Source organism: Rhamphochromis sp. 'chilingali' (assembly GCF_963969265.1).
Source record: "Rhamphochromis sp. 'chilingali' genome assembly, chromosome: 21".
Taxonomy (NCBI): Eukaryota; Metazoa; Chordata; class Actinopteri; order Cichliformes; family Cichlidae; genus Rhamphochromis; species Rhamphochromis sp. 'chilingali'.
In genome coordinates, this window is record NC_137949.1 from 249,966 (window position 1) to 394,144 (window position 144,179).

Genomic DNA, 144,179 nt, shown 5'->3' on the forward strand with positions numbered 1-144,179 from the left:
ATAAAGTTAGGGTCCCTTTACAATGTCAGAAGGAGGGAGGCACTAAGGCACCGCCTTCCGCCCCTCGACGCCCTCGCGGTGCCACCTCCTTCTGACAGGAACTTCCTACAGACCAGGTATGAATGATGCCTGACTGGACATACAAAACTCACAAGTTCCTGGCTCTCACGGCTCCTCTGAAGAGGGTTAGTCCAAGAAGGAGGGGCATCGCGAGGGGCGTCGAGGGACGGGGGACTGTGCCTCACTGCCCTCGCCTTCTTCTAGAAAGCCGTCTTCAACCGAGTCGAGAGAGCCGGGAACTTGTGAGGTGTGCATGTCCTGGTGGGACAAAAAACAAACAAACAAACAAACAAACAAACAAACAAACAAACAAACAAACAAACAAACAAACAAACAAACATACATACATACATACATACATACATCCTACTATTAAAAAAGTAATAAAGTTAGGGTCCCTTTACAATGTCAGAAGGAGGGAGGCACTAAGGCACCGCCTTCCGCCCCTCGACGCCCTCGCGGTGCCACCTCCTTCTGACAGGAACTTCCTACAGACCAGGTATGAATGATGCCTGACTGGACATACAAAACTCACAAGTTCCTGGCTCTCACGGCTCCTCTGAAGAGGGTTAGTCCAAGAAGGAGGGGCATCGCGAGGGGCGTCGAGGGACGGGGGACTGTGCCTCACTGCCCTCGCCTTCTTCTAGAAAGCCGTCTTCAACCGAGTCGAGAGAGCCGGGAACTTGTGAGGTGTGCATGTCCTGGTGGGACAAAAAACAAACAAACAAACAAACAAACAAACAAACATACATACATACATCCTACTATTAAAAAAGTAATAAAGTTAGGGTCCCTTTACAATGTCAGAAGGAGGGAGGCACTAAGGCACCGCCTTCCGCCCCTCGACGCCCTCGCGGTGCCACCTCCTTCTGACAGGAACTTCCTACAGACCAGGTATGAATGATGCCTGACTGGACATACAAAACTCACAAGTTCCTGGCTCTCACGGCTCCTCTGAAGAGGGTTAGTCCAAGAAGGAGGGGCATCGCGAGGGGCGTCGAGGGACGGGGGACTGTGCCTCACTGCCCTCGCCTTCTTCTAGAAAGCCGTCTTCAACCGAGTCGAGAGAGCCGGGAACTTGTGAGGTGTGCATGTCCTGGTGGGACAAAAAACAAACAAACAAACAAACAAACAAACAAACAAACAAACAAACAAACAAACAAACAAACAAACATACATACATACATACATACATCCTACTATTAAAAAAGTAATAAAGTTAGGGTCTCTTTACAATGTCAGAAGGAGGGAGGCACTAAGGCACCGCCTTCCGCCCCTCGACGCCCTCGCGGTGCCACCTCCTTCTGACAGGAACTTCCTACAGACCAGGTATGAATGATGCCTGACTGGACATACAAAACTCACAAGTTCCTGGCTCTCACGGCTCCTCTGAAGAGGGTTAGTCCAAGAAGGAGGGGCATCGCGAGGGGCGTCGAGGGACGGGGGACTGTGCCTCACTGCCCTCGCCTTCTTCTAGAAAGCCGTCTTCAACCGAGTCGAGAGAGCCGGGAACTTGTGAGGTGTGCATGTCCTGGTGGGACAAAAAACAAACAAACAAACAAACAAACAAACAAACAAACAAACATACATACATACATACATACATACATACATCCTACTATTAAAAAAGTAATAAAGTTAGGGTCCCTTTACAATGTCAGAAGGGGGAGGCACTAAGGCACCGCCTTCCGCCCCTCGACACCCTCGCGGTGCCACCTCCTTCTGACAGGAACTTCCTACAGACCAGGTATGAATGATGCCTGACTGGACATACAAAACTCACAAGTTCCTGGCTCTCACGGCTCCTCTGAAGAGGGTTAGTCCAAGAAGGAGGGGCATCGCGAGGGGCGTCGAGGGACGGGGGACTGTGCCTCACTGCCCTCGCCTTCTTCTAGAAAGCCGTCTTCAACCGAGTCGAGAGAGCCGGGAACTTGTGAGGTGTGCATGTCCTGGTGGGACAAAAAACAAACAAACAAACAAACAAACAAACAAACATACATACATACATACATCCTACTATTAAAAAAGTAATAAAGTTAGGGTCCCTTTACAATGTCAGAAGGAGGGAGGCACTAAGGCACCGCCTTCCGCCCCTCGACGCCCTCGCGGTGCCACCTCCTTCTGACAGGAACTTCCTACAGACCAGGTATGAATGATGCCTGACTGGACATACAAAACTCACAAGTTCCTGGCTCTCACGGCTCCTCTGAAGAGGGTTAGTCCAAGAAGGAGGGGCATCGCGAGGGGCGTCGAGGGACGGGGGACTGTGCCTCACTGCCCTCGCCTTCTTCTAGAAAGCCGTCTTCAACCGAGTCGAGAGAGCCGGGAACTTGTGAGGTGTGCATGTCCTGGTGGGACAACAAACAAACAAACAAACAAACATATATACATACATACATACATCCTACTATTAAAAAAGTAATAAAGTTAGGGTCCCTTTACAATGTCAGAAGGAGGGAGGCACTAAGGCACCGCCTTCCGCCCCTCGACGCCCTCGCGGTGCCACCTCCTTCTGACAGGAACTTCCTACAGACCAGGTATGAATGATGCCTGACTGGACATACAAAACTCACAAGTTCCTGGCTCTCACGGCTCCTCTGAAGAGGGTTAGTCCAAGAAGGAGGGGCATCGCGAGGGGCGTCGAGGGACGGGGGACTGTGCCTCACTGCCCTCGCCTTCTTCTAGAAAGCCGTCTTCAACCGAGTCGAGAGAGCCGGGAACTTGTGAGGTGTGCATGTCCTGGTGGGACAAAAAACAAACAAACAAACAAACAAACATACATACATACATACATACATACATCCTACTATTAAAAAAGTAATAAAGTTAGGGTCCCTTTACAATGTCAGAAGGAGGGAGGCACTAAGGCACCGCCTTCCGCCCCTCGACGCCCTCGCGGTGCCACCTCCTTCTGACAGGAACTTCCTACAGACCAGGTATGAATGATGCCTGACTGGACATACAAAACTCACAAGTTCCTGGCTCTCACGGCTCCTCTGAAGAGGGTTAGTCCAAGAAGGAGGGGCATCGCGAGGGGCGTCGAGGGACGGGGGACTGTGCCTCACTGCCCTCGCCTTCTTCTAGAAAGCCGTCTTCAACCGAGTCGAGAGAGCCGGGAACTTGTGAGGTGTGCATGTCCTGGTGGGACAAAAAACAAACAAACAAACAAACAAACAAACAAACAAACAAACATACATACATACATCCTACTATTAAAAAAGTAATAAAGTTAGGGTCCCTTTACAATGTCAGAAGGAGGGAAGCACTAAGGCACCGCCTTCCGCCCCTCAACGCCCTCGCGGTGCCACCTCCTTCTGACAGGAACTTCCTACAGACCAGGTATGAATGATGCCTGACTGGACATACAAAACTCACAAGTTCCTGGCTCTCACGGCTCCTCTGAAGAGGGTTAGTCCAAGAAGGAGGGGCATCGCGAGGGGCGTCGAGGGACGGGGGACTGTGCCTCACTGCCCTCGCCTTCTTCTAGAAAGCCGTCTTCAACCGAGTCGAGAGAGCCGGGAACTTGTGAGGTGTGCATGTCCTGGTGGGACAAAAAACAAACAAACAAACAAACAAACAAACAAACAAACAAACAAACAAACAAACATACATACATACATACATACATCCTACTATTAAAAAAGTAATAAAGTTAGGGTCTCTTTACAATGTCAGAAGGAGGGAGGCACTAAGGCACCGCCTTCCGCCCCTCGACGCCCTCGCGGTGCCACCTCCTTCTGACAGGAACTTCCTACAGACCAGGTATGAATGATGCCTGACTGGACATACAAAACTCACAAGTTCCTGGCTCTCACGGCTCCTCTGAAGAGGGTTAGTCCAAGAAGGAGGGGCATCGCGAGGGGCGTCGAGGGACGGGGGACTGTGCCTCACTGCCCTCGCCTTCTTCTAGAAAGCCGTCTTCAACCGAGTCGAGAGAGCCGGGAACTTGTGAGGTGTGCATGTCCTGGTGGGACAAAAAACAAACAAACAAACAAACAAACAAACAAACAAACAAACAAACAAACATACATACATACATACATACATACATCCTACTATTAAAAAAGTAATAAAGTTAGGGTCCCTTTACAATGTCAGAAGGAGGGAGGCACTAAGGCACCGCCTTCCGCCCCTCGACGCCCTCGCGGTGCCACCTCCTTCTGACAGGAACTTCCTACAGACCAGGTATGAATGATGCCTGACTGGACATACAAAACTCACAAGTTCCTGGCTCTCACGGCTCCTCTGAAGAGGGTTAGTCCAAGAAGGAGGGGCATCGCGAGGGGCGTCGAGGGACGGGGGACTGTGCCTCACTGCCCTCGCCTTCTTCTAGAAAGCCGTCTTCAACCGAGTCGAGAGAGCCGGGAACTTGTGAGGTGTGCATGTCCTGGTGGGACAAAAAACAAACAAACAAACAAACAAACAAACAAACATACATACATACATCCTTCTATTAAAAAAGTAATAAAGTTAGGGTCTCTTTACAATGTCAGAAGGAGGGAGGCACTAAGGCACCGCCTTCCGCCCCTCGACGCCCTCGCGGTGCCACCTCCTTCTGACAGGAACTTCCTACAGACCAGGTATGAATGATGCCTGACTGGACATACAAAACTCACAAGTTCCTGGCTCTCACGGCTCCTCTGAAGAGGGTTAGTCCAAGAAGGAGGGGCATCGCGAGGGGCGTCGAGGGACGGGGGACTGTGCCTCACTGCCCTCGCCTTCTTCTAGAAAGCCGTCTTCAACCGAGTCGAGAGAGCCGGGAACTTGTGAGGTGTGCATGTCCTGGTGGGACAAAAAACAAACAAACAAACAAACAAACAAACAAACAAACAAACAAACATACATACATACATCCTACTATTAAAAAAGTAATAAAGTTAGGGTCCCTTTACAATGTCAGAAGGAGGGAAGCACTAAGGCACCGCCTTCCGCCCCTCAACGCCCTCGCGGTGCCACCTCCTTCTGACAGGAACTTCCTACAGACCAGGTATGAATGATGCCTGACTGGACATACAAAACTCACAAGTTCCTGGCTCTCACGGCTCCTCTGAAGAGGGTTAGTCCAAGAAGGAGGGGCATCGCGAGGGGCGTCGAGGGACGGGGGACTGTGCCTCACTGCCCTCGCCTTCTTCTAGAAAGCCGTCTTCAACCGAGTCGAGAGAGCCGGGAACTTGTGAGGTGTGCATGTCCTGGTGGGACAAAAAACAAACAAACAAACAAACAAACAAACAAACAAACAAACATACATACATACATACATACATCCTACTATTAAAAAAGTAATAAAGTTAGGGTCTCTTTACAATGTCAGAAGGAGGGAGGCACTAAGGCACCGCCTTCCGCCCCTCGACGCCCTCGCGGTGCCACCTCCTTCTGACAGGAACTTCCTACAGACCAGGTATGAATGATGCCTGACTGGACATACAAAACTCACAAGTTCCTGGCTCTCACGGCTCCTCTGAAGAGGGTTAGTCCAAGAAGGAGGGGCATCGCGAGGGGCGTCGAGGGACGGGGGACTGTGCCTCACTGCCCTCGCCTTCTTCTAGAAAGCCGTCTTCAACCGAGTCGAGAGAGCCGGGAACTTGTGAGGTGTGCATGTCCTGGTGGGACAACAAACAAACAAACAAACAAACAAACAAACAAACATATATACATACATACATACATCCTACTATTAAAAAAGTAATAAAGTTAGGGTCCCTTTACAATGTCAGAAGGAGGGAGGCACTAAGGCACCGCCTTCCGCCCCTCGACGCCCTCGCGGTGCCACCTCCTTCTGACAGGAACTTCCTACAGACCAGGTATGAATGATGCCTGACTGGACATACAAAACTCACAAGTTCCTGGCTCTCACGGCTCCTCTGAAGAGGGTTAGTCCAAGAAGGAGGGGCATCGCGAGGGGCGTCGAGGGACGGGGGACTGTGCCTCACTGCCCTCGCCTTCTTCTAGAAAGCCGTCTTCAACCGAGTCGAGAGAGCCGGGAACTTGTGAGGTGTGCATGTCCTGGTGGGACAAAAAACAAACAAACAAACAAACAAACATACATACATACATACATACATACATCCTACTATTAAAAAAGTAATAAAGTTAGGGTCCCTTTACAATGTCAGAAGGAGGGAGGCACTAAGGCACCGCCTTCCGCCCCTCGACGCCCTCGCGGTGCCACCTCCTTCTGACAGGAACTTCCTACAGACCAGGTATGAATGATGCCTGACTGGACATACAAAACTCACAAGTTCCTGGCTCTCACGGCTCCTCTGAAGAGGGTTAGTCCAAGAAGGAGGGGCATCGCGAGGGGCGTCGAGGGACGGGGGACTGTGCCTCACTGCCCTCGCCTTCTTCTAGAAAGCCGTCTTCAACCGAGTCGAGAGAGCCGGGAACTTGTGAGGTGTGCATGTCCTGGTGGGACAAAAAACAAACAAACAAACAAACAAACAAACAAACAAACAAACATACATACATACATCCTACTATTAAAAAAGTAATAAAGTTAGGGTCCCTTTACAATGTCAGAAGGAGGGAAGCACTAAGGCACCGCCTTCCGCCCCTCAACGCCCTCGCGGTGCCACCTCCTTCTGACAGGAACTTCCTACAGACCAGGTATGAATGATGCCTGACTGGACATACAAAACTCACAAGTTCCTGGCTCTCACGGCTCCTCTGAAGAGGGTTAGTCCAAGAAGGAGGGGCATCGCGAGGGGCGTCGAGGGACGGGGGACTGTGCCTCACTGCCCTCGCCTTCTTCTAGAAAGCCGTCTTCAACCGAGTCGAGAGAGCCGGGAACTTGTGAGGTGTGCATGTCCTGGTGGGACAAAAAACAAACAAACAAACAAACAAACAAACAAACAAACAAACAAACAAACATACATACATACATACATACATACATCCTACTATTAAAAAAGTAATAAAGTTAGGGTCTCTTTACAATGTCAGAAGGAGGGAGGCACTAAGGCACCGCCTTCCACCCCTCGACGCCCTCGCGGTGCCACCTCCTTCTGACAGGAACTTCCTACAGACCAGGTATGAATGATGCCTGACTGGACATACAAAACTCACAAGTTCCTGGCTCTCACGGCTCCTCTGAAGAGGGTTAGTCCAAGAAGGAGGGGCATCGCGAGGGGCGTCGAGGGACGGGGGACTGTGCCTCACTGCCCTCGCCTTCTTCTAGAAAGCCGTCTTCAACCGAGTCGAGAGAGCCGGGAACTTGTGAGGTGTGCATGTCCTGGTGGGACAAAAAACAAACAAACAAACAAACAAACAAACAAACATACATACATACATACATACATACATCCTACTATTAAAAAAGTAATAAAGTTAGGGTCCCTTTACAATGTCAGAAGGAGGGAGGCACTAAGGCACCGCCTTCCGCCCCTCGACGCCCTCGCGGTGCCACCTCCTTCTGACAGGAACTTCCTACAGACCAGGTATGAATGATGCCTGACTGGACATACAAAACTCACAAGTTCCTGGCTCTCACGGCTCCTCTGAAGAGGGTTAGTCCAAGAAGGAGGGGCATCGCGAGGGGCGTCGAGGGACGGGGGACTGTGCCTCACTGCCCTCGCCTTCTTCTAGAAAGCCGTCTTCAACCGAGTCGAGAGAGCCGGGAACTTGTGAGGTGTGCATGTCCTGGTGGGACAAAAAACAAACAAACAAACAAACAAACAAACAAACAAACATACATACATACATACATACATACATACATACATACATACATACATACATCCTACTATTAAAAAAGTAATAAAGTTAGGGTCTCTTTACAATGTCAGAAGGAGGGAGGCACTAAGGCACCACCTTCCGCCCCTCGACGCCCTCGCGGTGCCACCTCCTTCTGACAGGAACTTCCTACAGACCAGGTATGAATGATGCCTGACTGGACATACAAAACTCACAAGTTCCTGGCTCTCACGGCTCCTCTGAAGAGGGTTAGTCCAAGAAGGAGGGGCATCGCGAGGGGCGTCGAGGGACGGGGGACTGTGCCTCACTGCCCTCGCCTTCTTCTAGAAAGCCGTCTTCAACCGAGTCGAGAGAGCCGGGAACTTGTGAGGTGTGCATGTCCTGGTGGGACAAAAAACAAACAAACAAACAAACAAACAAACAAAAAAACAAACAAACATACATACATACATACATACATCCTACTATTAAAAAAGTAATAAAGTTAGGGTCTCTTTACAATGTCAGAAGGAGGGAGGCACTAAGGCACCGCCTTCCGCCCCTCGACGCCCTCGCGGTGCCACCTCCTTCTGACAGGAACTTCCTACAGACCAGGTATGAATGATGCCTGACTGGACATACAAAACTCACAAGTTCCTGGCTCTCACGGCTCCTCTGAAGAGGGTTAGTCCAAGAAGGAGGGGCATCGCGAGGGGCGTCGAGGGACGGGGGACTGTGCCTCACTGCCCTCGCCTTCTTCTAGAAAGCCGTCTTCAACCGAGTCGAGAGAGCCGAGAACTTGTGAGGTGTGCATGTCCTGGTGGGACAAAAAACAAACAAACAAACAAACAAACAAACAAACATACATACATACATACATACATCCTACTATTAAAAAAGTAATAAAGTTAGGGTCCCTTTACAATGTCAGAAGGAGGGAGGCACTAAGGCACCGCCTTCCGCCCCTCGACGCCCTCGCGGTGCCACCTCCTTCTGACAGGAACTTCCTACAGACCAGGTATGAATAATGCCTGACTGGACATACAAAACTCACAAGTTCCTGGCTCTCACGGCTCCTCTGAAGAGGGTTAGTCCAAGAAGGAGGGGCATCGCGAGGGGCGTCGAGGGACGGGGGACTGTGCCTCACTGCCCTCGCCTTCTTCTAGAAAGCCGTCTTCAACCGAGTCGAGAGAGCCGGGAACTTGTGAGGTGTGCATGTCCTGGTGGGACAAAAAACAAACAAACAAACAAACAAACAAACAAACAAACAAACAAACAAACAAACATACATACATACATACATACATACATCCTACTATTAAAAAAGTAATAAAGTTAGGGTCTCTTTACAATGTCAGAAGGAGGGAGGCACTAAGGCACCGCCTTCCGCCCCTCGACGCCCTCGCGGTGCCACCTCCTTCTGACAGGAACTTCCTACAGACCAGGTATGAATGATGCCTGACTGGACATACAAAACTCACAAGTTCCTGGCTCTCACGGCTCCTCTGAAGAGGGTTAGTCCAAGAAGGAGGGGCATCGCGAGGGGCGTCGAGGGACGGGGGACTGTGCCTCACTGCCCTCGCCTTCTTCTAGAAAGCCGTCTTCAACCGAGTCGAGAGAGCCGGGAACTTGTGAGGTGTGCATGTCCTGGTGGGACAAAAAACAAACAAACAAACAAACAAACAAACAAACATACATACATACATACATACATACATCCTACTATTAAAAAAGTAATAAAGTTAGGGTCCCTTTACAATGTCAGAAGGAGGGAGGCACTAAGGCACCGCCTTCCGCCCCTCGACGCCCTCGCGGTGCCACCTCCTTCTGACAGGAACTTCCTACAGACCAGGTATGAATGATGCCTGACTGGACATACAAAACTCACAAGTTCCTGGCTCTCACGGCTCCTCTGAAGAGGGTTAGTCCAAGAAGGAGGGGCATCGCGAGGGGCGTCGAGGGACGGGGGACTGTGCCTCACTGCCCTCGCCTTCTTCTAGAAAGCCGTCTTCAACCGAGTCGAGAGAGCCGGGAACTTGTGAGGTGTGCATGTCCTGGTGGGACAAAAAACAAACAAACAAACAAACAAACAAACAAACAAACAAACATACATACATACATACATACATCCTACTATTAAAAAAGTAATAAAGTTAGGGTCCCTTTACAATGTCAGAAGGAGGGAGGCACTAAGGCACCGCCTTCCGCCCCTCGACGCCCTCGCGGTGCCACCTCCTTCTGACAGGAACTTCCTACAGACCAGGTATGAATGATGCCTGACTGGACATACAAAACTCACAAGTTCCTGGCTCTCACGGCTCCTCTGAAGAGGGTTAGTCCAAGAAGGAGGGGCATCGCGAGGGGCGTCGAGGGACGGGGGACTGTGCCTCACTGCCCTCGCCTTCTTCTAGAAAGCCGTCTTCAACCGAGTCGAGAGAGCCGAGAACTTGTGAGGTGTGCATGTCCTGGTGGGACAAAAAACAAACAAACAAACAAACAAACAAACAAACAAACATACATACATACATACATACATCCTACTATTAAAAAAGTAATAAAGTTAGGGTCCCTTTACAATGTCAGAAGGAGGGAGGCACTAAGGCACCGCCTTCCGCCCCTCGACGCCCTCGCGGTGCCACCTCCTTCTGACAGGAACTTCCTACAGACCAGGTATGAATGATGCCTGACTGGACATACAAAACTCACAAGTTCCTGGCTCTCACGGCTCCTCTGAAGAGGGTTAGTCCAAGAAGGAGGGGCATCGCGAGGGGCGTCGAGGGACGGGGGACTGTGCCTCACTGCCCTCGCCTTCTTCTAGAAAGCCGTCTTCAACCGAGTCGAGAGAGCCGGGAACTTGTGAGGTGTGCATGTCCTGGTGGGACAAAAAACAAACAAACAAACAAACAAACAAACAAACAAACATACATACATACATACATACATACATCCTACTATTAAAAAAGTAATAAAGTTAGGGTCCCTTTACAATGTCAGAAGGAGGGAGGCACTAAGGCACCGCCTTCCGCCCCTCGACGCCCTCGCGGTGCCACCTCCTTCTGACAGGAACTTCCTACAGACCAGGTATGAATGATGCCTGACTGGACATACAAAACTCACAAGTTCCTGGCTCTCACGGCTCCTCTGAAGAGGGTTAGTCCAAGAAGGAGGGGCATCGCGAGGGGCGTCGAGGGACGGGGGACTGTGCCTCACTGCCCTCGCCTTCTTCTAGAAAGCCGTCTTCAACCGAGTCGAGAGAGCCGGGAACTTGTGAGGTGTGCATGTCCTGGTGGGACAAAAAACAAACAAACAAACAAACAAACAAACAAACAAACAAACATACATACATACATCCTTCTATTAAAAAAGTAATAAAGTTAGGGTCTCTTTACAATGTCAGAAGGAGGGAGGCACTAAGGCACCGCCTTCCGCCCCTCGACGCCCTCGCGGTGCCACCTCCTTCTGACAGGAACTTCCTACAGACCAGGTATGAATGATGCCTGACTGGACATACAAAACTCACAAGTTCCTGGCTCTCACGGCTCCTCTGAAGAGGGTTAGTCCAAGAAGGAGGGGCATCGCGAGGGGCGTCGAGGGACGGGGGACTGTGCCTCACTGCCCTCGCCTTCTTCTAGAAAGCCGTCTTCAACCGAGTCGAGAGAGCCGGGAACTTGTGAGGTGTGCATGTCCTGGTGGGACAAAAAACAAACAAACAAACAAACAAACAAACAAACAAACATACATACATACATACATACATCCTACTATTAAAAAAGTAATAAAGTTAGGGTCCCTTTACAATGTCAGAAGGAGGGAGGCACTAAGGCACCGCCTTCCGCCCCTCGACGCCCTCGCGGTGCCACCTCCTTCTGACAGGAACTTCCTACAGACCAGGTATGAATGATGCCTGACTGGACATACAAAACTCACAAGTTCCTGGCTCTCACGGCTCCTCTGAAGAGGGTTAGTCCAAGAAGGAGGGGCATCGCGAGGGGCGTCGAGGGACGGGGGACTGTGCCTCACTGCCCTCGCCTTCTTCTAGAAAGCCGTCTTCAACCGAGTCGAGAGAGCCGGGAACTTGTGAGGTGTGCATGTCCTGGTGGGACAAAAAACAAACAAACAAACAAACAAACAAACAAACAAACAAACAAACAAACAAACAAACATACATACATACATACATACATACATACATACATACATCCTACTATTAAAAAAGTAATAAAGTTAGGGTCCCTTTACAATGTCAGAAGGAGGGAGGCACTAAGGCACCGCCTTCCGCCCCTCGACGCCCTCGCGGTGCCACCTCCTTCTGACAGGAACTTCCTACAGACCAGGTATGAATGATGCCTGACTGGACATACAAAACTCACAAGTTCCTGGCTCTCACGGCTCCTCTGAAGAGGGTTAGTCCAAGAAGGAGGGGCATCGCGAGGGGCGTCGAGGGACGGGGGACTGTGCCTCACTGCCCTCGCCTTCTTCTAGAAAGCCGTCTTCAACCGAGTCGAGAGAGCCGGGAACTTGTGAGGTGTGCATGTCCTGGTGGGACAACAAACAAACAAACAAACAAACAAACAAACAAACATATATACATACATACATACATCCTACTATTAAAAAAGTAATAAAGTTAGGGTCCCTTTACAATGTCAGAAGGAGGGAGGCACTAAGGCACCGCCTTCCGCCCCTCGACGCCCTCGCGGTGCCACCTCCTTCTGACAGGAACTTCCTACAGACCAGGTATGAATGATGCCTGACTGGACATACAAAACTCACAAGTTCCTGGCTCTCACGGCTCCTCTGAAGAGGGTTAGTCCAAGAAGGAGGGGCATCGCGAGGGGCGTCGAGGGACGGGGGACTGTGCCTCACTGCCCTCGCCTTCTTCTAGAAAGCCGTCTTCAACCGAGTCGAGAGAGCCGGGAACTTGTGAGGTGTGCATGTCCTGGTGGGACAAAAAACAAACAAACAAACAAACAAACAAACAAACAAACAAACATACATACATACATCCTACTATTAAAAAAGTAATAAAGTTAGGGTCCCTTTACAATGTCAGAAGGAGGGAAGCACTAAGGCACCGCCTTCCGCCCCTCAACGCCCTCGCGGTGCCACCTCCTTCTGACAGGAACTTCCTACAGACCAGGTATGAATGATGCCTGACTGGACATACAAAACTCACAAGTTCCTGGCTCTCACGGCTCCTCTGAAGAGGGTTAGTCCAAGAAGGAGGGGCATCGCGAGGGGCGTCGAGGGACGGGGGACTGTGCCTCACTGCCCTCGCCTTCTTCTAGAAAGCCGTCTTCAACCGAGTCGAGAGAGCCGGGAACTTGTGAGGTGTGCATGTCCTGGTGGGACAAAAAACAAACAAACAAACAAACAAACAAACAAACAAACAAACAAACAAACATACATACATACATACATACATCCTACTATTAAAAAAGTAATAAAGTTAGGGTCTCTTTACAATGTCAGAAGGAGGGAGGCACTAAGGCACCGCCTTCCGCCCCTCGACGCCCTCGCGGTGCCACCTCCTTCTGACAGGAACTTCCTACAGACCAGGTATGAATGATGCCTGACTGGACATACAAAACTCACAAGTTCCTGGCTCTCACGGCTCCTCTGAAGAGGGTTAGTCCAAGAAGGAGGGGCATCGCGAGGGGCGTCGAGGGACGGGGGACTGTGCCTCACTGCCCTCGCCTTCTTCTAGAAAGCCGTCTTCAACCGAGTCGAGAGAGCCGGGAACTTGTGAGGTGTGCATGTCCTGGTGGGACAAAAAACAAACAAACAAACAAACAAACAAACAAACAAACATACATACATACATACATACATACATCCTACTATTAAAAAAGTAATAAAGTTAGGGTCCCTTTACAATGTCAGAAGGAGGGAGGCACTAAGGCACCGCCTTCCGCCCCTCGACGCCCTCGCGGTGCCACCTCCTTCTGACAGGAACTTCCTACAGACCAGGTATGAATGATGCCTGACTGGACATACAAAACTCACAAGTTCCTGGCTCTCACGGCTCCTCTGAAGAGGGTTAGTCCAAGAAGGAGGGGCATCGCGAGGGGCGTCGAGGGACGGGGGACTGTGCCTCACTGCCCTCGCCTTCTTCTAGAAAGCCGTCTTCAACCGAGTCGAGAGAGCCGGGAACTTGTGAGGTGTGCATGTCCTGGTGGGACAAAAAACAAACAAACAAACAAACAAACAAACAAACATACATACATACATACATACATACATACATACATACATACATACATACATCCTACTATTAAAAAAGTAATAAAGTTAGGGTCTCTTTACAATGTCAGAAGGAGGGAGGCACTAAGGCACCACCTTCCGCCCCTCGACGCCCTCGCGGTGCCACCTCCTTCTGACAGGAACTTCCTACAGACCAGGTATGAATGATGCCTGACTGGACATACAAAACTCACAAGTTCCTGGCTCTCACGGCTCCTCTGAAGAGGGTTAGTCCAAGAAGGAGGGGCATCGCGAGGGGCGTCGAGGGACGGGGGACTGTGCCTCACTGCCCTCGCCTTCTTCTAGAAAGCCGTCTTCAACCGAGTCGAGAGAGCCGGGAACTTGTGAGGTGTGCATGTCCTGGTGGGACAAAAAACAAACAAACAAACAAACAAACAAACAAAAAAACAAACAAACATACATACATACATACATACATCCTACTATTAAAAAAGTAATAAAGTTAGGGTCTCTTTACAATGTCAGAAGGAGGGAGGCACTAAGGCACCGCCTTCCGCCCCTCGACGCCCTCGCGGTGCCACCTCCTTCTGACAGGAACTTCCTACAGACCAGGTATGAATGATGCCTGACTGGACATACAAAACTCACAAGTTCCTGGCTCTCACGGCTCCTCTGAAGAGGGTTAGTCCAAGAAGGAGGGGCATCGCGAGGGGCGTCGAGGGACGGGGGACTGTGCCTCACTGCCCTCGCCTTCTTCTAGAAAGCCGTCTTCAACCGAGTCGAGAGAGCCGAGAACTTGTGAGGTGTGCATGTCCTGGTGGGACAAAAAACAAACAAACAAACAAACAAACAAACAAACATACATACATACATACATACATCCTACTATTAAAAAAGTAATAAAGTTAGGGTCCCTTTACAATGTCAGAAGGAGGGAGGCACTAAGGCACCGCCTTCCGCCCCTCGACGCCCTCGCGGTGCCACCTCCTTCTGACAGGAACTTCCTACAGACCAGGTATGAATAATGCCTGACTGGACATACAAAACTCACAAGTTCCTGGCTCTCACGGCTCCTCTGAAGAGGGTTAGTCCAAGAAGGAGGGGCATCGCGAGGGGCGTCGAGGGACGGGGGACTGTGCCTCACTGCCCTCGCCTTCTTCTAGAAAGCCGTCTTCAACCGAGTCGAGAGAGCCGGGAACTTGTGAGGTGTGCATGTCCTGGTGGGACAAAAAACAAACAAACAAACAAACAAACAAACAAACAAACAAACAAACAAACAAACAAACATACATACATACATACATACATCCTACTATTAAAAAAGTAATAAAGTTAGGGTCTCTTTACAATGTCAGAAGGAGGGAGGCACTAAGGCACCGCCTTCCGCCCCTCGACGCCCTCGCGGTGCCACCTCCTTCTGACAGGAACTTCCTACAGACCAGGTATGAATGATGCCTGACTGGACATACAAAACTCACAAGTTCCTGGCTCTCACGGCTCCTCTGAAGAGGGTTAGTCCAAGAAGGAGGGGCATCGCGAGGGGCGTCGAGGGACGGGGGACTGTGCCTCACTGCCCTCGCCTTCTTCTAGAAAGCCGTCTTCAACCGAGTCGAGAGAGCCGGGAACTTGTGAGGTGTGCATGTCCTGGTGGGACAAAAAACAAACAAACAAACAAACAAACAAACAAACATACATACATACATACATACATACATCCTACTATTAAAAAAGTAATAAAGTTAGGGTCCCTTTACAATGTCAGAAGGAGGGAGGCACTAAGGCACCGCCTTCCGCCCCTCGACGCCCTCGCGGTGCCACCTCCTTCTGACAGGAACTTCCTACAGACCAGGTATGAATGATGCCTGACTGGACATACAAAACTCACAAGTTCCTGGCTCTCACGGCTCCTCTGAAGAGGGTTAGTCCAAGAAGGAGGGGCATCGCGAGGGGCGTCGAGGGACGGGGGACTGTGCCTCACTGCCCTCGCCTTCTTCTAGAAAGCCGTCTTCAACCGAGTCGAGAGAGCCGGGAACTTGTGAGGTGTGCATGTCCTGGTGGGACAAAAAACAAACAAACAAACAAACAAACAAACAAACAAACAAACATACATACATACATACATACATACATCCTACTATTAAAAAAGTAATAAAGTTAGGGTCCCTTTACAATGTCAGAAGGAGGGAGGCACTAAGGCACCGCCTTCCGCCCCTCGACGCCCTCGCGGTGCCACCTCCTTCTGACAGGAACTTCCTACAGACCAGGTATGAATGATGCCTGACTGGACATACAAAACTCACAAGTTCCTGGCTCTCACGGCTCCTCTGAAGAGGGTTAGTCCAAGAAGGAGGGGCATCGCGAGGGGCGTCGAGGGACGGGGGACTGTGCCTCACTGCCCTCGCCTTCTTCTAGAAAGCCGTCTTCAACCGAGTCGAGAGAGCCGAGAACTTGTGAGGTGTGCATGTCCTGGTGGGACAAAAAACAAACAAACAAACAAACAAACAAACAAACAAACATACATACATACATACATACATCCTACTATTAAAAAAGTAATAAAGTTAGGGTCCCTTTACAATGTCAGAAGGAGGGAGGCACTAAGGCACCGCCTTCCGCCCCTCGACGCCCTCGCGGTGCCACCTCCTTCTGACAGGAACTTCCTACAGACCAGGTATGAATGATGCCTGACTGGACATACAAAACTCACAAGTTCCTGGCTCTCACGGCTCCTCTGAAGAGGGTTAGTCCAAGAAGGAGGGGCATCGCGAGGGGCGTCGAGGGACGGGGGACTGTGCCTCACTGCCCTCGCCTTCTTCTAGAAAGCCGTCTTCAACCGAGTCGAGAGAGCCGGGAACTTGTGAGGTGTGCATGTCCTGGTGGGACAAAAAACAAACAAACAAACAAACAAACAAACAAACAAACAAACAAACATACATACATACATACATACATACATCCTACTATTAAAAAAGTAATAAAGTTAGGGTCCCTTTACAATGTCAGAAGGAGGGAGGCACTAAGGCACCGCCTTCCGCCCCTCGACGCCCTCGCGGTGCCACCTCCTTCTGACAGGAACTTCCTACAGACCAGGTATGAATGATGCCTGACTGGACATACAAAACTCACAAGTTCCTGGCTCTCACGGCTCCTCTGAAGAGGGTTAGTCCAAGAAGGAGGGGCATCGCGAGGGGCGTCGAGGGACGGGGGACTGTGCCTCACTGCCCTCGCCTTCTTCTAGAAAGCCGTCTTCAACCGAGTCGAGAGAGCCGGGAACTTGTGAGGTGTGCATGTCCTGGTGGGACAAAAAACAAACAAACAAACAAACAAACAAACAAACAAACATACATACATACATCCTTCTATTAAAAAAGTAATAAAGTTAGGGTCTCTTTACAATGTCAGAAGGAGGGAGGCACTAAGGCACCGCCTTCCGCCCCTCGACGCCCTCGCGGTGCCACCTCCTTCTGACAGGAACTTCCTACAGACCAGGTATGAATGATGCCTGACTGGACATACAAAACTCACAAGTTCCTGGCTCTCACGGCTCCTCTGAAGAGGGTTAGTCCAAGAAGGAGGGGCATCGCGAGGGGCGTCGAGGGACGGGGGACTGTGCCTCACTGCCCTCGCCTTCTTCTAGAAAGCCGTCTTCAACCGAGTCGAGAGAGCCGGGAACTTGTGAGGTGTGCATGTCCTGGTGGGACAAAAAACAAACAAACAAACAAACAAACAAACAAACAAACATACATACATACATACATACATCCTACTATTAAAAAAGTAATAAAGTTAGGGTCCCTTTACAATGTCAGAAGGAGGGAGGCACTAAGGCACCGCCTTCCGCCCCTCGACGCCCTCGCGGTGCCACCTCCTTCTGACAGGAACTTCCTACAGACCAGGTATGAATGATGCCTGACTGGACATACAAAACTCACAAGTTCCTGGCTCTCACGGCTCCTCTGAAGAGGGTTAGTCCAAGAAGGAGGGGCATCGCGAGGGGCGTCGAGGGACGGGGGACTGTGCCTCACTGCCCTCGCCTTCTTCTAGAAAGCCGTCTTCAACCGAGTCGAGAGAGCCGGGAACTTGTGAGGTGTGCATGTCCTGGTGGGACAAAAAACAAACAAACAAACAAACAAACAAACAAACAAACAAACAAACAAACAAACATACATACATACATACATACATACATACATACATACATCCTACTATTAAAAAAGTAATAAAGTTAGGGTCCCTTTACAATGTCAGAAGGAGGGAGGCACTAAGGCACCGCCTTCCGCCCCTCGACGCCCTCGCGGTGCCACCTCCTTCTGACAGGAACTTCCTACAGACCAGGTATGAATGATGCCTGACTGGACATACAAAACTCACAAGTTCCTGGCTCTCACGGCTCCTCTGAAGAGGGTTAGTCCAAGAAGGAGGGGCATCGCGAGGGGCGTCGAGGGACGGGGGACTGTGCCTCACTGCCCTCGCCTTCTTCTAGAAAGCCGTCTTCAACCGAGTCGAGAGAGCCGGGAACTTGTGAGGTGTGCATGTCCTGGTGGGACAAAAAACAAACAAACAAACAAACAAACAAACAAACAAACAAACAAACAAACAAACAAACAAACATACATACATACATCCTACTATTAAAAAAGTAATAAAGTTAGGGTCCCTTTACAATGTCAGAAGGAGGGAGGCACTAAGGCACCGCCTTCCGCCCCTCGACGCCCTCGCGGTGCCACCTCCTTCTGACAGGAACTTCCTACAGACCAGGTATGAATGATGCCTGACTGGACATACAAAACTCACAAGTTCCTGGCTCTCACGGCTCCTCTGAAGAGGGTTAGTCCAAGAAGGAGGGGCATCGCGAGGGGCGTCGAGGGACGGGGGACTGTGCCTCACTGCCCTCGCCTTCTTCTAGAAAGCCGTCTTCAACCGAGTCGAGAGAGCCGGGAACTTGTGAGGTGTGCATGTCCTGGTGGGACAAAAAACAAACAAACAAACAAACAAACAAACAAACAAACAAACATACATACATACATACATACATACATACATACATCCTACTATTAAAAAAGTAATAAAGTTAGGGTCCCTTTACAATGTCAGAAGGGGGAGGCACTAAGGCACCGCCTTCCGCCCCTCGACACCCTCGCGGTGCCACCTCCTTCTGACAGGAACTTCCTACAGACCAGGTATGAATGATGCCTGACTGGACATACAAAACTCACAAGTTCCTGGCTCTCACGGCTCCTCTGAAGAGGGTTAGTCCAAGAAGGAGGGGCATCGCGAGGGGCGTCGAGGGACGGGGGACTGTGCCTCACTGCCCTCGCCTTCTTCTAGAAAGCCGTCTTCAACCGAGTCGAGAGAGCCGGGAACTTGTGAGGTGTGCATGTCCTGGTGGGACAAAAAACAAACAAACAAACAAACAAACAAACAAACAAACATACATACATACATACATACATCCTACTATTAAAAAAGTAATAAAGTTAGGGTCTCTTTACAATGTCAGAAGGAGGGAGGCACTAAGGCACCGCCTTCCGCCCCTCGACGCCCTCGCGGTGCCACCTCCTTCTGACAGGAACTTCCTACAGACCAGGTATGAATGATGCCTGACTGGACATACAAAACTCACAAGTTCCTGGCTCTCACGGCTCCTCTGAAGAGGGTTAGTCCAAGAAGGAGGGGCATCGCGAGGGGCGTCGAGGGACGGGGGACTGTGCCTCACTGCCCTCGCCTTCTTCTAGAAAGCCGTCTTCAACCGAGTCGAGAGAGCCGGGAACTTGTGAGGTGTGCATGTCCTGGTGGGACAAAAAACAAACAAACAAACAAACAAACAAACAAACATACATACATACATACATACATACATCCTACTATTAAAAAAGTAATAAAGTTAGGGTCCCTTTACAATGTCAGAAGGAGGGAGGCACTAAGGCACCGCCTTCCGCCCCTCGACGCCCTCGCGGTGCCACCTCCTTCTGACAGGAACTTCCTACAGACCAGGTATGAATGATGCCTGACTGGACATACAAAACTCACAAGTTCCTGGCTCTCACGGCTCCTCTGAAGAGGGTTAGTCCAAGAAGGAGGGGCATCGCGAGGGGCGTCGAGGGACGGGGGACTGTGCCTCACTGCCCTCGCCTTCTTCTAGAAAGCCGTCTTCAACCGAGTCGAGAGAGCCGGGAACTTGTGAGGTGTGCATGTCCTGGTGGGACAAAAAACAAACAAACAAACAAACAAACAAACAAACATACATACATACATACATACATACATACATACATACATACATCCTACTATTAAAAAAGTAATAAAGTTAGGGTCTCTTTACAATGTCAGAAGGAGGGAGGCACTAAGGCACCGCCTTCCGCCCCTCGACGCCCTCGCGGTGCCACCTCCTTCTGACAGGAACTTCCTACAGACCAGGTATGAATGATGCCTGACTGGACATACAAAACTCACAAGTTCCTGGCTCTCACGGCTCCTCTGAAGAGGGTTAGTCCAAGAAGGAGGGGCATCGCGAGGGGCGTCGAGGGACGGGGGACTGTGCCTCACTGCCCTCGCCTTCTTCTAGAAAGCCGTCTTCAACCGAGTCGAGAGAGCCGGGAACTTGTGAGGTGTGCATGTCCTGGTGGGACAAAAAACAAACAAACAAACAAACAAACAAACAAACAAACATACATACATACATACATACATCCTACTATTAAAAAAGTAATAAAGTTAGGGTCTCTTTACAATGTCAGAAGGAGGGAGGCACTAAGGCACCGCCTTCCGCCCCTCGACGCCCTCGCGGTGCCACCTCCTTCTGACAGGAACTTCCTACAGACCAGGTATGAATAATGCCTGACTGGACATACAAAACTCACAAGTTCCTGGCTCTCACGGCTCCTCTGAAGAGGGTTAGTCCAAGAAGGAGGGGCATCGCGAGGGGCGTCGAGGGACGGGGGACTGTGCCTCACTGCCCTCGCCTTCTTCTAGAAAGCCGTCTTCAACTGAGTCGAGAGAGCCGGGAACTTGTGAGGTGTGCATGTCCTGGTGGGACAAAAAACAAACAAACAAACAAACAAACAAACAAACAAACAAACATACATACATACATACATCCTACTATTAAAAAAGTAATAAAGTTAGGGTCCCTTTACAATGTCAGAAGGAGGGAGGCACTAAGGCACCGCCTTCCGCCCCTCGACGCCCTCGCGGTGCCACCTCCTTCTGACAGGAACTTCCTACAGACCAGGTATGAATGATGCCTGACTGGACATACAAAACTCACAAGTTCCTGGCTCTCACGGCTCCTCTGAAGAGGGTTAGTCCAAGAAGGAGGGGCATCGCGAGGGGCGTCGAGGGACGGGGGACTGTGCCTCACTGCCCTCGCCTTCTTCTAGAAAGCCGTCTTCAACCGAGTCGAGAGAGCCGGGAACTTGTGAGGTGTGCATGTCCTGGTGGGACAAAAAACAAACAAACAAACAAACAAACAAACAAACAAACAAACATACAAACATACATATATACATACATCCTACTATTAAAAAAGTAATAAAGTTAGGGTCCCTTTACAATGTCAGAAGGAGGGAGGCACTAAGGCACCGCCTTCCGCCCCTCGACGCCCTCGCGGTGCCACCTCCTTCTGACAGGAACTTCCTACAGACCAGGTATGAATGATGCCTGACTGGACATACAAAACTCACAAGTTCCTGGCTCTCACGGCTCCTCTGAAGAGGGTTAGTCCAAGAAGGAGGGGCATCGCGAGGGGCGTCGAGGGACGGGGGACTGTGCCTCACTGCCCTCGCCTTCTTCTAGAAAGCCGTCTTCAACCGAGTCGAGAGAGCCGGGAACTTGTGAGGTGTGCATGTCCTGGTGGGACAAAAAACAAACAAACAAACAAACAAACAAACAAACAAACAAACATACATACATACATACATACATCCTACTATTAAAAAAGTAATAAAGTTAGGGTCTCTTTACAATGTCAGAAGGAGGGAGGCACTAAGGCACCGCCTTCCGCCCCTCGACGCCCTCGCGGTGCCACCTCCTTCTGACAGGAACTTCCTACAGACCAGGTATGAATAATGCCTGACTGGACATACAAAACTCACAAGTTCCTGGCTCTCACGGCTCCTCTGAAGAGGGTTAGTCCAAGAAGGAGGGGCATCGCGAGGGGCGTCGAGGGACGGGGGACTGTGCCTCACTGCCCTCGCCTTCTTCTAGAAAGCCGTCTTCAACTGAGTCGAGAGAGCCGGGAACTTGTGAGGTGTGCATGTCCTGGTGGGACAAAAAACAAACAAACAAACAAACAAACAAACAAACATACATACATACATACATACATCCTACTATTAAAAAAGTAATAAAGTTAGGGTCCCTTTACAATGTCAGAAGGAGGGAGGCACTAAGGCACCGCCTTCCGCCCCTCGACGCCCTCGCGGTGCCACCTCCTTCTGACAGGAACTTCCTACAGACCAGGTATGAATGATGCCTGACTGGACATACAAAACTCACAAGTTCCTGGCTCTCACGGCTCCTCTGAAGAGGGTTAGTCCAAGAAGGAGGGGCATCGCGAGGGGCGTCGAGGGACGGGGGACTGTGCCTCACTGCCCTCGCCTTCTTCTAGAAAGCCGTCTTCAACCGAGTCGAGAGAGCCGGGAACTTGTGAGGTGTGCATGTCCTGGTGGGACAAAAAACAAACAAACAAACAAACAAACAAACAAACAAACAAACAAACATACATACATACATACATACATACATCCTACTATTAAAAAAGTAATAAAGTTAGGGTCCCTTTACAATGTCAGAAGGAGGGAGGCACTAAGGCACCGCCTTCCGCCCCTCGACGCCCTCGCGGTGCCACCTCCTTCTGACAGGAACTTCCTACAGACCAGGTATGAATGATGCCTGACTGGACATACAAAACTCACAAGTTCCTGGCTCTCACGGCTCCTCTGAAGAGGGTTAGTCCAAGAAGGAGGGGCATCGCGAGGGGCGTCGAGGGACGGGGGACTGTGCCTCACTGCCCTCGCCTTCTTCTAGAAAGCCGTCTTCAACCGAGTCGAGAGAGCCGGGAACTTGTGAGGTGTGCATGTCCTGGTGGGACAAAAAACAAACAAACAAACAAACAAACAAACAAACATACATACATACATACATACATACATACATACATACATACATCCTACTATTAAAAAAGTAATAAAGTTAGGGTCTCTTTACAATGTCAGAAGGAGGGAGGCACTAAGGCACCGCCTTCCGCCCCTCGACGCCCTCGCGGTGCCACCTCCTTCTGACAGGAACTTCCTACAGACCAGGTATGAATGATGCCTGACTGGACATACAAAACTCACAAGTTCCTGGCTCTCACGGCTCCTCTGAAGAGGGTTAGTCCAAGAAGGAGGGGCATCGCGAGGGGCGTCGAGGGACGGGGGACTGTGCCTCACTGCCCTCGCCTTCTTCTAGAAAGCCGTCTTCAACCGAGTCGAGAGAGCCGGGAACTTGTGAGGTGTGCATGTCCTGGTGGGACAAAAAACAAACAAACAAACAAACAAACAAACAAACAAACATACATACATACATACATACATCCTACTATTAAAAAAGTAATAAAGTTAGGGTCTCTTAACAATGTCAGAAGGAGGGAGGCACTAAGGCACCGCCTTCCGCCCCTCGACGCCCTCGCGGTGCCACCTCCTTCTGACAGGAACTTCCTACAGACCAGGTATGAATGATGCCTGACTGGACATACAAAACTCACAAGTTCCTGGCTCTCACGGCTCCTCTGAAGAGGGTTAGTCCAAGAAGGAGGGGCATCGCGAGGGGCGTCGAGGGACGGGGGACTGTGCCTCACTGCCCTCGCCTTCTTCTAGAAAGCCGTCTTCAACCGAGTCGAGAGAGCCGAGAACTTGTGAGGTGTGCATGTCCTGGTGGGACAAAAAACAAACAAACAAACAAACAAACAAACAAACAAACATACATACATACATACATACATCCTACTATTAAAAAAGTAATAAAGTTAGGGTCCCTTTACAATGTCAGAAGGAGGGAGGCACTAAGGCACCGCCTTCCGCCCCTCGACGCCCTCGCGGTGCCACCTCCTTCTGACAGGAACTTCCTACAGACCAGGTATGAATAATGCCTGACTGGACATACAAAACTCACAAGTTCCTGGCTCTCACGGCTCCTCTGAAGAGGGTTAGTCCAAGAAGGAGGGGCATCGCGAGGGGCGTCGAGGGACGGGGGACTGTGCCTCACTGCCCTCGCCTTCTTCTAGAAAGCCGTCTTCAACTGAGTCGAGAGAGCCGGGAACTTGTGAGGTGTGCATGTCCTGGTGGGACAAAAAACAAACAAACAAACAAACAAACAAACAAACAAACATACATACATACATACATCCTACTATTAAAAAAGTAATAAAGTTAGGGTCCCTTTACAATGTCAGAAGGAGGGAGGCACTAAGGCACCGCCTTCCGCCCCTCGACGCCCTCGCGGTGCCACCTCCTTCTGACAGGAACTTCCTACAGACCAGGTATGAATGATGCCTGACTGGACATACAAAACTCACAAGTTCCTGGCTCTCACGGCTCCTCTGAAGAGGGTTAGTCCAAGAAGGAGGGGCATCGCGAGGGGCGTCGAGGGACGGGGGACTGTGCCTCACTGCCCTCGCCTTCTTCTAGAAAGCCGTCTTCAACCGAGTCGAGAGAGCCGGGAACTTGTGAGGTGTGCATGTCCTGGTGGGACAAAAAACAAACAAACAAACAAACAAACAAACAAACAAACAAACAAACAAACATACAAACATACATATATACATACATCCTACTATTAAAAAAGTAATAAAGTTAGGGTCCCTTTACAATGTCAGAAGGAGGGAGGCACTAAGGCACCGCCTTCCGCCCCTCGACGCCCTCGCGGTGCCACCTCCTTCTGACAGGAACTTCCTACAGACCAGGTATGAATGATGCCTGACTGGACATACAAAACTCACAAGTTCCTGGCTCTCACGGCTCCTCTGAAGAGGGTTAGTCCAAGAAGGAGGGGCATCGCGAGGGGCGTCGAGGGACGGGGGACTGTGCCTCACTGCCCTCGCCTTCTTCTAGAAAGCCGTCTTCAACCGAGTCGAGAGAGCCGGGAACTTGTGAGGTGTGCATGTCCTGGTGGGACAAAAAACAAACAAACAAACAAACAAACAAACAAACAAACAAACATACATACATACATACATACATCCTACTATTAAAAAAGTAATAAAGTTAGGGTCTCTTTACAATGTCAGAAGGAGGGAGGCACTAAGGCACCGCCTTCCGCCCCTCGACGCCCTCGCGGTGCCACCTCCTTCTGACAGGAACTTCCTACAGACCAGGTATGAATAATGCCTGACTGGACATACAAAACTCACAAGTTCCTGGCTCTCACGGCTCCTCTGAAGAGGGTTAGTCCAAGAAGGAGGGGCATCGCGAGGGGCGTCGAGGGACGGGGGACTGTGCCTCACTGCCCTCGCCTTCTTCTAGAAAGCCGTCTTCAACTGAGTCGAGAGAGCCGGGAACTTGTGAGGTGTGCATGTCCTGGTGGGACAAAAAACAAACAAACAAACAAACAAACAAACAAACATACATACATACATACATACATCCTACTATTAAAAAAGTAATAAAGTTAGGGTCCCTTTACAATGTCAGAAGGAGGGAGGCACTAAGGCACCGCCTTCCGCCCCTCGACGCCCTCGCGGTGCCACCTCCTTCTGACAGGAACTTCCTACAGACCAGGTATGAATGATGCCTGACTGGACATACAAAACTCACAAGTTCCTGGCTCTCACGGCTCCTCTGAAGAGGGTTAGTCCAAGAAGGAGGGGCATCGCGAGGGGCGTCGAGGGACGGGGGACTGTGCCTCACTGCCCTCGCCTTCTTCTAGAAAGCCGTCTTCAACCGAGTCGAGAGAGCCGGGAACTTGTGAGGTGTGCATGTCCTGGTGGGACAAAAAACAAACAAACAAACAAACAAACAAACATACATACATACATACATACATCCTACTATTAAAAAAGTAATAAAGTTAGGGTCTCTTTACAATGTCAGAAGGAGGGAGGCACTAAGGCACCGCCTTCCGCCCCTCGACGCCCTCGCGGTGCCACCTCCTTCTGACAGGAACTTCCTACAGACCAGGTATGAATGATGCCTGACTGGACATACAAAACTCACAAGTTCCTGGCTCTCACGGCTCCTCTGAAGAGGGTTAGTCCAAGAAGGAGGGGCATCGCGAGGGGCGTCGAGGGATGGGGGACTGTGCCTCACTGCCCTCGCCTTCTTCTAGAAAGCCGTCTTCAACCGAGTCGAGAGAGCCGGGAACTTGTGAGGTGTGCATGTCCTGGTGGGACAAAAAACAAACAAACAAACAAACAAACAAACAAACAAACAAACAAACAAACATACAAACATACATACATACATCCTACTATTAAAAAAGTAATAAAGTTAGGGTCCCTTTACAATGTCAGAAGGAGGGAGGCACTAAGGCACCGCCTTCCGCCCCTCGACGCCCTCGCGGTGCCACCTCCTTCTGACAGGAACTTCCTACAGACCAGGTATGAATGATGCCTGACTGGACATACAAAACTCACAAGTTCCTGGCTCTCACGGCTCCTCTGAAGAGGGTTAGTCCAAGAAGGAGGGGCATCGCGAGGGGCGTCGAGGGACGGGGGACTGTGCCTCACTGCCCTCGCCTTCTTCTAGAAAGCCGTCTTCAACCGAGTCGAGAGAGCCGGGAACTTGTGAGGTGTGCATGTCCTGGTGGGACAAAACACACACACACACACACACACACACACACACACACACACACACACACACACACACACACACACACACATCCATCCATCCATCCATCCTACTATTAAAAAAGTAATAAAACACATCTCTGGAGAAAAACCACAAGAACAACATCCAAAAGAAAGAAAACATACCTTAGAAACATGCCGGGTTAGAGGAGACGGCAGCACTGCAGAGGTGAGGACAGGCATCTGTTTGAAATAGACAAAACAGTAAACATAGTCATACAGACTCAGAGACGCTTTCCATCCAATCTGTCTGAGTTTGAGCTGTTTTACAGTGAAGAATGGGCAAATAATTCAGTCTCTAGATGTGCAAAGCTGGTAGAGACATACTCCAAAAGACCTGCAGGTGTAACTGGAGCAAAATGTGGCTCTATGAAGAGCAGGGGGTGAATAGAAAAGAATGACACACTTTTCCAAATTTCATTTGCTTAGAATTTTGACAACCATGTATTATTTTCATACCACTTCACAATTATGTGCTACTTTGTGTTAATCTACCATTGAAACTGTCAATAAAAACATCTTTTGTTTGTGGTTGTAAGGTGACAAAATGTGCACAAGTTCAAGGACTATGAATGCTTTTTCAAGGGACTGTAATGTTAAATCACCCCCCATGCACACATCAGTGCACAGGCATGTACACACATGCAGAGTTACATTATCAAAGAAGCTAAAAAAACAAGCTCTGCTTTAACTTTTAACTAAAAAAAAAGACTGCAAACTTTAGGAACAATATGGAATGAGTGATAATGTCATCATTCCATGAATTGAAAAAATTTGTTTCACCTTAAATCTTTTTTTCTTTTCTTAATTGCAAAAACTGTAAATTTGGCTCAAGGGGACCTGAAAGCCAGGAGACAATTTATTGACTTTGCCCACAATCTTATGAAGAAAAAGATTTCCAATAAATATTAACTCATTCACTGCCAGCCATTTTCAAACGTATGCTTTCAATTGACGTCTATACACGTCAATGGCAGTGAATGAGTTAATAGAGCAAAATCTCTCTCTCTTAAGTATTTGTTGCCTAACCACGTCCTAACCTAGCAGTCATATACAGCTATTAATTAATCCTGCATTTTTTTGTCAAAGACATTTCTCACCATGAAATTACCCGATTACAGTTAGCCTTTGCAGTAATTTCCATATCTTAGTACTGCAAAATCAACAGTAAAAAACTCTAAAGGATGTTAGCAGTTTAGTACTGTAATTTGCATGTAATTGTGGGAAAATTCCATGAGATTACACTATTTTTACGGTAACTCACCGTACTCATGGAAACAGCTGTAAAATACAGCAAATGTAACAATTGGTGATGTTACTGAGATTATACTATTACACCATCCGGATTTCTGTTGTTTTCTACTGTAGATCTAAGAGTAATTACTTAAATCCTCATTCAGAGTGTATTACTATAAAATGTGATTCACTGTGAAAGCAGTATAACATATAAACTACAATATACAGCATAATTTTTAACTTAAGGAGTAAGTTGCAGCCACACTAAAATTTAATTCCTTGAACTGAATGGAACCTCATATATTAATAAATGCATTTGTTTAGTCAAACAATGTGAAACATTAGTAATACTATTAATTAATAGTATACTTGTAAGGTTAGTATTGTGATAGAGTCGAGTATATTTTAATTATACCCTTGTAGACATTATGACATTATGCTAGTACAATTATGGTGAACAAAAAGTACATCTAAAAGTTAATTTCAAGAATACTGTTATGTACTAAAACGGGGGCCAATATAGTCCCAAGAAGCATTATTAGTATACGTACTAGGTAAGGTATACTTGGGAAATATAATTGAAGTATACTTATTTTTGTATGGCCAGCAACAAAAACTAATGGCTACATTTAGAGTAATGTTTAAAAATGACTTCATTTAGCAGGATGTTGCTTTTTTCTCTTCTTATTCTTTCTTATACTGGACCTTCATTTGTTTTGTATAAGGTGGTACTTTTTAAGACACCTCTGCCTAACTACAGTGAACTGATTTAATAATATGCTCTGGTCGTCATTTTACACAAGGTGTCACATCCATGAAACCTACACCACTAACCAGCATCAGTCCTACAACTTCACTCTCAAAATTAATAAATTCTGGGACAAGCAGAAACTGTATTTTTAGCGGTGCATTTTGTTGCAGGCCAGACTGCTATGAGATGCACTCTCCTAAAGAAATAATTCCTTTGTAGCACCACTTCGTCTTGGTTCAGAAGAGATGTCCTGATATACGTGATAATGTAACACATTATCACAGTTTAGCGCGTTGGGTTGTGTTTTTAAAGCGATTGTTACGTTTTTAAAGCTTTGTAATGCGACAGGTGCGATAGCCGACACCACACCTTCACCTGACGTACAACGTGACGTATGACGCACACGTCGGGTATTCACTTTCAAAACAACAATGGGGATAGAAAATAGTGCTCGAGGTGGTTAATGCTCCTTTCGCTGGTTGCCAACCACCATTAAATAACAACAAGAAGAAAATATTGATCTGCTTCTCTTAGTTTTGCACGTTTAAGCCGCAATTCAGACTCAAAAAAAGCTGCAAAGCAGGAGAACAACATGGCCATCAACTATTCTGTGCCACAGATACAGTTCGCTGCAGCACAGAGTGATGATGAGACCGTTAACATGTGCAACTTAGAAGTAGTCAGAGATAACTGGATGTTCAATCGGGTTAAATGCAAGGTTGATTGGATTATATCTGAAGATCGTATGCTATTCGTGGTAACTCTGCTAGACTCCAAATTGCTGCTCGTCCATGCGGGAGTATCTCAAAATTAAATGAAACCACTTAACACTATTTCCCTAAAACGGACTGACATGGGACACATTAAAGTTGGATCGGAACCAGCTAATCAGTCTGAAGGTAAGTGTTTTTTTCACTTATTCGAGAGAAGTCCGAAATGCGTTCTTAGTACTGTTTGTTTTGACTTTTAAGCTACCAGGATATTTTCATTTAAAGACAAAATGTCAATATCTCTGAATGTGGAGACTCAAAAGACTAGTTAGGTAATTTGCCGATGGATTTATGAGACTTGATAGAAACTTGGACGTTTGCAACAGGTGAATCGGTGAACTACCGAGGTTGCGCCCAAATGCTTAAAGCTGTTAGCTGGTCAGTGTTTTCAGGTGTGCTTGTACTACCTGTACGGTGCGGAGTGCTGACTAAGTCATGTTAAACCCATTAAAGCGTCGAGCTCAAATATCTTTTCATGTTTGTGCACTGCTCTCTTGTCGGCACACATTTTCTGTTTATTGAAGCCTTTTGTGAATAATTTTGATCATGTAAAAACTGGGAATTGGTCCCTATTGACAATACTCTTATTTTTTGCATTGAATATGTCATTCAGGAAAGGTAATTGGTCACTGAAGTTTTTGCAACTGTGTATTTCTAAATTTTGTGGCTTCAGTGCACGCAAATTTATATTGTTCAGTTTGCATGTTAAAAGCCTGCCAAGCACCCCAAGGCTGATTATGCTTGGTAAGAAGTCATTTATGACATAGAGCTGATTAGACCATATTAAAATTTCTGTTTGGCACAGGAGCTTTTTGTGGACACAGGTATCCAGTCTCTGTTTTGTTAGCTCAAATTTCTGTAATTTCCTTTATAAACCAAGGTTGTTGGACATGTGTCTCAGTGAATCCAGCAAAGTAACAATATCAAATTTCACATTACATATTACTGATCAACATAGTAGTCTAGCTACACCAACAGCAGAAATACTGAAGTCAATACTGTAAAGTTTAACAGCAGCACAAACTATAAACTCCAAAATAACCATACAGTTGATTCACCTCCGGTAATTTAACTGGGCTGACTCTTTGTTAGGTGTGTTTAATGGGCAGAATAATTCCCAATTATGTACAATTATAATATGTTAAAATGGACTTATGTACATAAGGCCATTAATAATTAACTGTACGTAGGTATTTGCTTTATGACTATCTAGACAGTGTGAAGAAGTGAAGTATTGAAATTATTTTATGTTGCATAATGACAACATGTTGCCCCTATACATTTAAGGACAAAGTTCAATGACCGCCACCTGCTGGATGGTGAGTGCAGAGGGGCGTGTAATTGTTGAGCTGGACAAAGAGAACACCTGTGCTGATGCAATGTCAGTCTTCTTTGGTTCATTCTATGTATTGAACCTGGAATACCAGGAGTCAGCGGGTGCAAGGTTTTTTTGTAAGGATAAACCCTGAAGAGGGAACAAAATGTACCTCCAAGGTTGGGACAAGCAGGAAGACTGGGACCACTGTGAAGCGAAAGGTTGTTCACATTAACCCTCATGTCACAACTTTCCTCCAGTGGCTTACTGAATTTGAGTGGAGAACTTCAAATTAGGGAAATTAGTAAATTTCTTGTATAATTTAAGTGACCAATGTGTTGTTACCCATGTCTCCACAGATGATCCATGGCCCATGCTTTCTGGACATTTACACAAGACGAGCAACAATGAAGACAAGCTCTCTTGCCATCTTGCAAGACGCTGTCTCTGTCCAATAGGTTTTTTTGAGTGCAACAGTTTTGATTTTTTTTCCTTCTTTTACCCATCCATCCATCCATTCGCTTCCGCTTATCCTTTTTCAGGGTCGCGGGGGGCGCTGGAGCCTATCCCAGCTGTCATAGGGCGAAAGGCGGGGTACACCCTGGACAGGTCGCCAGTCTGTCGCAGGGCCAACACACAGGGACAGACAACCATTCACACTCACATTCACTCGCACATTCACACCTAGTGGCAATTTGGATTATCCAATTAACCTATCCCCACAAGCTGCATGTCTTTGGACGGTGGGAGGAAGCCGGAGTACCCGGAGGGAACCCACGCAAACACGGGGAGAACATGTAAACTCCACACAGAAAGACCCCGGCCTGATGGTGGAATTGAACTCAGGACCTTCTTGCTGTGCAGCACCAGTGCTAACCTTCTTTTACCCGTTTGTTAAAAATTATTTCAGCTACTTACACTTTAATTGTCACATGTATTGGCTCACCCTACAAATCAATGAACTCAGTCCACAAAGCAAGATCAGGGTTCAGTGCAGGTCAGTCAAGTTCCTTCACACCACACACGCTCATCCATGTCCTTGTGGACCCTGTTTTGTGCAATGATTTGGTCGTGTGAGCCAGTATTTTGGACAAAGTGTATATAAAGGCAGACGTGTGGGGCTTGATATTATATCCATTACAATTCAGTTTGTTTGTATGGTGCCAACAAAATGAATGCCAAGGCACTTCACATTGTAGGTTTGAGACCCTACAAAATATAAGTAAGGAAACCCAACACTTGAGCATGTGTTGTCTGCCATGATATGGATATGACATAATATCGTTATTGTTTGTACAACCATCTGAGAAAATAATGGATTACATGGTTTAGTAAAAACAAGTGCTTCCTCAATGAAAATATGTTTTCAGTTCTTTTCAGTTTTTGATTTTGGAAATGTGTATTTCAGCAGGGAAGAATCAGAATTGAAATAAAGTGGTGCAAAGCACATGAATTATATTTTGTGTGTGTGTGTGTGTGTGTGTGTGTGTGTGTGTCTATCCATCCATCCAATTTTTTTGGAACCCTCCAGTCTCTTACAGTATGTTACTGTTAACTGAAATTACGGTAAATTACGACCTGTTAAAAGAGTAAATGACCGCCTGTTGGGACACGGTATCCTCTAGCAGAGATGAATATTTTTGGTACTGATGATGCGTGATAACGGTAAGTTACTGGTTAATATATTGCAGTTTATTACCTTGCAGCGGGCTTACAGTGACATACCGTGAATAAGCGGTAGTATACCAATTTCTTAATCACAGTATGATGTTACTTTGTTGACGTAATTTACGACATAACGACATAACGGTATCTCACTGACATAACTGTCGCCAGTGAGATACCGTAAAAAAGGCTACGGTGCGTTACCATAATTTGTCCAAGAGTATTATACCACACCAGCAAAAAACGGTATCATCCTGCAGAAAGGTAAGCTAGCGTAACACGGCGTCACGGTATGACGCTGGCAGCAGTGACGCCAGTATGTTACCGTAAAGTGGCGATGAAAAGTCTAACAGTGCAGATTCACGGAGTAATCAGAAAAGTTTAGCATGAATCTGGACATTAGATTTAAGATTTAAGTTTTAAGCTTATCAGATATCACTTGTTAGAAGCTCCTTACCGTTTGAATAAATCTCTTCTCAATCTGCTGTCCTCTTCTGCTTGCATCTTTTTTTTTCATCTAACACTGACGTTATTCCATGTTAATTATTTTCTCCGTGAAAAACACAGCAACTCATCTTATCCCGGGGTGCCAGGAAGTCGAGCTGCGGATCTCAGCAGAAAACTTTTCAAACTGATTCCAGGTTGATCCAGGTATACATTTGAAACAGGTTCTCCTCTGTGACGTGACAGTCGGAACGCATCTGCGTAACCATGGTTACAGGGGGACGCTTTGGAGCTCTGCTGCTCAGCAGCAAAATATTTCAGATCACTATGTAAATACTCCAACTCTAAAACCAAGTAAAATAAATATGCTGCATATGTGTATAGTGCGTTCATGTGTGTGTGTGCGCTGCGTGGTAACGTAGGCGCGTGCATGTGTGCCCCGGTCACAGCTCCTTTCAGCATGGCCGGAGGTAAGTCACTGCCACGTTGCTCTCAGCTAATTAAAGTTTGTTCAGATCCCAAGCTGCAATGTGAATACAGCCAAACCGCCGCGTTTTTGTTTGTCATTAAGAGACTCATTCGGGATAAGTTTTGTGGAGGGCGGAGTTCACTAATATACACTTATAATGAGTTTTAGCCGAGAACGCAGCTAAAATGCTAGCATGCTAAGTTAGCCTGATTGCTAGCGGCTACTCGCGGCAGTCTTTTTTTAACAGCATGCACTCTTTTTTCCTTCGTCAGGAGAGGTGTACTGGCAGTCGCGTGACACACACAGATCAGACACATATTTCTGTGTTGCAGGTATGGAGATGTTCTTATGTTTTGGAGATGCTGTCTTTCAGTCATTGTTTTTATAAGTACAGTGTTGTATTGCCTGTTAGATGGCGGTTATTAATATAATTGTACTGAAGTATAATGTTTGAACTATAAGTACCAGAATATTGGGTCCTGGTTATTGAATTGTATTTATCTGACTGTTTATTTGTTTTTGAATTATTTTGTTTATTGTTCTTATAAGTTGTTTTTGATGTTTTTTCAGTGACATATTATTTATTTTGTGCTTTTTGTTTTTGAGAGCTTAAGTTAATGTTTTAAAACAATTTGTTGTATTTGATTCATTATATTATTGTAGTGTTAATGAAGCTGCAGACACAGCTCCTTTCAGCATGGCCGGAGGAGAGGTGTACTGGCAGTCGCGTGACACACACAGATCAGACACATATTTCTGTGTTGCAGATGTGCAGTAAAGAGCCAAAGACCCAGTACTGTCTCCTGCCTCTTACTTTCACGCCAGAACACAACGCAAGAACAACAGGCGTAACACATGAACGGGTTACACATACTGAGGTGAGTTGTTGAGGATATGTCGAGCTGTTGATAAGCACGGCTGTTTTTGTGCTCTTATATACTGTTAGCCTGTTTTGCTGGCGTTAGTGAAGCTGTTTTCAACTGGATGTAACATTGTTGAACTCTGATGATTAATGAATAAACTCTCGATGTGACGACGTGAGCATGTAATTGTAACCCTGTGTTCATTTAGTCGTTTGATACCGTTTAATATCCAGCACATCTATTGGGTGCTTTATAACATGCCCTGGAATCATTTTAAGTTTTACAATGCCGGTGATTTACGACTCTTTTGCGACAGTCAACTGTGGCGTAAACTCTGGCGGGTCTCAGAGCTAGCTTATGTGAGCCAGCAGTGACATCTATACATGCAGTAGCCTTAAAATACTGATTATTTATTCTCCTGCTAGGTAAGAATTTGTGTTTTATACGTTTATTGTCACATTGTGCGCCATGTTATTGTTTCGGTGAAATGAATTTCTACAATGGCGGACTTAGACAAAATAGTGTTACTGTTAAGACACAGACACTGCAAACCTCATCTCTGGAGAAAAACCACAAGAACAACATCCAAAAGAAAGAAAACATACCTTAGAAACATGCCGGGTTAGAGGAGACGGCAGCACTGCAGAGGTGAGGACAGGCATCTGTTTGAAATAGACAAAACAGTAAACATAGTCATACAGACTCAGAGACGCTTTCCATCCAATCTGTCTGAGTTTGAGCTGTTTTACAGTGAAGAATGGGCAAATAATTCAGTCTCTAGATGTGCAAAGCTGGTAGAGACGTACTCCAAAAGACCTGCAGGTGTAACTGGAGCAAAATGTGGCTCTATGAAGAGCAGGGGGTGAATAGAAAAGAATGACACACTTTTCCAAATTTCATTTGCTTAGAATTTTGACAACCATGTATTATTTTCATACCACTTCACAATTATGTGCTACTTTGTGTTAATCTACCATTGAAACTGTCAATAAAAACATCTTTTGTTTGTGGTTGTAAGGTGACAAAATGTGCACAAGTTCAAGGACTATGAATGCTTTTTCAAGGGACTGTAATGTTAAATCACCCCCCATGCACACATCAGTGCACAGGCATGTACACACATGCAGAGTTACATTATCAAAGAAGCTAAAAAAACAAGCTCTGCTTTAACTTTTAACTAAAAAAAAAGACTGCAAACTTTAGGAACAATATGGAATGAGTGATAATGTCATCATTCCATGAATTGAAAAAATTTGTTTCACCTTAAATCTTTTTTTCTTTTCTTAATTGCAAAAACTGTAAATTTGGCTCAAGGGGACCTGAAAGCCAGGAGACAATTTATTGACTTTGCCCACAATCTTATGAAGAAAAAGATTTCCAATAAATATTAACTCATTCACTGCCAGCCATTTTCAAACGTATGCTTTCAATTGACGTCTATACACGTCAATGGCAGTGAATGAGTTAATAGAGCAAAATCTCTCTCTCTTAAGTATTTGTTGCCTAACCACGTCCTAACCTAGCAGTCATATACAGCTATTAATTAATCCTGCATTTTTTTGTCAAAGACATTTCTCACCATGAAATTACCCGATTACAGTTAGCCTTTGCAGTAATTTCCATATCTTAGTACTGCAAAATCAACAGTAAAAAACTCTAAAGGATGTTAGCAGTTTAGTACTGTAATTTGCATGTAATTGTGGGAAAATTCCATGAGATTACACTATTTTTACGGTAACTCACCGTACTCATGGAAACAGCTGTAAAATACAGCAAATGTAACAATTGGTGATGTTACTGAGATTATACTATTACACCATCCGGATTTCTGTTGTTTTCTACTGTAGATCTAAGAGTAATTACTTAAATCCTCATTCAGAGTGTATTACTATAAAATGTGATTCACTGTGAAAGCAGTATAACATATAAACTACAATATACAGCATAATTTTTAACTTAAGGAGTAAGTTGCAGCCACACTAAAATTTAATTCCTTGAACTGAATGGAACCTCATATATTAATAAATGCATTTGTTTAGTCAAACAATGTGAAACATTAGTAATACTATTAATTAATAGTATACTTGTAAGGTTAGTATTGTGATAGAGTCGAGTATATTTTAATTATACCCTTGTAGACATTATGACATTATGCTAGTACAATTATGGTGAACAAAAAGTACATCTAAAAGTTAATTTCAAGAATACTGTTATGTACTAAAACGGGGGCCAATATAGTCCCAAGAAGCATTATTAGTATACGTACTAGGTAAGGTATACTTGGGAAATATAATTGAAGTATACTTATTTTTGTATGGCCAGCAACAAAAACTAATGGCTACATTTAGAGTAATGTTTAAAAATGACTTCATTTAGCAGGATGTTGCTTTTTTTCTCTTCTTATTCTTTCTTATACTGGACCTTCATTTGTTTTGTATAAGGTGGTACTTTTTAAGACACCTCTGCCTAACTACAGTGAACTGATTTAATAATATGCTCTGGTCGTCATTTTACACAAGGTGTCACATCCATGAAACCTACACCACTAACCAGCATCAGTCCTACAACTTCACTCTCAAAATTAATAAATTCTGGGACAAGCAGAAACTGTATTTTTAGCGGTGCATTTTGTTGCAGGCCAGACTGCTATTAAATGCTCTCCTAAAGAAATAATTCCTTTGTAGCACCACTTCGTCTTGGTTCAGAAGAGATGTCCTGATATACGTGATAATGTAACACATTATCACAGTTTAGCGCATTGGGTTGTGTTTTTAAAGCGATTGTTACGTTTTTAAAGCTTTGTAATGCGACAGGTGCGATAGCCGACACCACACCTTCACCTGACGTACAACGTGACGTATGACGCACACGTCGGGTATTCACTTTCAAAACAACAATGGGGATAGAAAATAGTGCTCGAGGTGGTTAATGCTCCTTTCGCTGGTTGCCAACCACCATTAAATAACAACAAGAAGAAAATATTGATCTGCTTCTCTTAGTTTTGCACGTTTAAGCCGCAATTCAGACTCAAAAAAAGCTGCAAAGCAGGAGAACAACATGGCCATCAACTATTCTGTGCCACAGATACAGTTCGCTGCAGCACAGAGTGATGATGAGACCGTTAACATGTGCAACTTAGAAGTAGTCAGAGATAACTGGATGTTCAATCGGGTTAAATGCAAGGTTGATTGGATTATATCTGAAGATCGTATGCTATTCGTGGTAACTCTGCTAGACTCCAAATTGCTGCTCGTCCATGCGGGAGTATCTCAAAATTAAATGAAACCACTTAACACTTTTTCCCTAAAACGGACTGACATGGGACACATTAAAGTTGGATCGGAACCTGCTAATCAGTCTGAAGGTAAGTGTTTTTTTCACTTATTCGAGAGAAGTCCGAAATGCGTTCTTAGTACTGTTTGTTTTGACTTTTAAGCTACCAGGATATTTTCATTTAAAGACAAAATGTCAATATCTCTGAATGTGGAGACTCAAAAGACTAGTTAGGTAATTTGCCGATGGATTTATGAGACTTGATAGAAACTTGGACGTTTGCAACAGGTGAATCGGTGAACTACCGAGGTTGCGCCCAAATGCTTAAAGCTGTTAGCTGGTCAGTGTTTTCAGGTGTGCTTGTACTACCTGTACGGTGCGGAGTGCTGACTAAGTCATGTTAAACCCATTAAAGCGTCGAGCTCAAATATCTTTTCATGTTTGTGCACTGCTCTCTTGTCGGCACACATTTTCTGTTTATTGAAGCCTTTTGTGAATAATTTTGATCATGTAAAAACTGGGAATTGGTCCCTATTGACAATACTCTTATTTTTTGCATTGAATATGTCATTCAGGAAAGGTAATTGGTCACTGAAGTTTTTGCAACTGTGTATTTCTAAATTTTGTGGCTTCAGTGCACGCAAATTTATATTGTTCAGTTTGCATGTTAAAAGCCTGCCAAGCACCCCAAGGCTGATTATGCTTGGTAAGAAGTCATTTATGACATAGAGCTGATTAGACCATATTAAAATTTCTGTTTGGCACAGGAGCTTTTTGTGGACACAGGTATCCAGTCTCTGTTTTGTTAGCTCAAATTTCTGTAATTTCCTTTATAAACCAAGGTTGTTGGACATGTGTCTCAGTGAATCCAGCAAAGTAACAATATCAAATTTCACATTACATATTACTGATCAACATAGTAGTCTAGCTACACCAACAGCAGAAATACTGAAGTCAATACTGTAAAGTTTAACAGCAGCACAAACTATAAACTCCAAAATAACCATACAGTTGATTCACCTCCGGTAATTTAACTGGGCTGACTCTTTGTTAGGTGTGTTTAATGGGCAGAATAATTCCCAATTATGTACAATTATAATATGTTAAAATGGACTTATGTACATAAGGCCATTAATAATTAACTGTACGTAGGTATTTGCTTTATGACTATCTAGACAGTGTGAAGAAGTGAAGTATTGAAATTATTTTATGTTGCATAATGACAACATGTTGCCCCTATACATTTAAGGACAAAGTTCAATGACCGCCACCTGCTGGATGGTGAGTGCAGAGGGGCGTGTAATTGTTGAGCTGGACAAAGAGAACACCTGTGCTGATGCAATGTCAGTCTTCTTTGGTTCATTCTATGTATTGAACCTGGAATACCAGGAGTCAGCGGGTGCAAGGTTTTTTTGTAAGGATAAACCCTGAAGAGGGAACAAAATGTACCTCCAAGGTTGGGACAAGCAGGAAGACTGGGACCACTGTGAAGCGAAAGGTTGTTCACATTAACCCTCATGTCACAACTTTCCTCCAGTGGCTTACTGAATTTGAGTGGAGAACTTCAAATTAGGGAAATTAGTAAATTTCTTGTATAATTTAAGTGACCAATGTGTTGTTACCCATGTCTCCACAGATGATCCATGGCCCATGCTTTCTGGACATTTACACAAGACGAGCAACAATGAAGACAAGCTCTCTTGCCATCTTGCAAGACGCTGTCTCTGTCCAATAGGTTTTTTTGAGTGCAACAGTTTTGATTTTTTTTCCTTCTTTTACCCATCCATCCATCCATTCGCTTCCGCTTATCCTTTTTCAGGGTCGCGGGGGGCGCTGGAGCCTATCCCAGCTGTCATAGGGCGAAAGGCGGGGTACACCCTGGACAGGTCGCCAGTCTGTCGCAGGGCCAACACACAGGGACAGACAACCATTCACACTCACATTCACTCGCACATTCACACCTAGTGGCAATTTGGATTATCCAATTAACCTATCCCCACAAGCTTCATGTCTTTGGACGGTGGGAGGAAGCCGGAGTACCCGGAGAGAACCCACGCAAACACGGGGAGAACATGCAAACTCCACACAGAAAGACCCCGGCCTGATGGTGGAATTGAACTCAGGACCTTCTTGCTGTGCAGCACCAGTGCTAACCTTCTTTTACCCGTTTGTTAAAAATTATTTCAGCTACTTACACTTTAATTGTCACATGTATTGGCTCACCCTACAAATCAATGAACTCAGTCCACAAAGCAAGATCAGGGTTCAGTGCAGGTCAGTCAAGTTCCTTCACACCACACACGCTCATCCATGTCCTTGTGGACCCTGTTTTGTGCAATGATTTGGTCGTGTGAGCCAGTATTTTGGACAAAGTGTATATAAAGGCAGACGTGTGGGGCTTGATATTATATCCATTACAATTCAGTTTATTTGTATGGTGCCAACAAAATGAATGCCAAGGCACTTCACATTGTAGGTTTGAGACCCTACAAAATATAAGTAAGGAAACCCAACACTTGAGCATGTGTTGTCTGCCATGATATGGATATGACATAATATCGTTATTGTTTGTACAACCATCTGAGAAAATAATGGATTACATGGTTTAGTAAAAACAAGTGCTTCCTCAATGAAAATATGTTTTCAGTTCTTTTCAGTTTTTGATTTTGGAAATGTGTATTTCAGCAGGGAAGAATCAGAATTGAAATAAAGTGGTGCAAAGCACATGAATTATATTTTGTGTGTGTGTGTGTGTGTGTGTGTGTGTGTGTGTCTATCCATCCATCCAATTTTTTTGGAACCCTCCAGTCTCTTACAGTATGTTACTGTTAACTGAAATTACGGTAAATTACGACCTGTTAAAAGAGTAAATGACCGCCTGTTGGGACACGGTATCCTCTAGCAGAGATGAATATTTTTGGTACTGATGATGCGTGATAACGGTAAGTTACTGGTTAATATATTGCAGTTTATTACCTTGCAGCGGGCTTACAGTGACATACCGTGAATAAGCGGTAGTATACCAATTTCTTAATCACAGTATGATGTTACTTTGTTGACGTAATTTACGACATAACGACATAACGGTATCTCACTGACATAACTGTCGCCAGTGAGATACCGTAAAAAAGGCTACGGTGCGTTACCATAATTTGTCCAAGAGTATTATACCACACCAGCAAAAAACGGTATCATCCTGCAGAAAGGTAAGCTAGCGTAACACGGCGTCACGGTATGACGCTGGCAGCAGTGACGCCAGTATGTTACCGTAAAGTGGCGATGAAAAGTCTAACAGTGCAGATTCACGGAGTAATCAGAAAAGTTTAGCATGAATCTGGACATTAGATTTAAGATTTAAGTTTTAAGCTTATCAGATATCACTTGTTAGAAGCTCCTTACCGTTTGAATAAATCTCTTCTCAATCTGCTGTCCTCTTCTGCTTGCATCTTTTTTTTTTTCATCTAACACTGACGTTATTCCATGTTAATTATTTTTTCTCCGTGAAAAACACAGCAACTCATCTTATCCCGGGGTGCCAGGAAGTCGAGCTGCGGATCTCAGCAGAAAACTTTTCAAACTGATTCCAGGTTGATCCAGGTATACATTTGAAACAGGTTCTCCTCGGTGACGTGACAGTCGGAACGCATCTGCGTAACCATGGTTACAGGGGGACGCTTTGGAGCTCTGCTGCTCAGCAGCAAAATATTTCAGATCACTATGTAAATACTCCAACTCTAAAACCAAGTAAAATAAATATGCTGCATATGTGTATAGTGCGTTCATGTGTGTGTGCGCTGCGTGGTAACGTAGGCGCGTGCATGTGTGCCCCGGTCACAGCTCCTTTCAGCATGGCCGGAGGTAAGTCACTGCCACGTTGCTCTCAGCTAATTAAAGTTTGTTCAGATCCCAAGCTGCAATGTGAATACAGCCAAACCGCCGCGTTTTTGTTTGTCATTAAGAGACTCATTCGGGATAAGTTTTGTGGAGGGCGGAGTTCACTAATATACACTTATAATGAGTTTTAGCCGAGAACGCAGCTAAAATGCTAGCATGCTAAGTTAGCCTGATTGCTAGCGGCTACTCGCGGCAGTCTTTTTTTAACAGCATGCACTCTTTTTTCCTTCGTCAGGAGAGGTGTACTGACAGTCGCGTGACACACACAGATCAGACACATATTTCTGTGTTGCAGGTATGGAGATGTTCTTATGTTTTGGAGATGCTGTCTTTCATTCATTGTTTTTATAAGTACAGTGTTGTACTGCCTGTTAGATGGCGGTTATTAATATAATTGTACTGAAGTATAATGTTTGAACTATAAGTACCAGAATATTGGGTCCTGGTTATTGAATTGTATTTATCTGACTGTTTATTTGTTTTTGAATTATTTTGTTTATTGTTCTTATAAGTTGTTTTTGATGTTTTTTCAGTGACATATTATTTATTTTGTGCTTTTTGTTTTTGAGAGCTTAAGTTAATGTTTTAAAACAATTTGTTGTATTTGATTCATTATATTATTGTAGTGTTAATGAAGCTGCAGACACAGCTCCTTTCAACATGGCCGGAGGAGAGGTGTACTGGCAGTCGCGTGACACACACAGATCAGACACATATTTCTGTGTTGCAGATGTGCAGTAAAGAGCCAAAGACCCAGTACTGTCTCCTGCCTCTTACTTTCATGCCAGAACACAACGCAAGAACAACAGGCGTAACACATGAACGGGTTACACATACTGAGGTGAGTTGTTGAGGATATGTCGAGCTGTTGATAAGCACGGCTGTTTTTGTGCTCTTATATACTGTTAGCCTGTTTTGCTGGCGTTAGTGAAGCTGTTTTCAACTGGATGTAACATTGTTGAACTCTGATGATTAATGAATAAACTCTCGATGTGACGACGTGAGCATGTAATTGTAACCCTGTGTTCATTTAGTCGTTTGATACCGTTTAATATCCAGCACATCTATTGGGTGCTTTATAACATGCCCTGGAATCATTTTAAGTTTTACAATGCCGGTGATTTACGACTCTTTTGCGACAGTCAACTGTGGCGTAAACTCTGGCGGGTCTCAGAGCTAGCTTATGTGAGCCAGCAGTGACATCTATACATGCAGTAGCCTTAAAATACTGATTATTTATTCTCCTGCTAGGTAAGAATTTGTGTTTTATACGTTTATTGTCACATTGTGCGCCATGTTATTGTTTCGGTGAAATGAATTTCTACAATGGCGGACTTAGACAAAATAGTGTTACTGTTAATTTGACTCTCTGCAGTGTTTAAATGCTTACACATATACACGCACAGTTACTGTCCCTCCACACGTAGGACTCAGTTCTGCTTCTATGCCCCATCTTTGTTTACTCTTTCCCACCCAACAAGTGCATAAATAAGATGTTAAAAACGTCATCATCATATCAAACATGATCGATTTGGGGGGAGTTTGTTTGGCACATGCTGACTGCATCTAATTATAATCAGAAGAGGAGGCGAGAGCAGAGAACGAGAGTGCAGCAGTTTGGTGAAAGGAACAGGTGAAGAAGAGGTGAGCATCCAAGAGACGAGCAAGAGGACAGTTTCAAAGCAGACATTATGGCACAATAAAAGCTGTAAGAGCAGAGATTCATTCATATCTTTACTATTTTTCTTTAGCTTCTACTCCCGCTGCTTACAATAAATCCGAGATAAAGAACAAACAAGAACAACTCACATGGCATTGATTGTTTAGTTCAGTGTCACTCTGTGATTGTTTGACATTTCATATAAATGTGACTCTAAAATATAGCCAATAATAAAAAGCTGCTGTTACTGAGTGAAACTTGAAGGATTATGATAAACTTCAGTTCTTACTGAATCTGTAACATTGCTTTTTTAAAAATTGTTAAATGACTTTTGTGTCACTGTGCACAGTGAAAAGCTCACCTGATGTAGTGGTGAGGCCATGTTCACCACTAGATGGAGACAACCTGGCACAGGTATTTTCTATACACTAAATTTCACACTGAAAAGCCTTGGTGGGAATTTTTGTTTCATAGAAAGTAAAGGAAAACATGTCTTGAGGTCTTTTTCCAGTGTTTTCAAAATTGTGTTTTTCACATACACATCAAAACTTCACACAGACAAACACACACACAAAACAACAAAATATGTCAAATTACATATTTTGTTGACTATTTTGTTGACTATGCACCCCTACCCATAATAAATGGGTAGGGGTGCATAGTCAGTAAAAGTCACCAAGGCTCTGCAGAGCTCCAAACCTGCTCTGCCACAGACAGAAGCATCAAAAATGTGCGCTGGGAGCTTCATGGCATGGATTTCTACAGCCAAGCAAATCTATATGTGTGTGGCCAAGAACCTTAGTCCATGTAGGGCATCTTAGCACAGTTTACTTGTGTCAGCTAGTGGGAGGGCAGAGAGGGCAGCCTTTACATTGTTTTATTGTAGAGTGACAGGAACTGCCTATGAGCTTCTAATCAAGCAGAAGTGTTGACGGAAAATCTATCAAAGGAAATACATTGATGAAAATCAAAGAAGAGAAATATTTATATGATGTTCCATTTTCCTGAGAGCTGATTGGCTGTGATGACTCCTTCAAGTACTACATGCTACTTTGTCCTGCTAGTTAAGCCTGCTGTCTGTTCTCAGGCCTCCTCCTGATTCACTGCCATATATCCACCACCAGAGGGCTCCACTGACCTGCCTGCTGACATCAGAGCACACCCCTGTGTCATGTGACCTGGCAGGAGTAGCAAAGCTGGACTCAGACCTGGCCCAGGCAAGTTCAAAGGCAGCTGTGGTAGAGAGAGTATATGGGCTCAAATTGTGGTCATAAATATTTTGTACTTGTAAATCAGGATTTGTGTGTGTATGGGATCAGAACGATGCCACCTTGAAATGAAACCGAAAAAAATATTGAAACTGAAATAAATGTACAGCGCGGCTGCAGTCACGGACAAACTTGCATGTGTCTGTTCGGGAATGGCAGATGCTGAGAGGTCCAGCGTTTACATTACCGGCTATTTCAAAGTGACAGCCTGAGGTGTTCTTCAGTAAATTGGACTACCAGACAGGAGGACCTGAGGCCCCACCGTATTATTTTCGGTAAGTTAAATGTGTGTGTAAGCTAATCCGTAACTTAGGTCCTTAGGTGAGCACTCGGCTGTCGGGGAAACTTGTTTTGTAAAGTTCGTTTAGCTAACCCGTGCAGGTGAATGAATTTACCCTGACTAAAGAAATCAAGAGAAACGCACCGGGCTGCTCAGTGACTAACCACGGTTACTGTACTTTCTTTATGAGTATTATACTGTAAGAGCAACAGGCTGGACTCTGCTTCTGCTCCTGTGCAGAGCTGATTATTAAATATGTGCAAACAGCAGCATGTTTTCTGTCGCTTTCCACATGTGGAACGACATTAACGCCAACTTTTAAAAACCTGGCACTTCAGTAACCCCTCATTAGTCAATAGCTACGGATTAAATAGCAAAGCCCGATACTTATGTACTGAAACCAACTACTTCCGCTTGGCAGCTTAAGTTAAAATGTTACATTTTTCCTCTGATTATTTTTTTAGCACTGACTCTGTATATTTTTTGTTTGTTGCAAATATTCAGGTTAAAAAACTGTCCGAATTATATTTAATGAGGTATGTTCACAAAGTCACATGTGCAGTACTCTGTACAGCTTGCATCCTTTAGGACAAATAATTTGAAGCATTAATATTTCTTGTTCAATACTGAGCTGATAACACCTCCGTATTGTCATGGCCCTGGGTCATGTGACCCAGTATTCTGAGTTTCTTGGTGTTTTGTTATTCTTTTTAGTCTAGTTTCATTTCGGTTTATCTAGTTACATTCTGCCATGTTTCATGTCCAAGTTTTCTTTGTTTGTCAAGTTCATGTCATGTCTAATCTCCATGTTTTCTGTTTTACTTTGAAAGTCTGTATTCAGTGTCAGTGTATTCAGTTTCATTTCTCCTGTCCTGTCGTTAGGTTCATGTGTGTCAGCTGTGCTCCCATGTGTGGCCACTTCCCCTGATCATCCCTCATGTGTATTTAGTCTCTGTGTTTCATACAGTCTGTGTCGCGTCGTCTGTGTACTTCCCCCCGGTCAAGTTAAGTGTTTTTCAGGATTCTGTGCAGTTCATGTTTGCCATTTGGTTTATGTTGTTTTTCATGCAGCCGCACGATGAGGTTCCGTGCAGGTCATGTTCATGTCTCTTTCGTCACGCCACTTGGTTCACAGTTTCCATGCATCTGTACAGCATTCTGTTCACAGTGATCATAGTTATGCCTTTCAGTCAGGTTAGTGTTTTTCCAGTTTAGGTTTTTGGTTAGTTGCAGTCTCAGTCCCTGTTATGTTTTGTCTACTCCCTTCTGCATCAGCCCAAATAAAGGCTCGCTTTCAGTTTAAGTTTTCCTTAAAGTGTCCTTAAGTGTCCTTCCCAGCGCTCATGAGACTGCTTTGCTGCACTGTGGTATGAGGTGCTAACCTGTTGACAGTGTTAATTTTAAAATGTATTCCACCAAAGATAATAGAAGTAACATTCTGAATACTTTACAACTACATGAATATCCTATTGCTGTGTGATTTATTACTATTACCGAAGGTTACTCTCCATACCAACACCAACTAGATGTTTAAATCTTAATATAAATGAGTAACAGTAGGTGCACATTAGGTAAGGCTGCACTTTTTGCAGTGATCTCGTAAATAAAACAGGTCCGCGGCTCCGAACCGTAGTAAAGGGACCTCTGGCTAATACGTTGGGGTCTTTTTTTTTTTTTTTTTCCTGGATCACCTGTTGAGAAAGAAAAAAGAAAACAAGCAGAAGAAGACTAGAGCAATAAAATACACAACACCATGATGATCTATGGGAATATAACAGTAAATACTAAATGTTAAACATTATTGTGCAGCACGTAAGATCGACAGCGCACAGTGTGCTTTAAGGTAGGAGCCAAAAAGGAGCAGAGCAGCGGCGTTAAGGACGTCCTCGCCGTACCTGGGTCCATCAGGTCCTCCAGACGCGTGAGCAGTTTGGTGAGTTTCACCATTTGCTCCAGGAGCTGCGCCTGGATGACGGCAGATTCCAGCAATACCACCGTCTTTCACTCGCCCAGTTTGAGGACCTGCTGTCCCGCGTTGGTCCCAGCATTGCCCGCCTTGACACCAACTACAGACGCTCAATCCCACTTGCAGAGCGCCTGTCCATCTCCCTGAGGTTAGTAAAAGTGTTTAATACGGTAGTCCTTTATTGATACCTGTGCTAACATGGATGTGCTATGCTATCAATGAATGTTGTCGGTGTTTACTGATAGCAAGCTGTGGTACGGAGACGACTGTTTATAATATTTCTAGTGATACTCGGGTCTCATCAAGTCCCGATTTACAGTGGGGCAAAAAAGTATTTAGTCAGCCACCGATTGTGCAAGTTCCCCCACTTAAAATGATGACAGAGGTCAGTAATTTGCACCAGAGGTACACTTCAACTGTGAGAGACAGAATGTGAAAAAAAAAATCCATGAATTCACATGGTAGGATTTGTAAAGAATTTATTCGTAAATTAGGGTGGAAAATAAGTATTTGGTCACCTCAAACAAGGAAAATCTCTGGCTCTCACAGACCTGTAACGTCTTCTGTAAGAAGCTTTTCTGTCCCCCACTCGTTACCTGTATGAATGGCACCTGTTTGAACTCATCATCTGTATAAAAGACACCTGTCCACAGCCTCAAACAGTCAGACTCCAAACTCCGCCATGGCCAAGACCAAAGAGCTTTCGAAGGACACCAGGAAAAGTATTGTAGACCTGCACCAGACTGGGAAGAGTGAATCTACAATAGGCAAGCAGCTTGGTGTGAAGAAATCAACTGTGGGAGCAATCATCAGAAAATGGAAGACATACAAGACCACTGATAATCTCCCTCGATCTGGGGCTCCACGCAAGATCTCATCCCGTGGGGTCAAAATGATCACTAGAACGGTGAGCAAAGATCCCAGAACCACACGGGGGGACCTGGTGAATGACCTGCAGAGAGCTGGGACCAAAGTAACAAAGGTCACCATCAGTAACACACTACAACGGCAGGGAATCAAATCCCGCAGTGCCAGACGTGTTCCGCTGCTGAAGCCAGTGCATGTCCAGGCCCGTCTGAAGTTTGCCAGAGAGCACATGGATGATACAGCAGAGGATTGGGAGAATGTCATGTGGTCAGATGAAACCAAAGTAGAACTTTTTGGTATAAACTCAACTCGTCGTGTTTGGAGGACGAAGAATACTGAGTTGCATCCCAAGAACACCATACCTACTGTGAAGCATGGGGGTGGAAACATCATGCTATGGGGCTGTTTTTCTGCCAAGGGGACAGGACGACTGATCCGTGTTAAGGACAGAATGAATGGGGCCATGTATCGTGAGATTTTGAGCCAAAACCTCCTTCCATCAGTGAGAACTTTGAAGATGAAACCAGGCTGGGTCTTCCAACATGACAATGATCCAAAACACACCGCCCGGGCAACAAAGGAGTGGCTCCGTAAGAAGCATTTGAAAGTCCTGGAGTGGCCTAGCCAGTCTCCAGACCTCAACCCCATAGAAAATCTGTGGCGGGAGTTGAAAGTCCGTGTTGCTCGGCGACAGCCCCAAAACATCACTGCTCTCGAGAAGATCTGCATGGAGGAATGGGCCAAAATACCAGCTACTGTGTGTGCAAACCTGGTAAAGACCTATAGTAAACGTTTGACCTCTGTTATTGCCAACAAAGGTTGTGTTACAAAGTATTGAGTTGTATTTTTGTTATTGACCAAATACTTATTTTCCACCCTGATTTACCAATAAATTCTTTACAAATCCTACCATGTGGATTCATGGATTTTTTTTTTTCACATTCTGTCTCTCACAGTTGAAGTGTACCTCTGGTGCAAATTACTGACCTCTGTCATCATTTTAGGTGGGGGAACTTGCACAATCGTTGGCTGACTAAATACTTTTTTGCCCCACTGTAATTCGATTTATGCCGTTATCAGTGTTTGAATGATAGCATGGCTGTGGTGTCATATCAATGTATGCTCTCGCTGTTTGCTGATATCAAACTGTGGTATGAGGACCACTGTGGGTTAATCTTTGTAGTGATACTCCTTTCTTTTTATTTAGACCTGGTTTAATTCTGGGATAGTTGAATATTTGTATATAATCCCAGCAGACTGTTTTAGATTATATCTAATATATATCATGTAATTATCCTTGTAATTACAAAAGGTTTTATGTAAGATTTATGTTTTGTAATTTAAATCTGACATCACAAAAGTATTTTGGAATTTGAATAATTTTTGTAACTGCAGCATTTTGTCCAGGTTCCTTGCCACCGAGGACTCCTTCAGGACCATCGCATTCAGTTTTCGAGTTGGCGTGTCCTTGGTGAGCCAGATCACCCCCCAGGTAGCGACGTCCATCTGGGACTGTCTAGTGGACGACTTCATGGCTGTGCCTTCAACTGAAGACTGGCGGTGCATTGCAGAGGGATTCCAGGAGCGCTGGAACTTCCCTCTCTCCCTCACAGTAGAGGTTGTATCTGCGCTCCATGGAGCTCCGTCCTGAAATTGCGGAGAAGTGTGTGAAGGCAACGTGTGTTCTCCACAATTTTCTGTGCTGTTTGGACAAGAGAGGGGCACCTGCTGTGAGGGGTGTGGCACCTGCTGTGAGGGGTGTGGCACCTACTGTGGTGGAGCCGTTGCAAGGCCTGGGTCGTGTAGCAGCAAACAACTCCTCCAGAGAGGCTGTCCTGGTGGGGGAGAAGTTCATGGCCCACTTCTCGGCGGAGGGAGCCGTGTCTTGGCAACCAAAGGAGTAGCCTGTTTGAAGTCTGAGTGACTTCCCCACAACGGCTCTTTTGAGAGCCACCCACAAACCTCTAAAGAGTGTTCCTGTCTTTTTTAATTTTTCTTAATAAATGGAGCTCTACTCCAAAATAAACTAACCTCTCTTTACTCTCTTAAAGACATATTTACATATAATTGTTACACAAAGTTTTGGCTGTCTCACCTTGTTTTGGTACAATCTGCCAGGTGTAACAATTTTTAATCATGTTTTTGCTGGAGAAGTGCAAGGTTTTAGTCAACACCATCAGACACAAAGAAATGTAAAAATATATATTTTAAATTAAGTTGTTTCAGCTATTTTGACTATTACCAGCTTCTCTGTTCTACTGTTTATGCACATATGTTTTCAAAGTAATTATACCACATTTAAAAGTAAGATTGTTTTGGCTTTTTATTATTAGAGTTAGGCAGCACGGTGGTTAGCACTGTTGCCGCACAGCAAGAAGGTCCTGAGTTCAATTCCAACATCAGGCCGGGGTCTTTCTGTGTGGAGTTTGCATGTTCTCCCCGTGTTTGCGTGGGTTCCCTCCGGGTACTCCGGCTTCCTCCCACCGTCCAAAGACATGAAGCTTGTGGGGATAGGTTAATTGGATAATCCAAATTGTCACTAGGTGTGAATGTGCGAGTGAATGTGAGTGTGAATGGTTGTCTGTCCTTGTGTGTTGGCCCTGCGACAGACTGGCGACCTGTCCAGGGTGTACCCCGCCTTTCGCCCTATGACAGCTGGGATAGGCTCCAGCGCCCCCCGCAACCCTGAAAAGGATAAGCGGAAGCGAATGGATGGATGGATTATTAGAGTTACAGTCATACATATTTTCAGAAGCTTGTATTTAATCTCCATAAGAAACGATCATATTTAGCAGCGTGAAAATTACATATTTATTTAGAAAATTACGTATTTTTATTGGAAGATCATGAGGGAGGAAAATATATGGTTCTTCAAAACAGAAAAATAAACAAAAAATCCATATTATGGAGTTGACAAGTGGTGACACATGAGTAGAAAACAGGATATTATTTCTTTCAAAATGACCATTAAACCTTAACAACCTTTGTAATATCACAAGACACATCATAACAATTCTGTTTTTGCACATGTCAAGTTCTACATCTTAATAGTTCACCAGCAAGTAGCTGCCTACTACTCCTTGATTCCTAAAGTACTCTGTGGTTGTGTGTTTAGACGCTGCTGGACTTTCTCTCCTTTTGACTCTCTGTGCTTGTTTCCAAAACCTTCTCTTCTGCCTTTTTTTCTCTTCCTTTCAGATCACTGATGTTCTTTATTTTTCCCTCTTTCACTCTATTTCTCCATCTTTCCCTTTATGAGAAACTCAGGCTGGCTGTTAATTTTTTCTCTACTTATTTTTTGATCATCCCTGTTCCTTCTCTTTTGTTCCTCTACTGACAGCTTCCTCTTTGCTATTCTAGCCTGAAATGTACCATTTTGTAATTGCTATAATTTTTCTGAAGCATATGCATTTACACATATTAAGGATGAATATTCACAACACAAATATGTATTAAGCAACAGAAATGCTATCCGGTCTTTAAGTCTGATGTCATTAGCCATTTCCAGGTCCAAACTCCGCTGCAGATCCCAAAGTCAAAGGAACTCTGCGGCATCACTGAGAGTTACAAACTGTCTAAATTCTTTCATCTTTAATAAAATGATCAGTGTGGCTGTTTTACCAGGTGTAACATCCAGGCATCCATGAAAACAGAATATATGAAATTTAACAGAGTTAGAAGTTAGCTCGCCGGTTTCCACCTTAACACCAGCTCTGTTATCACTTCCAACATAAATGAAGACAAAACTAAACAGCACTGGCGTTTGTAGGGTTACTGATGTTGGACTAGCTGGTATATAATGATGTGCTACGTGATTGCTAGCAACACAGCTATGTTAGTGTAACATAAACACAGTGAAACTTTTTTCCACTTGATAAAAGTTAACGTGAGGGTTCCCGATGGTTAGGCTGACAGTGATCACTGACTGTTTTTAGGGGCTTGTTCAGATTAAATAGAACAAGATAAAAAAGAATAAAAACATGTTAAAACACAACAGCCTTAATAAACACAGAGTAGTTTGGACCCGAAAGCAGGGTTCATACATCATCACTTAAAAGACCAGCTCTCGGGGCAGAGATAGCTCAGTAGATAGTGTTTGCCCCATGATCGTTGGGCAGGGCTCTAGACTAACTTTTTGCCATGGGCGTACGCGTACCGGCACAAAAGTTAGGTGCACACAAGTTTTATAATAATTTATATAATATAATGTGTTTTTCTGGATACACTGTGCTTTTTCAGCATTCAAAGATTGATGACACCGTGTCAGAGCACTGGCTATGAATTTCAGAAGGATCAGGCCTTAACTTAACAGAAAAGTTAGCAATAGTTCTTTTCCTGTTACAGCTACATCCACTTCTGTCGTGCCCAGGCTGCTCACTAGGGCTGGGTATCATCACTGATTTCTATAATCCATTCGATTCCGGTTTTCAAAGTCCCGATTCGATTCAACTTAGCCTCAGACAGTCAGAAATATTATAATTCTGATCATTTATCAGTACTGACTTCATCAGAATTGTGAACATCACAGCAGATTCCTTTGTGTGAAAGTAACTGAGAATAAAACACAGAAAAACATGAAGGAGATTTTCCTGGTCTGGCTTTTTATAGCAGATAACCTTAAAAATATTCTACAATGTTCTGCATATAAAGTTTAAATTTCTTCAGTACTGAACAACAGAAAAAATAGGCTTTCTTGAAGAAAAAGACAGTAGCCGACAGCACTGTAAACAACGGTAGACTGGTGGGTAATAAGCGAATAAATAATACAGAAAACAGAGATTGGAGACGGGAAACTGTTCTTGAAGTACAGAGAGAGATAGAGAGAGAGCTAGCTGTGCATGGATGTGATTTTAATAGTCGTGGAAGCAAAACAGCAAAATTCAGCTTGGTGAATTTTGGTTGGAGAGAGACAAAACCTGCAGCTCAGAATCAGCGCAAAAAGACGTAAACACATCGCGGACCGGACGCATCAGATTCGCTAAGCTCCGACGGCGTGTCAGTCTACGGGCCGTCGGGTGAGAAAGCCGAGAAAGACAAAGCTGATTCTGATGCGTCGGGTCTGTGTTTACGTCTTTGTGTGGAGTCCGTGTACCTGCTCTGATTTGCTGTTTGGTTGTTGTTGAACTGGTTTTGTGAGCTTTAATCTGAGAATCTGGCGTTTCTGGCAAAACACAGTTATATTTAAAAGTCGATTCAGGATTTAATGAATTGATATCGCTTTATTCAAGCTACTCACCTCCCACTTCCACCTGCACTTTCAACTGGACCACGGCCAATCAGAGAGGTCCCGCCCCTTACTATCTCTGATTGGTTTAGTCCACGATAGGGACAAAATGTGTGTCTGTTGTTGACCACAGGGAAGGTTGCAGATTTTTTTTTTTTTTTTTTTGCTACCCGAACAGTTGGTCGCACAGGTGCAACCAAATATTTTTTTTTAGTCGCACCACTGAAAAATTTGGTCGCACTCTAGAGCCCTGTTGGGGGTTCAAATCCACCAAACAGCGGCTATCCTGAGATACCCTTGAGCAAGGTACCGTCTCTACACACTGCTCCCCGGGTCATGGATTGGTAGCTGCCCACTGCTTCACTGAGTAAATGGGTTAAATGCAGAGGACTAAGCATTTTCCTACAGGATTAATAAAGTATACATTAACTATGAGATTCAAGATCAGGCAAATTCCATAATATTCGACACATCTGTAAAGCAGAAATATCAGTAAAATGCACAGGAAGTAATATGACTGAAATAGTAATAAAAATAACTTAATATAATTAGTGAATAGGACACTTTTGTGACATTTGCCAAAATCATTAGAAAAAGGGTCAACACCGTCAGGCAGAAATCCTGATGGTGCTGACAAAATACCCTACTTTCTCTCATAGCACGTTTTTCTGACAGACGCCATCTTGTTGTTCATCAGTTGCTTATGGCCTCTACTGTGGTGTTGATGCACTATGGTTGTGACACAGAGTTTTATCAGAAAGGTATGCAATAAATGAAATAAAAATTTAAAAAACTCACCAGAGCAGTGACCTCATGGCATGTGTATCAAACAGGAAGTGGTAAAGGGGTCCTCACAGTGTAAGTTACCCACAATAATTCCTGATTTTTTTGTACTTTTTAAAAAATCTGATGGTGTTGACAGAAACTTTGGACATGTTTTGTCCCTTATCTCAAGAATCACTGATATATTCTCAAAATCTTTCATAAACTGCCTGCTTTTCAGGAATGAGGTGGTAATTCGATTTTGGAGCAGTTCTTGAGCCATAACCTTTCCTCACTGTCACTGGTACAGTGCTGCACTGATGCCTTCCTGAGAGCCAATGCAAGCACAAAGAGTTAAGTCAGCAGTTTTTTGATGAGCTTTCAATATTTCCTTTAACTAACGGGGAGTGAGGTCCTTTTATCTCAGGCATGTCAGGAATACTGAAACCTGGGCTGACTGACCTGACCACAGCCTCTGTGACTTCAGCATCACTGTGTCCTTTACACAAGAGGCCGACTGGCCCACAGATCTTGACACCTCTCCTTACTGTCACTTCTTGAAGCCTGTTTGCTGCTGTAGGAAACACATTTTATGGAGCTGTCAGCTGACTCGGCGATGTTCTGTTCACTCTTTGACACACCCTGCTAATTGCTTATATTAACATCTCTTGGCTGGTCTGAGAATGGGTTGGCGTTCCCCGGACAAGCTGGAGGAGGCTTCTCTGCTTGGGCTGCTGCTGTGTTACTGCTGCATTTCTGCTCATCAGACTCACCTAATGAGATGGCTGGAACTGTTTCTTTTTGGCGAGGTGTCTGATGTCAGCTGGCAGTGATGATGATGATGCCACTCGAAGCTGCTTTTTCAAGTTTGATTCAGTTAGTCTTGAGTGGAAGCGCCTCTTTGCAAGAGTCAGTTTTGAAAAGACCTGTTCAAAGTGGTACGTTGTCCCAAACAGAGATGCAAATTTCAGGGCATGTCTCGCCAGGATGGGAAAAGCCTCAGCATGAACGTACAGTTTGTGAAAGTCCAGCAGAGAGAGGCTGTTATACTTAGCTTTGAGCTCGTAGTTGTTTTGCAGCCCAATTATTTCCACTTGGAAAGTGTCTGGCACAGATGGTTGCACATTAAACGGCGTAGCAAACATCTCCAGTTCCTTTTGGATATTCTTCACATCTTGAAACCTGTCATCAAATGCCTGAATGAGTTTTGCACAACGACTGTTGTTGTGATTTGGCGCTACACAAATAAAATTGAATTGAATTTAGAATTGTCCCTATTGCCAGTCTTGGCAGCCGGGGGTCAGTCCGCCAGGGCCTCCGCTCCTGGCCGCCACCCGGCACACAATGCACCCAGCTCGCACTGGAACGTTTCGCAGCCGAGTGTGAAGCAGCGGGAATGAGGATCAGCACCTCCAAATCTGAGGCCATGGTTCTCAGCCGGAAAAGGGTGGAGTGCCCACTCCGGGTCGGGGATGAGTTCCTGCCCCAAGTGGAGGAGTTCAAGTATCTCGGGGTCTTGTTCGCGAGTGATGGGAGAAGGGAGCCGGAGATCGACAGACGGATTGGGGCTGCAGCTGCAGTAATGCGGACGCTGCACCGGTCCGTCGTGGTGAAGAGGGAGCTGAGTGTAAAAGCGAAGCTCTCCATTTACCGGTCGATCTACGTCCCTACCCTCACCTATGGCCACGAGCTGTGGGTAGTGACCGAAAGAACGAGATCGCGGATACAAGCGGCAGAAATGAGCTTCCACCGAAGGGTGGCTGGCCTCTCCCTTAGAGATTGGAGCCTCCTGGGCGCCTCCTGGGTGAGGTGTTCCAGGCATGTCCCACCGGGAGGAGGCCCCGGGGCAGACCCAGGACACGCTGGAGAGATTATATCTCTCGGCTGGCCTGGGAATGCCTTGGTATTCCCCCGGATAAGCTGGAGGAGGTGGCTGGGGAGAGGGAGGTCTGGGCCTCTTTGCTTAGGCTGCTGCCCCCGCGACCCGGCCTCGGATAAAGTGGATGAAGATGGATGGATGAATTTAGAATTTGTTTGTTTTATTTTATTGTGAAAGAACTATAGAGGAAGCGACCACCTTTTCGCACATGCGTAGAAAAACATCCTAATTTCCTGAACCGATCAGGCAGCCAAAGGCAACAACATGGCTGCTGATAGCGATGTGAGTTTGTTTTGTAACATGTCAGTGGTCGTGTCCAAATTCATGGGCTGCATCCTCCTGAGGACCCGGCCTTCGCGGTCTATGTGGGCCGGGTCCTGAGAAGGTCGGGTAGGCCGGAAGTAAACGGCTGTTAAATTGGACGGTCTCGCCTTCGGATTAGCGTCACCGCTGTCTCGGTGGAGTTTAATAAACTCGGCCGTCTGCTCCTTGCTGTCTAAAATATAACAGGACACTGGAGTAAACTCTCGACCATCTCACACTTCTGTTTAATCAGTTTTCTGTTTGACGTTTATTCAGCTGTGTGAAAACCAAGGAGGAACCCACCTGGGGGATTAATAAAGTTTTATTTTATCTAATCTAATAACTTTAATCTCAGCCAAACCGATTTACTCACGAACAAATAAAACACTGAAAAAAGTCCAACAATAACATTTTTAGGTTGTCTAAGTGACTTATATATCACGTTTAACCTGAGTAGCGAAAGTCTGCGGTGATCTGAATATGATGTGCCGGGAGTTGTGCCGTTCTCTGCGGCTTCAGTGACCCTCGAGCTCCCGGCTAGCTATCGAGCTGGTGGGTAGCAGACGTGTAGGGACCTTGCTCAGGGGTACCTCAGCTTAGCTTTTCACTTGATTCAAACCCCCAACCTTCTGATCCCGGGGCAGCCACTCTACCTACTGACCTATCCCTCACACACGTTTACATCGTTGAACAAGTCTGTGCTACAGAGCACGCTGCATCGCTGCATCGCTGCATCGCAGCAAAGAATGGGTTTGGAGGATTTTTTTAGAAGTGATGAATTGCTGCAGCCCCAGATTACGCCAATGAACACAACATATTAAAACCAGTCTGTGTAGCACTCAGTGGTCCGTGCAGTGACAGTGCTGACATACATGCCAGTACAATGCAGTTCTGCAGCTTGTTGCTCTGTGTTTCAGTCGGACTGTTTAGTTTAGCTGGATTGTTGCTGGTTGAGAGAAACTGAAGCTGGATGTCGGGCGTGTACCAGAGATCCTGCTAGTAATGCCTTCTGCTGTTTATCTTGTGTTCAGTCAGGTGCCGATGTTTGTGCAGATCCAGCAGAAGTGGAGGCGGATGTATGCCGGAGAGTGCAAAGGACCAGGCGTGCGCACCGACTTTGAGATCGTTCACCTGCGTCGAGCGCCCGTGCAGTACAACCACCTGTCCGGCCTGCTCGACATCTTCAAATCTAAGATAGTAAGTGCTCTGGAACAAACATCTTTATATGGATCATATTTCAAGGTTGTTTGTTTGTTTTTAATAAAGAAAAATTAAAATTGTGCAGCCACAGAGCGTCATGTACCCATGTTCTACAAGTATCACCTCAGCATCCTGTTCCAGACGATTTTAGGACGATGTGAATCCTGTTAAATGCAACTAATAATCATAAAAGCATCCACGAAGTGCATGTAAATGTATTTTCTAAAACATTTATTCATCTGGTTTTTCCTGCTCATGTACAGTCTCTCCTCCTCCTCCTCCTCCTGCTGTGCTCTGACAGTCACACAAAAACTGTATTCAACTTGAAAATAACACAAACATCTTATCTTATAATAAGAATATATTCTTGTAATAGTTCGTCAAAGAGCAGGTTGATAACAGTACAGCACACTGCTTAGTTATGTGAACATTGGGAAAACAGAAGAGGAAGAAGAAGACGTCTAATTCTGTGTAAATTCGGTTTCTGGATTTTTGTGAAATTAATTTGTGAATAAAATAAAGACTGTTAGGAAGTGGATGTCGGTTTAATGATCAGTTTGTTTGAACTTTGTTTATTCCTATTCCTGGAAACACAATGGATTCCCAGACATCACGTTGTTTAACCCTTTCATGCACAGTGGTCTGCAGCTATTCAAAGGCTGTTTTCTTGTATTTGTGTTGATGTTGATGGTAAACTTGCACAGAAACACTACACACTGATGTCTCCATACCCTTCATAAGTCAAAACCGATGTTGTCCACCTAAGTGGACATTTAAAAAATGAAGTTCAAAAATCTTATATTCATTCCTAAAGAAGAATAAAAATCCTGATTGATGTTGTCATCATCCACACATGAGGGTTAAATGTGTTCAGTATGTTCCCAGAAACAGCCGACAATGACGAGGTGTAATCCACGCCTGTACAGAGAGATTAATGCTGCAGCTTGTTACCATAAACATGAGCTGATGTCTTCCTGTTGTCATCAGGGTTGTTCCCTGTTCCCTCTGCCTCCAGTCAACATCGCCATTCGCTTCACCTACGTGCTCCAAGACTGGCAGCAGTATTCATGGCCGCAGCAGCCTCCAGGTAGGCAGTACATGTCATGTCATTAATACACAAATAGAAAAATGTAATATTATTATTAAGAAATTATTAAATTTTTTTAAATACATGTCAGCAAGTGGCTGACATCCAGAAACCCTGCCAGTGGCTTTTAGGAGTCGTGTGTGTGATGCAGGTCATGTTGTTGTTTCCTGTGGAACGATTGTACCTGCTGGTTCCAGGTCGTTCTTCTGATAAGTCTTTTCACTCGTCTGTCTGAAATCGTGTGGGGAGCGCTTGGTCGTGGCTGGTTTATCGTAAATAAATAAAAACCCTGCAGGGGCAACGCCAGGTTTATGGCCCCAACAGTGCTCACTGGAACCTTCAGTAACTTAGAAGTTCTTCTGTAGCCGATGCCATCAGTCTTAAGTGTGCAAAGGTCTTGAGAGAGCTTGTTGGTTTTACCCATCATGAGACGCTTCTTGTGTGAAACCTGGCTAATGAGGCCATAGTTGGGACTGAACCGGCTGATATTAATTTGCACTAAGTGGCAGGATTGCTCTGTAATTACTCATAAATGTGTCTTTTTGCACCTTTCTTTCTGTCCAATACATTTCCCCCGTGTCATTCTTCATTGTTAGACGTCATGTATGGACATCTATGGTGGCGCTGGGTGATATGAGGAAAATGTAATATCACAATATTTTTTTGCTATATCACAAAACACGAAATAAATCACGATATGTTTAAGTTATTTTCAACCATATAGGATCTAAATTTGCACTTATTCAAACCGACCATTCAGGATGGTTTTCTATTGTCAACATAAAAATGATCTGAATGAACTGAAATGTTTTCTTTTAACCATCAGCTGCACACAGGATTTTCACAGATTACAGTACAATCACAGTAAGTCTCTTTCTGTGGTCAACACTAGACTTTAACATCAAAAGATCACAGCAACAAAAAACGACGTCAAGAAAAAAATCATGAGTCAAAATAAAACGACTGAAATGAAAAAGCTGCTCTGTTGTTCTTATAAAAATGGCAAAATAAAAAAAATGGATGACATCAAATTACAGAAACAAGTCGAGACAGTGACTATAAAACAGTTTATTTAATGTTTGCTTGGTGTGCAGGGAGACGTTGACATGCAGGGTTTAAAACATCGTTACTTTTGCAGCGAGATTCATTCTCTCACCGTCTGAAACTCCTGATGTCGCCATATTTTTACCTGTTCAGTTCAGTTCAGTTTTATTTATACAGCACCAAATCACAACAACAGTCGCCTCAAGGTGCTTTATATTGCACAGTAGATCGTACAATAATAGATACAGAGAAAAACCCAACAATCATATGACCCCCTATGAGCAAGCACTTTGGGGACAGTGGGAAGGAAAAACTCCCTTTAAACAGGAAGAAACCTCCAGCAGAACCAGGCTCAGGGAGGGGCGGAGCCATCTGCTGTGATTGGTTGGGGTGAGAGAAGGAAGACAGGATAAAGACATGCTGTGGAAGAGAGACAGAGATTAATAACAGATGTGATTCAATGCAGAGAGGTCTGTTAACACATAGTGAGTGAAGAAGAAACACTCAATGCATCATGGGAATCCCCCGGCAGCCTGCGTCTATTGCAGCATAACTAAGGGAGGATTCAGGGTCACCTGGTCCAGCCCTAACTATATGCTTTAGCAAATAGGAAAGTTTGAAGCCTAATCTTGAAAGTAGAGATAGTGTCTGTCTCCTGAATCCAAACTGGAAGCTGGTTCCACAGAAGAGGGGCCTGAAAACTGAAGGCTCTGCCTCCCATTCTACTTTTAAATACTCTAGGAACAACAAGTAGGCCTGCAGAGCGAGAGCGAAGAGCTCTAATAGGGTGATATGGTACTACAAGGTCATTAAGATAAGATGGGGCCTGATTATTTAGGCAGGCATCGAACTCCAGGCCTCGAGGGCCGGTGTCCTGCAGGCTTTAGATGTGTCCTTGATCCAACACAGATGATTTAAATGGCTAAATCACCTCCTCAACATGTCTTGAAGTTCTCCAGAGGCCTGGTAATGAACTAATCCTTTGATTCAGGTGTGTAGACCCAGGGTGAGATCTAAAACCTGCAGGACACCAGCCCTCGAGGCCTGGAGTTGGCAAAGCCTTATTTAAGACCTTGTATGTGAGGAGCAGGATTTTGAATTTTCACCATCGTACGTAGAAAGACTCACAATACATCGAGTTTATTTGTTATATTGTTTGATTTAAAGTTGTTTCTCTGCATGTGTGGATTGGATGGGTTGTTACCAACATCTAGTGAGAATTTCATGTGAACATCACCTTTAGAAATATATGTAGACAATTGGTGATGCGTTCAGTATGTTTTACGTGTGTGTGTGTGTGTGTGTGTGTGCTCACAAACAGAGGTTGGTTGTGTTACTGAACTCCCTGACTGTGAGGAAGCCCTGGGTGGGCTCTGGTGACAGACTGCCTGCTTTGCTGTTTGGATGATTATTCAGTTTTTTGTGTTTTTTCTGGCAGATTTTGATGCGCTCCTTGGTGGCGAGGTGGGGGGGGTGGAGTTTGGGAAGTTTCCATTCGGTGCCTGTGAGGAGCCAATAAGGTAAAAACTGATGATACTTTCTAAAAATTACAGTCACATGTTTTCTGCACACTGAGCAGTCGGTGTGACGGCTTTGTTGCTTATCACGTGGTCTTGGAGCCTCTTCATCATCATCCTTATCTGTGGGTCTGAGGAAGACTTACTTTGTTTGCTGTTACTGTGTTTCTGTTTTTCACTTTTGTAGTGAACTTCATCTCGCAACAACCTGGCCTCATCTTATTGAAGGCATAGTTGTGGATAATGACGTGTACAGGTAAGGCTGTGTGTGCAGTGTTCTGGTGTACTGTACTAAGAGCAGCTGCAACATACCAGCTAGTTTGTTTTGTTACCTCGCAACACTCAGCCTCACTGCAACTGTGTCACCAGCTGAGCCACGAGGAAACCGATGGGCTCAAATTGTGGTCATAAATATTTTGTACTTGTGAGTTCAAACTCACACACTGCTAGGGAACCTGAGCGCAGAGTTTTACACACAGTTTGTTGCTTTGTGTCTGTAAGATGACCTTAACAAAAAAAAAATTGTAACTCGTGTAAATATTTTTTACAAACACACAAATTCTCATCTGTAGATGCACAAACATGAAATCTTCAGATATTCTGGCTTACAAGGTTACAAAGCTCACAACTACACATTTGATTTACAAGTACAAATGACCACAATCTGAGCCCATAGAAACCAGCACTAATCAGCCAGTGACCACAGCTGATGCTAGCGTGGGCTAAAGTGCACCACACTGAGTGATGAGGTACCCGGGCTAGAAAGACAACTCCAGTTTGAGGCGCATGTCCTCCTGACATTTGGTGTTTGTGTTAACGATCCAATGGAAAAGCTTTGATGGGAGTGAGCTGTTCACTTGCACTATAGCACACAAAACGCTGCGCTGAGCACTGAGTGTTGCATCCGTGTACACACTGCATTGCTTCATATTTCACTCGTAAAGTAGGAAATGGGTGGAGCAGTTTATTAAAAGGGTAAACGTACATGGGTTTGATTGTAAGGCCCAAACAGAGCTGGCACAGGTCTAACAAGCATGAAGGGACAAACTGAGTGTGACATAAGGAAATGCTTACATGTGTAATTATCTTGATTACTGGTGAAGGACTACGTCACATGTAATCAAACATGACTCATTACTTATAAAAACCCTTTAACTAAAAGTGTATCAGAAACTCTCCTCTACTGTTTACTCTGGTTATCACCCAACAGTGACCTCGACCCTCTTCAAGCTCCTCACTGGTCAGTTCGAGTCAGGACGGCTGAAAATCCTCAGTGTTTACTGGGTAAGTTAAGCTGATCAGTGGGACACTCAGGGACAGAGACCATGATGCTTTGGGGCAGACCACAGAGGTTTTACTAGTCAGTACAGATTTCAAACACACCGCTACATACTACATTAAGGTCAGTGCATTAAGTGCACTGACCTTAATGTTGTATTTTTCTGGTTGCTAATACACTTGGATCCATTACAAACATACACATTGTTGTGTGATGTGTGAAGACTTTTTATGGCTTTGTTTTTTGTCCAAACAGCACAGAGGAAACTATTTCTAAGCTAAAATTCATGCATCAAATGATGCGCAGCAGATAAGACGGATGTAATCAAGCTACCGATAGAAAGAACATAGTGAAGGACAAATAAAGTGTCTTTTTTTCCTCATTGTTCTATGTGTAGGCCTCCTACTTCCTCCCACAGTCCAAAGACATGCAGTTAGTGGGGACAGGTTCATTGGGGCTCACGGTGTGAATGTCTGTCTCTGTGTTTGCCCTGCGGCAGACTGGCGACCTGTCCAGGGTGTGCCCCGCCTCTCATGACAGCCCCAAGCACTTTACATGTGATGTAAAGTGGACTTTTCTTTTGTTGCCACGTCCATGATTTAGAAAATGTTACACAGATGTTGTCCTGCTTCGCTGTGCTGAAGCGTGTGCTTCATGAAAAGTTTGAATAAGAAAATATCAGGTCAGTAACTGTTTGTGTTCCCTGTAGGTGAGGCTGTGACAGAGCTCTTTAAACTCTGCTGTAGGACTGAGTGTACAGAGGAGATTCCTGGAAGAGGATACGCTGAAGATGAGGGCAAAGGTCAGGTTCCTGGCTTTACTTGTTGAGTGACCATACTGCATTCTGGAAACGTGCGTAGCTTACTGGGAGATCTGGGCATCTGTGCTGACCCGGGCCTCAGCAATTGAACAGAAACTCTTGGATGTGTTTGTCGTCTGTAGAAAACAGTGATATCAGCTCTGCTTTGTCCAAGCTGACCGAGCCAGCAGCAACTGTGCCCATTTCCAAACTGTCTGTCTCCAACATGGTGCACAGTGCCCGGAAGCACATTCGCCGCCATCGATGCATCGATGAGTCGCCCCTTAACACCGAGATACTCAATTCTGTCCTTCTGGTAAGAGTTAATCATGTAACCTGTTTAAAAGGCATTAACTAGTCGGAGTTGACTAATACTTGACTGAGTTTTAATGGTTTCAGCTCATTTTATGAGGAAACTGATTCTGACAGAAGAGGTGTGGATCCTGTGTTAGGAGACGGTGAGCGTGATATTCAGAGCAGCAGAGACCTCGGAGCGTGTGGTAGTTTGACTCGTACTGATGTGGCTCCTCTGCTTCTTTTCACAAACAGTTTTTCCTTCCTGGTCACTGTTGAGCCCGTCACACTCAGCAGCTCGAGCTCGAGCTAAGACAGCCTTGAATCTTAAAACTACAGCCGTAATTGCATTTATGTCTTAGAGTGCTGGCCAAAGATATTGATCCCATCTGACAGCAGCTCAGTAAAGCACAAGAGCGTCATCTTAAACAGGATATCAGGCAGCGTTCTTATTTTTATTGTCTACTTCTGGTCACATCCTGCTTTTGCCACTGAGCGATCAGCATCCTGTGTTTTATCATGAAGTGATGACTACGTGAGCTGCACTTGTTTAATTCTTCTAACATCTATAAAACAACAGAGTTTCTAAATGACAGACTTATTTATTTGTGTTTGTGTCTCAGTATCTGTTTCCAGATGCTGCTGTGGAGAAGTCTGACTGTAAGAATAACACTCAGCTGTCCAACTCCAGTGGGACATCGGAGCAAGAGAAAACCTCTGATTATGTATGTTTGCCTCTTCACCACTCGCACACTCAAGGTTACACTCAGGTCAGGTCCAATATAAGTTTCAGAGTGAAGACAGGCTCAGTGCTGTCAGTACTTTGTCAGGATTTTTATTGATTTCATGGTCTTTTCCCTCGTTGTAGAACCTTTTCCACCAGCTGAAGTCGGCCCCCAGTGACAGTCTGACCTACCGTCTGGCTCTGTGTGTGTGTCTGTTCAACTATTACTACGGTGGGCTGCGGGCTGTTCTCTAAGTAAATATATTTCTAAAGGTGCTTTGATGTGAAATTATCACCAGATGTCGGTAACAACACTTCCAATCCAGACGTGCAAAGGAATCAAACCACAGATGAAGTTGTGTAATAATACAAAGTGACACAGGGACATTTATTTATTACTTTATACAAATGTTGGTGATGACAGTTCATGGCAGCGTCTGTATGGAGAAACCAGTCCCATCATTGCTCATGACTTTGGCCCACTCACCACACAAACAGTCTATAAATCCCGAATGCTCCTTGGATCCTTCCCACAGATTCAGCTCAGGTGATTGGCTGGGCCGTTCCAGCAGCTTTACTTGATTTCTCTGAAACCAACCGTTTCCATTGGCTGTGTTTGTGATCATGGTCTTGCTGAAACATCCATCCTTGTTTCATCTTCATCATCCTGGTAGATGGCAGCAGATTCTAATCAACAATGTCTCCATTCATCCTTCCTGGAGTTATGTTTAATGTCTCAGTGCTGTACGCTGAATAAACAGCCCCCCACCAGGATGCTCCCACCTCCAGACTTCAGTGTTGCTGTGGTGTTTTTGGGGTGAAGCCACCCAAACATGGTGTGTTTACAGCCTTCAAAGAGTTCAGTTTTGGTCTTTTGTGACCAAACTATATTAAAGATAAAGCATATTGTTGTACCTATGCATTACACTGGAGCAGAGCTTACATACACTCAACAAAAATATAAACGCAACACCTTTGTTACTGCTCCCATTCCCCATGGGATGGACGTAGAGACCTAAAATTCATTCCAGATACACAATATAACCATCCCTCCCAAACAGTGGTCACAAATCAGTCCAAATGTGTGGTAGTGGGCACATCTGCCATATTGAGATAATCCATCCCACCTCACAGGTGTGCCACATCAGGATGCTGATCTGACATCATGAGTAGTGCACAGGTGTACCTCAGACTGCCCACAACAAAAGGCCACCCTGGAATGTGCAGTTTTGTCTCACAGCAAAATGCCACAGATGCCACAAGCAATGAGGGAGCGTGCAATTGGCATGCTGACAGCAGGAAAGTCAACCAGATCTGTCGCCCGTGCATTGAATGTTCATTTCTCAACCATAAGCCGTCTCCACGGGCGTTTCAGAGAATATGGCAGCACATCCAACCGGCCTCACAACCGCAGACCTCGTGTAACCACACCAGCCCAGGACCTCCACATCCAGCAGGTTCACCTCCAAGATCGTCTGAGACCAGCCACCCAGACAGCTGCTGGAACAATTGGTTTGCACAACCAAACAATTTCTGCACAAACTGTCAGAAACCGTCTCAGGGACGCTCAACTGCATGCCCGTCGTCCTCATCGGGGTCTTGACCTGACTCCAGCTCGTCGCCGTAACAGACTTGTGTGGGCAAATGCTCACATTCGATGGCGTCTGGCACGTTGGAGAGGTGTGCGCTTCACGGATGAATCACAGCGCTTTGTGTTCTGCGTCCTGATTGGCTGCAGACTATTGTTGATCTCCTCCGTGCCGTCTCTCCTGTACAGTACAGAATCGCTTATTCATTGATTCATTAATGATTCATTGATGTTGAATTATCTCTCAGCTGCTCTGTTCTCATGTGCTGGACCTGAAAACACGGTTTGATCTTTGGTTTCTGTAATACTGGACTTATTTGTCTACGAAGGTTTGAACTTTGAGAGCTTAAACAGGAGAGAAACGTGTGAAAATGTTCATGTCGGTCTGAGTGTATAAAGTGTGTAGTGACGGGTTTTACCTTAACACATCTATAATAATTGTAAAAAATAAAGTTGGCTACTTCAGATTTCACCAATCGCATTTTATTTTTAGAACGTAACTCCCGCGATAAACGAGGGAGCGCTGTATACAAATACTGAGAAGTATAAAATTTGAATCCTGTCTCTCTCTGAGGCGCGGGGGGAAAAAATATCGACAAGTCGATCAACATCATCTACAGATACATTCGACATCTCGAGAAATGTAAATCGCCACTTGATTCGTCCATTTGGTTGAAAAACCCGACCTTGAACAAGGAGCGAATATCACACCGGAAACTAAGCGCTATGCGCCGGAAGTAGCATATGCTAAGGCGCACAGGTCTAAGTTATAGGTCTAAGTTCCCCATAATGCACTGGGTGTTTCTTCTTCACTCAACATGTGTTAGTACACCTCTCTGCATTCAGTCCGTCTGCCCCTCATCTATCGATGGATGTTAGAGGCTTTGGTTCCCACTGTCGCTCACAGACGGTCACCTAATGTTTCCTGTGTAACTGCAGGGTCTTTGCCTTATAACATAGAAGCAGCTTGAGGTAACTGTTGTTGTGATGCTGTGTGTGTGTAATAAAGCTCCCTTACTGACAGTGGGTCACCACAGCTTGTAGCTCCATGTATTTGATGTGGTACGTTTGCCCTCGCTGACACAACCCTAAAGGGATTCGTGTGTATGAATAAAGTTTATTGTTCATACAGTTCATTGCTGTATGTCTGTGAAAGGCTGAATGAGGGTTGTAGCTCCCTCAGCAGCTGTGGAGCGATGGCTCGTGGTCACCTGATTCAGCCCTGGAGATGTGGTTGGTTAGACACGCTGCTTTAGTTTACACTACAAACCACACTCACCTGTTTACACTCCTTTTGTGTTACAACCACCTTGTTACACTCAAACACCAGATGATGCATCTGAGCCAACTAAGGATTCACTGAGACTGAAGAAGCTCGAGATCATAAGAATTTGAGGCTCAGCTGATACAGTATCATAGGAGAATCCAACCATTGTATGTCAAGAGACTATAGGCAGTGAAAGCTCCATCTGGAGGAGGAACGACGTGGTTCAGAGCGTTGCCTCCTGCAGCTGGTGACATGTTCAGATTTCAGCTCTGTCGATTAGAAAGTCTGTTTTTGTTTTTCATCTGTGTGTTGCTCTTTCATCCTTTTCTTCTTCCTGTTTCTTGCATCAAGCTGGCTGACTTCACCACTGATGAGGTAACCATGAGCAGTAAGCCTCGTGTCGCTCACAGTTACATTTAACATAGTGCGATAAACACACTCAGTCATTATAAGGTACATCCTCTAAAGGTTCACATAACAGACAAACAGGATAATAAAAATAATCTGGTTCTTTGCAGCGTCCTCAGATGAACAACACACGACATTATTACACGTCTCAGTATTTGTTACACTGAACACAAATATAAACACAACACTTTTGTTTCCATGAGCTGAACCGGATCCTGACTGGTTTTGCGACATGTGTGTCATTGTGCTACACATGTACGGCATATTTCAGAGTGGCCTTTTATTGTGGGCAGTCTCAGACACACCTGTGCAATATTCATGCTGTCTAATCAGCACCTTGACATGCCACACCTGTGAGGTGGGATGGATTATCTCAGCTAACGAGAAGTTCTCACTAACACACATTTAGACAGATTTGTGAGCAGTGTTTGCGAGCAATGTTCCCTGTAATGTTTCACGTGTCTGAACACACAAACTCCCTGAGCGTCCCTTGGACCACTGTGAGCAACAGCAGACGTGTGCACTGTGGTCACACCAGCATCCAAGAATACTTTTACGCAACAAGACTTCTTCAAAAAAGTAACTGAGTTTTGCAAACAGAGTTTTTTGCAGCTGTTTACCTAAAAATGCAGCCGAGGTGTTTTTTAAATAAACATTTCAAACTATTTGCAGAACAATCAGCTGTTCTGCATCAAATCTGATGCCACACAAATTATTTGTGCCGCTGCAAAAAATAATTTCTGTCCACTATGAGATGAAGGAGAACAGCAGCCTGATACCTGCAGGCCTGACAGCAGCAGATGTGTCACTGCTGCAACACCTGTAAACCATTGTTCTGACACACACAACAAAACTATTGACTACACTACACACTAACTACACACTAACTACACTCTAACTACACAAGATTTGTGCTAAACTTGGCAATCGCATCTCAAACACGCCGTCACTCCTAAAACTTCCCCCTTCCTAAACAACTAAATGTCATGTTGCCATATCATTTTTTGATTGGTCGACATGGTGCATTTTTCCACCAATAGGAAAGGCTGGTGGGGGTTTGTTTTGGTGTTGTTTTTGCTCACAGGCTTTCGAGCGTTTTCCTTATAAAATGGCGTTTTTACCGTTTCTTCCTGCAGTAAATATAAACAACGACAGTATTCAGGAAGAAAACCAAACATTGCAGATATTTTATCATAACTCTGGTTTTACGCGGCCGATCAACACAATTCAAAAACTGGTATAAAGTCCACACTTTGTCCGTCAGTTGTTCCGTCTGTCCTGCTCACATCTCCAATGGTTGTACACGTTGTCATTAACGTGGCTTCACTCCACATCAGCCGCTTTGCTAAAACACCGGTGTCGCACATAAGGACGCTGTCATAGCCTGTCAGCCACGTTGATCAGCTGCGTATATACGAATGTGAATCGCGTGATTGGCTGGACTACGGGATAAGGTGGCCTCGTTCTGATCCCATACGGGAGCAGCCAGTCACTGACTAACACTGCAAAACAGAATCGTTAAAGTTTTCATTTTAATTTCAATTCAGGTGATTTTTCTTTTTTTTTTTTTTTTGTGCGCAACGCAGATTTTCTGTGCAGAGACCGTGCCAGCAGTGCGCAATTGTGCCAGCAGTGCGCAATTGTGCCAGCAGTGCGCAATTGTGCACGCGCGCAGCTTAGAGGGAACATTGCTTGCGAGTGTCGGGTCTTTTGTGTTTGTAGAAAATGTTTCATATCTTTGAGTTGAGCTCATGGAAAACAGGAGCAAAAACAAAAGTGTTGCGTTTATATTTTTGTTCAGTGTAAATGATAAAACATCAGGTTTGACCCAGAATACAGTTTGATCCACATGATGGCGCTGTGAAAAGTGCGCGCTGTACTGGTGGCACCAGTGTCCCCAGCCCACAGACCAGTGCTGCCACTAATCGAGTTTCATTAGCAGCATCTAAATGCTGTTTAAAGGTGGACTTCATCTGTCACACAGGAGCAGTTTGGCTTCGCTTTGCCTAAATAATGACCTGGTGTATTTCTGTATACACACCTGCTAAGGATCAGGTGACTCTTATAATAAAAGGTTAATACGTAAAACCTTAAAAATAAAAAGGGCTGTTTTTAGCAGTATTTAGGCTGCAGTCTGTGTATTATGTCCATGATATTCTACAGTGGGGCAAAAAAGTATTTAGTCAGCCACCGATTGTGCAAGTTCCCCCACCTAAAATGATGACAGAGGTCAGTAATTTGCACCAGAGGTACACTTCAACTGTGAGAGACAGAATGTGAAAAAGAAAATCCATGAATCCACATGGTAGGATTTGTAAAGAATTTATTCGTAAATCAGGGTGGAAAATAAGTATTTGGTCACCTCAAACAAGGAAAATCTCTGGCTCTCACAGACCTGTAACGTCTTCTGTAAGAAGCTTTTCTGTCCCCCACTCGTTACCTGTATGAATGGCACCTGTTTGAACTCATCATCTGTATCAAAGACACCTGTCCACAGCCTCAAACAGTCAGACTCCAAACTCCGCCATGGCCAAGACCAAAGAGCTTTCGAAGGACACCAGGAAAAGTATTGTAGACCTGCACCAGACTGGGAAGAGTGAATCTACAATAGGCAAGCAGCTTGGTGTGAAAAAATCAACTGTGGGAGCAATCATCAGAAAATGGAAGACATACAAGACCACTGATAATCTCCCTCGATCTGGGGCTCCACGCAAGATCTCATCCCGTGGGGTCAAAATGATCATGAGAACGGTGAGCAAAGATCCCAGAACCACACGGGGGGACCTGGTGAATGACCTGCAGAGAGCTGGGACCAAAGTAACAAAGGTCACCATCAGTAACACACTACAACGGCAGGGAATCAAATCCCGCAGTGCCAGACGTGTTCCGCTGCTGAAGCCAGTGCATGTCCAGGCCCGTCTGAAGTTTGCCAGAGAGCACATGGATGATACAGCAGAGGATTGGGAGAATGTCATGTGGTCAGATGAAACCAAAGTAGAACTTTTTGGTATAAACTCAACTCGTCGTGTTTGGAGGAAGAAGAATACTGAGTTGCATCCCAAGAACACCATACCTACTGTGAAGCATGGGGGTGGAAACATCATGCTATGGGGCTGTTTTTCTGCCAAGGGGACAGGACCACTGATCCGTGTTAAGGACAGAATGAATGGGGCCATGTATCGTGAGATTTTGAGCCAAAACCTCCTTCCATCAGTGAGAACTTTGAAGATGAAACGAGGCTGGGTCTTCCAACATGACAATGATCCAAAACACACCGCCCGGGCAACAAAGGAGTGGCTCCGTAAGAAGCATTTGAAAGTCCTGGAGTGGCCTAGCCAGTCTCCAGACCTCAACCCCATAGAAAATCTGTGGCGGGAGTTGAAAGTCCGTGTTGCTCGGCGACAGCCCCAAAACATCACTGCTCTCGAGAAGATCTGCATGGAGGAATGGGCCAAAATACCAGCTACTGTGTGTGCAAACCTGGTAAAGACCTATAGTAAACGTTTGACCTCTGTTATTGCCAACAAAGGTTATGTTACAAAGTATTGAGTTGTATTTTGTTATTGACCAAATACTTATTTTCCACCCTGATTTACGAATAAATTCTTTACAAATCCTACCATGTGGATTCATGGATTTTTCTTTCACATTCTGTCTCTCACAGTTGAAGTGTACCTCTGGTGCAAATTACTGACCTCTGTCATCATTTTAGGTGGGGGAACTTGCACAATCGTTGGCTGACTAAATACTTTTTTGCCCCACTGTACATTACAGTAAAAACAGTAATTATATAAAGAACAGATGGATCAGGATCCTGTCTGTGTCTTTACTATGATCTCAGCTGATAATGAGGCTTGAAAGAGACATGTTTGAACTTTTGCATTGATCAGACAAATAAGCCTGCATGTTTGCATGAGCTTTAACTGTAAAACATGAAGCCTTTATTATTAAAAAAACAAAACCCTTTTGGTGTCATACAGGTAAGAAAGCAGCGAAGCGTTTTTCTCTCTAACAGATGTTTCATCTGTTTTCTCTGCCGTTGCTCTGATGGGACCTGCAGGGTGTTTTTGGTGACGTGGAGGTTTGCACAGTTGCTGCCTGTGGTGTGTGTAGAAATGTTCATGTTCTAGTCCCACTGTGAAGCACATAGACGTGTCCTGACTTCCTGTCTGTCCCACACTCTGTCTCTGTTTGTTGCTGCCAACAGTACAAGTCATCTTTGCAGATTTTACTGAATTAACAAAAACATATTTACTGAAAGACTTATTCAGTAAACATGTTTGTTACACTGAGACTGAAACAGAGATCCCTGTTTACGCTCATAGAAAACGAGCCTCTGTTTTACTTTATTGAAATCAATTCTAATCACAGACAGGATCAGCAGCGTGCAGCTGCAGTGAGGTGTTGGTAGAGGAGCTGTGTTTGTGAGCTGTAGTCTGGATCAGGTCTCTGTGGGAGACTCGGTTACAGTACTTCTGAATATCCACGTGTCCACCTCACACAGCACATTTCTTCAGAATCGGTTGCTGTTTGCTAACATTTGACCTTTGCCCTTTTAGGCTGCCCTTCTGGCGCCCGTCGATGAGGACTTGGGATCTGACAAGAAGCAAACTGGGGGAAGCAGCAGAGTACCAGACTTCCCTCCTCCAGCAGGCCGGGAGATCTTGTTGCGCACCTGTGTGCCGCGACCAGCAGCGTACTCCAAGGCGCTGCCTCAGCGGCTCTTCTGTGTCCTGATGAGGGAGGAGTTTAGGTTGACCGGAGCCTTTTCCACAGACACGTCCTCCTTTTAAGTCCTGTGAACAATTCACACCTGGGATGAAGATAAGTGAAGGACACAGGATGGAGACTTTCACATGTATGAATGTGGCCATGGAGTAAGATCATAGAAATACATTTCTTCATTTGTTTGCTTTATTTGTAAGAATGGTGCAATATTTCAGCATCTACGGCTCGCCCAAGCTTAAAAGCAGGAAGCAGTATATTACTGGCATTGATTAAGAAGCATTTATGGCTTTGTCTGGAAATATGTGAAACTAAATCCTTCTGTGTATTCATAAATCTGCAGCTTCCTGCAGCTGTGATAAAACAGTTTCACACTAAAACCTTCATTTTACCTTCAAAGCTTCTCTTGATGCCTTTTTAAGGAAATGAAATTTGTCGTTAGGATGGAGTTCCCCATCCTGCACTCACCACACGCTAACACAACCTTCTCAACTCTGATATTTAGTAGATTATATTTCAGTTGCAGGGATTGGTCCTGATGGTAAACATGAGAGCCGGTGAGGACTTCATGGGTCGTTTCAGCTGAGCTCCATCCTCCAGCATGTCCTGCTGCTGGATTAACACACAGCTGTTTGTTTGCATCCAACCAGAACCAGACCGTGCAGTTCTTATTCCTGTTCATAAGCTGATTGTTCAAACATGAAGCTCTTTGACGTTGTATAAAAACTGAAACGACACTTTACAGCTGACTGTGATGTTTTAAATGGAGCTGGTTCCTCGAGGCGCGTCCGACAGCATGAGGGGAAACTTGGTTTTGTCATATTTTCTTTGTTTTGTTAAGGGTGTATCCATCCCATGATACAGACACATACAGTTTAAACGATGTTTAATGTTAATCAAAACTTCTAAGATCCAGGTTGAATAAAACAGCATTAGGTGTGTGATTTCACTCTGCTCCACACACCTGCGTGCTCCAATCAGAGACACCAGAGGAACAGGTGATGAATGTGATGGGGAATGATAGGTTTGTAGCATAAACCTATTCGCTGGAACGTTAAGGACAATCTGCTACGCAGCAAAAAGCAAGACTCAAGGTACCAAAGTTCTCTGGTTCACTCATGCATGAGGGAGATCTGGCTGGAGCCAAGTGTCGTCCCACCACTTGACCTCCGTCAGACTCTCAGCCAGACTCCCCAGAGCACTCCTTTTATTGTGGTGACATGAATATGCATTGGGTCATTAACATATAACATCTTACATAGGTATACATGTGAACAAAGAATACTGTGTGTGTGAGGTCAAGATGTGACCCTGTGAAGACTCCCCAAAGCTGGTGCCAGGAGTCTAACAGGTCCATCTAAACAAAAGGCTCTTACACTCAAACAGATATACATGTGTTTGCTATACCATATATCAAGAAAAGATAAAACCTCTCCTAGGGGGTGTGATCTATGCCAGAACACACTCTGTAGAGGAGTGAACGCACTCCCCTCTTCATGCTACACAGAGTTGTTACAGACCTCCTAGGATGAGACATTCTTTCAATCTACAATTGATTATACACTTCTAAGCATATATGAGTAAATGTTTCTAAGCATAAATGACAATCAACAATACAAAACCTAACATTCCCCCCTTTATTGACCTTTATGCTAGAAAAGTTTCCAGTTATGAATACCTCATGTCTGACAGTTTCAATGCCAACATTGTTATACTCAGCATACGTCAAATCACCCTAAATCACTGTAAAAGTACAGAGTTTAACAAAGGTATTAGCGGATATCCCATTCCCCATTGATCTCATCTCATGGCAAACTGCATCCTACAAACAAACAAAGAAATTGTTAATTTAATAGTGAAAATAAGAAGATAACATTTTCAAAAACATCCCATCTTGGTGATGCTTCCTCCGGGTGTGCAATCACATGTCTCTCTGCAGAGTGGTTTGAGTTCTGCAGGGTGTCATAAATGTCTCTTCCAGTTGTTTCCATCACTGTCCATAGGACCAGAGTCCAAATGTATGTAGAATAGACATTCAAACATACCAGTTAGTTTTGTTGTTTGTCAACATGGGTCTCAGCTATTTCCAAAGCTGCAGACCTCATAGGAAACTGCTGTTATCACCACCATAGCTTCTGGTTCCTGTGCTTTTCACAGAATCATGATGTCATCCTTAGACTCCTTCCAACGCTGCTGAAGGTTTAAGGCAGAGCACGTCGTACACCTTAGTTGTCTTCCTCAGCGTCAACATTGAATCTTTCATTGTATTTAAAATCTTGCTGTGGGAAGTCTCCTCTTGATCTCCTGGAAGCTCAGTAGCACAGCTCTCTGTGTGATGTCTGCTGTGCTGAAGATGATCTCTGATCCTCCTGAAGTCTCTCTCCTGGCCTCAGCTCCCATCTTGTGGACGATCCTCTCAGGCACTCCTTTTCGTCATGGATAGTCCTGATTTTGGGCCTGCTGGATCTGTCTCAAAACATTCAGGGCGTCAGTCATGTTTGATGAATGTGCGTCTTCTTTATGTAAATGCAGCATGTGTTGTTGAAGAGGACACAAAGTCCCCTTTCTCTGCTAATATCATAGAGTAGTTCTTCCCTGAGAGTTGGTCCAGGAACATATATAGTGTGGGGTATGTTGTCGTGCTGGGTAGATGGGAACAGACATAATAGTCTGTATTTGCCGATTCTGCTTTTGTTCTGTCGTGGATATAACGGTACCAGGCATTATTCATCCATGGAGGGATGTGGTCTTGCATCATGTCTCTTAGGTGAGAGTTGTCATGTGTCCATCCTCTCTGCCTTCCTCCTGGTTCAGCTGATTCCGGCACCAGCTGGGGTCCTGTAAAGGTGAGCGTCGTAGTCAAGGTAACCAAGAGGGTCCACCTTCCCATGGTTGCACACAGGTGCGTCACGCCTCGCACTTGGTTGCCCTAGAGTTGATCAGAGGCTGGAGGTTGAAGTGCGAGCTTACCCTACGGGGGCTCAATCAGCACTCCCCCCTCACCAATGAAACAACCAAGTGTGAGATTTCTCTATTGTGCTGTCTTGGGGGTGCCGGGGTTTCCTGGGACCTCGACCTCTTTGCAGTGGCTCTGATAAATCCAGGAGGGTCTCTCACTATTTTGCAGGCAGTTGAAATGGTCCTTGCTGTGGCTCCAAGGTCTGATCCCATGATGGGCCCCAACCAGCTTGACCTTTGACCTCAACCACTGCCTGGGCTGTCCGCTATGCCTGGAATGTTTCTCGCGTCTCACTGCTGCACCTGTATTTCAGAAAAACTTCTATTTGGAGAGCATGTCAACAATCATCAAACCACATTCTTTAGTTCAGTGAACTTCACTTATAGGCCATCAAAGCCTCATCTGAACATGTAAATAAACGGTTAATCACACAACTCACTGCAACAATAATAGTAAACATTGTTTAGTGTTAATTCTGGACCCCACCACTTGACGCATGGACACTCTCATGCGTCAACTCATCAAACTCAGATTCCTGTCTGAAAGAAAAAGGGTAGCCAGATCATGTCCCAGGCAACAGCAGGGCATCTCCTCCCCTGGAGCAGCACCACCCTGGACCTATAATCCTGCAATAAAAATGTTAGTGTGTTTTGCATATTAAATTTGCTTAACACCTGGCTCTGCCAGGAGCCTGCATACACACCATCATGGCCTGGAAAACAAGATCTGAAAATGAAATTAAACTTCACACTTATAAAGAATTATATCATAAGAGTAATAAGCATTCAGCACGGGCAAGACAAGTGTCATGTGCAGGTTTTCACAAATCAGTAAACCACAACTATTACCCTAATTTGCCCCAGACATGGATCATCCCATGTGCTCAGTTAACATTAATGTAATCGGTGACTTCTCTTAAGTAAAGTCACTCAACTCATCAATCACTATGAGCTCAATAGCCCATCTCCAACTATTCCATAAACAATCCCTTATTTGTTTTTCACATGTCACTTGTCCGCTTCTGCTGAATCCTCTACATGCATTCTCAGAAAAACAAACATTAGCAACACACATTGATTATCCTGGTATAAATCATCTAGCCACATGAAGAACTGTAATGCTGTAGAGAAGAAATGCAAATGTTAGCGCTGCGCAGGTGTCTTGTCAGTCTTGTCAGCTTTTGTCAGCTTTTACCAGTCAGTCAGTTTTTTTTTTTTTTTCCCCTTTCACTCATCCATTCATGCATTCATTCTTTCTTTCTTTGCTGATAGTGGAACCCATCGTCGCATTTAGTTTCCACTCTCAGCAAAATGACGTCATTTCAAAAAGAAAAAGAAGAACTTTAGTTCGGATTACATCGCTGAATCCTTTTTGGACAGGAACTTACTTCCTAATTGTCCCAAATAAGTGGCGTTCTCCAGAGCCCATTTTAATGTGGAGAAACTCACTTGTAACAATTTCCTCGACGTCGTGCCGTACAGCGCTTTCTGTTCTAATCGTGCAGATCTGCTCAAACGACAGAGATTATCGAACAAAACTTTCAGTGCACTGTGAAAGTATCAAAATAAAAAGGCCTTGTTAAGTCATGACACAAGCTCCTCATCTCAGGAGGGTAAATCGTACCATTAGCATGGTTCATCATACTATCATACTAATTGGCAGGCTCAACTTCACAACAGAAGAAAAATCATCAGCTAGATTCACTCCAAACCAACCATCAGCTGCACAACACACAACATAAGCCTAATGTCTTATTAGCTATGAGTTTAGTCACCAGGTCTGTGCTCTTCACTCATTTAAGCCACAGATTTTATTCAGTTTTCCTTTTTCCCTTCATCATAAAACATGTGACATGTTGTCATGCACTTCACAAAAGAAGTTTGTTCTGACGTATTCAGAGTTGTGTATCTAAATACAGGATTCACTCGCACATCAAAACAGGAAACTCAGTGTTTTAGAGTCTCCACTCAACACACAACAAACTCCAAACATCCCATTCACTCGTGCTAGAATTCAGTCACCTTTCATTAATCTAAGAACGATCAACTAATTTGCATATCAGCTATTAACCCACTAAGATGACAGGACAACAGAAAAGCATGTTCAAAATAGTATCACAAAAGACAATTTCCCTCATACAGTAAATTACTTGTGCTGCATCAATCAAGCAGGAAGCTTCTCCCAATTTACTATATCAACAACTAAATTTATTGTCTGATCACTGGTTGGTCAAACCAGAATCTTTTTTCCCACAAAAGTTAAATTGTTGTCCTGCAACCTAGAGAGTCAATTTTTTTTTGCATTGGATAAATTCAGCATTTGATAACAAGTGTCTGCTAAATTGACACTATTTTAACACTGATGAAAGATAAGCTAATTTTCATTGCATGGGTGTTTGTGTTATTAGGCAGGTCTAATGCATGTCTGTGGAGCTGCATCTCCAGCAGGGCATGTTCTTAAAGCTGCCTTTCCTACACACTTCTCTGCTATTATTTAATCATTTCTTAACTAATGTGCTATGAGTCCACTGGTTTTTGCATCACACTAAGTGACCTGGACAAAATGACAGACTCACATGCTTAAAATGTTGTCTAATCTTCATGAGCTCTCTTGTTTTGTATTAGTAGGGTTAATGCATGTTCTGCTTGTGTGTGTGATTTTGTATATGTTTCTATTTTTGCAGTGTTTCAGACTCCTTCACAATTTTCCAACTTAAGCAGTCAGTTTTGTTTTTCCCAGGTTTGCTAACCCAAATTTTGATTTCCCACATTTAAATAACAGCATTCCTCTGTGTTTCTACTTACTCTCACTCTGTTGTCCTCTCCCACTTCAACAGACCAACAGCCGGCAGTTCTCCTTCAGCTTTGTCCTGTGTTCCACTGTCTCTTCTTGCCATTTTACTCCACAGGTGGCAAATGTCAAACTCCAACAGTCTCCTCAGTTCTTCTCAAAAGTTTTCTTCACATGCACAGTGAAGTTGCAGCTTGTTGTAAACACAGTGCCATTCATCCGATCAGTCAGGATGATGGGTTTGCTCTTCTTCTCTGATGCTGTTTGTCCATACTGCTGCTGCTTGCTGGGACTCTTTGTTCCTGTCTCTTTATCTGCCATGTTATTGCTCTTTGGAGCTGCATTCCTTGTCTTCAGGGAGGAGTGAGCTTGCTTGTGAGGTTGAGAGACACATGGTGCTATAAATAAGTCAGCCAGAAACTTGGCCTGCATGTTTTCAATGATGTTAAACTATAACTTTCTTCCGACTGCTGCATGTGGAAAATTGATTCAGGTCTGCTTTTCACCTGAAAGTGACAAACTAAGACATGTTCATTATTATCATCACTGCTTAATCAACACACATCTCTCTCTCTGTGTGTGTTTTTGTGAACAGTCTTTTCTTAAAAGCAGAAAATGAGATTGTAGATGTTTTTGGCTGATCAACACAAAACCTTTTTCCTATAATTATTTTTCATCTACAATGTACATTTTGTCTCTTTTTCACTCTTTTGTTGCTTTTTTTCTTTACAATAGCTGGTGACCTGCAGAATCACCGCTCTCACAATCAAAGGCAATTACTTTTACACAGCGCACAAAAACACTGTGATGTCAGACACATTCACACTCACTTTGTCATCTGCATAAATAACTCATATGGCTAATGATATGTGCCATGGTGAACCATAAATATGATCACCAGTTTATTTAATTATTTTTAACCCAACAAAACAAATAACAGAAACATGATGCTGATGCTATGAACACTCGAGTCAAGATGCAGGGAAACTGCTCACGGAAATGCTGCACACTCCAGTTATCAGTTATCAGAGCTCTGTTTCCCTCTCTTTGAGTAGTTCTCAGACAGCTCTCGATCTGATAATGTGTAGCTTGCTCATCAGCTCAGAAGAGACCGCAACGCAACATCACACAGTAGTTGCATGCTCTGCCCACAGTGGCAAAGACTTGCACTTTCATATTCAACACAGCTTCTCCATCATGTACTTTTAGATGTGTCATACAGGGTTCAGCATATTAGTTGTTTAACCTGAAAGCACTAGTGGGAACACTAGTGCTCTATATCTCAACAATGGCTCATAATAAGACAACAGTCTTTCACACAGGTCAAGTGCCTCTATGCACTTCATTAGTTTAAATATTTGCCTATATCACTTCACCTCATATGTCATTGTACTGAACTTGAGCAACCACAAGCTTAATGCAGATTACTTTTAACAACTATCCACCTCAATTAAATCTATGGTCTGGCTGTTGTCGATCAGGGCAAGCTAAAGAATAAACATTTTGTGTCAGCAAGGGGTGGGGGAAAGCCATTCACCACAGCACATCTCAAGTGCTGCTGATGTGGGCTGGCCTTCTCCACACGCCCTTCAAGGCTGGTGTGTTTTCTGAAAACTTCTAACATTTGAATCTCTTCCATTTATAAGCCTGCGATTAACCGCACGGCTCAGGTCCGCGTGAAACCCGCGCGACTGCGCTCGCGTGAACCCGTGCAGCGAAAGGAGCCGTCGCTCTCTCTCTCTCTTTTTTTTTAAATACTTTGCGCTGCCAGGAGCAAAGTCCAGCATAAAGTCTGTCTCCCTCCGACTCACTCTTGGTTGCTTAGAAACCCATGATAACAACAACAGTCGGTGTCACAGACCACGTGTTCTGCCCCGCACACACTCACACAACAACAACAACAACGACAACAACACAAAATAGGCCTATCGTCCAGCACAGTCTGGACCCCGTGGAACTTCTCAACGCCTCACAAATGGCGAAGAACTCACCTCTCGCTGCACAAAGTAGCGAGGAACTCACTTATCGCTCAAAGTAGCGAACTTCTCAACGCCTCACACAGTGGCGGAGACTGCACAACCACACGGTTATAGAGTCGGGCTCTTTAAACTTACTCGGCGTTGCTTAGCGTGTAATATCAGCCTCGAATCCCGCCGATCGTCATTCATCGAGGAGAAAAGACAGACAGCGAATCCACAGGAACTTCCTGGCTGACGTCAGTCTTTCAGCGTGCCTCTCCTCCCCTCGGTGAATGTCGATTCCAGGGCTCTGGCTCTCGAAGGACCAATTAATGATAGGTTTGTAGCTTGAACCCATCCGCTGGAACGTTGAAGACAATATAATTACACAGCAAAGCAAGACACAAGTAGGCAAAGTTCTTCATGTTTCTCGTGCACGGGAGAGAACTGGACAGACGCCGTTCCTTCGCTTGACCCCAGTTGCTCTCGCCCGCTCTCCCGTACCACTGCTCTTTTATTGAGGTTACATGAATATGCATAGGTTCATTAACATATGACGTCTACATACACACAAAGAGTACCGTGTGTCTGTGTGTGTGTGTGTGTGTGTTACTGCTGATCAAAGGGTCATATACATGAAAGCACACAACAAACATCCTTGGTCAGGAAGAGGGTAGACCCCCCCCTCACCCTAAATGGTTCACCCTAGATAACAAGGTAAGGAAGTCCTGCAGTTCATCTAAACAAAGAGCACTTAGACTAGAACAGACGTAACTACGTTAATCCTACCATAAAACAATAAGACAAGGTACGACCTCTCTCATGCTCCCAGAGTGCTGTCTAATACACACAAAGTTTGCAGACTATCAAGGATCAAAACCTCTACCAATCTACAACTAATTACAAAACTCTAAGCACTAGGGGTGCAACGATACACAAAATTCACGGTTCGGTTCGATACTTTGGTGTCACGGTTCGATATTTTTTCGATACAAAAAAATGTTCATGCCTTTTTAATTTGTCATTTATTAAAATTATAAATATATATTTTAACTCAAAAGTACAGTTTTTAAATTTAACCCTAACCCTTGTGCGTGTTTTTTATTTTGACAGCGAATGCGCACCTGCGGACCACTTATGTGCAGCCCTGGTTATTTAGCTCGTCATATTGCAGCCACAGAAATTCTTTTGTCCATGAAACCATAAAGCTGCACCTTCTTTTTGCCTTATAGTCTGATTTGTCATAACTTCTCCGTTTTGTGGTAAGCTTTTCTTTGGCTGTCACTTCTTCACCCTGACCTGTCTTATTTGGCTCAGCAGAACTGAAATATATATCCTGCTGCTTTTACACAGGCACTCACATAAGCTCAGCGATTCTCTGTGCGATCAACCTCTCACATGTTTAAGCTGCGGGAGATTTCACTTGTCATGTTTGCATAGTAAGCTAACGATTAATAAGACGATGTCAGAGGAATTGGTGCACAATTATCATCACTCACAGATCAGTGCTGGCGCTCTCTATACACAGTTCTCACGATTGCAAAGTGAAAGCAAAAAAACAAGCGCAAATTCAAACGCGATTTCAATGTCACATATTGACAGTGGCTCACCGATGCCAATGACATAATTACCCAGCTACATTTCCGAAAGAATGCAAAAGCATTGACATATATTTTTCCTTCCTACAGTAGCCCGACGGGCAGGGAAGAGAGATTTTGGTAGCCCGACTGAAAAAAATCGCTAGCTCCAGGACGTCGGGCTAGCGATATTGCGAGCCCTGTATCTGATTGAGGAATCACTCATCTTTGGAAAAGAGAGTTTATTACAGAGAAATGGCTCTTTCCAAAATAAAAGCTATACTATCCGCTTCTTCTGGGCTATATTCTCAGCAGCATAAGGAGAATCATGTGCTAACAGCTGTCTAAATGACTCGGCTAAAGTTAGTAGCATGCTTGTTGTTTTTGTCTTTGCACTAGGATGATGTCGGTGTAAATGTGCAGTCATATTCGTTGTGTTCCCACTAGTGCTTTCAGGTTAATCTCGTTGAAATGACCTTAACGCCACAACACGGCAAATCTCCGTTAACGAGCTACCGCCGATCGCTCCGTGCATGGGGCTAGACGGCCAACACGTTAACGAGCTAACTGCGCTAACACACTAGTTCACACCAATGTAATTGAGCATTGCATGGCACATCCAACATACTGTTTTACTTTAGTCCATGACTCGCTTACCTTCAGGGTCATACGTCACATGAAAACCAAAATAATTCCAAACGCCAGATCTGAATGAGGTTCAATTTGCCTGGAGAGCTTAACTTCTGTCTCGCTAGCTTGCCCTGCGCTCTTCCTTCTGACTATGCTGTCTGTGTTGAGCGCTCAGTGGATCTGCGCTCGACAGTGCAGCCTAGGCGGAGTAGTCGAAGACAGATTCACTGAGCGCTCAACACAGACAGCATCGTCAGAAGGAAAATTGATAAAATAAATTACAAATGTTGTATTGTTCGATACATATGCGTACCGAACCGAAAGCACTGTATCGAACGGTTCAATATCGATACGAATATCGTTGCACCCCTACTAAGCACATATAAGTAAATATTTCTAAGCATAAATGTGTCAGGAATCGCTGTGCGGCAGGCAGGAGTTGGACCCAAAATGCAGGACTCACAGACTCGGGGAGGTGAACTCAAAACACAGCTTTATTTGCTGGTAGAACAAACATACAAACTAGACTAAACTGGGAAACCATAAACTAGGGAGACACAGGGAGATCCACACACAGCATGAGGGACGACGTCACGCTGAACAGAGGGAGACGCAGACAGAAATACACAGAGGGTTAACGAGGAAAGTGGGAACACACGGGGAACACAGGTGACACTGATAATCATAACGAGACAGGGCGGGGTGAACTGAACATGACATGTACGGGCGTGAGAGTCACAAAGTAAACAGGAAGTGCACAGAGGTTCAGACAGGAGGAGAGAGAGCACGGGGAAAACACAGACATAACGGGCTGGGGAAACATGAAACAACCACAAAGGGAGACGAGGGCTCATAAATACATAGAGGGCACACAGGGGGAAGAGAGAGCACGGGGAGAACTTAGACATAATGGGCAGGGAAAACATGGAATAAAACATAAGGAGAGACGAGGGCTCACAGATACACAGAGGGGCACACAGGGGGTAAAAGCCATGAAGGGAAAACACTTAGGGAACAACACAACAGGGCAACTCAGAAAACATGGCCTAAGCAAGGAACAAAATACAAACATACAAGAAAACTAAGAACACTGGGCCAACATGGCCCAGGACCATGACAAAATGACGATCAACAATACAAAACCTAACAGTCACAATGAAAGTCTTTCCCACCACCACAGTGATGACAGGGTTGAGAACTGGATCCATCTGTGTCGCTCTGCTTCTAAACAAAGACACAAAGACAGTGTAAGTCAGTCCTTCAACATTTGTATCCTGACCGTCGCCTGAAATAAAGAGCATCTCTGCAGACGTCCAACTACATTTGACTGTTTCAGTTAACACACTCAGTTTACTGGGCTGCAATAACTACAATACTACCACCATAATACTACAGTAATACTAAAATCATAACTGAAAGGAAAATCTGAATAATCACTCAGAGCTGCTTTTCCATGCAGTAGAATTGCTAACATGCTAACACAGTTTAATGAGCAGAGTTGTTCCAAACAGTCAGGCTAAAATGACAAGATAACAATATAAATACATACCTCACAGTAGCTGCACTTGGAGAGTCTCTTTCTGGTGTGGATCTGTTGGTGTTGTCTCAGGTAACGTGGAGATTTAAAAGTCTTCTCACACAGGTCACATTGATAAGGTCTCTCCTCAGTGTGGGTAAACATGTGTTGTTGTAAGACTGCGTCTGTTGTAAACTCTTTGCCACACTGTTCACAGCAGTACACATCATGTCTGGTGTGAATGCGTAGGTGTATATTTCGGCTCCCTCTCCGGCTGAAAGTTTTTCCACAGATGTCACAGCTGTATGGCTTAATTCCAGAGTGGGTAACTAGATGCTTCTGTAAGCTGCTACTTTGAGTAAAAGCTCTGCCACACTGATCACAGCTGTACGCTTTAACTCCACTGTGGATGAGTTGGTGTTTTTTTAGGTACTCCTTCAAGGAAAAATACTTTCCACACATGTCACAGCTGAACGGTCTCTCTCCAGTGTGGATGACCTGATGCTGTTTTAGTGAAGCCTTCAGAGTAAACTCCATCCCACACTCGTCACAGCTGTATGGCTTAATTCCAGAGTGGGTAACTAGATGACTCTGTAAGTGGCTACTTTGAGTAAAAGCTCTGCCACACTGATCACAGGTGTACGCTTTAACTCCACTGTGGATGAGCTGGTGTTGTTTTAGGGAACCCTTCAAGGAAAAAGACTTTCCACACATGTCACAGCTGAACGGTCTCTCTCCAGTGTGGATGACCTGATGCTGTTTTAGTGAAGCCTTCAGAGTAAACTCCATCCCACACTCGTCACAGCTGTATGGCTTAATTCCAGAGTGGGTAACTAGATGCTTCTGTAAGCTGCTACTTTGAGTAAACTCTTTGCCACACTGTTCACAGCAGTACACATCATGTCTGGTGTGAATGCGTAGGTGTATATTTCGGCTCTCTCTCTGGCTGAAAGTTTTTCCACAGATGTCACAGCTGTATGCCTTAATTCCAGAGTGGGTAACTAGATGCTTCTGTAAGCTGCTACTTTGAGTAAAAGCTCTGCCACACTGATCACAGCTGTACGCTTTAACTCCACTGTGGATGAGCTGGTGTTGTTTTAGGGAACCCTCCAAGGAAAAAGACTTTCCACACAAGTCACAGCTGAACGGTCTCTCTCCAGTGTGGATGACCTGATGCCGTTTTAGTGAAGCCCTCACAGTAAAACCCTTCCCACACTCGTCACAGCTGTATGGCTTAATTCCAGAGTGGGTAACTAGATGCTTCTGTAAGTGGCTACTGTGAGTAAAAGCTCTCCCACACTGATCACAGCTGTACGCTTTAACTCCACTGTGGATGAGCTGGTGTTTTTTTAGGGAATCCTTCCAGGAAAAATACTTTCCACACAAGTCACAGCTGAACGGTCTCTCTCCAGTGTGGATGACCTGATGCCGTTTTAGTGAAGCCCTCACAGTAAAACCCTTCCCACACTCGTCACAGGTGTGTTTTTTCTCTCCCTTTCTTCTGTGAGGTTTGTCGGCCTCCTGAGAGCGCTGACTTCTGGCTCCATGTTGGTCCTGCAGTGACAGAGATACAAACAGAGGCAGTGAGTGAAATGCAGTCGTGGAACAAACTCAACCTTCAAACTCCATTAACACTAGTTTTAAACCTGAAGGTGGAGCGTGGCACCAAACACCTTAAAGGTCTCTTATCCCCACCTGCTGGTAGTTCTAACACATTACATCCAACCTGCTGTTAAAGATAATTCATGACTGTTCAAACACTAAAATCATGCCCATCCCTCCTGATTGTACACACACACACACACACACACACACACACACACACACACACACACACACACACACATTATTTTATAATTTAGATTATTTTGTTGTTTCCTATTACATATTTCTATAATTTGTATAGATTTATACAGAATTATTCAGTGATAATAAATCCTATGTTTGTTTATTCTAAAGGAACCCCGTTAGCTTCCACAACAGATGTTGCTCGTCTTCCGTCAAATACTTACATAAAATATTACACAATAAAGTGGATTCAAGATATCCACATAATTTCACTCTTACATCCACAGTGAGGTTTCACAATTGTTCAAATATAAGCAATCAATAATAATAATAATAATAATAATATCAATAACATTGAGGCACATTACACAAATTTCAAAAACAAATCATGTCTTACAATATTTACAACAACTAAAAGCTCTGTAAATCGGCTTTTAAGTGTTCATTGAAGTTTTGAATAATTCTCTAATTTTTTAAGGCAACTTATTCCACTTAAAAGTTGCTCTAAATGTAACAGTTTTACAAAACGTTACTTTTAACTCGAGCATTTACTAAATTGCAGTTTGTTGAAAACTGTGTAATATGATGATGTATTTCATCTGGATACTGCAGCTGAGCAGAATGAATTTGGTGTGTTTAACGGAATTGCTTTCTTTAGAACTACAAGTAAGCCATAGAATATTTTAGCCTGTACAGGAAGCCAAGAAAGTTTATTATGCATTTTATCAATATTAGTATAGTATGAACATCTTCACACTAATCTGGACGCCTTATTCTGGACTAACTGAAGTCTGTTAAGATCTGTCTTATTAGCTGCTGACCAAATGATTGAACAATACTCCAGATGAGACATTACTAGTGCATTAATGACATCTTTCATAATGAAGAAGTGATACACAAAGAGCATTTCATAGCCATAGCTATGCCTTGTCGGCAGAGTTATGTGACATTAGTGATGTTTGTACTTTCAGCGTTAACTTGGTTTTAAAGCCTTTAAAATATACGCCGTTCAATAGTCGACCTTAATCTGACAGAGAATGTGATGATTTTGTGGATGATTAAAGTCAGTCATATATCCACAAACACAACAAGCTGAAAGTCAGTGATGCTGCTCGGTTTGCAGTCCTGAACATCACGGCACAAGCAGGATTCACTGCACTGTTAATGTGAGCTGTGTTATATTGCTGCCTCTGTTCGGTGGTGTCGAGCCAAACGCACTTTAACGTGTGTTTGAACGAGCTGACGGTTCACTCGTTAAGCTGAAAGAAAGATGCTTTAATCACAGCAGTCACACATGTGTCCACTGCACCATCTGGAACTCTTCTTGTTTACACTCGTAATAACACAAACACTAAATCCTGCTTCTCTGGTGCTGTTGTGTAGCAGTGTGTACACCTGAGACTGCCACCTGTCTGTCTGTCCTGCACTCTCTCTCTCTGTTTCTTTCTCTCTGATTGTGGAATAAAAGTATGAACATGTGTTTATAAGTTACACTTGTGTTTGAATCCTGCAGCTTATCACACATTTGATTTCCATGTGTGACGACTGCAAGTGTCCAGAGTGAGGACAGACTGAGGGACCCACTGCTGCACATCATCTGTGAGGCTTTGCAGCCCTGATGATCCACCAGGACAAACTCAGCAGTGTGTGAGGAAGAGGAGGAGGAAGAGCCAGCAGCAGCTGACAGATGGAGAGAATAGACAGACTGTTCCCTGTTTGTGAAGGACTGCTAGGAAAGTTTAACATAACTGTCTGTGCTGAATCAGTCTTATTAGGTAATGTTCAAATAATGTGATCATCCCAGTGTTTCCAGTGTGGGAGAAAGTACTCAGGGCCTTTAAGTTACACACTATGAAAGGCAGCAACAAGTTTAATGTTCAGAAACCTAAAGTCTGTATCAGCAGCAGGATGGAGCTAAAAATAAATGTTGGTTTCAGTTCTATGAAGCTTTGAGTATTTTGGATCAGTAGCTGCTGTGTTTGTTGCATCATATTGCTGTAACTGTTTATATGCTTTATATATTCTGAGCTAAGTTGATCTATAGTGTTACATCATATTCTCATAATCATAATCATGACATATTAATTAATAAACTGGAACGGTATGGGATTAGGGGGGTTGTACTGCAATGGGTGAAAAATTATTTAAGTGACCGGAAACAATTTGTGAAGCTGGGTGTCCATTCCTCATCATGCTTGGACATTGCTTGTGGTGTTCCACAAGGCTCTGTACTGGGTCCAAAATTATTTATTATTTATATAAATGATATTTGTAAGGCATCTGATATATTAAAATTAGTATTATTTGCAGATGACACAAATATTTTTTGTTCTGGGGGGAATCTAAAGGAGCTGCTGGATACAATTACTTCAGAAATGTGCAAAATTAAAAAATGGTTTAACAGGAACAAACTATCGCTAAATCTAAGTAAAACTAAAATTATCTTATTTGGGAATTCCCTTAGAAATGCACAAGTGCAGATTCATGTAGATGGTGTGGAAATTGAAAGAGTACTTGAACATAAGTTTCTTGGTGTGATTATAGATGGTAAATTAAACTGGAAGTCTCATATAAATCATATACATAACAAAATTTCAAGAAGTGTCTCAATCTTGAGTAAAGTAAAACACATTCTGGACCACAAATCACTCCACATTCTCTATTGTTCCCTGATTGCACCGTATTTGAATTACTGTGCAGAGGTTTGGGGCAATACTTACAAATGTTCGCTATCATCAATCTTTATATTACAAAAAAGGGCCATAAGGATAATCCATAAAACTGGTTACAGAGATCATACAAATCCACTATTCTTAAAATCAAAAATTCTAAAATTCACAGATCTGGTTCATTTTCTCACAGCACAAATTATATATAAAGCAATAAATAACCTGCTTCCTGACAATATTCTAAAAATGTTTTCTAAAAGGGAACGGGGATACAATTTGAGGGGGGAATTAAATTTAAAACATCCTCGTATCCGTACAACATTAAAAAGTTTTTGCATCTCTGTGTGTGGAGTGAAGCTGTGGAACAGACTAAGTAAAGATATGAAGCAATGTCCAAGCATGGCGCAGTTTAAAAAGCGGTTTAAGGATATGGTTTTTACAGGGTACAGGGAAAAGGTAGAGATTTGATAGGGTGTTCTTGTCTAATATTTTCATGTGTGTGCGCATGCACGGGTTTGTTGGTATGGGTATATATGTATGTGTATATGTATATAAAAAAAACACCCAGCACGCCCCTGCGGGCGGTTTTATCCTTCAAGCTCGGGTCCTCTACCAGAGGCCTGGGAGCTTGAGGGTCCTGCGCAGTATCTTAGCTGTTCCCAGGACTGCGCTCTTCTGGACAGAGATCTCCGATGTTGTTCCTGGGATCTGCTGGAGCCACTCGCCTAGCTTGGGAGTCACCGCACCTAGTGCTCCGATTACCACGGGGACCACTGTTACCTTCACCCTCCACATCCTCTCGAGCTCTTCTCTGAGCCCTTGGTATTTCTCCAGCTTCTCGTGTTCCTTCTTCTTGATATTGCTGTCATTCGGAACCGCTACATCGATCACTACGGCCGTCTTCTTCTGTTTGTCTACCACCACTATGTCCGGTTGGTTAGCCACCACCATTTTGTCCGTCTGTATCTGGAAGTCCCACAGGATCTTAGCTCGGTCATTCTCCACCACCCTTGGGGGCATCTCCCATTTTGACCTCGGGACTTCCAGGTTATACTCGGCAGATGTTCCTGTACACTATGCCGGCCACTTGGTTATGGCGTTCCATGTATGCCTTGCCTGCTAGCATCTTGCACCCTGCTGTTATGTGCTGGATTGTCTCTGGGGCATCTTTACACAGCCTGCACCTGGGGTCTTGCCTGGTGTGATAGACCCCAGCCTCTATGGATCTTGTCCACTACGCTATCCAGCTGATAGCGTAGTGGTTAGACTACACGCCTTTGGAACAGAGGATCGCAAGTTCGATTCCTGCCTGGGGCGTCTGTATCCAGTAAGGGTCCTAAGGTTAGACCCCCTATGCTAAGCAAGCCTACCGCAGACATGAGCGAGACAGATAAATATGAAGGCATGCCGGCTCGGACGTCGCCCGGATCAACAAGGTCCGCGTCAGGTGTTGAGGAACCAGGGCACCCTGACGAAAAGTGGGCTACTGGAACAAGAAGGCATCGGTGGGCAAGAGACGAAAACAGGGCGTTGTTGGAATGCTACTATGCAAGTAACCCCGGCGGAAGGGGCTACATGAATAGGATGAGGGACCTATGGATTCTTCGATACCCAACATCCACAATGACGGCGAAACAACTAGTAGCTCAGTGTTCCAACATTCGAAAAAAGGGACTGCTCTCACAGCTAGAGATTGACGAGGTACAACACAAATGCTACGGCAAGGAGGAGTCAGGACGCCAGGTCAGGGGGGAGATATCATCACCCCCACCCGAGATTGGGTACATAGCCCCAAGTGCGATAGGAGAGTTGAGTGCGAGAGGAACTGACCTGAAAAATAGGATCATGGCCAAGCTTGAAACCTGGATCCCCCGTAGCCGGTTACCAAGATTACGTGAAGTTCCCTCAGAAGGTCTGCTAGATGATGTTAATGCAGCACTACGGACAATACCTACAACCACGATTACCGACACTAACAAGCTGATCTACAATACGGCAACAGTGATCAGTGAGATGCTTGGCTACAAGTTGAACAGCGACAAGGGGCAGTACCCTCCATGGAGAAGGAGGCTAGAGGGCAAGATCAAAGTAGCACGGAGGGAGGTTAGCCAACTAACGGAGTTGCAGAAAGGTGCGACAAATAAGGTGCCTAAGAAATACAGCAAGCTGTCCATACCTGAGGCCTTGGAAACTGCCAAGCAAAGACTCACAGCCTTGGCCAGCCGCTTGAGGAGGTACACCAGAGAGATAGAAGGCAGGAGAATAAACCAGCTGTTCTCCACAGAACCAGCAAAGGTGTACTCTCAGTGGCAAGGGAACAATAAGAGAACAGCACCACCAAGGCTGGAGACGGAGCAATACTGGAAGAGCATATGGGAGAAGGATGCAACCCATAACGGCAATGCTCAGTGGCTAGAGGATCTGAGGGCTGACCACAGCGACCTCCCTGAACAGGGTCCAGTAACCATCACAGTGGCAGATATCCAAGAAAGGGTCTCCAGTATGAAGAGTTGGACAGCACCAGGGCCCGACATGGTTCACGCCTACTGGCTGAAGAAGCTGACTGCACTCCACGAGCGTCTGGCAGCACAAATGAACCAGCTGCTAGTTAACGAGAGACACCCGGAATGGCTAACTGAAGGCCGGACGGTCCTGATCCCCAAGGACCCCAAGAAGGGACCGGTCCCCTCCAACTACCGACCAATAACCTGCCTCAGTACTACATGGAAGCTCCTGTCAGGCATCATATCAGCTAAGATGAACAGGCACATGGGTCAATACATGAGCGGGACACAGAAAGGAATTGGCAAGAATACCAGAGGCGCAAAACACCAGCTACTGGTAGACAGAACAATCAGCCGAGACTGCAAGACCAGACTGACCAACCTGTGCACTGCCTGGATTGATTACAAGAAGGCCTATGACTCAATGCCCCACAGCTGGATACTGGAATGCCTAGAATTGTACAAGATCAATGGGACCCTAAGAGCCTTCATCAGGAACTCAATGGGGATGTGGCGTACAACACTAGAGGCCAACTCCAAGCCCATAGCACAAGTCACCATCAAGTGCGGGATCTACCAAGGAGATGCTCTGTCCCCACTGCTGTTCTGCATAGGCCTGAACCCCCTCAGTGAGATCATTAACAAGACTGGCTACGGATACCGACTACAGAACGGAGCAGTTGTCAGCCACCTCCTGTACATGGATGACATCAAGCTGTATGCCAAGAGTGAACGAGACATCGATTCACTGATCCACACTACCAGGCTATACAGCAATGACATTGGAATGTCGTTCGGACTGGAGAAGTGTAGTCGGATGGTAACAAAGAGAGGGAAGGTAGTCAGAACTGAGGGGATTGAACTACCAGAAGGCAACATTGCAGACATAGAGGACAGTTACAAGTACTTGGGGATCCCACAGGCGAATGGGAACCATGAAGAGGCCGCTAGAAAAGCTGCAACCACCAAGTACCTGCAGAGGGTCAGGCAAGTCCTGAGGAGTCAGCTGAATGGTAAGAACAAGATCCGGGCCATCAACACGTACGCCCTGCCCGTGATCAGGTACCCTGCTGGGGTAATAGGCTGGCCAAAGGAGGAGATAGAAGCCACTGACATAAAGACAAGAAAGCTCCTTACCATGCATGGAGGGTTTCACCCCAAATCCAGCACCCTGAGGCTGTACGCTAAGCGGAAGGAAGGGGGCCGGGGACTGGTGAGTGTCAGCACCACAGTCCAGGATGAGACAACGAACATCCAAGAATACATTAGGAAGATGGCCCCAACTGACCGAGTGCTCAGTGAATACCTCAGGCAGCAGAAACCCAAGAAAGAGGAGGGAGACGAGGAACCATCATGGAAGGACAGGCCCCTGCACGGTATGTACCACCGGCAGATAGAGGAGGTGGCTGATATCCAGAAATCCTACCAGTGGCTGGACAAAGCTGGACTGAAAGACAGCACAGAGGCACTAATCATGGCAGCACAAGAACAAGCTCTGAGCACAAGATCCATATATATATATATATATATATATATATATATATATATATATATATATATATATATATATATATATAAAAAACACCCAGCACGCCCCTGCGGGCGGTTTATCCTTCAAGCTCGGGTCCTCTACCAGAGGCCTGGGAGCTTGAGGGTCCTGCGCAGTATCTTAGCTGTTCCCAGGACTGCGCTCTTCTGGACAGAGATCTCCGATGTTATTCCCGGGATCTGCTGGAGCCACTCGCCTAGCTTGGGAGTCACCGCACCTAGTGCTCCGATTACCACGGGGACCACCGTTACCTTCACCCTCCACATCCTCTCGAGCTCTTCTCTGAGCCCTTGGTATTTCTCCAGCTTCTCGTGTTCCTTCTTCCTGATATTGCTGTCATTCGGAACCGCTACATCGATCACTACGGCCGTCTTCTTCTGTTTGTCTACCACCACTATGTCCGGTTGGTTAGCCACCACCATTTTGTCCGTCTGTATCTGGAAGTCCCACAGGATCTTAGCTCGGTCATTCTCCACCACCCTTGGGGGCATCTCCCATTTTGACCTCGGGACTTCTAGGTTATACTCGGCACAGATGTTCCTGTACACTATGCCGGCCACTTGGTTATGGCGTTCCATGTATGCCTTGCCTGCTAGCATCTTGCACCCTGCTGTTATGTGCTGGATTGTCTCTGGGGCATCTTTACACAGCCTGCACCTGGGGTCTTGCCTGGTGTGATAGACCCCAGCCTCTATGGATCTTGTACTCAGAGCTTGTTCTTGTGCTGCCATGATTAGTGCCTCTGTGCTGTCTTTCAGTCCAGCTTTGTCCAGCCACTGGTAGGATTTCTGGATATCAGCCACCTCCTCTATCTGCCGGTGGTACATACCGTGCAGGGGCCTGTCCTTCCATGATGGTTCCTCGTCTCCCTCCTCTTTCTTGGGTTTCTGCTGCCTGAGGTATTCACTGAGCACTCGGTCAGTTGGGGCCATCTTCCCAATGTATTCTTGGATGTTCCTTGTCTCATCCTGGACTGTGGTGCTGACACTCACCAGTCCCCGGCCCCCTTCCTTCCGCTTAGCGTACAGCCTCAGGGTGCTGGACTTGGGGTGAAACCCTCCATGCATGGTCAGGAGCTTTCTTGTCTTTATGTCAGTGGCTTCTATCTCCTCCTTTGGCCAGCCTATTACCCCAGCAGGGTACCTGATCACGGGCAGGGCGTATGTGTTGATGGCCCGGATCTTGTTCTTACCATTCAGCTGACTCCTCAGGACTTGCCTGACCCTCTGCAGGTACTTGGTGGTTGCAGCCTTTCTAGCGGCCTCTTCATGGTTCCCATTTGCCTGCGGGATCCCCAGGTACTTGTAACTGTCCTCTATGTCTGCAATGTTGCCTTCTGGTAGTTCAATCCCCTCAGTTCTGACTACCTTCCCTCTCTTTGTTACCATCCGACTACACTTCTCCAGTCCGAACGACATTCCAATGTCATTGCTGTATAGCCTGGTAGTGTGGATCAGTGAATATATATATATATATATATATATATATATATATATATATATATATATATATATATATATATATATAAATATATATAAAATATATATAAAATTGTAGGTTGTGTATCCTTCAGGTGTTAATGGGGTTATTGAAAATGTGTATATGTGCGTATGTGTGTATATACGTAGGTATGGATAGATAGAAACATATATGTGTATATATTAAAAAAAATTAAAATTAAAATTAAAAAAAAATTACACATAACATATAATGTAATTACAAGGAGGTATTTCTGTAGTCTATTGATACTAGATAGTGGAAAAGGGGTGGGATTAAATAAGCTTATGCTTCTTCCTGCTCCTTTTTGAACATGGACGTTATTTGGAGTTGTGGTTGCTCGTTTTCCTTTTGTTTGCTTTGTTCATTTGTCTCTTTTAATTCTTTTTTTTTATTTTATACTTTTTCAACATGTTCAAAATAAAGATTCAATCAATCAAAATTCTATAAGGATGTTATGTGTTTGTAGACTTTCTGCCCAGTTTGACCCATTTAGCAGAAGTCAGCCTGTTTAAGGCTCTGATATCTATTCTGTGTGACTTACAGCAGTTATGACATGGTCTGATTTTCTCACCCAATAAAGGAATATTTCATATATCAGTCTACTCTTCATTCTATCAGACACAGTTATCACAGCTCGTACATTTGCTTTTTACACATATATGTAAGCATTGAGCCACATTTAGTACCAACACATTAAATGAACAATATTTGTCTCTTATATATGACACATCTGTATACACACTGTCACAGATACTTGTCTGTGAGTGAAGTGATTAATATAATAACTATAATATTGGCCATATTATATTTACATTACCACAGTGAGATGACTTTAGTCTCATGAACAACATCAGCTAATTGTTATTTACAGCTAATCTTAAACGACTGTTCAGCACAGAAATGAAGCCCAAGAATCATGTTTCACAGTCCTGTGGTCTCAGCCTCAGATACTCATCAAATCACACAGAGCTCATGTAGAAACAAATATGTTCTCCTTCATTTCTGTCAAACAAAGCTGTATGAAACGTTTCCAGCTGTTAGTATCATGGTTGCTAGGCAACCTGGGCAGCGCGACGGAGGCTAGACGTCCCATTTCACGAGCCTACGAGCCTCGCACTTCGGCCTTAGCGGTCTTTGAGTACGCGGCCCTTGAGGACTTTAAAGCTGCAGAACCTGAATCGGGATACAGCCATGATGATCTCCAGCCTCGTGCTCGCCAACATTCTCACCTGAGTTAAGAAGACGATCACTGAAATGGTCTCAGCAGGTCCTTTGATGACAGCAATGAAATGCAGCGGTAAGGCTTTTTGGGGATTAAGTTCGTTTTCATGGCAAAGAAGGACGATGCAGTTCATCTGATCACTCCTCATAACATTCTGGAGTGCAGGCAAAATGCTATTATAAAAACTTAAGCAGCAACTTCTCCAGGTTCCAATATTTATGCAATTCTCAAACCTTTTGGCCACGACTGTATAACCTCTTCTGAAGTTTAGTGGATATTATACATGGTTATGCTCAGGATGTGTCGGCCAGTTTCCACTGGAAACGCCTTTTGGTTAAACTGTCAGCGAGCAATTTGCATTTGCACTGTTACATTTTTATATAACTTTAATGCACATAAACAACAGCTGCTTGTTTCAGTGAAAATACATTGATGGGTTTTTAATAAAGTTGTGGAGCTGTAAAGTATTTTGTCTGGTGTCAATTCTATCGTCAGCTACATCGTTATGGCAAATGTTCAAATGTATATGGTGATAAATATCTTTGGTCATATGGTCCTGCTCTGTCTGTCACCTTCTGTGTTGAGCTCATTGTTTCCTCTGTAGTGGCTGAGCTGAGTCCAAGTAGCTGAAAATGTTCCTCTGCTGCTCCGTCAGACTCTCCTCCTCCTGCTGATCAGCTGGGACACAAAACAGATCTTTGTTAGGCTCCACACTGCACTGAAGAGTCAAAGTGTCTCATATGTTCATCTGACAAGTAAAAGAACACATTTTTGTTTCCCGAGGTGGGCAACTTGTTGGAAACAAACACAAAAGGTTTGAGCACTGATACCTGCAATTGCTAGCATTGAAAGATGCAACGCCAGCAATGTGGATTGTCAAGACTCAAACCAATCATCAAGCAAAGACAACAGGGATCATTTGTTTCTGTTTATTTAGCATTCACAGCATTTGTAGTTGCCTTCTGTGCAGGGGAAGTCCACGCACACTGTGTGGTACCGCCATCCGCAGAAGGTGCATTCAACCTCTGTAAGAGAAACGAGATTGTCTGAGACTGAAATGATATTCACTAAAGAAGTGGTGATTTGTAAAACTTCACATTTTGATCCGGGACGTACTCTGCATGAAAACAAGCGCTCACTCTTCCTGCTCAACAAATGACAAGGGCGGCGCCTTATACCACGTGATACAGAAGCTGTGCCGTGTGATGCTAAAATTAGCAGGAAAAAACAACGGAGAGCACGTCAGGGATGACGAGAAAGTGACAGGAGAAAATCCGTCCCGGTCAACCACCCAAACATCAATAACGGGAACCTTATACAGCGCTTCCCTATACCCGTCGAACTCCCGCAGGCACAAAGACATCACGGAGGCTATCACTTATCACCTGACCAAAGATATGGCTCCATCAACACTGTGCAAAACGAGGGATTTAGGAAAACGATCAACACCCTAGACAAACGCTACACAGTGCCGTCCCGCAACTATTTTTCTATTGTTGCACTACCTGCTCTGTACACGCAGCGTCGAGCAACGGTGGAGACGGAATTTCAAGCAGGACAACATTTTGCTGCAACAACAAAACGTGAGACATTTGTTGTTTTATGTTTATTTATTGTTATGAGAGAATCATGATCTCAATTCTAAGCCAAAAAATCGTGATTCTCATTTTATGCAAAATCGTGCAGCCCTAACATTAACACAAAACTATTGTTTCACCAGAGAAACACACATGAAGAGAGAGAGAGACAATAACAGCTACCAAACAGTCGTCATAATTCTTCACACAATGAGAAAAGGACAAATCAACAAGTAACAATGACTAATTAATATTAAAATCTGTAACATAATGTATTGTTTGGAGTTTAGTCTGATTGGTTCAGGATGACCTGCCATTATCCAATCACACGTCTGCTTACCTGCATCTTTTCTCTTTTTTCTAACCTGAGCACCTGATGGCTTTGAACTTTTGTTGTCCATCTTCCATTGGTTTGAATTTTGCGCTGCAGTACAAACACAAATCCCCCAACCCGAGGATCAGCACAATTAACCTAACAGACCTACACCTTAGTTCACAGATTCACTTTGTCTAAGGTTGATTTCTGGGATTTCACACAACCCAGGATTCAGATCGTGAATCCATGATGGGCTTGGATTTACATCATTATAAATGAAATGTGCTCTACTTGGAAGCAGCTGGCCCCGCCCCTTTTGACGGGTTGTGTGAGACTTTAAATCATCAAACTGTAAATTATAAATTTAAATTGTTATTGATCCTTTACCCCGAGTCCTAAAGTGTAGATTTATTTTCTTACTCTTCTTATATATATTGTTTGTTTACTTGCACCGCTGTAACTGCAGCCTCGTCGTCTCGTCTCTCTATATGCTGGACTGTCTGTAGCAGAGATGACAATAAAGTTTACTTTGACTTCAGCAGCGCGCAGGCGCACCGAGGGCTCTCGCGCTCACTTTATAGAATTTAGAAAAAACATGGGTGCAGATTATAAGTCTGTATCATAATATCTGTTTGTTGTTTTTATTTTGTTTTGCGAGTTGGTTATTAGATGCCGCTCCAGCCAGCCAGAGACTCCCCGCCGCCCCGCCCTCTCCTCCCTGTGCCGCCAGCAGCAGGCGCACCTCGCAAACGGAGGGCGCCCTTACTCCCAGCAAATGGCTGATAGAAAACCGATCGGTGCCTACGAATTTCCCAATATGCGCTGGCATGACGTCGGGGAAGCATGGGTACGACCGATTATTTTATTTTTTTCTTGCCAATGCCCGTGATGCCCCCCCCACCACGATGCATTCTATTGGTTTGCACACTTACACACACCCAGCTGTGGTTTCCTGTTTTGCTGGACTCTGGAGAGCCCCGCCTTTAACGCTCTTCTCTCACAGAGAGCAACAGAAAACTTGGAAAAACTCCAGATTGACTGAACTCAGTTCAAAGTTACCTTGACACCTTTAGATGTGAGACGTAGTGATGGTCCGCTTGAAGCTGACGCTCCGGTGCGTGTGTCAGAAAGATCAACGCGCTGCTTCAGAAGCACCGTGTCGAGGCTTGATTCGTTTGGCCAGAGTCACGTGATCAGTGACGTCTGAAGCTTCGTTTAGAACGTACCTTTTTTAAAATCAAACTTTATTGAAACACAATGAGTATACAAAATACAAACAGATGAAGTTTACAAAAGAACAGAACATGAACATACAGAACCAGGAGTAAAAAAAATGATGATATGAGTAGGCGAAAAAAATCAACATATAAATATTGTTCTGAGAGGCTTTTTGTTGGTTGAGTCTGAAATTGATTGTATGTACAATTCATATCCTTATAAAAAGGCAGAAATATGGTGTTTTATTAATAAACTTACATTTATAGATATAAAATAGCTAAAAGTATCAACAAATTTTTAATAAAAAAACATTTATCATTCTTCCTGGGGAACTTAAAGAAACAGAATAAAACATTTTCCCATCGTAAAGAAAACTCCCTTAAAATATGGACAATAACAAAACTGCTAAATTCTTCCAGAATCTCTGTGTAGAGGAACCAAAAGAGATGTGCCACAGTTTCTGGATGATCCCCACAGAAAGTCTCTTTTAAATGTTACCATATAGTGACTGGCTGGGTCACATTTATGAAGAATTTTATATGAGATTTCCTTCACCTTGTTCACAATTAGATATTTATGGGACCATCCAGACTGTCTTCCAGGTGATATCAAGGTTCAAGGTTCAAGGTTCTTTATTTGTCACATGCATTGTTATACAAGTATAACACACAGTGAAATGTAGCCTGACACGCTCCTCGACATGTGCAAAAATGGGGGGGGGGGGGGGGGGTGTAGAGGAAGAACATTATATATATATATATATAGTCTTGTCCTGTGGAGGTGGCTCTTCAGTGTTTTGCGCTTGTGAAGTGGCTGTTTGGTCTCTCCAATGTAGAGGTCTGGGCATTCTTTGCTGCACTGTACAGCAAACACCTGATAGAGTTGTATTGTTGATTGTCATTTATGCTTAGAAATATTTAACCATAGATGCTTAGAAGTGTATAATTAATTGTGTAGTGATAAGTTGTGTGATCTTTAACAGGCTACAGAGGCCTGGTGTGCATTCCACACTGGGAGCATGGGAAAGTTTGTACCTTGTTTAATTGTTATGGTAGGATTAACGTAGTTACATCTGTTCTAGTCTAAGTGCTTTTCTGTTTAGATGAACTGCTGGACTTCCTCACCGGGGGGGGGGGGGGGGGGTCTAGTCTACCCTCTTCCTAACCAAGGATGTTTGCTTGTGTGCTTTTATGACCCTTTGATCAGCAGTAACATACACACACACACACACACACGCACACACACACACACACACACACACACACACACACACACACACACACAGTATGTCATATGTTAATGAACCTATGCATATTCATGTAACCTCAATAAAAGGACAGTGTACGGGAGGACGGACGAGAGCTACTGGGGTCAAGCGAAGGAACGGCGTTTGTCTGGTTCTCTCCCGTGCACGAGTACAATGAAGAAGTTTGCCTACTTGCGTCTTGCTTGCAGTGTAATTATATTGTCTTAACGTTCCAGCGAATAGGTTTATGCTACAAACCTATCACACCACATTGTTAAGTTTGTGTTTAGGAGTTTTGTCTTTGTTGTTTGAGTCACTGAATCAGGAACTCTGCCTCCTTTTGTTCTCACACTGGGTTTAATGAAAGAAGGTTTCTGTTTGTCCATTAAAGTTCTTTGTTGTGATCTTTTAAAGGATCCTGTGATGATCCAGAGCCTGGCTTGTCTCCAGGAGTCTCTCAGTGACCTGAGCAGCAGCTACAGCTCTGCTGGCCTTTGTGTTCACCCTGTAGGAGACGTGGAGACCCGAGCTCACCTTCTGCAGCACTTAGACACAGCTGCAGTGAGGGAAGGTGAGTCATCCTTTAGCAGGACATCATTCAGGCTTTATTAGCATCACTGTGACTGTTATTGTGTTTGTAGGAGGTTTCCTCTACTGGTCTCAGACAGCAGCAGAAACATCAGCCTCCCTGTCAGTGGAGATCAGTTCTTATGTGCTGTTGGCCAAACTCAGTGCCTCCCCGACTGCTGAGGATCTGGGATATGCCTCTGGTATTATCAGGTGGCTGACTGGGCAGCAGAACTATTACGGAGGCTTCTCCTCCACTCAGGTACGACACCACCCGAACAGCATGAAGCTCATCTTTGAGTTCATCTACAGTCTTGGACCAAATCAGGAGAAATAATCCTGAAGCTTTCATGTTGTTGCTTTTCTCTCAGATATACAGACTTGTTTTAGCAGGCAGGGATGTTTTTATTCTTTATTTACAAGATGAAATTGACTTTGGTCTAAAAATGTGTTGTTTTAACAGAACAGCCTTCTGTGCACCAACTACACGTAACAGCCTGTAAATAACAGCTCAGCTGCAGTCTGTAAGTTTATACCTGTGCTTTCTCTACTTTGTTTCTCTGAGATCATCTCTGTTAAACATGTTTAACCTGTTTAACCTTTATTTAACCAGGAAGTGAAGGTTAGAAACTCTTTTGTGAGAGTGTGTTGAAGTGACACAGGCAGTTTGAACTTCATGTCAACATGAATCCATCCTGTAGGACACAGTGGAGGCTCTTCAGGCTCTCTGCTCCACTCTGGTGTTCAGTCCTGAAGGTTGGAGCGCAGGGACAGTTCAGGCTCCAGCAGTCAGCTGACATTTGATTGAAATCAGGGCAACAAACTGTTCTACCAGGAGGAGGCGCTGCAGGACGTGTCAGGAAAACACAGGCTGGAGGTGAAGCTGCATGTGCTTCAGTGCAGGTCAGTGACAGCATCATGTGACCAGGTCCTGGTTGGTGTCAAACAAAGGATTTCTTTGTTTCTTTGTACCTTTAAAACGCTAAAGAAGCATTTTCACATGGAATAAATGTGTTTTCATAGACAACATTAGAGCTGACAATAAGAACTGCACACAGTACAATTCTGTTTGACACTAAATTAAAAATCAATAAAGTCACTTTGTGTCTCCATGAGAATCAGATAAACTTTCTTCATCCCAGAGGGAAACTGAGCTGTCGGAGCAGCAAACACACAACAAACATCAAGCACTGATACAAAATGAGAAACACAGATATTGATGATAAATATTAAGATAAAAAGGATGGAAAGGAGAGTTCGTCCGCTAGTCGAACCTCGGATACAGGAGGAACAATGCGGTTTTCATCCTGGTCGCGGAACACTGGACCAGCTCTTTATCCTCTCGAGGATACTTGAGGGTGCATGGGAGTTTGCCCAACCAGTCTACATGTGTTTTGTGGACTTGGAGAAGGCATTCGACCGTGTCCCTCGGGGTGTCCTGTGTGAGGTGTTGCGGGAGTATGGGGTGTCTGGCCCATTGCTACGGGCCATTCGATCCCTATACAACCGTTGCAAGAGCTTGGTTCGCATTGCCGGCAATAAGTCGGACTCGTTCCCGGTGGGTGATGGGCTCCGCCAGGGCTGCCCTTTGTCTCCGGTTCTGTTCATAATTTTTATGGACAGGATTTCTAGGCGCAGCCAAGTGGCGGAGGGCTTTCGCTTTGGTGGCCTCAGAATCTCATCTCTGATTTTTGCAGATGATGTGGTTCTGTTGGCTTCATCGGGTGAGGGCCTCCAGCTCGCACTGGAACGGTTCGCAGCCGAGTGTGAAGCAGCGGGAATGAGGATCAGCACCTCCAAATCTGAGGCCATGGTTCTCAGCCGGAAAAGGGTGGAGTGCCCACTCCGGGTCGGGGATGAGTTCCTGCCCCAAGTGGAGGAGTTCAAGTATCTCGGGGTCTTGTTCGCGAGTGATGGGAGAAGGGAGCCGGAGATCGACAGACGGATTGGGGCTGCAGCTGCAGTAATGCGGACGCTGCACCGGTCCGTCGTGGTGAAGAGGGAGCTGAGTGTAAAAGCGAAGCTCTCCATTTACCGGTCGATCTACGTCCCTACCCTCACCTATGGCCACGAGCTGTGGGTAGTGACCGAAAGAACGAGATCGCGGATACAAGTGGCAGAAATGAGCTTCCTCCGAAGGGTGGCTGGCCTCTCCCTTAGAGATAGGGTGAGAAGTTCGGCCATCCGGGAGGGGCTCAGAGTAGAGCAGCTGCTGCTCCACATCGAAAGGAGCCAGCTGAGGTGGTTCGGGCATCTGACAAGGATGCCTCCTGGGCGCCTCCTGGGTGAGGTGTTCCAGGCATGTCCCACCGGGAGGAGGCCCCGGGGCAGATCCAGGACACGCTGGAGAGATTATATCTCTCGGCTGGCCTGGGAACGCCTTGGTGTTCCCCCGGATAAGCTGGAGGGGGTGGCTGGGGAGAGGGAGGTCTGGGCCTCTTTGCTTAGGCTGCTGCCCCCGCGACCCGGCCTCGGATAAAGCGGATGAAGATGGATGGATGGATATTGAGATAAATATAGAGATATAAATGTAAAAGTGTCACGGTGTAGAAAAATGACAGCAGGCTACACTGAGCTGTGATTGGTTCTGTTTGTTTCCCAGATTTGTGCCACCTACAACATCCCAACACCTGCTGATGTCCCCACTCTCAGTGTGAAAGTCCACACAGAGGTGGAGCCCACAGGTGACTCTGCCAGAGCCAGACTGACTGTGGAAATACATCCCTGTAAGTATGTGACAGGTTAGAGGAGAGCTCTGTACCAGCGTGGAGTCACTGTGGGTGGATGAAGAGCATGTGTGCACACACTGTTCAAACACAGCTACAGTGGGAAGGAGAAAACTACAAACATGGTGGACCTGGATGTTCCCCAGAGTGTGAGTAATTAGACAGACTCTACCAACACGTGTGTGTCATGTGATCACTGTGATGATGTCATCTCCTCTCCTCCTGAACGTCTGTGATGAACACACTATCAGCATCACTGACATATTTCATCATTTAAAAACACTTCCTGTCACTGTGGTGGTTACAGTGACATCATGCAGTTTGTGCTTTGACCTCCAGAGGGCGACAAATCAGCACAGACAGAGAGCTCCATTCAAACTTTGCTGCCATCAGGAATAATTCTTCAAATATAATCATCAGTGTTTGATCAGGGACAATCTAGACATGTGTGACAATACTGAACATGTCACATGACACACCTTAAACATCATCTGATCAACTCTGTGTTGCGACTTCCCTCCACAAATGAAGCTGTTGCCAGCTGAGTTGGTTTGAGCTGTGACTTGTCTCCAATGAGCCAAACTGAGCCCCACTTGTGTTTGTGTATTTATTTCAAAACTGAAACAACAACGTCAGGTGTATACATATTTGAGTTGGTCCTTTTTTGGATTAAGAGGGTTGGTTTAAACACATTGTATTGGTGCACGGGTGTGTGGCATGACTCCTAGGTGTGTTAGGTGATAAATGTGGTTGCACTCACCTGTTCACCGTACCTGATGTTGATGAGCAGGAAGGTGGGGTGAGCATGAGGGGAAGCTTTCTGTTGACCGCAGTCTTTCTGATGCATTTTTCACTGTAACTTGATGTATGCTTTATGCACTAATTGATGCCATAGGCCAATGTTGTAGTTTGGCATAGTAATTGGTGTAATTCTTTATGAGTTGCAGTTATTTTGTTTGTGCAGTCTGTGCATTTGTTTGATGGTTTAATCCCATATGCTGATTTGTATAGTACCACAGTACCATGTGGAATAAAAGGAGCAAATTGTACATAAGTGCATCTAATGTGTGTATTGTTGCGTGTCATCAGCGTCCTCATGTTTAGCCACTGCGATCAAGTGAGCCGTCATTTGTGAGCCGCAGTCAAGCCAGCCGCCTCTTATCCGCCGCATCAATTTTCTTGCGCTTCTACAATGGCCATTACGGCAGTGTCTTTTCTCCTTATTTCCCTATTGAAAGCATAGAACCGTGCACAAGTACATGCGCACACGCACTCACATATGCACGCGCACGCACACATTGCATTGGGACAGCCCGTTAAAGCCATCGAGACAGTCTGGTTGCATATTTAAAAAGTCATTAAAAATAATTTTTGATAGTTGATGTCGAACTTTTAACACAGATCTACTGTAATATTCCACAAAAACTAGAGGAAACTTATATTCAATTCAGTAGACTCAATGCAATTATGTCATTTTCAAAAATACATTACAAATCATGCTTAAAAGTTGATGTCCAACTTTCAACACATGCTTCCTCTGGGACACCTACTGTACTTCTGGGCCAGGTTTGATCCGCTGCATCAATATTTGTTTAATATTAATGGATCAAAAATGCTGCTGAGAGAGTCATGACAGGGACTATAAAGAGACAGCATATTTCACCCATATTTGCTTGTCTTCACTGACTCCCTCTGAAATCCAGATTTAAATTTTGGAATCTTTTTCTCACATAAAGGGTCAATTTTATGTTAAAATCCTCACAGTACTATATATCCCCAAATGGCTGCTTCTGTCTTTCGGACTGCAGGCGCACTTGTGGTTCCTATAATATTTTAAGGTTGAGTGGGAGGCAGAGTAGTGATGTGTCGTTCGCGAACAAGACGGCTCTTAGAGCCGGATCTTTGAAGTGAACAACGCGAGCCGGCTCCTTATTGGGAGCCGTGGGTTTTTCACCCTCTCTCTCTCTTGCACTTTTTTTCCGCTTCACTCTGCACGCGAGCCTTGTGCTTTACGCTGAGCAGAGGGGGGAGGGGCGGTAGTTACACTCAGTAGCACAGGAACAGAGTGGGAGGGAGAGAGAGAGAAAGAGCCAGGGGCAACAACGTCACATTAGAAAGGTATAGTAATCATCCATGGTTCTCAGTCGGAAAAGGGTGGAGTGCCCACTCCGGGTCGGGGATGAGTTCCTGCCCCAAGTGGAGGAGTTCAAGTATCTCGGGGTCTTGTTCGCGAGTGATGGGAGAAGGGAGCCGGAGATCGACAGACGGATTGGGGCTGCAGCTGCAGTAATGCGGACGCTGCACCGGTCTGTCGTGGTGAAGAGGGAGCTGAGTGTAAAAGCGAAGCTCTCCATTTACCGGTCGATCTACGTCCCTACCCTCACCTATGGCCACGAGCTGTGGGTAGTGACAGAAAGAACGAGATCGCGGATACAAGCGGCAGAAATGAGCTTCCTCCGAAGGCTGGCTGGCCTCTCCCTTAGCAGAGCGTTCTCACTCCCGAGGCGTAACATGTGGACGTTTTGTCACGTCCCGCGGCGTTCCTGAGGAACGCGAAAGGAGACCTTCGGCGTTCTTATGGTACGCGGCGGGTTATGGCTGGAATCCAGTGCAATGACGCTCCCGCGGTAGTAGACGTTCCAGACCTGTATTCCAGCCCTAAACCTAACCTTATCCCTAGCCCTGACCATAACCTTATTCCTGACCTTAACCAGGACTTTAATGATGTTAAATAGCGTGTTTCTAAGCGATTTGAAGAAAAAGAGCGAACATGTGTAGGTTCAGTCCAGACGGTTCTCATATTTCCTCTTTTTCCGAGGTCGTCATTTAGGAACGTGGTGGGTAGCCGAAAACGTAATATGGTGACGATTTGTCACCTAGCGTAAAATGTTACGCTTTGGGAGTGAGAACGGGTTGCCCTTAGAGATAGGGTGAGAAGTTCGGCCATCCGGGAGGGGCTCAGAGTAGAGCAGCTGCTGCTCCACATCGAAAGGAGCCAGCTGAGGTGGTTCGGGCATCTGACAAGGATGCCCCCTGGGCGCCTCCTGGGTGAGGTGTTCCAGGCATGTCCCACCGGGAGGAGGCCCCGGGGCAGATCCAGGACACGCTGGAGAGATTATATCTCTCGGCTGGCCTGGGAACACCTTCGTGTTCCCCCGGATAAGCTGGAGGAGGTGGCTGGGGAGAGGGAGGTCTGGGCCTCTTTGCTTAGGCTGCTGCCCCCGCGACCCGGCCTCGGATAAAGCGGATGAAGATGGATGGATGGAATTTATATTTAATTGTGTTGTGGTTTGCAATGTTTTGTGTTGTTTCACTTTAAATTTGTTTAAAAGGAAAAAGCCGAAAATTAAAATAGTTAAAAGTTGAAATGTGAGTAGTTGGTTTTTTATGGGATCAGAACGATGCCACCTTGAAACGAAACCGAAAAAAATATTGAAACTGAAAAAAAAATTGATAGTGAAAAACAATTAATTGAAACTGCAAATTTTTTTTGTTTTCCGCTTACAATTTTTTTTTCAGTTTCAATCCGCTTTTTTCGGTTTCAATCTGCTGGCACTCTTTTGGCATCCGGGGGCGCGCTGGGGGGGCCAACAGTGATCACTGACTGTTTTTAGGAGATTTTTGAGACTAAAATCCTACTCAATAGGCTGAACATACCGTAAAATCAATCAGGTTCTTGCCCCTTTCTGTTCCTCTCTTAAGTCAAATATTCAAAATCTTGGAGCAATATCTAACTCTTCTCTGGGCCTGGACTCTCATGTAAAATCTTTGTCTCGTTCCTGTTTGTTTCATTTAAGGAACATCTCTAAACTCCGACATATGGTCTCCTCAGCTAACTGGAAAAAATTGCTCATGCATTTGTGTCATCATGTTTAGATTACTGTAATTCCCTGTTTACCAGCTTGGACAAATCATCTCTTTCTCGCCTCCAAGCTTTTCAAAATGGAGTGGCCAGGATACTAACACGTTCTAGCAAGCGAGCTCACATTACTCCTATTTTATGTTCTTTACATTGGCTCCCAATCAATTTTAGAATTCGTTTTAAAATTCATGTTTTAACATACAGAGCACTAAATGGCCCCAGACTATTTATCCAAGCTTCGTACAAAATACACTGCTACTTGTTGTCTTTGCTCACAGAATAAGTTTGTTGGTTGTTCCAACAACCAACAAACTTATTCGGCCAAAAGGGACAGAGCCTTTCAGTCTGTGGCACCAAGGCTGTGGAACCTCTACAACTACGTTTGGCTGACTCTGTGGACTCCTTTAAAAAGCAGTTAAAAACTTTACTGTTAATCAACGCTTTTTAAATTTTACATTTTTATTTACTTTTAACCTTTATATTGTGTATATTGTCCATTCTGACTTAACTTTGTTTATCTTAATCTTTGTGTACAGTGCTTTGTGATGGCCTGTCTATGAAATGCGCTTAATAAATAAACTTTACTTGTTTCTATTTTTACATAATTCATGACTTGTTCTTTTGGAGTTTAAGTTGTGAGTTATGTTTGGGCTGTGTCTCTTGCTCTTTCAGTGTAATATTGTTTTCTTGTGCTTCCTTTGTTTCCACCATGTTCCTTTTTTAGTTATATAGTATGGGTTAGCTGTAGCTCAGGTGGTAGAGCAGGTCATCTACTGATCGGAAGGTTGGTGATTTGATTCCTGGCTTCCCCAGTCTGCATGCCAAATATTCTTGGGCAAGATGCTAACCCCAAATTGTTCTCCGATGCGTCCATCGGAGTGTGAATGTTACATTAAAAATGTGCTGGCGTGAATGGGTGAATTCACAAGTTGTGTAAAGCGCTTTGAGTGCTCAGAAAAGTAGAAAAGCGCTATAAAAGAACCAGTCCATTTACTGTTAGGGACATTTTGTATGTTGTTTTAGTTTAATAAAACCACCTTTTGGATTATTCCCTGATGTGCCTGAGTTCTGTTTTTTAGTGTCACTGTGAAAGGCACACAGCCTTTCTTTAATTTTTGATAAATATTACAGCGGACTGAGATGAAACCTGCCCCAGAGGTACAGTAGGTGCCCTAGAGGAAGCATGTGTTGAAAGTTGGACATCAACTATAAAGAAGGATTTTTAATTAATTTTTGAATATGATGGAATATTTCAGTACCCTTAATGGGTTTGAGGATACGTGTCCTTTAATTTATGAGGAATATTATCTGTCTCAGACGCCCCAGAATGAAGAGAATATCTATGGTTTTGTATTTTTTCTCAGGAAATCATCCTTCAGGCTTCCTCAGTTTCTTTAAAGTCGCCAACTGGACATGTTTGCTGAGATTTGATAAAACCTGCAAAAACCTCATCTGAAGTTTATGTGAGACGTCATGGTCCCTTTTACACATGAGCACGGGTTTCCATTTTATCAAGATATTTGCTAATAAAATTTTTTTACTGTCAGCTAACCAAGAGGGCTAAATGGTAGCAATCAGATCAATAAAGTAGATGAGATGTCAGTGAATAAAGCACAGGGACAAGTTAAAGTAAAGTCTAATTTATTTATTGGTTTAGGGCTCAGAAAACAAAGAATCACATGTTGAAATTAATGCACAGGAAACATCAAATTAGTATTTTGTCATGGCTGTGTGCAGGCAGGGAGAAAGGACCCAAAATGCAGGACTCGGCAGACGCCGTGGACAGACAGAGGGAACACAGGCAGGCATAAACAAAACCCAAACACATAGCAAAGCCAAACAAAAGACATAACAGAATAAACATAGGATGATATAAAGAAACACAAAACACTGAGTCGTCAGACTCAGGACCATGACATGACACTCAGAAAGTATTTACAGCAGAAGCAATAACAGATTATTTAATCCTTGAAATCTTCCATTACTTCCTCAAAGTTTAGTGATGATTTTCTATAAAACAGGTCCCATCTATGCAAGCATGTCTTACCTGCTTAGCTGATCTTTGATGATTCGTTGTTAAAACCTTATTTTTAAACTACTAAAGGTTTTACCTCCAGAGAATGTTGCTCATTCAGGCTATTTCAGGGTTGACTTTTCTGTACTACAAAGCTGGTTCACAATCTCAAACAGCTGCAGTCGAGAGAATATAAGCTCAAACTGTCAGGAGCAGGTTATGTCCAGAGTTCAGTCTAAAACCAGTTGGAAGCATTTTCACTGAGTCTTTTAAAGTATGCTTTCAGTGACATATTGATTATCTGCTGGGTGAAATGTGTTCATGTGATCAGAAAATGATTCTGATCTGCTGATGAGCCTGTTACACTGCCACAAACATGAATCGCTTTTTGAGATCTTTTTCATGAACCACCAAAAGAGCCATTTTACCCCCCAGTACAGAAGACTGCATCTGGATCTGAGGGCAGCAGCGGGGACAAATGATTGTAATGAAGCGACGGACATTTCATGGCTGGTCTTAGATAATCGTGAGTTATTGTGTCTTATCGTGAAAAGTACATCGTTTTGCAAGAGGCATACAAGCACTGTGGAAAAAATGATCGTGTTTAAGTCCTGTAAAACTGTTTTTGTGAGCACTTTGCGCCCTATGTTATGCTTTAAAAATATGATACATGTAATGTGATCATCAAAGAACATGCTTTTTTTAAACTTTTATTCTTATGCTTTTAAAGTATGTCAGATTATCATAAAACACTTTTTTGTATGTTATTATGTTTTTCTTACACCATGTGTAATTTTTATAAACACCTTGTTCATTGTATCAATGTGTAATTATGTATCTTTGATAAATAAATAAAATATCTAATCTTGTATTTGTGTACTTTCTGGTGATTCAATAAAAAATGAGTCACATATCGCTCTGATAAACACAGATGGCTCAAAGAAATGTTTGATGGAACAAAGGAAACAAGTGTCTTGCTGCTAAACTTTTAAGTCATCATGGTTTAAATGAGAAAATGCCACTAGGAAACTAGCAGCCCTCTTTATGTAAAACATGAAAAACTCCATATCAGTGATATCTACAAAGGTGTACTCATTTCTTTGTTATGGTACTTTACTGTTCCAATGAAACAAAAAGAAAATCTCATTTTAAAGTACATTTTTCGGCCATCCTGACCTATTTTCAGGGGCAAGAATGTTGATGTTAGACTGTGTTTTAAATCAGGTTGTGATCTTAAACTAACTATCACAGCACTGATTTTACTGATTTCAGTTGTAATCTCAATTAGAATCCCAATTTGGCTTTTCTCCAGTCAGTGTTATGGTGAAATTTAACTTGTTCTTTTGTGTAATTGCACATGGCCCAGCAAAGGACCCCTTAGTAAGCTGTACAGCATAAGTTTTCAATTCACTTTTGTCAGAAAACTTCACAGTATGAGAAGTTACAGCACAGTTTCTCCAAGTGTGTGCTTCTTTTTCAGCCAGCGTGCTTTTAGAGCATCTACATTAGCTCATGTAGTAAAAGTACAATCAGTAAGTGTACTTTAACATTTGAGATTCCGAGTCACTCTTGCTTAGATCATGTGAACTATATCATGAACCTTTTTTTGTATAATGCATCAAACGTGTTCAAATCCGTTTATTTTCAATTTATTTTAACTAATCTAGAGACAAGCAACTCCTTTTTAGCTTCTGTTATGCATTTACCTCTCACACCTTAATCTAGATGTTAGTGTTCTCAGAGTTAACATGTCTCATGTTGCCATGTTGTATTTCTAATACCCAGCCTCAGTGTTCGCCCTGTTGACCCTCAAATCCAAACACCAATGATCTAGATATTCACAAAATTCATAAGGAGATTCTTAAGGTCTTAAGTTTTGTTGTTTTTATGTTTTACATAAAAAAAACTTCACATTTTTTATATTTTTAAACGAAAGTGACATGCAAGGATATTTTTCTTTAGTGATGTTGCTTCAGCAATCTCAAATACTAATTATTCTGGGAATTTTTATGGTCAAACTATGTGATTTTCCAAATGTGTGTATGTGTGTGGAGTAAAATGACCTTCTTCTTATGATGTTGTCACCGTGAATCATTTAGGATTAACAACACAAATTGTATCGATAGCAGAAACAGTCTTATAACTTATAGTTCTCACACGTTACCGCTAGTTTTACAAACGCAGTCTTCTTCAGCTCTGTTTATGTAGCTTTTATGAAACTGATTTTCCATAGTACAAGTAGAATTTAATTTTTCTTTGCTCTCCAGTATAAATGCAATAATTTGCAGGCTTTTTACTGAAACTCTCACAATGCAACACTCAATGCTCAGAGCTTCATATATCAACAGCTCTGAAAATATCTTCTTTTTTTAAAGTAATGTAGGACAGGATCTCTCACTCTCTGTGTGTCAAAAAAAACCCAACCAAACTGGCAATCACCACTAAACAAATGAAAGTAGTTTATGGCTTTTTTATCAGCTGCATTTCTTTCATTTATGTATTGATCACATTGTTTATTGGTAATGCTTTTAGGTCACTGTTTTAGCATGTCTGCCTCACACTCCATTTAAACAGTTTAACAGATAGTGGGGTCTGGTAAGGAAGTTGGGGGGAAGCAGACAACTCCACAGGAAGAGTCTTTTTGTCTTTTCTCCACTGTAAAAGATAGCAAGGCAGTGTGAAACTTTCTTTGCGGGAAAGACAAAACTGAGAGCCATGCTAGGCTCAGTGAGAGACTCTGCTCACCCTCTGCCCCAGCGATGGCAGTCCCTCACCAAGCTCGATTTCTGTTCTTTGTCTTGATTAAAGAATGTTAGCTACCGCTCATCGCTTGTCTGCAGGCTTTATTAAACGGAAAACTTCCACAACAACCTCTAAACAGTGGTTTATGGCTTTTTGTCACCTGCAACACCATGTAACACTTGGATGTTAGATTCTTTTACCAGTCAGTGTTGTTAGCCCCAACCCCCAGGCTCCAGGTGTCTGAGCTCTAACCCTGGCTGCCAAATGTCCCCCTGAGGCCTTTGTGCTTTTTACCACCAGACTAAGTTTGTAGTCCTATCTACTAATATTATTTTATTTTTTTATTATAGCACAAGGTTCAGTTAGGTTACTACTTTGACTTCCTCAATTTGAGCACATTTCTGACCCGATACTTTATCAAGCTTTTACTCGAGTGTTTTTGACACTAGCAGCTGTACTTCTACTTAAGTGAAAATTGCCTGCACTTTTGCCACCTCAGTTGCCACTTTTCTGGAGTTTGTACACTTTTTATATTGAAACGTTCAACGTTTTACGTGTTATCCTTGATCACAGTTCTAAACAAGTTACCTTTCTTCACTTCAAAGTAACCCAAAAAAGAAACTATATGTCCAGTTCTCTTTACTCCAAACCTGGTTTAAGGCTATGCTGTTGTTGTGATATGGCCATACAAATAATATTATGTTTAATTAATCTTAAAAAAAAAAGGCTGCTTCATGGCTACCTGTTCAGAGAATTTGCAGACTTTTATGGAAACTGTCACAATGTAACCCTCTCACTGTCAAAACAGGGTTGATCCATGTTTCTATGAACACTGATTAATATATCAACAGCTCTGAAAATCCTTTTTTTTTTAAAGTAAAGCAGAACAGGATCTCTGTATCTCTAAAAATCCCAACAAAACTGGCAATCACCTCTAAACAAATGGAAGTAGTTTATGGATCTTTATCACCTGCAACACCATGTAACACCTAGATGTTAGACTCTTTTACCATCACATTTGCAAGGGTTTATGTGTTATCCTTGATCACAGTTCTAAATAAGTTAACTTTCTTGACATAAAAGTAGCCCAAAGAAGACAAATATATGTCCAGTTCTTTTTTACTCCAAACCTACTGATCGGAAAACATTATGTGATGCTGGAAGTTTTCATCCTATCCACCTGCAAAACAAGTTTACCTGTAAGCCAACACATTAGACTTAAGCAAATTTATGAAATTTCTGAACAATATGCTTTGTGCAGTAGCAGTAGTACTAGAACTATAATTTGACTTGTGTACCTCACAAGTCAAATTATACATTGTGATGGAGCAGTCACAATACACCCGCACGAGACACAGTTTGATTTTTCTAACACAGAGTTTGTATGAAGTTCACTTTATCAGCTGAAAATATTAAAGCCAGAACTTACAAAATCAAAAACCTTTTACTTCATGTACAGGGTTTCCAAAAAAGTTTTATTTCAGGTATATAAACCATTACATTTGATTCAAGTAAAACAAATAATTACATTGATTCTTGTAAAGTTTTTCCAAAAAAGTTTTATTTGATGTAACGGGTTTCCAAAAAAAAGTTTTATTTCAGGTATATAAACCATTACATTTGATTCAAGTAAAACAAATAATTACATTGATTCTTGTAAAGAGCTTCCAAAAAGGTTTTGACTGGCAACAACGCTCACCTGCAAGATAAGGAGTTTTTCTTTGGGTTTTGGAGTTTTTCCCCCTGTTTTTGGATTATAAGGCTTTTGGGAATAGAGGGGTAGCTAACAGAGTTAGGGTTTTGGAGAAATCGCGGAGGATTTTTTAAAGGAGTTTTGGCTTTGTTCGGCTGAGCATGACAGGAGCCGCGGGGCGCTGAATTTGAGAAAAAAAGACTAAGGATTTTTGCAGGATTTTCCCTGTTATCGAATATAAGGTTTTGGGAATAGAGGGGGTACCCTAACAAGTTATTGTAGGGTTTTGGAGAAAACACGGAGGGTTTTTTAAGGAGTTTTCCCTGATTATGTTTCTAAGGATTAGGTTAAGGGGGCTGCGGGGATCGCGAGTTTTTTCTGAGTATGAGTTTTATTCTAAATCTACAAATGCATATAAATCGAAATAAAGTTTTCCCCCAAGGCATGCAGCCTGTATTTGTGGCCACACTGAACGTTACAAAAGCACAAGTTTAACTAAACAATTTTAATATGGTTTAATACATTTTTAAACACATGAGCACGGAGCCTGAGAGAGCATGGTCCGGAGACACGGGCGCGCCCCCGCGCGCCCAGACACACAGCCTCGGGCGCGCGGGGGCGCGCGCACACACACTGACCCGCCACCAGATGGCGATTTTTGAGCATAAAAAGTAAAAAAACCTTTTTAATGGCTTTAAAAAATAAAAGAATCCTATTTTGATATATAAGAAACTTTCTAAATAATCAATTAGTTGTTTTTAAGGGGGGAAAAGCAATGAGCTATGAATATCATATTTTTATTAGTTCCGGAGCTCATGAATAATTCATGACCTGTCAGTTTGACATGAGGGGTATAATATCACTCTCTGTCCTGTTTGTAAGACTGAAACCTGCAGCTGAGACTGAAGACGTCACCTGATGATGACGACACGTTTCTCCCACAAAACGCTGCGTCCAGATGAACAGAACCAACAGACTCACTTTCCTGGATGATTGAGATGCATCAAGACTTCATTGTGTGTTACTTCTCATTCAGCACAGACACATTATTCCTGTTAGGTCATGTCAGCTGTCACTCAGTACAAGCACAACTGTGAACAACACAAACTTCTCTTCAAATTGTCACAGAAACACTAAGTGTGAGAGCCTGTATGACACACAGGACAGACTGTAAGCTCTGCTGGCTGCACAGCACTTTGTAGCAGTTTTCCAACATGTCCTCCACCCGTGATGTCAGTGGTGGGACCCCAGTCACAGCACTCAGCACCACCTCCTTTAAATGGATTTTATAGCAGTTACTCCCGTTACTCGGTGCAACGCTTCTTAAATGTGTTTTTGCAGGATAAAACACAGCAGGTGGTGTAGAGAGGACGTCAGCTGACGGAGCAGAGGGAGGCAGACTGTGGATAAATGACAGAGTGAGAGGAGAGCAACCATGACAGAAGCACAGGTGTGGCAGATAGAAGTGGCTTTATAGACACTTATTGTCAGTCCTCGTGCATGCTGTGGAAATAAGTGTCTGTGTCATGAGGTGACATGTGAGCTTATCTTTGGTCAATAAAGCTGAACGACCAGTTTTCACTTTGCTTGTTACGCTTGTTTAGTGACGTCTGGGTTTCTGTGGAGCCCGAATTTTGATGAGTTCTGGTGAAATCATCTGAGATCATCTGAGCATCGGTGAAGAGTCAGCAGAGAAAGTGTGGGACAGAAGTTTGCTTTGGACACATGGACTGAAATCAAAAACTAACAAACAGGATTTCCAATGGACAGTATGGAGAAGTGAAAGTACACAAAGGCTGTGCTGGAACACGTGTGTTACACTTTTTGACAGCTGAGAACAAAACACAATATTTTGCATCATCTCTGCAGTGTCTCTTCTTTCCTCTGCTGTTGTGCTTTTAGCTCCAAACTGTTTCAAATGGTTTGTCAGCAAGCTGACCTCTGACCTCTGCAGTACTAACTCCTGACCCGTACAAAGAGCGGGCGTTTCTGACCTTTGACCTGCAGCTGTATGTCTCTCAGTCTCAGTTCTTCTCTCCGTCACTGATGGAACAGGTGTAGTTGCTGCTGACAGTCAGTCGTTTGTTTTCTCAGAGTGAGGCTGAAGTCTGAACTGTTCAGAGCATCAGGTCTCATCAACGTGCGCTGCTGTAACGCCGCTTTGTCCTCTGAGATCACCAGGTATGAAACCTGAGTGCTGACAGAGCAGCAGGACAGATGTTCCCCCTCATTCACCTCCACCACCACAGCCAAGGCATGCTGGGAAACTGAGGACACACAGACGGAGAACTGAAGTGTCTGCTGTGTGTTCATCTCAGAGTCCTCACAGGTGACACATTAGCTCCAGAACACCAAGCCAGGTGTTTGAAGCCTGACAGGGATTCTTCCCATCCAGAGGGAGGATTTAGCTGCACAACAATGAACATTAGTGTGTAGTTTAGAAACACAGACTGTGCCTGCACTGCATCTAGTGAAGAAAAGTGTTACTGCGAGAGAACGAGGCTCCTTTAAAGCAGCTGATATTAAGGTTGAAAAATCAACAATAAGCTGATGTAATCAACGTTTCACAAAATGGTCAGCAGCTAAAATCTGGAGCCGTTCTTTGGTGGTAATTAACAGTTTGTTCTTGTTAGCTAATTATGTAATTAAAGGTAGCAGCAGAAGCCTTGTGTTGAAAGCCCATTCCCTCACACATTCACACAGTATGTGTGTGTCTGTGTTACACTGTGGACATCCCTTCTGTTGGAGCGCCATCTTGTGGCAGGTTTAAGAAATGTTCTTCTTGTAAATCCAAACTGATGCACCTCCATAGCAGACTGTGGAGGCTTTCAGTGACATGAAGACTTGATTTATACTGTCATATTCTCCTGTTACACAAACCACAGCACGCTGAACATGGATGAACTGAAACTCCCAGCATCTGACTGAGGAAAAGCACAAATCATTCTCACACTGACTCCTGCTTGATTTTAGATTTGCTTTCAAATCCTCACACTTTCATATGAAGCACTAAATGGGCTCCACACTGTTTATCTCAGCTTCCTGTCAAACACACTGCTGCTCACACCGAGGCTCAGTTTACTCCTCCAGCCTGGCTTAACCTGCTGTCTGTTAAAAACAGTCCCACACTCCTCTGTTTAATCCTTCTGATCAGACTCTTTGATTTTGTATTGTTTCTACCTGAAGTTGTGTTTTTGACATGGTTCTGTCTGTGAAATAAACCTCACACACACACTGCTACAGTCCTTCATACACTTAGAAACGAAGCTGCTCCTTTCCTCAGTGCTGACACATAAAGAAGAGTTGGTTTTATATCCAACACGTCTCTGTTCCAGAAAACAGCTTCAGCAGCCTCTGAGTCTGAACTTGGAGTTGATTATAAGCCACAGGCCTGTGTGCACAGCAATGAGGAAATATAATGCAGTAAGTGAAACATGGATGTGTGTAACAGATTATCCCAAAGGTTGATTCTGTTCATCTGGACGTTTTCAGTGAAACATTTCGTCTCTCGGTCAGGTGACTCCTTTAGTCTCAGCTGACTGCAGGTTTCCAAACCTTTGTCACTGGATCACTCACTTCATCTCCAACGTGTCCCTGACTCAGACAGCTGGAGCCGTTACAGCAAAATCATTGATCATTGTAACAGTTGGTGAAATGTTAGTATTTGACCACTAGGCGGAGCTCTTGTAATGATAATGTAACTAACGCATTTTATTTTGTATGTTTTATTTTTGTGTTGAGCATGTTAACACTTTCCTTTTTTGCCTACCGGATTGGTGTAAAGTTAATTTGATACATGGAAAGTAACCAGTTAATTTTGTAAGTATAAGGTAAGGGCAGAGGTCACTTCCTGTTTTGGGAAGTAAGGTCAGAGAAGCTGCGCATGGTGACGGTCTAGCTGTGTAAAAGTCAAGCTAAGAAAGAAGAAATAAGCCCTAAGTTCCAGTTACACCGGTTTGTCTACTTGCAGGCCAAAGTGGTATGTTTGTTTATATTTTGTGAATTTTATATTGTAATATGTTTTAATGCTGAAATATAATTTTCTTGTACATTTGTATTCACCAGTTCTACGGTGTACCTGTACGTTAAGAGAAGCACAGTAAACATCAGTAAAGAAGAACTCTCGTGTCTCTCGTGTATGTGTACAAGCCGGCATAGTAGAACACTCCACTGCTCCGGAGAAGGCAACGAGATGGTTGGACCGAAGCTACTAGCAAGAGACGCTACTAGCAAGAGAAGCTACTAGCAAGAGAAGTATCACATGCTTCAGCAAATGCATTGAATACGTAAAGAAGCAAGCTAACAAGTGAAAGATAGTCAAGCAAGCACAAAAGTCCGTGTCTTGGAAGTAACAAAGCACTTGTAAATTGTTATCAAGCCTCAGTTCCATTTGAAATTCAAAGTGACCTTTCATACTAAGGAGCAGCTAAAATCAAGATTTATCAAGTAAATGTTAAAGTCAAGTGAAAATACTATTAAGACAACATGGCAGATGAAAATGAAGATGCAATACAGCCCACTGAAGAAGAAAGTGCTGATGATAATTTTCAAAATGATGAAAGTAAAGAGCAGACAAATGGAGAAGAAACTCCACAGTGCTCAGTACAAGAAGCCAAGTTAAATGACTTGACAAACAATTTTGAGCGAGTTTACAAGAAGTGGAAATACCACATAAACTTATTTAAAAGAATGGTGAAGAGTAAAGACATTGAGTTAATACCTGAAGCTGTAAGTGTTATAGACACTAGTATGACTGACATCTGTAACATTCATGATGAGATCAGAAAAATACAAAGTCCTGATATTGAAATGCGCAGAAGATGTGATGTGTGCATGGCTATCAGTGAAACTGCCAGAGCAAAGGCTCGGTGCCTTTTAGAAGAAGATGGTGATCCAAATTCTATCCTTCCGGCGCCCCCCGTGTGCGGCAGCCTGTTACAGCAGCTCTGCTCATTCTGAGTTTCTTTCTTTCTTATCTTTTTTCTCGTAATTTTTTTATAACTAACGTATCAGTAATTAGACTCTGCAACCATGTTCTACCGTTTTGTGCTAGTCCTGGTCGTTTTTCTCAGTTTATTTCTACTTTTTTCACCCGTGTCTGGGGACCCAGAGCAGAGATCCTTTGTTTACAGTAAGGATCAGCTGTTAGCGCTGAGTCCTGCAGCGGTACTGCCGGCGGACAGACCCGATATTCCCAGCGAGCTGAGGAGGAAAAGACGGGGGTGTCGTGCTGGGAAGGAGCGCCGTCGCCCGAGAAGGAGACGTTATCGACCATCTCTTCCTTCTGTAATTATTGGAAACGTAAGATCTTTGCCCAATAAGATGGATGAGCTCATGTCGCTAACCTGGTCACAGAGGGAGTACCGGCAATGTAGCATCATGATGCTAACGGAGTCGTGGCTAACATCGCTAACTCCGGACACAAGCGTGACACTACCGGGATTCCAGCTGCTGCGAGCGGACAGGACCAGAGACAGCGGTAAGAGGAAAGGAGGGGGACTGGCAGTTTTTGTGAACGACAGATGGTGTAACCCTGGGCACATCACTGTAAAAGAGCAACTCTGCAGCAGAGACATTGAGCTGTTAGCCGTTAGCATGCGTCCGTACTACCTGCCCCGGGAGTTCTCGCATGTTATCGCGATAACAGCGTATGTCCCCCCCTCGGCCAACGCGGATGCAGCCTGTGACTCTCTCCACTCTGTGGTCAGCAGACTGCAAACACAATCACCGAGAGCCCTTCTCATAATATCAGGGGACTTCAATCATGCCTCACTGGACTCCACACTGCCCACCTTCACCCAGTATGTGACCTGCCCAACCAGAGTCAATAAAACACTGGACTTACTGTATGCCAATGCAGAAGAGGCATACAGTTCATCACCTCTCCCTCCCCTGGGCAGATCTGACCACAACCTGGTGCACCTTGTCCCTGTGTATGAGCCCTTAGTGCGCAGGGAGCCACCAGCCACCCGCACAGTACAGAGATGGTCAGAGGAGAGCGAGGAGGCTCTTAAGGATTGTTTTGAGTCGACTGTGTGGGAGGTGATTTGTGATGACCACGGTGAGGACATCGACAGCCTTACTACATGCATTACTGACTATATAAACTTCTGTGTGGATAACACTGTACCTACCAGGACTGTACGGTGTTTCTCCAACAACAAACCTTGGATTACCCCAGAAATTAAAACCGTCCTCAAGCAGAAGAGGAGGGCCTTCAAATCCAGAGACAAAGAGGAGTTGAAAAGGGTGCAGAGAGAGCTGAGGGGACTGATAAGGAATGGGAAGGAGAGCTACAGGCAGAAGATGGAGAACCAGCTTCAACAAAACAACGTTGGTGAAGTCTGGAGAGGCCTCAGAACCATCTCAGGCCACAAACAGCAGAACTCTCTGCCTGGGAGGGATGTGACGTGGGCAAATGAACTGAATCATTTCTTCAACAGATTTGACTCAGCCATGAGGCAGTCTGCAACATCGGCTGCAGACTCACCCACCCCCACTGCTGCTGTTCCACCTCAGACACTTCACACCTCCTCTATTCACCCTGCTCACTCCCCCCCACCCCCAACAACAGCATCCAATACACACTCAACACAAGGCTCCAGCCTGTCTCTCTCAACCACCCAGGTTAGGAGGGAACTGAGGAGGATTAATGGCAAGAAGGCAGCGGGTCCAGATGGCATCAGCTCGAGGGTCGTTAGGTCCTGCGCGGACCAACTGTGTGGGGTGATGGAGCACCTCTTCAACCTGAGCCTGAGGTTGGGAAGAGTTCCACAGCTCTGGAAAACCTCCTGTGTTGTACCAGTGCCAAAGACTTCACGCCCCAAGGACCTCAACAGCTACAGGCCGGTGGCTCTGACATCCCATCTGATGAAGACCCTGGAGCGGTTGGTCCTGGCTCAGCTTCGGCGCCTAATAAGCTCATCACTGGACCCACTTCAGTTTGCCTACCAGCCTGGCATTGGAGCGGATGATGCCGTCATTCACCTCCTACATCGTTCCCTCGCTCACCTGGAGACCGCTGGAAGCACTGTGAGAATCATGTTCTTTGATTTCTCCAGTGCCTTCAACACCATTCTTCCCTCGGTTCTAAAGGACAAGCTGGTGAACTCTGGAGTGGACCATCACCTCACTACCTGGATCCTGGACTACCTCACCGACCGACCACAGTATGTGAGGACTCAGGGCTGTGTGTCGGACAGGGTCGTCTGCAGTACGGGGGCCCCACAGGGAACGGTTCTGGCTCCGTTCCTCTTCACCATCTACACTGCAGACTTCTCCCACAATTCCACCCAGTGCTTCCTGCAGAAGTTCTCTGATGACTCTGCAATAGTCGGCCTCATCACTGATGGGGACGACAAGGAGTACAGAGGTCTGACCCAAGACTTTGTGGACTGGTGCCAGCTGAACTACCTCCAGATCAACGCCAGTAAAACCAAGGAACTGGTGGTAGACTTCCGCAGGCACAAGCATTCTCCACTGCAACCACTGAACATCCAAGGTATGGACATTGAGGCTGTGGACAGCTACAGGTACCTTGGTGTTCATCTGAACAATAGACTGGACTGGACTCATAACTCAGACGCCCTCTACAGGAAAGGGCAGAGCAGGCTGTACCTGCTGCGGAGACTCAGGTCGTTTGGAGTGGAGGGCCCACTCCTGAAGAAATTCTATGACTCTGTTGTGGCTTCTGCTATCTTTTATGGTGTGGTCTGCTGGGGCGGCAGCATCTCTGCTGGGGACAGGAAGAGACTGAACAGGGTGATCCGAAGGGCCAGCTCTGTTCTAGGATGCCCTCTGGACCCAGTGGAGGTGGTGAGTGACAGGAGAACGGCGGCTAAGCTGTCATCCCTGATGGACAACATCTCCCATCCCATGCAGCAGACTGTGACAGCACTGAGCAGCTCCTTCAGTGGGAGACTGCGGCACCCACGGTGTGGGACGGAGAGATTTCGCAGGTCTTTCCTCCCCACTGCTGTCAGACTCCATAATAAAGACTTTAACTGATCAAGCACACACATCCATACATATGCAATAATACTAAGTGCAATAATCCTTTCTGTCATCGTTGTATTTTTACCCAGTTGTATATAGTATTTGTATTTGTATTCTATTTTTATCTTATTGTATATTTATTTTATTTTATTCTACTGTATATAGTATTTTATTCTATTCTGTACAGTTGTGTACTGTATTTATTCTTATTGTATTCTAATTTTTGCCTCATAACTTTTGCACTGTCCACTTCCTGCTGTGACAAAACAAATTTCCCACGTGTGGGACTAATAAAGTTTATCTTATCTTATCTTATCTTATAGTATACCCTGGCCTGATTCAGAGTCCGTGTATGACAGCAGTTCATCCAGCGCTTCTTCAAGGATCACATATAAGTCAAGGTCTATCTCTGGAATGTCAAAGCAATCATCTCTGGTCACACTACAACAAAGACAAGAAGCTGCAGCTGATGTAGCAGCTACAGAAGAAGTCATTAAAATAATGAAAACACGGCATCAGTGTGAGGAAGAAATCAGAGAACTTGAAGTTGAGGATGCAAGGAAAAGAGCTCAATTTCTAACTGAGAGCACCTCAATAAAGACAAGGTTAGATGAAAAGAGAAAGGAAGTGGAACTTTTGAGAGAATTGCAAAAGCGTAATGCAGCACAAGCAAGACTGAAAGTGTATGCTGAAAGTGTGAATAGTGAGGATGAAGACAAATCTCCTGTTCATTCCCAAGTAAGACAAGATAGTTCCTTCCCGCAACCAAGCTTTCCAAATGTGAACTCGAAACCATTCATCCCCTCTCAAGTTAGAGCTCCGCAACAAACTGCACCTCTCCAAGCCTCTGTCCCTCAAACAGCAATTCGTAGTGCAAATGAAACGCCCTCCACTGATCTTGTAAGGATGCTCGCTGAAGCTATCACTGCAAACAGAATCCCAATCCCAGAGCCTCCAGTCTTCACAGGTGATCCACTGCAGTATAATGACTGGAAGTCTTTTCAAACATTAGTTGACCGCAAGAATCTGCCAATTCAAGAAAAGCTATTCTTCCTTAGAAAGTATGTTGGAGGTTCAGCGAAGAAGGCTATTGAAGGACATTTTCTGGTTGGAACAGACACCGCTTATCATGCTGCCTGGGAGATACTCAACGACAGGTTTGGAGATCCCTTTGTGATAGGCAAATCATATCGTGACAAGATTCAGTCATGGCCAAAAATTAACAACAAAGACACTAAAGATCTACGTGAGTTTGCAGATTTTCTAAGCAGTGTTGAGTCAGCCATACCTTATGTTCAAGGTTTACAAGTTTTGCATGACTGTGTGGAAAATCAGAGGATAGCTGCAAAGCTGCCTGATTGGCTAAGTGCACGGTGGAACAGAATGGTGACAGAGTTTCAAGATGAACACAGAATGTTCCCAGATTTTAGTCATTTTGTCAAATTCCTGAATAAAGAAGCAAGAATTGCATGTAATCCTATCACTTCTCTGCCTGCAATAAAGCCAACTGAACAAGACAAGCATGCATTCAAAGAAAAGCCCAAAAGAAACTACATGCTGAATGCTAAGTCACTTAGTACAAGCTCTAGTGAAAGGACAAATGTCACATGTCTCTTTTGTAAGAAACCTGGTCACACGCTTCAGAAATGTCGCAAGATAATGGACAAGTCAGTTGAAGAGAGAGTAAAGTTTGTGCAGTCTGAAAAACTGTGCTTTGGTTGCCTCAAGACTGGTCATAACTCTAAGAACTGCACTTCCAGAAGTGTGTGTGACAAATGCCAAAAGCCTCACCCAACTTGTCTACATCAAGACAGAGAGAAAAGAGACAAGGAACAAAGAAAGAATAGCCAACAACAATTTAAGGCTAACCAGGAAACAGAGGTTTCTGAAGTACAAGAGCAAGTATCTAACCAAGTTACATCCAACAGAGTTGTGCAACAAAAGTCAAAAGGTTGTACTTCCTCAGTTATCCCAGTTTATGTATCCACTGTGGATGAACCAGAGAATGAAAAGTTGGTGTATGCTTTGCTCGATACTCAAAGTGACACCACTTTCATCTTGAAAGACACAGCTCAGTCGCTCAACGCCATGTTAGAGCCAGTTAAACTCAAGATTTCCACTATAACGTCCAAAACAAAAGTTGTTTCAAGCAGCAAGTTAAAGGACTTACAAGTAAGAGGCATTTACTCTGAAACGAGAATCAAACTACCAACAAGCTATACCAGAGACTACATTCCTGCTAACAGATCACATATTCCCACAAACGAAACAGCAGAGAACTGGTCACATTTGAAACATTTATCAAAGGAGATGGCTCCCGAGCTTGATTGTGAAGTTGGACTACTGATCGGATATAACTGTCCTCAAGCATTGCTCCCTCTAGCGGTGGTCAGTGGTGATCGAGACCAGCCATTTGCACAGAAATCTTTGCTTGGCTGGAGCATCATTGGCTACAGTGACTCTGAAGGTGATTGTGAAGATGAAATAGGAGTAAGCCATCGTGTTATTGTTAGACAAGTCTTGCCAGCTGTAGGACCAGCTCACAAGCTCAAAACGGAAGTTCACTTTGTAAGCAGAAACAAAGTCAAAGAAATACTTACTCCAGCCGAGATACTTAATGTGCTAGAGATGGACTTTGTTGAAAAAAGTGTTGAAGAAGAGTCAATGTCACAAGAAGATCTACTGTTTCTAGCCAAAGTAAAAGAAGGCATAAAACAAAGGCAAGATGGCCACTTTGAAATGCCACTACCCTTCAGACAAGAAAGACCTGACTTGCCAAACAACAAACTTTGTGCAGAACACAGACTGAAGTGTTTAGAAAGGCGTCTCAGAAAAGACGAGCGCTACTACAAGGACTACGTGACTTTCATGCAAGACATCATAAAGAGAGGTGACGCAGAGAAAGTGCCAGAGGCTGAGCTAAATAATCAACCAGCATGGTACTTTCCTCACCATGGCGTCTACCATCCGCAGAAGCCAAATAAGATCCGTGTCGTCTTTGATTGCTCTGCAAGGTTCCAGAATACATCGCTCAACGAGCATCTCCTGTCAGGACCTGACCTCACAAATACTCTTGTTGGAGTTCTGTGTCGTTTCAGGAAAGGACGTGTAGCTGTCATGTGTGACGTGGAGCGCATGTTTCACCAGTTTCATGTTGCCCCAAAGGATCAAGATTACCTCCGATTCCTATGGTGGGAGGATGGTAACATGGAAAGGTCCACATCAGTGTTTCGCATGAGAGTCCACTTGTTTGGTGCAGCATCTTCACCAGGATGCGCAAACTTTGGATTCAAGCATGTCGCTGCGCAAGGTGAAAATAAGTTCAGTGAAGCCACGGTGAAGTTCATGCAACGCAACTTCTACGTGGACGACGGTTTGGTGAGTGTGGATTCAGTGCAAGAAGCTATTCAACTTGTAAAGGAAGCTAGAGAACTGTGTGCCATGGGTAAGCTGCACCTGCACAAGTTCATTAGCAACAGCAAGGAAGTGATTGCTGCTATCCCAAAGGAAGAATGTGTAGCAGGAGCAACTGATCTGGATCTGGCACTAGGAGAGCCAAAGATAGAAAGAGCCTTAGGGGTCCAATGGTGTGTAAGCTCAGACACCTTTCAATTCAGAGTGATTGTAAAGAATAACCCCTTCAATAGAAGAGGAGTGCTCTCGACAGTGGCCTCAATATTCGACCCACTTGGATTCGTCGCTCCGTTCATTTTAGTTGGTAAGAAACTCCTCCAAAGAATGTGTCAGGAAAAGCTGGACTGGGACGAGCCGCTTCCAGAAGATCTCAAGCCTCAATGGGAAGCTTGGCTCAGAGACCTCCAGAACCTGTCCTCCATAAAGATATCACGTTGTTATGTCCCATCAACATCTGACCAAGTGAAGCAGTATGAGTTACACAGCTTTTCTGATGCCAGTGTAACCGGTTATGGTGTGTGCTCATACTTGAGAACAGTGACAAAGTTTGGAGAAGTACAGTGCACTCTTGTGATGGGTAAAGCAAGAGTCGCTCCTACTAAAGTGACAACCATCCCAAGATTGGAGCTTTCTGCGGCTGTAGTAGCTACGAGAGCAGCTGACTTTCTAAAGAGAGAATTGGAGATCCAAAATATTCAGGAGTACTACTGGACTGATTCCAAAGTTGTCCTTGGTTATATTAACAACGACGCAAGGCGCTTTCATGTATTCGTTGCTAACAGAATACAGAGAATCAGATCAAGTACAGAACCAAGTCAATGGCGATATGTTGCCTCTGAACAAAATCCTGCAGATCACGCGTCACGTGGAGTCATGACAAAAGAACTAGTACAGTCCAACTGGTTCACAGGACCAAGTTTTTTATGGCAAAAGGAACTACCACAAGAACATGCTAAAGTGAAAGAGATCAGTATCGAAGATCCAGAACTCAAAGTCACAACAGTATTCGCAGTTAAGGCAAAAGAAGAGAAATCCATTTTAGAACGACTGGAAAAATTCAGCACGGTGGCACGGTGGTTAGCACTGTTGCCGCACAGCAAGAAGGTCCTGAGTTCAATTCCACCATCGGGCCGGGGTCTTTCTGTGTGGAGTTTGCATGTTCTCCCCGTGTTTGCGTGGGTTCTTTCCGGGTACTCCGGCTTCCTCCCACCGTCCAAAGACATGCAGCTTGTGGGGATAGGTTAATTGGATAATCCAAATTGCCACTAGGTGTGAATGTGAGTGTGAATGGTTGTCTGTCCCTGTGTGTTGGCCCTGCGGCAGACTGGCGACCTGTCCAGGGTGTACCCCGCCTTTCGCCCTATGACAGCTGGGATAGGCTCCAGCGCCCCCCGCGACCCTGAAAAGGATAAGCGGAAGCGAATGGATGGATGGATGGATGGATGGATGGAAAAATTCTCAGATTGGATGAGAGTTGTGAAAGCAATTGCAAGATTAAGACGACGTGTAAAGTATGCAAAGAACTCAAAGGAAATGTCCAATGAAAGTACTACGTTGGAAGAAAGGAAAGAAGCCGAGGAGTTCATCATACAGACAGTTCAACAAGAAGCATTTGGAAAGGAAATTAAGATCATAAAGGATATGGAGGAAGTCAGACCATCTCACTCAAAGCTACTTCAGTTAAGTCCACTCCTTGATCAACACAATATCTTGAGGGTAGGAGGAAGACTTACAAAAGCATCAATCCATCCCAACATCAAACACCCAGCCATTCTGCCAAAGAAACATCATGTGTCGCACCTGCTCATCAAACATTTTCATGAGAAGACGCATCATCAAGGCCGAGGGATGACAGTAAATGAGATACGGTCCAATGGCATATGGGTAATTGGCTGCAGTACTGAAGTATCGTCATTTATATACAAATGTGTCAAATGTAGAAAGTACAGGAAAGGCAATGAAGAACAAAGGATGGGCGACCTGCCACCAGAAAGACTGGAAGCTACCCCTCCATTTACAGTGGGGCAAAAAAGTATTTAGTCAGCCACCGATTGTGCAAGTTCCCCCACTTAAAATGATGACAGAGGTCAGTAATTTGCACCAGAGGTACACTTCAACTGTGAGAGACAGAATGTGAAAGAAAAATCCATGAATTCACATGGTAGGATTTGTAAAGAATTTATTTGTAAATCAGGGTGGAAAATAAGTATTTGGTCAATAACAAAAATACAACTCAATACTTTGTAACATAACCTTTGTTGGCAATAACAGAGGTCAAACGTTTACTATAGGTCTTTACCAGGTTTGCACACACAGTAGCTGGTATTTTGGCCCATTCCTCCATGCAGATCTTCTCGAGAGCAGTGATGTTTTGGGGCTGTCGCCGAGCAACACGGACTTTCAACTCCCGCCACAGATTTTCTATGGGGTTGAGGTCTGGAGACTGGCTAGGCCACTCCAGGACTTTCAAATGCATCTTACGGAGCCACTCCTTTGTTGCCCGGGCGGTGTGTTTTGGATCATTGTCATGTTGGAAGACCCAGCCTGGTTTCATCTTCAAAGTTCTCACTGATGGAAGGAGGTTTTGGCTCAAAATCTCACGATACATGGCCCCATTCATTCTGTCCTTAACACGGATCAGTCGTCCTGTCCCCTTGGCAGAAAAACAGCCCCATAGCATGATGTTTCCACCCCCATGCTTCACAGTAGGTATGGTGTTCTTGGGATGCAACTCAGTATTCTTCTTCCTCCAAACACGACGAGTTGAGTTTATACCAAAAAGTTCTACTTTGGTTTCATCTGACCACATGACATTCTCCCAATCCTCTGCTGTATCATCCATGTGCTCTCTGGCAAACTTCAGACGGGCCTGGACATGCACTGGCTTCAGCAGTGGAACACGTCTGGCACTGCGGGATTTGATTCCCTGCCGTTGTAGTGTGTTACTGATGGTGACCTTTGTTACTTTGGTCCCAGCTCTCTGCAGGTCATTCACCAGGTCCCCCCGTGTGGTTCTGGGATCTTTGCTCACCGTTCTCATGATCATTTTGACCCCACGGGATGAGATCTTGCGTGGAGCCCCAGATCGAGGGAGATTATCAGTGGTCTTGTATGTCTTCCATTTTCTGATGATTGCTCCCACAGTTGATTTTTTCACACCAAGCTGCTTGCCTATTGTAGATTCACTCTTCCCAGTCTGGTGCAGGTCTACAATACTTTTCCTGGTGTCCTTCGAAAGCTCTTTGGTCTTGGCCATGGCGGAGTTTGGAGTCTGACTGTTTGAGGCTGTGGACAGGTGTCTTTTATACAGATGATGAGTTCAAACAGGTGCCATTCATACAGGTAACGAGTGGGGGACAGAAAAGCTTCTTACAGAAGACGTTACAGGTCTGTGATAGCCAGAGATTTTCCTTGTTTGAGGTGACCAAATACTTATTTTCCACCCTAATTTACGAATAAATTCTTTACAAATCCTACCATGTGGATTCATGGATTTTTTTTTTCACATTCTGTCTCTCACAGTTGAAGTGTACCTCTGGTGCAAATTACTGACCTCTGTCATCATTTTAAGTGGGGGAACTTGCACAATCGGTGGCTGACTAAATACTTTTTTGCCCCACTGTACATACAGCGGTATGGACTGCTTCGGACCATTCTGTGTAAAAGAAGGGAGGAAAGACTTGAAGAGATATGGACTCTTGTTTACATGTATGTGCTCGAGAGCTATACATATAGAAGTTCTAGATGATCTCAGTGCAGACTGTTTTCTCAATGCACTCCGTTGTTTCATAGCAATACGGGGCAACGTAGGTCAGCTGCATTGTGATCAAGGCACCAATTTTATCGGTGCAAGAAACGAGCTTCTAACGCAAGCAACTCAAGAGAAAGTCAAAAAGCTGGGAATAACTTTCGTTTTCAACCCACCTGCTTCTAGCCACATGGGAGGAGTCTGGGAGAGGCAGATTCGGACAATAAGAAATGTTCTGAAATCCATTCTTGACCAGTCAGCTTCAAGATTAGACACTTCATCATTGAGAACGTTCATGTATGAAGCTATGGCAATAGTAAACAGTCGACCACTAACTGTAGAGTCTATCAACGACCCTGTAGGACTGGAGCCGTTGACACCCAACCATATTTTGACGATGAAGTCAGCAGTGATCTCACCACCACCTGGAGAATTCGCTAAAGAAGATCTCTACCTCCAGAAAAGATGGAAACGAGTACAATATTTGGCGAATGTATTTTGGACAAGGTGGAGAAAGAAATTTGTTAAACTTGCAACAGAGAAGCAAATGGAATAAAAACAGAAGAAATGCAAAAATAAATGACATTGTGTTATTACAAGAAGACTGTCTTCCAAGAAATCAATGGAAACTCGCCAAAGTTGTGGAAGTCACTCCAGGAGCTGACGGCAGAGTCAGAAAAGTTAAGCTTCTCATCGGTGACTCTACTAGAGACAATAAGGGGAAGCACACAACTAAGACGATTTTAGAGAGACCCATACATAAGACTATACTTTTACTTGAAGCAGAGTAAAGACTCAACATAATGTTTATTGGTTAACCTTCGCTAAGTTCATTGTTGGGTCAAATTCCTTTAGGATCACACATGCTGTTGATAGTGTGATGGTGGGAGTGTAACAGTTGGTGAAATGTTAGTATTTGACCACTAGGCGGAGCTCTTGTAATGATAATGTAACTAACGCATTTTATTTTGTATGTTTTATTTTTGTGTTGACCATGTTAACATTTTCCTTTTTTGCCTACCGGATTGGTGTAAAGTTAATTTGATACATGGAAAGTAACCAGTTAATTTTGTAAGTATAAGGTAAGGGCAGAGGTCACTTCCTGTTTTGGGAAGTAAGGTCAGAGAAGCTGCGCATGGTGACGGTCTAGCTGTGTAAAAGTCAAGCTAAGAAAGAAGAAATAAGCCCTAAGTTCCAGTTACACCGGTTTGTCTACTTGCAGGCCAAAGTGGTATGTTTGTTTATATTTTGTGAATTTTATATTGTAATATGTTTTAATGCTGAAATATAATTTTCTTGTACATTTGTATTCACCAGTTCTACGGTGTACCTGTACGTTAAGAGAAGCACAGTAAACATCAGTAAAGAAGAACTCTCGTGTCTCTCGTGTATGTGTACAAGCCGGCATAATCATCGTTTTTATAACATTAGCTGGTCTTGGTGGGCAGGCTAGCAGTGCTAATTGTTAGCACTAGTTCTGCTGCTCTCCCTTTGTCTCTTTTATTGTTGGTCTTTAGTGAACAATATAAAGTGTCTTCATGAGACTGTTGCCTAATGTTCAAATGTAGATAACACCACCTGCACCAACCTGTTACACAGCACAACCCTCTGGTGTAGCTTTGGCTGGAGCACATATTGGCAGCTCCAGTGACATCACTGGAAAGGAGACACCACTCCATGGTGACATCATCTCTACAGACTGTGGCTGTTACATATCCTCACCTGGTAATAATAAGACTGTCCTCAGCTGCACACAGCTCCAAGATGAACAAACTGAAGTAAATACAAATTAGAGTTACGATAGATTGAAATCTTGTAATCAGAGCTAATTCTTAGTGAAACTCTCACAACATCATATCATGATCCTGGGTTAGTGTCTCGGTCTCAGATCACAACATCAGCACAGGCTTGGCTTGGGTGAGGTATTGAGTGGTTCTTGTCCATGACAGCTGCAGGTACAGTGCCATCAGCCATGCTGCACCACATGTCTGCCCAGGAACATTAGTATGGCTGAGTCTCATGTAAACATTGTGCTAAAGTGGTGGGAAAGTGGCTGCAAGCTGGCCGCACTGTGTCCAATACTCTCAGTATGATATCCACAAACCTCTGAGTGTCACAGAGTGGGCCTGTGCTCAGCTCACTGTGCCCCATTGAATTCTACTTGCATAGTTTTACAAGTAAAATTAAATATACAAGTTGCTCAATGATAAGTTATTGTAGTAACAACTAAGTCCATGGTTATTATTTGTTAATAGTAGCTTAAAGCTTCTGCACCAATCATGGAGCACCAGGTTTAGAGCATGTGGATCTACAAAAGTAAGTCCCAGTAAGATGGGCTGAGCCTTACATACTAGAAGAAACATGTCATTCCCAGCAGATGAAGCGCCCTTTAAAGCAGGATCTCACTTTAAACCTAAAGAACTTGCTATGAGCATGCAGTGCATTCATGGTTATCATTCATACGATTGTGGGTAGCTAATAAAGTGCAATTATCACATTACATTTTATTATTAAATTGTTGTTAACAATCCCTTCACTTCTGCTTATCTAATTCATGGTTGCAGGATGGCTGACAGCTTCCATTAGGCAGGAGGTAATGTTCATTCTGGCCACAGTGCAACCCACAATGTGTAACTGACACTATTATATTGCATTATGTCACATTGTTACATCTTTTTAATAAATGATGACAGTCAGCTGAACTTGCTGCCCCCTTGGTGGAGGACATCAGGATCAGCAGCTGCTGCTCCATCACAAACACCACAGAAGAAGAACAACACTGGATCAGATTATCTGGACGTGTTTGACAGGGACAGTGTTCATGTTCATGGACATCAGGACAAAAACAGACGATGGAAACCTGCCAGATTTGAGCTAAACTGCTCGTTTCCATGTGTAGTCCCTGGGAGGTCACATGACCAACAAAGACACACAAGCTGTGTCCCAAAACGTTGGCTGCATCCTCCGGAGGCCGCATTTGAAGGCCGATGACGTCACAGCCAGGCAACGAAGGCTGTCCCGATTCCTCGACTCCTTCAAATGCGTCCTTCATTCCCCCGAATTTGAAGGATGGGTCGGGTGTGTCCTTCGTGGCCCACCATATCCCAGAATTCATAGCGCGGCCCAGCCAAATTTCAGCTGCCAACAATGGCGGCCGCTACTAAGTTTTAAAATTTAACGAGGGAGTACTACTTACTTACAATGAATTCCTTACACTATATAATTTTCCCGTCAGTGTTGGGGAATTCTCAATGGTGCTTGGTGCCATACCCTCAGGGACTTTAATGTTATATAAAAACACTGACAGCTCAATATCTGCCTCAGTCACTCTCCCTGATCCAGCTGAGTCAGCAGTGGGAAAAATCTGCTTTTCACAGGAACTTGGTAACAGCAATAAGAGAATACGTAGTTTATTCCAAGAAGATATCATGTCTCTCCCATATATAGAATATCTTACTGGAACCGACATGTTCCAGATATCACCTGGAAGACAGTCTGGATGATCCCATAAATATCTAATTGTGAACAAGGTGAAGGAAATCTCATATAAAATTCTTCATAAATGTTACCCAGCCAGTCACTATATGGTAACATTTAAAAGAGACATAAATGCTAATTGAACTTTCTGTGGGGATCATCCAGAAACTGTGACACATCTCTTTTGGTTCCTCTACACAGAGATTCTGGAAGAATTTAGCAGTTTTGTTATTGTCCATATTTTAAGGGAGTTTTCTTTACGATGGAAAATGTTTTATTCTTTTTCTTTAAGTTCCCCAGGAAGAATGATAAATGTTTTTTATAAAATATTTGTTAATACTTTTAGCTATTTTATATCCATAAATGTAAGTTTATTAATAAAACACCATATTTCTGCCGTTTTATAAGGATATGAATTGTACATACAATCAATTTCAGACTCAACCAACAAAAAGCCTCTCAGAACAACATTTATATGTTGATTTTTTTCGCCTACTCATATCATCATTTTTTTATTCCTGGTTCTGTATGTTCATGTTCTGTTCTTTTGTAAACTTCATCTGTTTGTATGTTGTATACTCATTGTGTTTCAGTAAAGTTTGATTTTAAAAAAGGTACGTTCTAAACTAAGCTTCAGACGTCACTGATCACGTGACTCTGGCCAAACGAATCAAGCCTCGACACGATGCTTCTGAAGCAGCGCGTTGATCTTTCTGACACACGCACCGGAGCGTCAGCTTCAAGCGGACCATCACTACGTCTCACATCTAAAGGTGTCAAGGTAACTTTGAACTGAGTTCAGTCAATCTGGAGTTTTTCCAAGTTTTCTGTTGCTCTCTGTGAGAGAAGAGCGTTAAAGGCGGGGCTCTCCAGAGTCCAGCAAAACAGGAAACCACAGCTGGGTGTGTGTAAGTGTGCAAACCAATAGAATGCATCGTGGTGGAGGGGGGGCATCACGGGCATTGGCAAGAAAAAAATAAAATAATCGGTCGTACCCATGCTTCCCCGACGTCATGCCAGCGCATATTGGGAAATTCGTAGGCACCGATCGGTTTTCTATCAGCCATTTGCTGGGAGTAAGGGCGCCCTCCGTTTGCAGAATCACGATTTTTTGGCTTAGAATTGAGATCATGATTCTCTCATAACAATAAACATAAAACAACAAATGTCTCACGTTTTGTTGTTGCAGCAAAATGTTGTCCTGCTTGAAATTCCGTCTCCACCGTTGCTCGACGCTGCGTGTACAGAGCAGGTAGTGCAACAATAGAAAAATAGTTGCGGGACGGCACTGTGTAGCGTTTGTCTAGGGTGTTGATCGTTTTCCTAAATCCCTCGTTTTGCACAGTGTTGATGGAGCCATATCTTTGGTCAGGTGATAAGTGATAGCCTCCGTGATGTCTTTGTGCCTGCGGGAGTTCGACGGGTATAGGGAAGCGCTGTATAAGGTTCCCGTTATTGATGTTTGGGTGGTTGACCGGGACGGATTTTCTCCTGTCACTTTCTCGTCATCCCTGACGTGCTCTCCGTTGTTTTTTCCTGCTAATTTTAGCATCACACGGCACAGCTTCTGTATCACGTGGTATAAGGCTCCGCCCTTGTCATTTGTTGAGCAGGAAGAGTGAGCGCTTGTTTTCATGCAGAGTACGTCCCGGATCAAAATGTGAAGTTTTACAAATCACCACTTCTTTAGTGAATATCATTTCAGTCTCAGACAATCTCGTTTCTCTTACAGAGGTTGAATGCACCTTCTGCGGATGGCGGTACCACACAGTGTGCGTGGACTTCCCCTGCACAGAAGGCAACTACAAATGCTGTGAATGCTAAATAAACAGAAACAAATGATCCCTGTTGTCTTTGCTTGATGATTGGTTTGAGTCTTGACAATCCACATTGCTGGCGTTGCATCTTTCAATGCTAGCAATTGCAGGTATCAGTGCTCAAACCTTTTGTGTTTGTTTCCAACAAGTTGCCCACCTCGGGAAACAAAAATGTGTTCTTTTACTTGTCAGATGAACATATGAGACACTTTGACTCTTCAGTGCAGTGTGGAGCCTAACAAAGATCTGTTTTGTGTCCCAGCTGATCAGCAGGAGGAGGAGAGTCTGATGGAGCAGCAGAGGAACATTTTCAGCTACTTGGACTCAGCTCAGCCACTACAGAGGAAACAATGAGCTCAACACAGAAGGTGACAGACAGAGCAGGACCATATGACCAAAGATATTTATCACCATATACATTTGAACATTTGCCATAACGATGTAGCTGACGATAGAATTGACACCAGACAAAATACTTTACAGCTCCACAACTTTATTAAAAACCCATCAATGTATTTTCACTGAAACAAGCAGCTGTTGTTTATGTGCATTAAAGTTATATAAAAATGTAACAGTGCAAATGCAAATTGCTCGCTGACAGTTTAACCAAAAGGCGTTTCCAGTGGAAACTGGCCGACACATCCTGAGCATAACCATGTATAATATCCACTAAACTTCAGAAGAGGTTATACAGTCGTGGCCAAAAGGTTTGAGAATTGCATAAATATTGGAACCTGGAGAAGTTGCTGCTTAAGTTTTTATAATAGCATTTTGCCTGCACTCCAGAATGTTATGAGGAGTGATCAGATGAACTGCATCGTCCTTCTTTGCCATGAAAACGAACTTAATCCCCAAAAAGCCTTACCGCTGCATTTCATTGCTGTCATCAAAGGACCTGCTGAGACCATTTCAGTGATCGTCTTCTTAACTCAGGTGAGAATGTTGGCGAGCACGAGGCTGGAGATCATCATGGCTGTATCCCGATTCAGGTTCTGCAGCTTTAAAGTCCTCAAGGGCCGCGTACTCAAAGACCGCTAAGGCCGAAGTGCGAGGCTCGTAGGCTCGTGAAATGGGACGTCTAGCCTCCGTCGCGCTGCCCAGGTTGCCTAGCAACCATGATACTAACAGCTGGAAACGTTTCATACAGCTTTGTTTGACAGAAATGAAGGAGAACATATTTGTTTCTACATGAGCTCTGTGTGATTTGATGAGTATCTGAGGCTGAGACCACAGGACTGTGAAACATGATTCTTGGGCTTCATTTCTGTGCTGAACAGTCGTTTAAGATTAGCTGTAAATAACAATTAGCTGATGTTGTTCATGAGACTAAAGTCATCTCACTGTGGTAATGTAAATATAATATGGCCAATATTATAGTTATTATATTAATCACTTCACTCACAGACAAGTATCTGTGACAGTGTGTATATAGATGTGTCATATATAAGAGACAAATTTTGTTCATTTAATGTGTTGGTACTAAATGTGGCTCAATGCTTACATATATGTGTAAAAAGCAAATGTAGGAGCTGTGATAACTGTGTCTGATAGAATGAAGAGTAGACTGATATATGAAATATTCCTTTATTGGGTGAGAAAATCAGACCATGTCATAACTGCTGTAAGTCACACAGAATAGATATCAGAGCCTTAAACAGGCTGACTTCTGCTAAATGGGTCAAACTGGGCAGAAAGTCTACAAACACATAACATCCTTATAGAATATGATGTAACACTATAGATCAACTTAGCTCAGAATATATAAAGCATATAAACAGTTACAGCAATATGATGCAACAAACACAGCAGCTACTGATCCAAAATACTCAAAGCTTCATAGAACTGAAACCAACATTTATTTTTAGCTCCATCCTGCTGCTGATACAGACTTTAGGTTTCTGAACATTAAACTTGTTGCTGCCTTTCATAGTGTGTAACTTGAAGGCCCTGAGTACTCTGAGTACTTTCTCCCACACTGGAAACACTGGGATGATCACATTATTTGAACATTACCTAATAAGACTGATTCAGCACAGACAGTTATGTTAAACTTTCCTAGCAGTCCTTCACAAACAGGGAACAGTCTGTCTATTCTCTCCATCTGTCAGCTGCTGCTGGCTCTTCCTCCTCCTCTTCCTCACACACTGCTGAGTTTGTCCTGGTGGATCATCAGGGCTGCAAAGCCTCACAGATGATGTGCAGCAGTGTGTCCCTCAGTCTGTCCTCACTCTGGACACTTGCAGTCGTCACACATGGAAATCAAATGTGTGATAAGCTGCAGGATTCAAACACAAGTGTAACTTATAAACACATGTTCATACACGTTAAAGTGCGTTTGGCTCGACACCACCGAACAGAGGCAGCAATATAACATAGCTCACATTAACAGTGCAGTGGATCCTGCTTGTGCCGTGATGTTCAGGACTGCAAACCGAGCAGCATCACTGACTTTCAGCTTGTTGTGTTTGTGGATATATGACTGACTTTAATCATCCACAAAATCATCACATCTCTGTCAGATTAAGGTCGACTATTGAACGGCGTATATTTTAAAGGCTTTAAAACCAAGTTAACGCTGAAAGTACAAACATCACTAATGTCACATAACTCTGCCGACAAGGCATAGCTATGGCTATGAAATGCTCTTTGTGTATCACTTCTTCATTATGAAAGATGTCATTAATGCACTAGTAATGTCTCATCTGGAGTATTGTTCAATCATTTGGTCAGCAGCTAATAAGACAGACCTTAACAGACTTCAGTTAGTCCAGAATAAGGCGTCCAGATTAGTGTGAAGATGTTCATACTATACTAATATTGATCAAATGCATAATAACCTTTCTTGGCTTCCTGTACAGGCTAAAATATTCTATGGCTTACTTGTAGTTCTAAAGAAAGCAATTCTGTTAAACACACCACATTTATTCTGCTCAGCTGCAGTATCCAGATGAAATACATCATCATATTACACAGTTTTCAACAAGCATTCAACAACATTTAGAGCAACTTTTAAGTGGAATAAGTTGCCTTAAAAAATTAGAGAATTATTCAAAACTTATATGAACACTTAAAAGCCGATTTACAGAGCTTTTAGTTGTTGTAAATATTGTAAGACATGATTTGTTTTTGAAATTTGTGTAATGTGCCTCAATGTTATTGATATTCATCATCAACATCATCAACTAATAGGAAACAACAAAATAATCTAAATTATAAAATAATGTGTGTGTGTGTGTGTGTGTGTGTGTGTGTGTGTGTGTGTGTGTGTGTGTGTGTGTGTACAATCAGGAGGGATGGGCATGATTTTAGTGTTTGAACAGTCATGAATTATCTTTAACAGCAGGTTGGATGTAATGTGTTAGAACTACCAGCAGGTGGGGATAAGAGACCTTTAAGGTGTTTGGTGCCACGCTCCACCTTCAGGTTTAAAACTAGTGTTAATGGAGTTTGAAGGTTGAGTTTGTTCCACGACTGCATTTCATCTAGCATCTAGTTACCCACTCTGGAATTAAGCCATACAGCTGTGACATCTGTGGAAAAACTTTCAGCCAGAGAGAGAGCCGAAATAAACACCTACGCATTCACACCAGACATGATGTGTACTGCTGTGAACAGTGCGGCAAAGAGTTTATAACTCACACACACTTACAACGACACATGTTTACCCACACTGAGGAGAGACCTTATCAATGTGACCTGTGTGAGAAGACTTTTAAATCTCCATATTACCCGAGAGAACACCAACAGATCCACACCAGAAAGAGACTCTACAAGTGCAGCTACTGTGAGGTATGTATTTATATTGTTATCTTGTCATTTTAGCCTGACTGTTTGGAACAACTCTGCTCATTAAACTGTGTTAGCATGTTAGCAATTCTACTGCATGGAAAAGCAGCTCTGAGTGATTATTCAGATTTTCCTTTCAGTTATGATTTTAGTATTACTGTAGTATTATGGTGGTAGTATTGTAGTTATTGCAGCCCAGTAAACTGAGTGTGTTAACTGAAACAGTCAAATGTAGTTGGACGTCTGCAGAGATGCTCTTTATTTCAGGCGACGGTCAGGATACAAATGTTGAAGGACTGACTTACACTGTCTTTGTGTCTTTGTTTAGAAGCAGAGCGACACACATGGATCCAGTTCTCAACCCTGTCATCACTGTGGTGGTGGGAAAGACTTTCATTGTGACCTCTGTGGAAAAACTTTCAGTTGGCAAGCTGCCCTTAAAACACATCAACGTAGACACACTGGAGACAAACTGAAATACTGCAAAGAATGTGGGAGAAGCTTCACCACACCAAGTGATTTAAAACGACATGAACTGATTCACAGTGGGGTTAAAAAGCACCTCTGTGATCAGTGTGGGTCATCCTTCACCACTGCAAGGGACCTTAAATCACACGAACGAGTCCACATCGGAGAGAAACCACACAAGTGCAGACACTGTGAGAGAAGCTTCTCACAGTCAGGTAATCGTAACATTCATGAATGTGCACACATGGAAGGAAACTACAGCTGTGACCAGTGTGACAAGAGCTTCAGGAATCTCAGTTCATACTCTGCACACAAACGATCCCACGTTACTAATAAACTGTTTCACTGTTACCAATGTGCCCAAACATTCACCTCATTGTCTGCTCTGTGCAAACATCAGCGTGATCACTCAGGGCTGAAATCACTCCCATCACTGGATCACAGTGAACCTGAAGACACAGAAAGATCCTCTGGTTTCTGTGTCAGACTCAAAAAGCTTGAGATCAGGCTCCACAGAGTTCAGATAGAATCATTTAAACTTGTGTTGAACTGAACTGGTTGCTGGGCTGAACTTCTACATAATACAGATCTACATGGGATCTTCTTTTCTGTTTTTTACTGAGTCTGTTTTGTTCTTTTTTCTCTGTCCTGGTTTTGCTCGTCTGTAAATGATTGAAACTCAGCCAAATAGTTCATTGTTCTCCAGCAAAACGTTTTGGAAACTCATGTTTAACCTTTAAAACTCTGACATGTTTTAGCACACAAGGCTTCATCGGGGAGTTCACTCATGATTGGACCATGAGAACAAAGGTTTGTAGTTCTTTCAAAGAGAGTCTTGGAGATGTTTGATGTTTCTGTTTTTCTGAAACCACCTGAAAGAAAAACTATTTTTCTTGCTTTATGTAGTGTGGAAGTTTTTAATGTTTCTTCATCTGTGATGTTCTTGAATGTGTTCACGTGAAGATGGTACAAATAAACTGTCCTTTCAGCTTTAGCTCCTAATTTATTCATTATTTATGGATGTAGCACAGCAGCCGTCTCTTGATTAACACATGGAGGGCTCGGGATCTGATGGTGTCGTCTCCCTAATTTGCCCACTCAGTAAATCTCACTCATGGTCAAGAAATTGAAATAAACCTTGTTTCCCTGCTGGATAGTGATCCACTGTAACTCTGCTCCTCCTTCCTGTTTAGGATTTCTGTGGCTGAAGTAAAATTCCCTCCATCCATCACTTATCCCAGCTAACCCAAAGTGAAATAAAGTTTTGCTCGTCTTAAAAAAGCATTACAATAATGGGCATTACCAATGCAAACTGAATGATACAGAAGATGAAAGAAGAGACTTTGATCAGTTAATAAAGCTCATGATCTGGATTCATTGTGGCTGCTACACAGATACTTCTGGGTCACTTCTCTCAGTTAGGAACCTTCCTCACCAAACTGACTGTTGGACCACACCCCTGGTTTCATGAGAAATTGTTTCAGCCATGATTTCTCTTCCTGTATTTCAGAGTAAAGACTGAAGTGACAAATGGAAGCATGTTTAAAAAACACAATGTGAGAGAGACGTTGAGGTCCTTAGAAGTTACCCTGGGTTTTTCTGTCACCCTGCTAGATGTTACACACCTTGTTATTGTACTGATTTCTACTGCTGGACTACTCCTGCGGAGAGTAACAATACTCTTACTAATTAGCTCCCTTTCACACCTTTGGGGATATTTATTTTTGTGTTTGCAGCGCTGTGAGCCAGAACAGCGAGAGAAAAATCTGCAACAGCGACGAGCCGAATGCTTACGTGAATCGCAGCAGCTGCACATGTGCTACGCTGAATTAGAGGATATCTTTGCTCTGGATTTCTATTTCTACTTTTTCATTTCTATATGATTCTTCTTGCATCTAAACAAAGATGATTCAATTTGCTAAATGTTGATGGCTCTTCGTGCTCAGGTGTAAATGAGACGTAATATTTGCTCTTGGTTTGGTTCTCCTGTACAGAACCTTGCAGTACAACAGAAACCTAAAAACATTATTTGTAGTTGTTATTCTTAGTTGTTCTGCTGCCTAAATACCACAGGGTCTGATTATGAAGTTATTGAGCTGCACATACGTTACGACCTGCTTAAGTTCGAGGTCACAGCGTCTGTAGAGCAGCTGGAACATAATGAAGTCTACAAGGTTAAAGTTTTCTCTTCAGTTATTGTTCTTTCTGCTGCTTGGTTTGATGGATCTGAGAGCTTTTGTTTTTATTATTGTTATTATAATTGTCATTAATATTTTACTCTCTGGAAGCTTTAAAATAGTGTTTGTGTTTGAAAAAATTGATTTAAGAATTGAACAGAAACATCTGTCCTTCTGAAAATCGCCCAAAGGCACGGAGACAAAGTCAAAGGATGCAACCTGTAACTTTCTCTTCCTTCATGTCAGGACCATCATCCATGATTTATATAAAATGCATATAGCAACAGTAGCACTTTAGTTTGGACTTCATGATTTCTGTAACTGGAAAATATTATTTTGTTTAAAGACAGAAGTGACCGCATAGTTGCAACATCAAAGGGAAATATTAATTAATTAGCATTAAGTATATTTGTTGCTTAAGCGTTTGCACTATAACTTAAGTAGGATTATGACTTTTAAGGAAGGAAAGATTTCAGATATTTAGTTCACTGTTTCAGTTATTTTATATGAAATTAAAACATTTACGTTGGTCAAATATGATGCTCTAAATCAAATAAAAGTTTGAAAATAAATGATGTATTTTTAAATGCTGCAACAAATGTTCACAAAAAGTAACTATAATTAAAACCAGTTAAACAAAATAAAATGGTTGAATCATGCTTAACCAAATGCCAGGCTGGAGAGCTGAACCTAAAGTATACGTAGAAAGATTTCAACATCTGAGCAGTTTTTAATGTTTTTATCACATATAAATGTCACAGCAGTGGGTCCTGGCCCAATGCTTTGTGTTTTTGGTTTTCTTTGACTCTTGTTTTTCTTGGTTTTTGTTCTTCTTATTTATCAGGCTCTCAGTAATCTTAGTTCTCCCTCCCTCAGTGTTCATTTCAGCCTGTGTTTAGTTTCTGTTCCCGTGTCCCACGTTTCATTGTTTCATGTCGAGTCAGCCCTGTCTCTCTGTTTCCTGTGTCTCCCCAGTCAGCCCCGCCTCCCTCGGGCACTCATGTGTGATACAGAGTAATAAACCTGACTACATTTGCTACACTCTCTTTATTACCTGTTACTTTAAAATTCATACACTAATTATGTCTGCCCATCTCTCTAATGTGAAGGTCAAAGGTCAACATCCCAGTGACATAAGAATAATCCCAAAGGGGCAAAGGCAGCGGTTAATTTAGCATATTTAGCATTAAGGGTACAGCAAGGATATACTTGTACTTATTGTGGCAGGGGAGTGGTCTCTGGCCTGCTGCAGTGGAGGCTGGTGGCGGGACGTTGGACGGCACAGGTGAGGGTGATGGAGCTCATGACTCTCCCCTTTATAGTGACGGAGGAGACTGGCGTGGGGGAAGCGTGTAGTGGAGGAAGCCGAGGAGAGAGCTGGTTTCTGGCTACAAAGACGGCGTCAAACCAGAAAAGATTGCTTGTGGTCAAATGTCAAAGGAGCTTGCAAAGAAAAGCATCTGGACTTCCTTAAGTTACTTAAAGACGTTTCACCTCTCATCCGAAAAGCTTCTTCAGTTCTAAGGTCAAATGGTGGAGAGTCCCAGATATAAACCTAGTGGGAGTTTCCCCCCAGAGAGGGACATAAGGACCCCCTGATGATCCTCTAATCGCCTGAGCCAAGGTGTGAAAGTGGGTGTGGGTCCCAATCAGCCAGAGTTTCGGGTGAGCTCATTGTGAAACCTGGCCCCACCTTATCATGGGGTTTCCTGAGATCAGATGGCCCAGGATGTGAGTGGGCGTTAAGGTGTCTGGGAAGGGATCTCAAAACTGGTTTATAGATGGCAGAGAGTTGGTGTCGTAAACCCCGCCTCTGTTCAAAGATGGTCGCTCACAGTGGACATAGATGGCTTCTTTCACTCCTCTTTCAAACCATCTGTCCTCTCTGTCCAAAATGTGAACATTGGCATCCTCAAAGAGTGACCTTTGACCTTTAGATGCAGATGGACTGCTGAGTCTTGTCCTGTGGAGGTGGCTCTTCTGTGTTGTGCCATGCGCTTGTGAAGTGGCTGTTTGGTCTCTCCAATGTAGAGGTCTGAGCATTCCTCGCTGCACTGTACAGCATACACCACATTGTTAAGTTTGTGTTTTGGCGTTTTGTCTTTTGGGTGAACCAGTTTCTGTCTGAGCGTGTTGCTGGGTCTGAAATACACTGGGATGTCTTGCTTGGAGAAAACTCTCCTGAGTTTCTCTGATACACCGGCTACATAGGGGATGACAATGTTGTTGCGTCTGTCCTTCTTATCCTCCCTCGCTGGTGTCTGAGCTTCTTTTCTGTGCCTCTTTGCTGACTTTAAGAACGCCCATTTAGGATAGCCGCACGTTTTGAGTGCTTCCTTTACATGTGTGTGTTCCTTCTTTTTTCCTTCAGGCTTAGAGGGAACATGTTCTGCCCGGTGTTGTAGGGTCCTGATTACTCCAAGTTTGTGTTCCAAAGGGTGATGGGAGTCAAAGAGGAGGTACTGGTCCGTGTGTGTGGGCTTCCGGTAAACTTCGATGTTGAGGTTGCCGTTCTCTTCAGTGTGCACAGCGCAGTCCAGGAAAGGCGAACAGTTGTCCTTTGTGTCTTCCCTGGTGAACTTGATATTTTTATCCACAGCGTTAATGTGTGCAGTGAAGGATTCCACTTCTTGTGTCTTGATTTTGACCCAGGTGTCGTCTACATATCTGTACCAGTGGCTGGGTACTCTTACTTTGAAAGAGCCAAGAGCCTTCCTTTCCACTTCCTCCATGTAAAGGTTGGCTACAATAGGTGACACGGGGGAGCCCATGGCACAGCCATGTTTTTGTCTGTAGAAGCCTTTGTTGTATTTGAAATATGTAGTGGTGAGGCAGAGGTCTAACAGTGTGCAAATCTGATCGGGTGTGAAGTTGGTCCTGTCCTCCAAGGAGCTGTCTTCTTGTAGTCATTTTCTGACCGTCTCCACGGCCTCCGTGGTGGGTATGCAAGTGAAGAGAGAGACTACATCAAAGGACACCATGGTTTCATCTGGATCCAGGGCAAGTTTCTGGACCTTGTCAGTGAAGTCGGTGGAGTTCTTGATGTGGTGTGGGGTGCTCCCCACAAGAGGAGCAAGGATGGTAGCAAGGTGTTTAGCAATGTTATAAGTGGCTGAGTTTATGCTACTGACTATGGGTATGAGTGGGACAGCTTCCTTGTGGATTTTAGGAAGTCCGTAAAGTCCGTCTGATCTCAGGAATTTGCATGATAAGGTGGGGCCAGGTTTCACAATGAACTCACCCGAAACTCTGGCTGATTGGGACCCACACCCAGTTTCACACCCTGGCTCAGGCGATTAGAGGATCATCAGGGGGTCCTTTTGTCCCTCTGTGGGGGTTACTCCCACTAGGTTTATATCTGGGACTCTCCACCATTTGACCTTAGAACTGAAGAAGCTTCTCGGATGAGAGGTGAAACGTCTTCAAGCAACTTAAAGAAGTCCAGATGCTTTTCTTTGCAAGCTCCTTTGACTACGATGACCTGGATGACTGAGAACCTTCACAGACATGTTATTTACTAGCTAATCTTAAATGACTGTTCAGTACAGAAATGAAGCCCAACAATCATGTTTTACAGTCCTGTGGTGTCACGGTTCTGGGTCCGTTGGACCCAGTATTTTGAGTTTATTATGTTTTGGTTTATTTTGCATTATGGATTGTTTTCTGATGTTCTGGTGCTTTGTTTATTATTATCATTATGGATCTGTTTCTGTTATTCTTGGTGAGGGATCAGTTCTTAGGTTTTGGGTTCTCATGTGTATTGCAGTTTCTGTTCAGTGTCTAGTCTGTCTCTCAGTGTCATGTCTGCATCTTGTTTCCTGTCTTATTGTGAAAGTCTTTGTCTTATGTTAGTGTGTGCAGCTTAGCTCCCCCGTCTCGTTAGCCCTGATCTCCCCCAGCTGTGTCTCCCTTCTCTGGCCCATTTCCTCATTACTACCCTGTGTATTTAAGCCCTGTGTTTTCCCATGCTCGGTGTCGCGTCGTACCCTCAGATTATGCCTGTGTGTTCCTGTTCTCCGGTTTCTGTGGTCACTTCATGTTTTGTTTTCGTACCAGCAATAAAGCTGAGGTTTTTGAGTTTCACGTTAGTGTCTGAGTCCTGCGTTTGGATCCTCATCTCCGCCTGCCCACACACAGAGCCCTGACATGTGGTCTCAGACTCAGATATTTATCAAATCACACAAAGCTCATGTAGAAACAAATGTACAAAATATGTTCTCCTTCATTTCTGTCAAACAAAGCTGTATGAAACGTTTCCAGCGGTTGGTATTGTAACCCAACCAGTGCAGGGGCCTCCCTACACCCCAGACTCTGCGTTGTGTAAGTTTGTGTTGGATTGGGGTGCACAGTAGAGAGACCAGTCAGACACAGGTGTTCAATTTGTGGCTCGGACCGCGCCGTTTATTCAGATGCCGGGGCAAACACCACTCCAACTCTGCTGCTGTCCCTTTGCAAATCACAGTAAACACTGCGTGTTTATCAACATAGTAAAAGCCAACAACAAATATATAAAAAACACATTAAGCAAAAATAATCATGTCCTTACAAAATTCCTTGGTCTCAGGAATGAGTATGACACAAAACTAACATAGCAGGATTACCAGCAAACTGTAGCTGAAAAGCTAATGCTTCATCTTGCATTACTTTGCCCGAATGGGTGCTCTGCTAACTAGCGGGAATGTAGCCCGAAATTGCGGCAGATATTACCAAATGAAACATGCACACAAACTGCTCATACTCTCTTCAGGCAATACATGAACCTCTCAATATACAAAATATATGCTCGGCTTAAATGACAAACCGCTATTTTACACAGTGGAACACTTATTTTTAAACAAAAAACCAATGCAGTACACCACTGACAGTGCTTACCTTTGCAAATCACAGTAAACACTGAACCAAGATGGCGCCCGCGCGAACGAGAAATCTGAACTACTGTGTCCTACAGAGGACAAATAGTCAAAATTGCTTAGATCTACCATACATATGCAGCTCAACAGCGACACCTTGTGACTAATTCCAGTCACTGCCTTACAGTATCATGGTTGCTAAGCAACCTGGGCAGCGTGACGAAGGCTAGACCCTAGTCCCATTT

The 144,179-nt window shown here is 44.0% G+C and overlaps 2 protein-coding genes and 2 long non-coding RNA genes across 15 annotated transcripts; all 4 read left to right on the forward strand.

The window, feature by feature from the left end:
• Positions 1-33,061: 33,061 nt before the first annotated feature.
• On the forward strand, positions 33,062-71,585 carry LOC308389254 (rab3 GTPase-activating protein catalytic subunit-like). 12 transcript variants are annotated; one of them, XR_013970244.1, is made up of 18 exons: positions 33,062-33,146; positions 34,116-34,286; positions 41,058-41,141; positions 42,109-42,279; positions 43,019-43,146; positions 43,448-43,512; positions 44,186-44,315; positions 44,526-44,641; positions 56,679-56,844; positions 57,835-57,934; positions 60,417-60,498; positions 60,683-60,751; positions 61,706-61,779; positions 62,484-62,576; positions 62,717-62,889; positions 63,504-63,592; positions 63,736-63,846; positions 71,414-71,552. XR_013970244.1 is itself a non-coding variant. In XM_080870492.1 (18 exons), exons 9-18 carry the CDS (start codon positions 56,689-56,691, stop codon positions 71,437-71,439), a joined length of 963 nt encoding a protein of 320 aa, XP_080726618.1. In that variant the 5' UTR covers positions 33,062-33,146; positions 34,116-34,286; positions 41,058-41,141; positions 42,109-42,279; positions 43,019-43,146; positions 43,448-43,512; positions 44,186-44,315; positions 44,526-44,641; positions 56,679-56,688; the 3' UTR covers positions 71,440-71,585. The 12 variants fall into 12 exon arrangements, 10 of the variants coding, with proteins under 10 accessions (XP_080726618.1, XP_080726622.1, XP_080726620.1 ...); XR_013970245.1 differs by having other exon boundaries at positions 63,736-63,823; positions 71,414-71,431; XM_080870492.1 differs by having other exon boundaries at positions 63,491-63,592; positions 63,736-63,823; positions 71,414-71,585.
• Positions 71,586-98,727: 27,142 nt separating this feature from the next.
• LOC308389770 (alpha-1-inhibitor 3-like) lies at positions 98,728-103,312 on the forward strand. The gene is made up of 5 exons (XM_080871298.1): positions 98,728-98,808; positions 99,013-99,169; positions 99,240-99,427; positions 99,867-100,068; positions 101,768-103,312. The coding sequence occupies exons 1-4, from the start codon at positions 98,773-98,775 to the stop codon at positions 99,960-99,962; spliced, it is 477 nt and encodes a 158-aa protein (XP_080727424.1). The 5' UTR covers positions 98,728-98,772; the 3' UTR covers positions 99,963-100,068; positions 101,768-103,312.
• A 28,658-nt stretch (positions 103,313-131,970) lies between these two features.
• LOC308389772 lies at positions 131,971-134,937 on the forward strand. Its single transcript, XR_013970329.1, has 3 exons — positions 131,971-132,634; positions 132,916-133,021; positions 133,546-134,937. It is a non-coding gene; the product is annotated as an uncharacterized lncRNA (long non-coding RNA).
• Positions 134,938-136,182: 1,245 nt separating this feature from the next.
• LOC308389096 lies at positions 136,183-137,901 on the forward strand. The gene is made up of 2 exons (XR_013970214.1): positions 136,183-136,442; positions 136,768-137,901. It is a non-coding gene; the product is annotated as an uncharacterized lncRNA (long non-coding RNA).
• Positions 137,902-144,179: the final 6,278 nt, after the last annotated feature.

Excerpts from the sequence above, each read along its gene's own strand:
- LOC308389254 (XM_080870492.1), top strand. The coding sequence starts at position 56,689 with ATGTTTGTGCAGATCCAGCAGAAGTGGAGGCGGATGTATGCCGGAGAG. Across the intron at positions 62,577-62,716 it reads CGCTGAAGATGAGGGCAAAG|AAAACAGTGATATCAGCTCT; the intron begins GTCAGGTTCCTG and ends TGTCGTCTGTAG. Across the intron at positions 63,593-63,735 it reads AAGAGAAAACCTCTGATTAT|AACCTTTTCCACCAGCTGAA; the intron begins GTATGTTTGCCT and ends CCCTCGTTGTAG.
- LOC308389770 (XM_080871298.1), top strand. The coding sequence starts at position 98,773 with ATGAAGAAGTTTGCCTACTTGCGTCTTGCTTGCAGT. Across the intron at positions 98,809-99,012 it reads ACTTGCGTCTTGCTTGCAGT|GATCCTGTGATGATCCAGAG; the intron begins GTAATTATATTG and ends GATCTTTTAAAG. Across the intron at positions 99,428-99,866 it reads GAGGCTTCTCCTCCACTCAG|GACACAGTGGAGGCTCTTCA; the intron begins GTACGACACCAC and ends TCCATCCTGTAG.